This window comes from Columba livia, chromosome Z (assembly GCF_036013475.1).
Source record: "Columba livia isolate bColLiv1 breed racing homer chromosome Z, bColLiv1.pat.W.v2, whole genome shotgun sequence".
Taxonomy (NCBI): Eukaryota; Metazoa; Chordata; class Aves; order Columbiformes; family Columbidae; genus Columba; species Columba livia.
The window spans coordinates 56,406,213-56,550,391 of NC_088642.1; the positions used below are offsets into that span (position 1 = coordinate 56,406,213).

Below are 144,179 nucleotides of genomic sequence, written 5' to 3' on the forward strand. Positions count from 1 at the left end.
TACAATTTATGGGGAAAATTACAATATTGCATGTATTTTGTAACTTGCTAAATGGTTACTCAACACCAAAGGCAAGACTTGGAGTAAATTAAAAAACTGCAGCTTTAGGTTAGCATGCTACTAATTTTACATTTTACAATAATGTGACAATTTGGATATCTCGAGCACCACCACCAATGTCAGAATTAAATCATGTAGCTATAAATGTTCCAAACAATTGTTTGGAAATAATATTTTGGCATCAGGTACTTACTCTATCTACCAGATATGTTGAAGACACTGATATTGGAGTTTATGGAAACCTTCATGCAACATTGTACTGTTTCCTGTATTTTTTATATCAACTGCAGTAAACAGCCATTCAACAATACTATGACTACTGTGTCTAAGAAATAAGGAGAACTGCATACATTCAAGATCTCCCTATTAAAGTTCTGCAGTCTGGGTATAAAACAAAAAAGTTTCGTTGGGTAAGAAAGTTGATAAAAGCAACTGTGAAATATTTATTATTTGATATAAATCTGACTTTATTAGTCACTTGCTTAGCACACAATACTGTGTAATCCAAGGCATTTATTTTTGGTATGCAACAGTGCACTTATAACCCCATAAACTCCTTGAGCTGCAAGACTGTTAATAACATTTATTTAAAATAATAGGCTTTGATTAATATTTTTAGTGCAGAGATATATTAATTCTCCCCATTATACATTTTTGTAAACAGTTATATTTTCTGTGAATATTGATAGAGGTGCTGCAACATTTCCTTGAGTATATTATCCAAACGTTTACACTAAAAGTGGTACTGTATTGTAAATTCCTCCTGATCTGGTCCATTCATTTACAAAAAGAAGGTAATGTTGTTAACTAAGCAGCCACTCCTGTTATCATCTAAATTAGACTTCCCTGGTCAGTAGTCTCCTTCTTAGAACTTCAGTTGTAAAACTAGTGAATATCAAGTTAACATTTCCTTTGACCAAAAAAAAAAATTGTATTTCAACACAGCGTCAAGTCATATGAAAACTAAGACAGAAACTAAGTATTGATTTTCAGAATCAAAACCTGAAATATTTGCTCTGAATAGTATCATAAGTTATTCCAGAGTTCAATTTCAGTATCAAATGTAACAGTAAATTCATTTTATAGTGATTTACAAAAATGAAATCTGGAATTCTTATATTAAAAACAAACAAGCAAAACAAGCCAAAACTCTGCAGAATTTTTTCATCGCTATTATTTTTAACTTAACATCATCTATTTTTGTGACATAGCCATAAACTGTTGTGACTGTAATAAACAATTTTGTGAGTCTTCCTTTCCTCCTGTTTTTGCTTTTGCTGTTGATACTCAAATTGTTCCCCTTGTTAAAGAGGAATTAAAAGGTAGCTGTTTAGTGTTCTTCATATCTTGGTGCTTCTCCATTCATTATACTTTTGGCTGATTCTCCCTCACTTCTTCCAGTTTAGAAAGGATCCACTGTGTGAAAAAAAATGAAAAATATGTTTGCTTGGTAAAAAACACACAAAACAGCCAAAAATCAGATTGTGTTGACCAGACACATCACTACGAGCTTTCTTCCTTACAGAGTTTTAATGCAGTGCTCAAAATTCTACTGTAGATAAACGCCTGATTTTCTCACATGAAATTGGAGGCATAAGTTCCAATATCTGACATTGAATACCACAGCTAATTAAACTGGCTAGCTTGTTATTTCAGTTTCCTGGTCTATATTTCAGTGAACAATATTAAAATATATATATATATACATACACCATCATTTCACCCACATCATTATTAATGCTCTGCATTAGTCTACAACTCTAGACAAATCACAGATGACAACAGAGAAGCAAGGATAACAAAAGACAGAGGACAAGAATAGGTTGCAGCAATGTGATAACACAACTATTTAGAAATAAGCTTTATCTCTATTTGGCTTCTTTCAGGAGTTTCAAATTCACAAGTTTACTGAACATGGAAGGGACATTACTTTCACAAGACAGAAAAAAAAAGGAAAATAGGAGCAGTGACATGGAAATAATACGGTAGGAGATTAAGTTACACAAAGGGATTGCCATGAGAAAGCTGCATAATGCTTTCAAGGAAGATGAGTGGATTATTACAAATCAGATTCTATTACCAGATCAGGTTCTATGTTATGGATCTTTAGGATCCCCTGCTCCTCATCACAAGCTCACTCCCCAAGGAAACCAGAGCTTGTGTTCAGCAGGATGCTGAAGGTTGGAAAGAAGAATTGGCTGTTCAGAAAATTACCATTCACATCAGAACATGGTGCTTTTCTCACACGAAACAACCTTGTGGTGTCCGCTAGACTGACAAGGGGGAAAATGTTCACAAAGCAGTGCCGCTGGAATAACCTCAGATCCTTTTTACTACGAAGGATGCAAGTTTCGCTGTTGCTACAACACTTCCCTTGATGTGGTCTCTCTGTATGCACAAGTGTCACATTTGCAGAACTGAGCTGTAGGCTAAACAACCCAAAAGCTACTCTCCAAGACCTGCTTTCTGTAGGACAGCCCCTAAAGGCCCTGATGCCAAATTTTGAATGAATCTGTTAAGTATTCTTTTTCATAAATAAAGCCACATTCCTTACCAAGCCTGTCTAAAAGGGATCCTTCCCCTCACATTTGCATTCCCGTTGGTTTTGTGAGGTTAACGGACTTTTCTAGGAAAATACACAAGCCAACATTTTTGTGAAAAGTGCAGACAACTTTTTTCAGTTTTCCTTGCTTCAGACTTACGGCATACATAAGATGCACTAATTTGATTTTTGATTTTGTTCATGACTTAGCTAGGGCATAGATGGGATTCCCTTCCCATACAGACTACTGGACCTCATTGCCACCTCTGCCCCAATATAGCCAAAAAGAATACAAAAGAGGAGCTCAGTACCTCCACAGAATACAGACAAGTCAAATTCAGCATGGGATCCAAATACCTTGACATTATTTGTAATGCTTTTTGAGGTAAGAGTCAAAAGGTATTAGCTGCAGTTAGAAACTACCTTCATGAATACCTAAGCAATTTAAACTGATGAGGACATGCAAAAGCAACTTAACGTTATGACAGGATGCAACTTATGCAGACTGTTTCAAAGAGTAATCCCAGTGTACCATATCCCATTGGTGTGGATATATACCAGACTAATTTATTGTTTGTGAAAATAATGAGCCACATTAATAAAAACAAGGCAGAACTTTCACAATCCAGCAATCTGGTAGTGCTAGTAGCAGACCTGAACCACTCCTGTTCTCTGTTGCAGTGAAAACTAGTCATGTCAAAACTAAGAGACACATAGAATACATGTATAATAGCAGTAATATATCAAATAAATTGTGTTTTACTAGGGATTTTCTTCATTCTTCAACCAAAACTGTATTTTATGGAACAGAGTAATGACACCCCACCGCCACCCTGCATAAAACTAGGAGTAATTTACAAATATTGTTTTTTTTCTATTAAAACATACTATTTTAATTCACATTCTTGATTGTTTAGTTTTTGTTAGCAGTACTGTTAAATCAGCTATTTGACAGACAGTTGTAATTCTGAAGATTTATGTAAGGAAAAGTTTGGTGTTGGAATTGAATATTTTTGAAAGTCAATATCCAGTAGGTCATTGCAATTTTCCATCTGTGGAATGGCTGTGTGGAAATGCTGAATTTATATATTTAGTTTCAGGTTAAGAATATTTCTGATTTACTTTTTAAGCGAAATTTAGCACAGTATAATTATAATAGTGTTTTGACTTTACCTTAGCATCCTCTGGACTTTTAAAATTAATAATTTTTCCAAATTCTTTTGCATGGAACACAGACTTAACTCGTTCCTAAAAAAAACATAGTAATTCAAAACCGAAGTTAGTTTCTTCAAACTTTATGACTAAGAAGTTATTTACCATTAAGGAAGCTATGTGGTTCACAGGCAATGTGTACCCATTACACTAATCTGAGTATGTTCACATCGCATGCACACACCCAGAAAAACTTCATTTTCTGAATGGAAGCACAGTGGAGTGGGGCACACTCCAGCAATAACGGACTTCCCTTTCTACCACAGAAGCCCTGGAGACAGGACTATAAAAATGTGTAGGAATGGAAGGCAGATAATGGAGTAGGTGAGGTAACAAAATCCAGTACTCCCTAAGGTAGTAATTTTTCATTCTTCAAATCATTACCTGGGAGGACATTCCACCAACGCTAACTTGCAATTAGTGGTCCTATGTAGTGACAACAGCAACTTAGGCTTCAGAAATAAAACATAAGCAGGGCTTTGCAAAATACAGTTTTCAACCATAGATTTCAATAAAGACCACAATGCAGACATATGAATGGGCTCTGAAATGACTGCTGTTTAGGGGTAAAGATGGATATGCTATTCAGCATTGTCTGAAATGGCAGAAACTCTAAAAATTATTTCATCCTGTAAAAGTTCACTTGCAGTCAGAAATTCGGTTTGGAGGTTTCCAAACCAATGTGGCTCTGCTTTTCATGCTCTCTGCAATAGAAACACATAATCTGAGTGAAAAACTGAATGACTTTGTACACCATCAAGACTGTCCTTGCAAGCAAGATGTGTAATTACACACATTAAGCTTGTTAAAAACAGAAAACAAAATAAAATACTGGCAGGTAAATGTATGGACTGAAATTAAATTCAGCTACTACTTCAACGAGCATTTAAGAATGACTTTTTTTTAAGGAACTTTGCCTCTGTCATCAGCCATCATCTTTCCCCTTCTGTCCATTATCAGTTTACCAGGGAAAGAAAGTTTTGGGATTTGTTAAAGGAAAAATTGCAACTGAGAGAAACATTCTTCAACTTGCATTGGGAGGGATAAGCATATCTCATTACAGCTGCTATGAAGTTATTGACAACTTTTTATACTTTTGAAAAATCTGATTACTAGTAAATTGAAAAAAAAAATAATCATTGAAGCATAGCACATGCAAATGTATTGCTCTGATATATTTGAATCTTTGGTAATGCAACTAGGTTGATTTCCACATATTGGCATATTTCCACAGCACTAGAGTACATAATAAAAATATTCTGCAATTTTCTAAGAGTGCTATTGTTATCTCAACATTTTCCAAACTATGAATACACCATGAACTGGTGCATAACAAGAAAAAATTCCCAGGGTTCAAAGAATAATATGACCTGCAAACACCAAGTCACTCCCTCCTCTGAGTGCATCCCAACTAGAAGAGAGATCAAGAATTCAAACAAGAGAGATCAGGAACTGAAAGATCAATTTTATAAACAGTACCACAAAAAGAAAACAAAAGAAGATGAGGTTAACATACCTTGGCTTCAATTCGTAATCTTCTGCCATCAACAATGAATGGTTCTTTGGTAAATTCATCATAAGTGTATTGCCATTCACATGTCAGCTGTCCAAATGTCCCTTTTGTTACAAATAACACACCACTAGACACCAGAAAACAGAATTAATAATTAAAAAAATTAATGTAAAAATACTTTAAAGTTATAAAGTTACTCTAAGTCAAGTCATGAATTGTTCCAAGCTATTTCTCATTTAATGATACATAACAATCATACAGCATACTTTCCAAAAGAGTGAATTTCGAACCTTCCTCTAACTTATATAAAATACTGTAGTTCATAGCAAAACCATAACACTACTTCCAGATGTGTTTCTACAAGAAGTTGTGCAGACTTTTTACTTGAGAAGATACTCCACTGTTACACATCATTGACTCTGCTCCTGTCTTACCTTTTTTTCCTTCGTTATGCTAATATATCAATAAATCTCAGAGTTCCATTGACTTCAACCTAAACAGATTTATCACAAATCTTTCTCAGCTCAAGAAATAATAAACCACACATTCCTTTTCTCTCCTTAAATAGAGAACTTACTATGGCACTCAAAATAACACAGTCTCATGCTGAACAATGCCGCTGTTGAGCAAGGTTATTAGCAGCACACTAAGCACACCTTCCCCATTATTCTATCAACGTACATAATGACAGACATGTCAAAGCACATTCACTAATCAACAATTATCAAGGCATGCCCATTTGGATTATAGTTTTAAGTACTTATTATTCAGATTCAAAACTGTTTACCTTTTCGTTACCATTAACAGATCTGTACTGTTTACCATGGCGTGTGCAATGTATCGAAGTTTTGCAAATCTTCCATTTTCAATTTTCTAAAAGAGATAAAAGTTTAATAGCTTTGAACATGCTAGTAGAAATTAGTGTACTGATTTTGTGATTAAAATGCATTTAACCCCCCCAAAAGTATAAATTATAACAAAGCACATAGCACATACTTTTAAACAAAAGGCTACTTTCATGAAGTCAGAATATGACTAATGGATCTGTGACAGCTAATGTTTATAATTATGTAGAATTATTCAGTTGCTGTTAATGCAGCTGTGCAAATAGAAGTCAATCCTAATCAAAACTGGCAAGGAACAATGTAATTTCTCAAAACACTTTGAGACTCAGTTTTCTAGATACTTTTAGTACATGCCAAACTTCTGCTGACTAATACAACTCTGAGACAACACAAGAAATAAGGATTAATTACTTAATTTATGACACGTCATCTCCAAAACATTGGAGTAGACAATTCTGGGAATAAATCTATATTAGCTGTATACAAGAACCCACTACCATGTAAAGAGTGGGAATTAATAATGCACCTGAAATAATGCTTAGTATTTCTCCATACTCTTTTGTTTTCCCCTCAACTTAACCTTTTCCTAAAATTGCTGTGAATATTGTAGCAGAATATTCTTAAATAGGTGATAAATATAAAACATTGATGGCAGCAGATGAATCTGTTTAAAAAATAGATGCTCTGTAACTTTAACATGAATTGGAAATGATTGGATTTCTAAGCAGTGAGCGATTAGTGATTGAATTAAGTGATTGAATTAAGATTGCTGCATCTTAGTTGGGAATAGCAATGTGAGTGCTAGCATACTTCCCATCTGCTACAAATTGGAAGCAAAACCAGATTAGTATAAACCAGTATGATGCGATAAACCCTTAACTACAAACATATTCCTTCTGATATGCATGCCAATATTTAAAAACATCTTGGTTAGTTTTGAAATAAGTGACAATAGTAAAACCATTTAATGAGTATTCATTGCCACTGTAAAATTATAAAGACATTTTATTAAGCATACCTTACAACTTCAATTTTGGCTGCATGTATAACTCCACTTTCCCAAACAGATTGTTTTAAAACGATACCTTCCCTCAAAGATGCTGATTCTTAGTGACTAAACTGCAAGAACATTTGAGTACCAGGTTCCCAAAAGAGAGCCTTCCAGAAAGCTCTCAGAACATTCCGATTATTTCTCTCTCCACAGCTCTGCTGGGCTACAAAATCACAGCTATTGATCAAGTGTCCACTTATGTAAGTCACTGCTTGAATAACATTTCTGCAAGAGCTAGTGTCAGGGGCAGGGTGAATAGAGCATGAAGAATGGCATAAGAAATGAGAAATCGAGGGTTTGGAATTTTTTTTTTTTTTTTTTTTTTTTAATTTTGGAAAACCCTTATTCAGGCTTTGTCCAGGGCTGCCATGCCCCTGATTCAAGTCTCTCCCTACCTCTACTATGAAGCAGGAGCTTGGACCTAAATAACTAAATAATAAAAAAATCCTCTCGAGGCAGCCTTTACAACTTTCTGGGACACAACATGTTTCATGGCTAGAAGATGAGAAGGTTGTATGAGAAGACAGAATGGATAGGATACCTGACCCAGACAACAGGCTACAGGTCCAGTTCTATGTTCTGATGGATTTTCAGGGCTAGTGGCGCAGTGAGAAAAATGGGGAAAGGAAGGAGAAGGCTGACAGGAACTTACAGAGAGAATGTGTGTGGAAAAAGCAAGGGCGGTTCAGTAAAGGTAACAAATACACATTGTTGCATATAATCTGCAAGAGTCTGTGACAAAGACAACAATTTCTCTTACTGACCAAACATATTATATTGCAAACTATGACCAGCATCTCTCTTCTATTAGAAGCAATTATGTGGGATGAGCATTTAGCAATTTAGCCTTATTAGGATGGAGATGATCTCTAGTCTTTCTCCTGCATCAAATAAGACAAATTTCTTATGTTTTGCATAGCACTGAGGTGAGGCTGGAGTGAGACTTTAGAGGGCTGGGTTACCTCTATCTTTTCATTAGCTTGTAGGTTATTTTCAACAAGTCATGTCACCCCAGTGCAAGTTACTCAGTTTACTGATAATTACTTGAGATCTATGAAAATTATTATGGGAGTACAGTACTTAACTATCACACAGATTGCAATCCTAAACAAAACCTAAATGTCCACTAAATTCTGCAGAGTATTTCACATTACTAAGATCCAAGACCAAGTGATTTACTCAGCAGAAAAACATTGTTAGTATGTTGTATGCACTGAGCTAACTACTCGTCATAGTCAGCTATGAGTCAAAGATCATAAACTGAAGTTATCTGTGTTCTATAGTTTTGTAGGCAACATATGTTAATTAGGAAATAAAACACAGAAAAATGCTACACATTCCATTTGCAAAGGTAACACTTGTATTTGTGCTAATGCTGAGCAGTTACTCCTAAATTTTCTGCCTTTAGATTTTTGTACTCTTCATTTATAGTGTCTACCCCTTTTAGCATTAGACCTATTCATGAGGAAATACATTACAAAAGGACACACCAGTTTACTGCTGGTAATTCTTAAAGCAATACAACACTAAACGTAAAAGGATATATAATTGATCCCTCAACATAGATGCATAAATAAGTTTTTGAAATTTTGCAGTATCTAGCTATTAATTGTTTGGAGAAAAGACAGAAATTTAGACCACTGTTTGGCGATGAAAAACTATGGAAGTTAATATCGATCAATCATTGTTTGTTCAATACTAGTTTCACTGCTGTAATAAAAGCAATACTCATTTTTAAAACACCACTTCTGAATTTCAAATTTAAAAAGGTTTAATAACCTGATTACTTCAGTATATGTTATGGTTCCTTGACTAGACATGGAAATTGAATTAATCTATTGAAAAAAGACATGCCAACAGCTGTAAAATGTGAAGTAAGCCAAGCACAAACCCCCTCCTTTGTAAATAATCCTTACCTGTACTACAAATGCTTAGACATCACTGCAATAATCTAACAGGAGATGTGATCACTTGTGGAGAGATGGATACACAAATATGCTGAGTGTCTAAAAAGTGGCATTTCTACATTTGGAAAGATTCCTAATCACATCACATACTCTTAATTTATTTACAGAGGCCTTTGACAAAGATAGCAATGAAACAGAGCAGAATCGCAGAATCATTTTCGTTGGAGGAGTCTCTCAGGATCAACGAATCCAACCATAACCTAACTCTGGCACTAGAATCTAATTTATTAATCTTTTAAACAGTATTGGGGATGGTGACTCCAACACTTCCCTGGGCAGCCTGTTCCAGTGCTTCACAATCTTTTCCATTAAGAAATTTTTCCTAAGATCCAATCTAAACCGCCCTGCTGCAACTTGAGGCTGTTTCCTCTTCTTCTGTCACGTTTTACTTTGGAGAAGAGACCAACACCCTCCATGCTACAATCTACTTTCAGGTAGTTGTAGACAGCAATAAGGTCTCCCCTCAGCCTCCTTTTCTCCAGGCTAAACAGCCCCAGTTCCCTCAGCTGCTCCTCATCAGACTTGTGCTCCAGGCCCCTCACCAGCCTCATTTTCCTCCTCTGCACTCTCTCCAGCACCTCAATGTCTTTCTTGTAGTGAGGGACCCAAAACTGAACACAGGATTCAAGGTGGGGCCACAGCAGTGCCAAGTATAGGGGGGGACGATCCCTTCCCTGGTCCTGCTAGCCACACTATTCCTGATACAAGCCAGGATGCTGTGGGCCAGAGTGTAGGTAGTGGAGACAAAATTTATTATCTATGATCCTTCTGGCTGTAGTTCTAAAAAATACTAGTAGTATAGCCAATGTAAAAGTCAGAATGTTTTGTATCCTTCTTGAACTCAACTGACATGGTCTGTAAAAAATATAATGTAAAGACCATTACTACTTAAAAATATATTATGAATCTGCTATTCTTCTCTCTTGATGTTCTGATTAACTTGAAGTTTTCAACTGGATTTTAGACTACCAGCATATTTCCTTATGAAGTGATTACTGCCCGTATGTGTGAGTTCTGAAGGTAACTGCTGTTGGTAGAAGCTCCAACACTGAATGTATCTTTGAGCTGCAATGATAAGCTTATGTTTTCTAAAGGCTGCTTTAAGTAAGCTAACCTGGTATAATTACATATCAAATCTTCCCCACAGAAGCACTTAATAATTCTAAGCAGTAGCTGGGTCTCTTGTTAGATCTAGCTTGAATATGTGTGAAAAAGAGGGAAGAATTGTTTAAAAAAAAGATAAAAAGATAACATGTAAACCATTCATTTTTCTGCGATGCAAAATTATCTTTTCATCCTTTATGAATAAGAACTAACGTTAATCCCTTATTGCCTGCTCCCTCATTCCAGTTATGCTAATGTACCATGTCATTTTAGAAAAAGCAGAGTTAGTTCCTGAATTCAAGATTCCATTCAGCCATGCTGAACGGCAACTCTGCAATCAACATGGTTTTGTTCAAACAGAAATTTGAGGTCTAGGTTAACGTTTTGATCTGAGGCCATGGTATGCAGGACAGTAAAATTAGGAGAGCAGCTTTCTTGCAGAACATGAAGTTTCTACTTCACAACAGAAATATAATTTGTCTGTGCTGACTGGCAGAATTATCCTGGTCGATTTTTGATCTGAGTACCAAAAGTATTAATTTGATGAGCTGAATGGAGAAACCGTATTTATCTACACTTTCATTATGATGACCACATCTAGATTTTCTCTGTGTTACCTGCCAATACAACTGAAGTTCTTTGATTTGTATCATCTGAAGTGATTACTGTATGAGCAAGGCAAACAGAAAAATATTACAATGTTCACTTCTGTATTCTGTGTCAGCAAATGAGCTTGTATATGCTTTGCCTCAGACATTTATAGTTTTTACTTGCTTTTCCACCATACATAACCATGCATGCTTCAAACAGAAACAAGTTGAAATGAAACCAAGACACACAAACTTCCAAGTTCTTCTGAAACAATTGTGTTACGTAGTTTCAGCCAGCTTCCCATAAATATATCCAAGTCTGCCATTTGGGGAGAGGCAATGGCTACCTAATAATATCCAAATGTTGCACATTTAAGTGGTAAGGATTGTGATCTTTCCATTAGCCTAGGCACAACAGGTTTTTCAAAGGAAAATGGATAACGACAGCTGTGACTCAATGAAGGGATCAGCAAACTAGACAGCATGTACGAATGGATGCCTGCTAAGAGTCAGGACAATGTCAAACAAAAATGAAGTTACTCTGAACTTTGGAAAGAATTCCTCCCTATAATTGTATGAAGTGAGACCTCAGTTTTAGAGTACTTCACAATATGGATGTTTATGTTTTGATCTGAACCCAAGCCCAAGGGCGTGAGGGAATGGGACAACTTTTCCCACTCCTCAGATGTTTTTCCAGGCAGTTTGAATACTAAGAAAAGGGTCCGTTCAACCCATTCCAACATTCTGCCACCTGATCTGAAGCTTATGTCCTGGCTAAAAAAGGATCACTGAACACCTCCAATAGGGTAGGATACTGAATTGAAGCACGGCTTTGAGGGACTGCCTTCTTTACAAGCTTACAAACACTGCAGCATACTTGGGCAGCAGCCTTACACAACACTGTAAGGTTTTGGGTAGGCACTGAGCTGTGACACAGTGAACTCTACTGATTTAACTGTGCAGATGTTAATAATTTATCCTCATAAGCATGAGGCCAGCCTTTCTTTCTTCTCTCCCTGGCAGGGCAAAGGCCAGTTTCTGGCATGTCTGTATCTTCTGTAAATGGCTAATAACAACAAAGGTATAAATAGTCTAATAAGTGATCCCAGAAACTGCCCATAGTATCTCTCTTCACTGACTTAAGTCTACAGAAACTTTTGACAAAACAAAAAAGGCAAAAGAACTGTGATCAAAAGAGGAGTACTGGACATCATCAAAGACAAAGAGCACAGCCAATTGTTCACCTCACTAAGGAAGAAGCATATAAATTCAAGTAACCATCACACAAGTCACCAAGAGAGTAAAACTAAAGACCTAGGAAAAGATGAATCATCAACTTGTTCTGTAGCTGACAGCAAAACACTTGGCAACCTGAGCCGAAAGGATGGCACTTAGTCCTGGACTTTTCAGACGTAGTAATGGACTTGGAATTCACCCATGAAAAAGTGTGGCAAAAAAAAGTGCGGCTAAAAGTTAAACTATTAAAACACATTAAACTGAAGAACAACAAAAAAGTGCATTTGAAAAGATGGTTTGTGGTTTTTTGTTACTTAAAATACCTAAAGAAAGAACGGCCAAATTATTTTTTTTTGCATTTTTGGTGCTTTAAAGAGCACTAGTTTCAGCTACTTAGCTATTATGCTTTTCACAGGTTTTGGCATCCTAATATCCCACGTGATATATTTTTTTTGTTATCCTAAATCCAAATTATTTCTTTGTCCAATGTATGTTCACAGGAAGATAGACTCAAGACAGAAACAAATAAAATATAAAATGACTACATTTTAAATTAATATAAAAACTTCAAAAACAGAACTATACTTCATGGAAGAAAAAAAAAATCAAAGGTATGTAATTATATTTGCCAGTGATACTCACAATTATTTTACTTTTTTTTTTTTTTTTAATTATCATTCTACAACCTTTCAATCTACTGAGTAAAGAAAGAACTCTTTATAGTTATATTGCAATGGAACTTGAATTAGGAATTAGTGATACCTGACCCAAAAGTACTACCATTCATCCTAAATTTTACTTTCACATTCTGTAATGATTTGTAGAACTACAAGTTAAACCTAAAAAGTTAGGTCAATTCAGTAGAAAAAACATATTACTTCTAAAAATCAAATTATTCTTTTTTCAGCAATGCTTTCTCATTAAAAATTAATTACATTGCTTTCTAAAACTGTTTTAGAATGAGGAAAAATATGTTTTGTTTTAAAATTGACATGCATTGTCTTGTATGACAGGTCATTACAAAAAAACCTCCAGAATTGTATAGGATGAAAAAGAAATTGCACTAAAAAGCCAAAAGAAATAAAGAAAATGCCAGTTAACAAAGTTCCCAAACCCCAGTAACGTTAATGGAATCCAGCAGTAACCTTTCCATGAAGTTCTCCTAAAAACTTCATCAACTTTTAGGCATGATCTGCCTTTTTTTCAGGACTGAAGAGAAAAATAACTTAGTTCTTCAAAGAAATACCTGAGATCTATTTGTATCAAAAATATTCAAAATCCTCCCCATGTTGTTTCAGTCAATAACACACTGCAATAGAGTCTTTCAACTATATCAGCAAGACATCCTTTTGAGATGACAGTATTCTAAAATAAGTAGCAATACATGATTTGTGGCAATCTTAAGCACCAGTAGTTTCAGCTAAAAAAGGCTCCTGAGTTAGTCCTCTCTTTTATCTGGGAGATCTGTCTGTGATTTTACATAGTGCTTAGTTCTGAGGTGGAATTTTTTAGTTTTTCTTGTTGCTATGAAAGCAATAAAATACTGATTTAAGAATCAAATCATTCATGGGTACAATAAAAAAAATAACTAAATAAACCATTATTCCAAACATTGAAGGATTCCAATGGATACACAAAAGAAGTACTTAAGATCATGGTAAAACAAATTATAAATGAAAAAATAGAGATTTATGTTAAACATTCCTTTCAAAATGTATGTATTTTATCTTCAAAATACTTCTATAAGCCATTTAGTATTTTTACATAACCTAGTTCCAGGAAATATAAGCAGCAATGTTGGAACAGAACAAATGAATCCGGTTTAGATATGCTTTAGACGTGTTTATTGTTAAAAAGAAAAGCAGACAAAATACTTTTGAAATATGAAATAAAACAGTCAAACAGCATTTTAACATCAATAATGACTGTACATCTCAGTAAAATTTTACTAAAGACATTTAAAAGCATTCCATCTCTTGCAAATTATAAATACAACCTGTGAAACACTCATGTAAATGCAGTTTACACATTTATAACATTAAATACACTTGATAGAAACATATTTGGAAATAAACTCTAAGTCATGGCATTATTATTTGTTCATAATATTCAATACTGTTTTCAACTAATATCCAGTTTTAACTATAAGACTATTTTTTAATATACTTTGAGCCTGCCACTCATCATCACACAGTTTATATCCCCACATTTTTTTTGCACAGTTTTAAAAGTGAGTATTTACTATCAGACAACCCCAATTTCTCAGTGGGAGTCATAGCAGCAACATTTAATACTTAAAGGTCAAATAAACGTGACAAAGGCCACGTATATCTATTACAGTCCGTATTATGCTAACTGTCATCATCATCACTACTACTTTGAGTCTTAGTCCATTCCCTGTAGGCCTGTCTTTTCTGAAAGCATGGTAAGGGAAGAAGAAAGCAGAAGTATTAGTTTAGAAGTGTTAGTTTGTCTGGCAATTTGTTAACTATAAGCAAAATAAACCCCCAGAAAACAAAGAAATTCTGAAGTGACATCCTAGCTTAGGACACAATATGAGCACATGAAATCACCCATATCCTATTCCTTTAATCAGCTTATACAATCACTAAATCACTAAAGGAAGTTTTATTCCAATCTAATCCAGTAATCTGTTGAAAATCCTATGACAGTGACTGCAGTGGGGCCAGTCACCAGACCTGTATACACAGAAAGAATACAAAAGGGAAGAATGATCTCTTTTCCCCATAAGAAAAAAATGTGCTATTCTAACTGCTTCAGAGAAGCGATATGTAATACACTGAGTTTCATGGAAAACAAAGAAATATCTCTAGAACCAGAAACACTGAGAACCAAAAACACTAGTACACTTGAAGATTAAGTGTACATAAGATTAAGACATCAAACATACTGTATCAGCAGTCTACAGGGAGAATTACAACTCTGTTTGGAGCTTTCAAAACATTCCTTCAAGACTGGTTCTGCCTTGGAATCATCAGTAGTGAAAACTAACAAGGAACATAAAATTTTTCAACTTTAGCTACTTTCAAATGGTGGGTGCCACAACAAAATATGACAGGTATTATACAAGGCAAAGCCTTTATGCTTTTAAAAGTTGCATAATGGTGGTACTGTACTCAACCACACAAAAGAGAAAAGTTACAACTACCTGTTATATTGCTGTAATTTATAAAGGTTTCTCAGAAAAAAAAAACATGCAAGCATGTACAAATTTAAGAAGCAAAAGTGATGCAAAGTCATCAGAGAAGTCTGCACATCACAGCTGACACTGTTGGTTTGCTAGCATTTGTTTTATTGGTACACTTAAAGCAGAAAGCAGGATATTTTGGGATTAATTTTCTTACTAAAAAAAAAGTAGTATTAGCAAGTAAGTTTATGTCGTTCATCAGTAGTAGCTTCTAACTATTCGCTAGTTAATACTGCCTTATAACACTAGCTTCAAATTGGAGAGGACAGGTTAAAGCTATCTCATTACAAGAAAGGCAGAGGCATACTAATTTTTAATCAAAGAACCTTCACAGTCTGCTGAACTACATCACCAGACAATGGTACAGCAAACATAGCTGAGATGACCCAAATAGGACAATTCTCTTTGACCAGAAAACCAAAGACACACAAATGAAATGCAGAAGAAACAGAAACAACTAAATTGGAGCTCGACACGGAAGAAAATGCTATGGCAATTCTTAGACTAAAAATCTTCTCCTAAGGCTATTTCATTCTTATCTGCTTCTCCAAAAAGGTTATTTCTGTATGACTTCTCTAACATTTCGCTGGCACACTGTGAATCCTTCAATGTGTATTTTAAAAATTCCGTTTTCATTCATGTGATCACTAATCGCTACTTTATTTCTTATATTTGAATATTTCAAAATTGCGGTTTTACTAATAACAGAGAAAAATAGAAACTTCGTAAGCTACATGACAGTTGAAATTATTTACACTTTGGTAGTTGAGTCAAATTTGCTTAAATGGCAGCTGAATTATTAAAGAAAAGCTGCTGCTCAGCATGTTCTTCCTGCAAACAGTATTCCACTTCAAAACTGTTTATGTTCTATCAATGGCTGAAGTATGACATAAATACAGTTATTTTGAGTTTGAAATGTTGTTTTATATAAAATTGAGATTAAAATGTCACTGTTTAAAATGTGTATTATAAAATTACTAAAAAAAAAATAGATTTGGGTTTATCATCACTGTTTATATAAACTAAAATATAAAAACATAAAGCTTTTTAATTACACATATAAAACTTTTTCTCCTTCCAAAATGCTCTATATCTTGCACAAACTTCTACAGATATACTGGTATAAATTATAGGGTCTTTCTGAAAAGGTTTATTACAGAAACTAAAAGACCAAAGTGGTCATAAACCTAAGAAATTAAATGAAATTTCTTAACTACTGAGTTACTAGATAAGGGGTTGTAGGATATTTAAGAAATTAGAAATTCTGTAAAATATTTAGTTAAATGTATGATGAGATAAAATGAGTGTCAAATTATCTTTTCTTCACCTGTAACATTTGACTTCCAGTTCCATCTCTTAATCTGTAAGGTCTAATAACTCCATCTTCACCAAAGAAGCGGGGTGGGCGCAGGCTTATCACATCTTCTGATGAATCTGCAACTCTGACAATAAAGCAGCAAATTTAAGGTATGTGTCAATATCTCTACTCAGCTATAATATTTAGCAAAGGCTCTAAATAATTTCAAATACAAACTAAATTCAAGTACTGGAACAGCAACTGTTGTTGTCTACTTACTTTTGCATATGAATACACAGTGAGTATCTAATGAAATTCTACAAAACACTAACAGATTTTACCCAGAAATCTATTTCAGAGAATGATTATTAGAAAATTAGATGGCACAGGGCAGCACACACCTGCAATTCTTAGTGTCTAAGTATTGCAATTCAAAACTTCAAAATCAAACACATCTGTGCCATAGAGAACTCATGCTCTGATATTTTTCTTGCATTTCTCTGCTAAAGAATTTAAAGCAGAAAAACAGAAGAGACTGGCAATCTTAAGGCAGAAAAAGTGGTCCAGCTCACTAAAAAGAATAGGGACGTTAAACATCTGTATTTAGAAGAAGCTGCCAAATGCCCCCTCAAAACACTTTATCCTACTTCTTTACACATTACAGTGCAAGATCATCTACAGCAACAGGTTTCTTAAAGTGAGTCTTAACACAGTTCTCAGTTTGAACAACCAGGACAGATCCTGACATGACCTCGTAGTCTTGGGACTCATCTCATATAACAGTAATAATATAAACAGTAACTTTGCATGCTGCTGAGAAGTCCTTTGTTTCTGTATTATTTGGTGTAAATAGAAAAAAATCAGCAATTGAAGGAAGTCTGATCACTGAGGCTTTTAAACTAGTTTCTTTGGTAATGCTAGAAATACCCAAGATCTGATGCTGTGTTTTTCAAATGCTACCAACTGTGTATTTTTCAAAAATACACCTATTTTTATATAAATAATATGGATAAGATTTTTTTCTGGCTCATCTGTATTAATGACAAAGTTGAGAGATCCAGAAACATTAACACAGAAGTGACACAAAAACACAATGTGCTACTGCTATTGTCTGTTTCATGCCATATGTCATTCTTCATATTGATTTTACTTACTTTTTAATACCCTGAAATGTGCTGCTTGCCATGTCTATGATTCCTCCAGTAGGTCTAGCTACTGCTCCCACTAAGCCTTTTCCAACACCTTTGAAAAAACCAGCAGCTCCTTCTTTCTGAGCTCCTAAAGGGATTAAGTGCAACAAATCATTATAAAACACTGAGTTTTTCTTACAATCTTAGGAAACTTAATTATCATTAAATTACAAATCTTATTTGGGATGCAACTGCATACTCTCCTCCACACAAAGTTCATGTAAACAACTTTTAAACTAAAAGTCAGTAGGAATATAAAATCTTTATAGAATGTTTTATAACTGAGATTTATAAGTTCTCATCAAAAATCAAAAATTTACTATCATATGAATAGCAAATTAATCAGAATCCCTAAACTTACCTCTTATTGGTTTTGTAACGATTCCTGTTATTCCACTGACAAAACCCTACAAAGAAAAACAAAGACATTATAAATATGCTTTCAGGTTATATTTTTCATTTTTTACATTTTTCTTACTACTTCTTTGGTGAATAGCCTCAAAGCACGTGCACTGAACTATTCTAAAATTCACTACAAGTTAACAGAACTAGGGGCACTGACTTCATAGTTCCTTTCTCGTCTTCTACCCTCGTATATTTTTCTTTAAAATTATAACTCAATCGTGGCCACATATTTGCAATATCAGAATTAAAAGAACAAGTAACAACTCTGGTGACTACAGCAGCGTCTCTATTTGTTACTGTTGCCTGCATAAAATCCATTAGTCTTAGAATATTTTTTTTCTCCTTACAGAAACTAATCCTTTTCCACCACGAGTGATACCCTCTCTCAGACCAGTGGGCTGTTTATTCATGGCTTCTCTCCTTTTCTGCTGGTAATCCTCATCCATAGTTATCGCAGCTACTCCTTTTGCCATAGCACCAGTGATTCTCGATGCAGCACCAGCTAATCCACCTATCAGAAAATAAAACAAAGTAAAATGCCAATGCAATTTACAAATACTCACCTGTATTGCTTACTATTACTTTTATCACTGTGACAACGCTGAAACTTACCAACAGCTCCCCCTACTAGTGCTTTAAGTCCCAGTGCCATTCCTTCTATAAATTCTTCAGGACCCTGGATGGCTCCCTAAGAAAAAAAAAAAAAAAGGTGTTTTTGTTAGGCTTCAAATAGTATGCATCCCATATTTTAAAATCTCAAATTGTTATTGGAATTTATATATATATCTAAGAGAACAAGAGTATGTGACTGAGTAAGAAAGTGTGAAAGTGCCCACAAGAAGACCTGTGAGAGAAATTAGAGAAATTGAGACTATTTTAAAATAATAATTCCCTGAAGTCTGTTTATTTTAAAGGCAAATGGAAAAAAAAAAATATTTATTTTAAAATAAGAACCATAAGGAATAGTCTTTTGCAAATTAAATTAAATGGATTACTCTCTCCTTTTTAACTCGCTTGAAGTTTCCAGTAACCTTTCCCAGCACTTTCAGTTTAAATTTTCAATTCTAAATGGAAAGTTAAAACCAAAAAAAGGTATTAATATATCCCAGTTTTCAACACAATTCATATCTGTCTACCTGTGCTACATTTTACAAGGAGGTAGCAAAGATTTTTACCTGGTAAGGTTCATAGAAGAATGCCTCTACACCTTCAGACAAGCCTCTTATGAAACCAAATGGATTACCCAAGACATCAAGACCAAGAATAAGAACATACATCTGTTTAATAGCCTAAAATAAAAACAGTTATTGGTAGAAATATTTCAGAAATTACACTAAACCAAAGGCTAACAGTGTAGTATAACTAGATTAGGAAAAAAAAGTGAAAGTAACATGAGTTTAATATAAAAAATTCAAAATTATTTGGAAGAGTAGTTGTATTAAAAAGGATCTTATAGTGAGTAAAGCATATTGTCAGGCAAATAAACAAAACTTCTTATGAGCATTTCACCAATAACTGACATTAATGGTCTTGAGATTTTAGAAAGCAAAAACATTACCTACATTTCTTTTATACTACAAGGCAAAATTTGGTCTCTTTGCATATGCTGAGAAACTTTTGTTCATTGTCACTGAAAAATGTTACAACTACATGAAAGGTAAATTGATTTTAAAACAAAAGTTGAGTGGCTCATAGGAGATTTCAAGTTTTCCCTCTGGGAAAAGGAAGGAACAGAGAACAACTGATAAATCTTTCCCCAGTTAAAACCATGTTTGGTTTTTCTCTCCTTTAAAGACAGACAGAGCACTGAATTTGTATGTCCAAAGAACCCCTTATTAATGATGGATGAAGAGGACTAATTCTTTCATGCAAAAGTGTGTCTGCTGGATTCTCTCCTTTGGATGACATGACCTGAACATTATACAAAGGCCAAAAAGGGAATATAATTCATATATTGCTAATGCCCAAGAAAAAGCATCAATAGTTTGATGCCGATTCTTCTGTCAGAGCTGCATTGTGTTTCCTTCCACCATCCCTTCCAGCAAGTTGTTTTGTTATCCGTGCCACTTTTCCTCGAGTCATAATTTGGAAAACAGTACTTGCTCTCAAAATAAAGGCAACAGAATCCAACAAACTAAAAACTGTTTTGTATGTCTTTATGTATTTAACCTGTGTACAAACATAAAAGGCTGAAAGTAATTTTATTTGTTTTCACAGAGCCAAGGCACACAGTCGTGCTTTCAAAATAAAAATATATTGAAATATTGAAATTTACGTATTCTAACCTGTTTTGAATAATGCCTTACAACTGCTGATTGGAGCTGTTGTGTAGTACAGAAGTGATAGCTGAGTTCAAAGAATGCCAACCTACAAAAGATAAAAAGTAAGTCCTTACTACACAGATAAAAAAATGTAATATATCTAATATTGGGTTAACTTTGGGAAGTAATCCTTGCAATCATATTTTTAACCTACTTAAAGACAACGTCTTGTACATCTGTGAGGGTGGCCCCTATGCTCTTCAGCAGGAGATTCAAGGACTGAAGTGGTATCAATTCATTCTTTCTTTCTTCTTTGTTACTATCTTCTCCACCCGTGCTAAGTGAAAAGCTTAAGTGTAACTAAAGGATAAAAACAAGATTGGGAAATAACATGGTTGGTTATTACAAGTATTGTATTTTTATCTTTATAACCTTTTAGATTATTTACAAATTAAGACATTTCTAATCCTGAATGAAACCTGACTGACTTCAAAACAGAGAACATAAATACACCACATAGTGCAATAAAAAAAGTGACATTCTAAGTCAAACAGAATAATTGAAACTACCTTTGAGAAAACATGAACTTGAAATTGCTTCTGCGTGTTTTCAGACAAGGACTCCAAAATATTTTAGCTATAATTTAGGTTATTAGCTTGTTTCCAAATTTTTTGTTTCTATAACTAATATCAAATAATCAAAGCAGACTGAAAATAACATAGCATGGCGTCCAAGCAAGAATGAGAAACAAAAGCCTGAAAACAAATTATTATTAACACAAGTTTTAGAGGTGCCAAATAAATACTGGAAAAGGTATACAAGAAAAACTGCACCTCTCTAGACTTGAATTAACCAAAGCATTTGTTTCACAGAAATTAAGGTGACAGTCTCAAAACAGAAAAACATTCAGGAAAATTGCTTGAAGGGCTCTATACTGGAGTCAAAAAACAAAAGCTGCTTTTCCAGAGAGTAACAATAAAGCAGAAAATGTCATTGTGCAGTAATGCTGGTTTTATATGTTTTTTAGAAACTACATCATTCCCCAAACTGCACTACACTGTCTGCACACAAACTATAGCATGTTGAAAGGATTTCTTAAACAATAAAAAGAAGTTTACTGTATATGAAGGAAGTCATGGATAGGAATGAAATAATGAACTTTTAATGCAAATATTCAACAAATATTTATGTGAACCCCATAAGTTACTGGCAACAGCAAAAGCACTTTTCCAGGACATTTTCATTCTATTTTTGATCACCTCTACGCTTCTTCATTTCCAGTGTGCACTATCCTTCATGAGACAAAAATCCTTCGTTTTGAAAGCAAACACAAGCCGTACTGTAAAAAACGTATACCTTAATTGGAGAGATGTGAAAATATTCATACAAGCTGATTTGTGATGTATCCATTGATGACACACTCATCAGTTCTTCTTGAAGAGATTCCACATCCTTTTTGAAAAGTTCTAGCTGTAAATGCATTTTCAAAAAGACATTAATTTAAAATTTAGAGTGTGTAAAACTATCATGATTTATCACTGAGGTCCAATACATTGACTAATACTACTTACACTCTACTGATCTTATTTTTTTTAATTAAAAACCTGGCATTTTAGAGGACTTTTAACTAGATTTTATTTACTGCCTTTTTTTTGTATGAAGAGGAGGAAATGTAGGTATAAAAAACAATCCACCATACATGTATTTCATAGTAAAAACAAAGAAACAAACAAATAAATAAAATATATGAAAGTTCAAATACCAAATATTTTCAAATAAAGTCTGGACAACATTTACCTGTGTCAAACAAAGGGCATACATATATATACATATACATAGATATAGATAGATATATATATATATATACACACCCTTTTGAACACATAGCGCATAGATTTTAAATACAAGAAACTACACAAAAGACTATTTTCTGTTACATAGAAACTACACTTTTACATACTCTGAGAAAACCTCCATCTAGCCCTTTTCGCCTTCAAAAGAGAGTTCCTTTGCAGAAGTTGTGGAAGAACTGGCCAACTACAAAAAACATTTTAAGGTTTTTAAATCATAACAATTCTAAAGCCATAGTCAGAAAAGACCTAACCAGCCAAAGAAACAGAAGTTGTAACTGAAAATAATGTGAGAAGTCCTTTCAGAGCAGTAAATCTAGCTATCACCTTGCTAATTAAATAAGCCAAACAGTCAAGGCACTAGATTTCAAGTAGGGGTCAAATCCTAAAATCATGCCCTGCAATTCCACTAAAAATGCAAGTGTAGAAGAAGGCCTCCTCTAATCTCTGCATTCAGCTCCTAATGCTGGTCTCAAATCATTCATCTTTTGACTGGGAGGGGAAGAGAGAATAAAATGCAACAATGTATTTTTTCCACTACACAACCATGTATTGAAAATTAACATAATTCTTCAAACTACCACAATTATCTAGAATTCACAGGTACACCTGGCACAAACAGATGTAACAGCCCTAATACACTGCTGGGAGTGACTAGTTTAGACTACATATTCCTGCACATGAAAATACAGCGACATTTCTGAAACAATTCTAAAGTAACATTATTAATGTTTATTAAATCTCTGCTTTGTTTAAAGAATCCTTCAAATTTCCTTATATTTCATACACCTAATGAAGCTGCTCGTTCTTACTATTTATATTTTTAGAGATGTTTAATTAAGCCAATGACACTTAACAAAATTGGACTCACCCAGCCTTTAAAAAAAATTGCATTACTAAGTTTTGCTTCAAGAGTTTATAATATAAAAAGACTATATATTATAGAAATACATGCCTAGGTCCTGATTTGGAAAAAGGTAACTCTCAGAGAAGATCTCATTCTTTAAGTTAAAATTTTACTTAAAATTTACATTACCACCAAGAAACAAGAGTTCCTTAGTCAACACGCAATTAATATGTTTTGTGAGACTTCGCAAAAATGTGGTGCCACCAGAAATCTGCAAAGAATCCACAGGCTTCAAATTACAGCGAAGACAGACATGACTAGGGAGAACCAACTAGTTCTTCATGCCTGACAACCCCAAACTCAAGGTAACCACTTAAGTGTTGTGTGAACTGGAAAGTACATTTAGTTTTCCTTTATCACACGCCAGAAAACAAGCTACAAATAATTCACCAAAATCAGGACCTTCTTTTTCAAATTCAAAACAAATAACTCCATATGATTAAGAAATATAAATAGGAAACTGAGGGTATATTTAATACATTATACCATGCAAGAGTAGCAAATTTACTTAGATGAAAATACATATTGAACTACACCCCATAGTGGACAAGTTTTACATAAATTTATTCTGCTCTAAACTTGGAAATTCTAACAAAATCCCTATCTTGCTTGAAATGTTATTCCAGGAATTAATTCCCTTGTTCCACACTTCCTTCTAATTTTCAATTTATGTTTACAATGGAGCAACTTTTAAATATTTTCTGCTTATTTTAGTATGAACCCCAGTAGTAATACTTCTTTGATTTCTGATGTATAGATATGGGGAAACAAAAGCAAAGTAAGCTGCCTTTCCAGCACAGCTTACACTGCATGATCAAAAAGGACTTTTTCCTCTACCCATCCAGGCAGATCTTTCATGAAAATATTTCTGGTTCATTTTTCACTAGCAGAATCTTTGAGATAACGACAAAACCAGTAAACTTTCATCTGAACAATTTCTTATCTGTTAGTTGTGTACTGACATTCAAATTTCATTACTTTTAACAAGAAGAGAATACCCAATATACATCAGAACTCCATTGTGTCTGTAAAGATTATCACCTTTTTATTTTCTTTGGCAAATCCAAGAAACTCTGTCTCCTCTGTTGCTTTATGGTTGTATCTGAAGTTTTCATTACTTTTTCCCAAGCAGAACACCTTGTACTTCATACTACTATGTTTTATTTTATTTGTACTGGTCCTTTGCACAAACTGCTCTCATTCTCCCTGCACAGTAATTCAATTCCATCCCACTGCCCTTCCCCCTCCACTTAGTATCACCATGTCAACTACATCATCTTCAAATTTTATACTTTTGCACAAAATTACCAAAAACACTTTCACTTTCTAATCAGCCTCTCCCTCCATTCATTTTACATTCTCTTGCTCTCATGGAAAGGCAAGTTTCAGTGATTTCCCGGCCAAGATTTTCCTAGATTTATTTTAACTTTTTAAATAAGCTGCACTAAGGCAACTGGTATTACTTTAACCTCCTTCCTGTCTTGGCTTCTTAATTAACTGATCCATCAGGCATTAGTCAGACTAGAGAATTTACAACAGCATTAATGTCATTCTTTTCTGAAGGTTTTGCAGCCTTCTTTGCATAGGATGCAAGATGAGGATAAAGGAAAGAGTTTACTGTTAGCTGCAGGCAATGGTAACTCTTAAAACCCTTCCAGCTTCAGATTAGTTGCAGACACAGCAGTTAACCAGTGTTATGGACACAGAAGTCCAGATTGTTGTGGTTTGTTATTGCTGTTTTCGTTTGGGGGAGGGGGTGGTTCTTTTTCTTTTCCTTTTTCTTTTTTAAAACACAAGATGAATAATTACAACTTAAAAGCTATTAATCTTTAAACAACAAAAAGTTTCTACCTCTTGGTCACTCAGCACATCAGCCTGTGTGAAGAATTCAACCAGTGCATACAGAAAACCAAGATCTAATCTGAGATCCATCTCTTGAATCAGGACCTTAAAATACCTGCACACGAAAAAGAAACACAATTATTAAGGTATTTTATGAAAATGTGCAACACATAAAATTTAATCTGGGGTATTTAGTCCACTTACGTATTGACTTCCAATACTTTTTTTTTTTGAGGGATTCACCACTACTGGTGAAAAGAGGGCTTCCCATAGTTGTGTGAGATAAACATGTTTCCTCTAACAAGAACTATTTTAATCGAGTAGCAGTATTTAAAACTGTATATAGCACTGTTAAATATAGAGGTTTTTTTTAAATTACAAAAGACTAAGAATCTGCATTAAAAAGACACTTAATCCTTGCTGTACTCTGCAATTACATGGATAATAAAGGGGGCTGAGCTTTCATATCTCTTTAAGTGCTCTGACCTTTCCAAGAATGGTGTAAAATTACCCTGCATTACGTTTGCCCCTACAATAACTTTAGTTTTAAAGCTTGCTTAAACATAATCAACAGCAAAAGAGAAGGAGCATGTCAAAAATACTTACTTAATATGAGATATTTGTGAGTGTCCTGCAGTTCTCATGACAATACTGACATCGGTAAATGGTTTTGGTGCTATCAAGTTGTAAATAGAAAGAGATCAGCACAGATTTTTGACATATATACCCTTATTTTTAAAAATTAAAATGTCACATATGTTCAGGATTTTCTCAATCCTGTAAAGCAGGATTATGTAATGGATATGACTGGCAAACAACTAAGTCAGGGAAAAAAAAACAGGAATAGAAAGGAACAGGAAAACAGTGATGAAATAGAACTTCAAAATTCTATTTCACTGATCTCTGAAAATGTAACATTTTCTTTTAAAAGCAAACAAATATTGATATAATCTTAGACTTTAATAATTTCCCTAGTCATGGAATAAGATTTTCCAACAGCAGATACAAAAACATAACCAAAAAAATAATTCCACAGATTTATGCTCCCTAGCCTTAAATCGATCATATTTAGAATGAACACCTCACATCATAGTACTTCTGAACAAAATCACAAGCAGTATTTTTTGTCTCAATCCAAAATCCCTGCTGAGATTACTCTGGTCTTCCAAGTGACTTTTCCCAGTACAAGTTAATTGAATACTGCAATTCATCACATAATAAATTGACATTAAGCTCTATGCTCCTAGAACAGAGAACTTGAAAGGCTACATACAAAGTAGGCAAAATATAATTTGCCATCTACAGAGCTTATACATGGTGCCTCACATAGCAATTTTGAGTTTAGACTGGCATTGATACACATTCCTTTCTTTACTAGTTGTGTTTTTTTCAGGTAGGTCACTAGGTCATCTATTGCGTGCAAGCAAAGAAAAAATAAAAAACATGACTAAGATAAAAAATTTATTTAGGGTATTAGGGAAAAATGGGATGACTAAATATGAAAAGTGAATCCTCACTGCCCTGGAACTGCAAATGCAAGTAATACAGAAATGGTGCAACAAATTCATTACCATCAAGATAAGAAACAATTTGATCTTTTCCTATTTTCAGCAGGCAACCCTTCTCCTGTATTAGTCAGCATTAAGTTTTAGTTGCTGTCTGAATGCAACAGCCAAAAGCCTTTTATAAGCTTGATCCATATGTAACTTCCACATTATGCTCTCCAAGAGTACTGAATTAGTGTGCCAGAAAGATGTGCTTAAAAGGTATGGTATCAATGGATGAAAGAAATCGTGTTTTCTTCTAACTGTTAACTCTTTAAATGACTTTCTGTTTATCTTCTGTGTAGAGAAAAAAGCTTCCATATCTCTAACATTAGTATTTGTGTTCTCTGTAGTCGGTAAGCTTACACAGACTTCATCTAATGAAAGTAATATGGTTAACTTCAGTACAAAAAAAAAAAAAAAAGTTATCTAGTCATTTTAGAAGTAAGGATTACGTTAAACTAGAACAACAAACCTGAATCCAAGGTGATGGACTTTGGAGGTTTAATAGGATAGAACACAAAGGGAAATATGGCTCCAGGAATCTGGTTTTGTATCTAATAGTGGTAAGGACAGGACAAGGCACAGAACATTAGCTTTTCAATAGTGAAATATTTTAAAATCAGGACACACACAGGAAATATGAACATTACCTATAGCATTCCAACAATTAAAAAGCAGAAAAAAAATCCTGCTGTTGTGGTTCAAAATACCTCTATTTTCAAAATGAAATAATCCAACCCAAATAGTCTATAAAAGCTTTTATAAGTTAGCACAGATCAATGCTATGCAGAATTTTTGCAAAGGATTTGTTTTGAAAAACTTGAACATATGCAAGACAACTAATTTTACTTTTTTTTTGGTTGGTGGTAAGAAAAGCCAAAAGCAAAAGCATGGGAGAAGAATCGTAAATGTTGTCTCATGTCATAGTTGTCTCGTGCTTTATTTTGTTTGGGTTTTTTGTTGTTGGTTTGGTTTTGCCTTTTTTTTTTTTCCCCCAGCAACATTTAAGTAGTATTTCTGAAGACTGAGAAAAACCGATGTAGAAGGTAATGAGTATACTTAAATGCAAAACATAACAAATCCAAATAATTGTAAAAATAAATCCAAGTTTCCATAAAAGTCACTTTTTCTTAACAAATAACTCACAGGGGTTTTTTTTGACAAGACTCACCTGTATCCTGTAAATTTGAATTCTGAAAGACTTCTGATGTGCAGATGAACTGTATTCTACTTTTAAAGCTGGCAGATAATTCCTTCTGATAGGAATCTCATTTGGTTGTTGAATTTTCATGTTCATTCCATTAGGGGTTAAACATACCTATTGTATTATCAAAGAAAATTTGGTATGCTGTGTGTTTCAAAAGATTGTTTTATATAATATACTTTACAATTTACACTGTTCACTACCATTTTAAAGATAGCTTAGCAGTAAAAGCGTTGCAGCTTTTGTAATAAATTTCAATAGAAGTAAAGCTACAAAATACGAATTATTTGGGGGATTACTAGTGTTTAATACATGGCGTTCTAGAGTCTATGACTGAGGAAAAAAAAAGCTCATTTACCTATACCATATTCATTTACCTACAACACATTTCTCATGAGTAGCAAGGGCAGCAGCATTTGGATCATAATATGCTTCTACATTCCAGAATAATTCCTGGAATGATTTTTTCATATGTATGCAGTTGAATGACACAGTTGAATTATCCCACAATAAGGCACTTGAAAAATACAAGGTTTTGTACTAAAACAAACAAATCTCAAACTAACATCCTGACCACCTCCCTGGTATAACAAATGAACCAAATATAAAGCTTTTTTACAGTAGTTTTATGCCTATTTAGTCTCATAACCTGCAAAAATATTACACTTCAATTTCTAAGTTAGAGGCTAACAGCAAGAACTCTGTAGCAAGGTTTCAAATGTCTATGGATTTTTTTTCCCAAAGGTTGCTTTTCTAGCTAGTGTTTTCAAATGGATTAGGCAAATCAATCATCTAAAATTTTCACTGGAAGTTTCTTCAAAGATAGCAAAATCGATAAATGATCTTTTTTTGTGTATTTACATGTAAACAACAAAATTAGAGAAATATCAGTATTACCAAAACATTTGATTCCAACTCAACAATCTTATTTTCTGAAGGGCTTAGCTCGCTGTACTCTTTGAATTCTTGCTCTAATTTATCAGTCTGCTTAACACTCATTGGTCTCCATCTTGATTTCTTCTTGGGTTTCGTCTCCCAAACCACATCAGAACTTTGAAAACAAAACAAAGGAGCAAGAAAGAAGGATTAGCTGTTTCAAAAAAAAGTTTTGCCCACCGTAGTATGGCTCTCTCAGAATGAGCAGCCACATCATAAAGCAGTACTGCAGTAAATAAAAGTGACCCACATCACCCACTGCCTTCCTGGTACTAAGTAGAAAGCCAGTCTCTTCAATATAATGCCAAAAAGAGAAGTGAACAGCAAATCTGTATAACTCCCCACTTGGATGAAGATGGTTATCTGAGGATACTTAATCAGAAAGCTCAGCTGCACCAGCACTGGCATTCATTATTCTACAATCTCCATACACCCCTGTATGTATTTTGGCATACCTGAATTCGCTCAAAATTGAGAAATTCTTCAAGTCAATATGAAATGCCTCCTGAATTACCTGTACTTTTGATAGCTAGTTTCTTCACTCTTTTGTTGTAAACCAATATATGATTTATGGTGGGGGGTTGTTTTTTGGGGGTGTTTGGTTTTTAGTGATTTTTTTTGGTTTTTGCTTGTGTTTTTGTTTGGTTTGGGATTTTTGTTTGTTTCATTTTTGGATTTTGTGTGTGTATGTGGGGATTTTTTTTTAATGGTATCCCAAAATAAGTAATTTTCTTTTGTCCCTTATTTTTATTATTAATCAAGCAACAAAATAATAATAATAATAAAAAATAATAATAACAAGCACCAGATTCTTTTCTGCTTAATTCCACTGCTTCTATGAGAAGCTTACATGTCTGATTTCACCTTACAGTCAAACAGAAGGCATATCACAGGGCATAAGCCAAAACTATCAGCCAGGGGGAAGGTATTTCCACAAGTTACTCTATAGCCCGCAAACACATTGCTTTTCAGACACAGTGCCCTAATCCAATACACCTGCATCTGTGCTCAGATACATCAATTGCAGAACCACCAAAAAAAGGCAAGCTAAAGAGCAAAACAACTGCTATAAAACAGAGTACCAACTTGAAGTTACTGTGAGTTTTCCTTTTCTTTTTTCCCTCTCTCACATTTCTCCCCCACTGTGCTGTCATCTCAGAACTGGCATGATGAAACTTTTTTCTGCATCAAGTAAGATACAAACTGCCTTTTCTGTTCTTTTTATAACAAGGCATTCACAAATGGGAACATTACAGATAACAAGGGTTTTTTCACTGTACCCAAGGAATCATCTCACACCCTCAGACAGAGCTCTCATGAGTTTGAAATCAACTCAGGGTTTTAACAAGAAAACAACACCAACTATAAGCATTGTTAGACTACTGACTATGGATAACTGCTTCCAAAAATCACTGATTTGGTGAAATCTAAACACTACTTTGAATCTAGACAATTAGCTACCACTTTTCAATAGTGTTTCCACTGCCTAGATAGTTATCAGAGCCCAGTTTCTCAGGTGAGGGTAAGCATTGGGATTTTCTTTGTGAATGACAGATGTGAATACATCAAGTTTACCTGTATGTGTAGTTTTTTTTTGTTTGTTTGGCAGTGCAGTGCTAAGAACTAATCAAGAGGAAAAAAAAATCTCAACCTAGCAACCTCACAGCTATGAGTATATGGAAGCATGTAAATTACAGCACTGATACACAAGTGTCCCTTGAGCATTCTAAAAAGCTCCTGTGTGAATACATGATAGTACACATTTCTTAAGCATTACATAGTTTCTTTTCTGCTTCCCTCTGAAATCTTATAGCAGAAAACCTAAAGTACTAGAGCCTTGGAGTCACCATCATTTCTCAATCTCAAAAGAACTACAAGCTGTTACTACATCAGAAATTTCAACACAGAATTCAGCAACTTGTTTCTGTAACAAAGAGAGAAAATTCCACTGACACAAGCTACCCACAGTCCTAAAACTCTATTACCACCCCCTAAACTACATGGACAGGAAATACTTCTGTTCAATGTACTGGGCAGTTTGCCACACAGAGTTACAATTACGTGTTGCAAAAACACATACACCCAAATACAGAAAGCATATACGTTAGTATAAAACATAGTGAAAAACATTTCTTACTACAACAGGAAAACAATCGTTTAGACCTTCTTGCATTGCACCCAAAATGAAATTCAGTTAGTGAAAACATCTGAGCTTAAACATTATAAACTGTTGGCACACAAAATACGTTACCTCGTAATTCCAATGTAAGACACCTCTTGCTTTGTGTAATTATTAACCAACGAAATTCCAACATCTTGCAAAGATAGAATAATTTCTTGTTCTGCTAGTTCTGCTTTTACACTTTCATATGCCAATTTAAATACCTTCTCATCCTCAGTGATTAGGACAATACGCTGCAAACCTTCAAAAAATGACACTAAATAGACCACTTTTCTACAATCCAGGCTGAGTATTTCCATTTTGTCCTACGAACAAGACAGGAAAAGTTGTTACAACTCTACTCATCATTCTACCCCACAAGAAAATGCAAAAGTCTTAGCAGCATGAACAACAATAGAAAGCATTCTTATAGGTCCAGGAAAACAATAAGTTTTACAGCAGCTCTCACAGACACACTTTCGAACTGAAGACAATGCTTATTGGCACAAGCCAAGCTGCAGCAAACAGAGTGTTGTTACTGTTCTGTGTTCGAACCCCATAAACGAGATTGCTGATTATACTCATTACATACGGAATTTCATATGTACACTGATGATCAGGACAATAAATTAGACAGCATTAAAAGAAGATTTAGATAACCGTACCTCTTTTGGTGTAATTTCCTCAGTTCGATTTCCACATTTCCATTTCAACTTTCTAGATCCTGCTGGGTCTGCCCAAGTGTACAGTACTGCCTTATTTGGCTGAAGACAGTCTTCCAGTTCACTGATGGAGCTAGAACAAAGTAACATTAAATTAAAATATCAATGAAAATTTATGAATATAATATTTTATTTTATATGGCTTTTGCATTCTAGCATTTCAAAAAGAATACTTCAATAACTTTTTCAAATAATGAAAAGGAAAGCTTAAAGCAACAATGTGCATGAAAAAACACGCCCACAAAGTTCTCAAAACAATAATAAAACCAGTATTTATACTTCAAAATAGATATGTATACTTGAAAAATAAAGTATACACAGTAGATTTTTAAATACTTGTTTGGGAAAGGTTTAAAGCCGCGCTAGGGAAGGTTTAGACTGGACAACAGAAAGCAGTTGGTTTTTTTTGTTTTTTTTTTTTTTTTACGGAGAAGGTGGTCAAACACTGAAACAGGCTTCCTAGAGAGATGAATGATGCCCCACACCTGTCACTGTTTAAAGGCATTTGGACAATATTTAACTTTCTGGTTGGTGCTGAATTGGCCAGACAGTTGGAACTAGGTGATCATTGTAGGTCCCTTCTAAGTGAAATACTCTATTCTACTCTACTCTACATTGTTCATTACAAGTTACATACATACTTATTAAATTTACACTAAGAATGCCCAAAAGCCATCTAAAAAGATAAAAATCACTAATCTTTACAAATAAAAACGAAAGCAAGCAATGGACTGCATTCTTCAGACTAACATAAGCATACAGCTACAACCTTAGTTTGCTGAGCAGCGTTCACTTTTCAAGCCAAAATCTTTAAACAACACTGCTCTGATCAACTAAAAGGAAAAAATGGTAAAGGCTGTTATGCTTTCAAAAAGAAACAAGTCAAGAATGCTGTAGCTATGTTTACACTTTTCAGCACTGCACAGTACCTGGATACAGTAGAAAAGCCTTACAAAGACATTCCAGCTTCAGAACAGAACCAGTGTAGTTGCATGCAGATGCAGAGCAAAATTTTCACTGATTGCAGATAATTCGTATATGTTAAAATAACTTTAGTTTCGGTCTGGCTTCACAAAATTTATGTAACTACCTATCCATTTTTCAGTCTGCTCCCTCATCTCTCACATAACTTTTTAACCTATTCTTTCAACCGAATCTCAACTAAATACGACAAAACAGTACAAGTATCAAATCTGCTTACAAGTCATTTGTTAATTATTCTGCACAGTTAGCACCTACACTATTCCAGAAAAGCCAAGCACATCCTTTGCCTCACCACAAATACAAAGGAATGTAGAGGGCAAATCCACAAAGTTCATATAAAGAGAGACCACAAAACAGCTTTTTTACTTATAGAAACAGGCACCTGTCACCATCTAAACCTGCTCTGTTACCCATAATTCCTTCAATTTATAAAACAGATTTTTTACAGCCATTTCTTTAAAAATAGCCTTCTTTTCAAAATAGGCATGCTTATAATACATGAAATAAGAGTTCACCTGTTTCCATGCAGACATTCACACTAAAACTCATTTTACATACCTTTGTCCATACTCAATAATTTCCTCTTTAGTATGGTTTATCAACAGAAATGGAGCTGCACCATCATGGTAATTGGAAAAGGTAATCACTGTAGAGTGTTCAGTCAGGTTTACATCCACTGTAATTCCTCCAAGCTATCAAATGTAAAAATTATAAAGTAAATAGCAGTGGAATAAATTTATAGTAAAAAAAAAAAAAAAAAAAAAAAAAGTAATTTAAGTATTTCAGAAAACCTTTACTCTCATAAGATAAAACCCTCAAACAGTCAAACAAGCAACCTGTTTTAACATAATTTTAAAATACTTTCCTGATCCAGCTACTAGGTAACAGGCTTTGCACTTTGTAATCAAAACTCAGGAGTTCTGTACTGTGAAAATTTAGACTGGTAGTAATCTTCCTTGAATCATTTATACTCATTAATGCCCTCCAAAACATTCTAGTGTTAAAACACTCATATTTAAAAACTACTGCTAGAGAATCTATATGTAACATAGAAGTAAATGTAGTGGAGTCAAAGTTACTTTTCAAAGTAACTTAGTGTTACTTTAGAACTAATGCAAATACTTTTCAGCCTCAGCTAGAGAACATTAGCAAAACAATCTGTGTTTTATCTTCCATAGATCTCCTTTGCAGAGAAGTGCTTAAAACGAAACACCTACTTATATCTGTGTGTACAATGAGAATGACAATAATACACTTGCATATATATAATCTTTTCCCCAGCTAAGATTTTTCAATACTTCATTGTATGGGAAGACAAAGTTTTGAGAACAGAAATCAAAGTTATTTACATTTTTTTCTACCTATTTTCTGAAGGCAACCATTTACCTTGTTGTCCAAATGCAGTAGCAGACAGTTTTCTTGCTTATCAAAATTTATTTTCTTTGGTGGGAGATTAGAATTTTCAACTCTAACAAGAAGTTTGTTGGCATCACTTTCAGGCCAAAAGGGAATGCACTAGAAAAAAAAAAAATCAGATATTTTCAAGTCAGATAACAAGCTAGATATTAAATGGTATTTGCTTTAGCCCAAAGTTGATCTACTCAAATTCTACCAAAAAGTGTAGTGAGTTAGATCAGAAACTCTATTAAGAAACTTAAAAGTAACTAATTACCTGACCACAATAAATTACAAGGAAGTCAGAAATTATTCAGACTACAGTGAGGAAACTGAAGAGTTAAGGAGCTAAAAGTGAAAACCTTAAGACTTCATATGCACACAAATAAATAGATATAAAATGGATAATGTAAAAGAAATCCAGAGTGTAAAGCTGAGCATGGCTACAACACAGAAATGGCCAAGCTCGTTACAAAAGAAAATGGGAAACGGAGGAGCAAACGGAGGGCAAAATGGAAAAAAAAAAAAGACAAAACCATTCTTTCATTAACAGACCTCTTGTCAAACAAGTATAAATTACAAGTCCATCTGACAGTGACAATCAGTGAAAAAAGGGATATCAGCACAAATACATCCCATAGTAACTTGAGCATACAGGACATCAGCTTACTAGTTGTTCTTTTAAAATACATTATATATATATACACACACACATATATAACCACGCATATCTGTAGGTATATAATACGTAGAAATAATATATGAAGCATTAGGGAGCTAAATCGGAGAGCATGTTCCACTATTCACACCCACAATTGAAATCATAACCGTTCTGGGTTTGAAAATCCCACAGACAATCTCTCTTCAATAGCGTACACACCATATAGGTAAGACAACAGGCAGGGAAGACAAAAGTTTTAATTGTAACTAATGAAAAGTTTCCAACTAATTAAAAGAGTTCTGCCACAGGCAAAACCTATGATAAACAATAACTCTCAACCAGCAAGAGCCGAAGTCTGTCTAGATAGACTAGTTTTCCTGTATTCAAAACTGTTCACCTGCAACATGCAAAACATCAGGAGCATCTTTTTCCAACATAGGTTAAGAAATGGGATGTTTATATTTAATTGCATCTGAATCCTAGAATTAAAATCTTCAATGGTGAAAGACTAGTTCACCAACTTACCATACCACTAAGTTCCCTTTCCCATTGTTTCTCACACCACAGGAAGCAGGAAGACAAAGGAAAAAAATATAGTTAAACAGCAAGACTGAAGATGTTATCTATAGCAACATATCCTACAGACAAAGAAAACTTAAATTGCGTTGTAAACCAGCAAAAATACAGTAAGTCTCAACATGGAAATTAAGAGAGCTCAATGGAAATTCAAGGAGAATCAGTCAACAGTAAACGGAAGTTTGAAATCAAAGCCAAAATAATTTTAAAAGATTGGCTAAACAAGAAGTAACAGATTGAACAACAGAGAAGTGAAAAGTAAATTTTTGCATTAGTCTTTAGCCACAGAATGTGCCACAAAATGAAGGTGTTTCCCAATGTTTTGTCACAGACTTGCAAAATTTGTCACTAGCTATTATATTTATACATCAATCTCTGTTCCATAATAGGACCTTTAATTTACAGTTAGAAGTGGTCTTCTGCACACCCTTCAGCAATGTTGCCTTTCTTCCTTTCTTTGTTTCTCTAAGGATATACATTGGTTAGCTGTCTTGCGCTATACCTACTTTGAAGGATTGTCCTTGGCAAGCCATTTCATACTAATCACTGACCAACAATTTTTATTACAACCGTTGAAGAACAACGGATTTTTCTAAAAACAGACAATAAAGTTTTATATAGATAGACTGCATTCCAGAGAACATGTCCAAGAGGAGACAGGTTCCACACAAGGATTTTTTTTTTCCCCAAGACGACAGGCTGTCACTAGGAAAGAAGAGCAAATAAAAAAGCAGCAGGAAAGACTCTGCTCAACTTAAAATGACAAACGCAGAATGGGAGAGAGGAGAGCAAGTTGAGATATGAATTAACATTTCAAAAAGCTTGCTGTATTTTTTTAAGAGCTACCTAACATAAAAGACCAAAGTGAGAAGTACCAAAAAATTTACAGGCATTAATTACAAAAAATCTAGGTAAGCTGGATAGCAGAGTTCTATATCTCAAGAACAGGATCAGATGGAAACTTGTTTCTGGAAATCTATCCTGCCCACCCAAAGATAGATCAATACTGTCTGGACTCTACCTAGATTTAGAAGAGATAAGAAACATACTGTATTGAGCAACTGGGTTACAAATGAATAACCTCGGCAGACTTAACTGTCACAACTCAGATTTTTAGATACTGCTTATCAAAAGAGAAATTATCAACAGAATGTGGAAAGGCAAACAATTTTTGGAGTGAAGTTTGGAACAATTTAGGAGGGGATATGGATTCCTCTGTTGAGCTCTATTACTCCATTTGATAAAGTGACATATCTAATCTTTCAAAAGATATTAGGAGCAATTCTAAAATCTGCAAGTCTTCCTTTGATACTTGATAACTGAAAGGAGATCAATTAATACAATTATGGAACACCTGAGAAACAATTACATTTGTGGGACATGCTAGAAAATTCTGTAAGCATATCAATAAAACAGCCACAGGAAAACTGCAGATAATAAATGTAGCAGTGTATTCGAACTTTCAAAACTATTGCCTTAGAATACTTTTTGCAGAAAATTTCACAAGTTCCTGTAAAATAATTCTATTTATTCTAATAACTCTATATCAAATATAAACCACAAAACACTGAGAAGTAATAAAATCTGACTGTATTTTCCCAGTATATGAAGTCACTACATATGCCACTACATATGAACCAGTGTCATTTCAGAGCTTTATCAACAAAATACATGAGGGATCATGCATGTTCAGAACCCAAAAAACTATGTAGAGTCAGAGTCTTACGACAGTTCTAAGAGCTCCAAAGATGATTAGAGGACAGGAGCACCTTTTTTCCAAGGAAAGGCTGAGAGAGCTGGGTCTGTTCAGCCCAAAGAAGAGAAGACTGGGAGTGGATCTCATCTATGCTTAGAAATATCTTCAGGGTGGGCATCAAGAGGATAGGATCAGATTCCTTTCAGTGGTGTTCAAGGACAAGGTGAGGGGCAGTAGGAAGAAACTGCAACACAGGAAGTTTCTTCTCAATATGAGAAGAAACTTCATTACTTTGAGGGTGACAGAACACTGGAACAGGCTGCCCAGAAAGGTTGTGGAGTCTCCTTCTCTGGAGACATTCAAAACCTGCCTGGATGTGTTCCTGTGCAACCAGCTCTGGGTGAACCTGCTTTAGCAGAGCGGTTGGACTAGATGATCTCCACAGGTCTACTCCAACCCCAATTGTTCTGTGGTTCTGTGATGATAATAATAGTAGGAAACAGAACAAGTGTGTCAGCTTATGGCAAACAGTATCTTATTAAGTAGAATCAAACAAACCTTTTTGAAAATAATGTATGAGAAGCTGAACTGATTTAAACACTTTAAGATCCAAACATCATTGTGTACAGCTTAACAAAAATCACAACAGAACAATGGCAAGAAGAAACAAGCAAAGTAGTATCGATTTCATAAATTGAAACAACGGTATTTAAATGGTATTTTTTCCAGGATCATTAAAGATAAAATGCACACTTAAGAGGCATGTGTTTAAGCTAACAAACCGGTATGGTTATGAATGTGATTTAAAGTATTCTTTTAATGTTGGTATTTAAGTTTACAAGCATTTTTGGTAACCATTTGGAGTATCTATAATGCTAAAGAAAAGTGAGAGGGCCTCCAACCATACTATGTGTTATGCTAAACTCTGTCTCTGTTTTGCATATACTCTTTTCATGACTTATTGGAAGGGATGGAGAGAGATTTCACTCTTCCCAGCAGGCAGTATGGATCATTTTCAGCCTTCACAGACCTCCACCACTACCCCAAACAGAAGTTGCTTTTCCTCCATGTCCTCAAGGAAGGCATGATGGCCTCAAAGCACATGCAAAATGTAATTAATGGGATACTGCTGTGCGAACAACCAAACTGCACACCTAGTCTGCAGCAGTCAAAAGCCCAAAAGCAATTTCCACACCACACAGCCCAGGGACCAGTGATCCCTCTCTAGAAAGGATGCAGTAAGCACTAAAAACCAGCAGTGAGACTAGTCCCAGAAGAACAGTTTGGAGCTATCTGAACTGATCCACATGAGATTTCTTCCTGTATGATAGTGGCATGACATGTACCTGGTCAGCCAAACCACTGCAAAAACCAAACAGGACTTCCAGTGCCATTGCAGAGAGAAATAATATAGTAACAGTACAGGTGTCTTTCTCATGCTATTTATGATGCAGGTAACAGAGAAAACATTCCACTTGCAACGTAAACCAGCTTTACAATATGCCCTGAAGAAACACTGAGAAAAGGTAACAGGACACAGATTATTCATTGAAATAACACGTGTTCAGACACTGTCACTGAACACATGGCTTCTATTTTCCACCTGTGAATGTTCAAACCATCTTTTTTTTTCCTTAGAGAAACAACATGGAATAGCTTCCTTTATAAGTTTACCTGTTGCAAAACAATAGGAATCCACTTTTCCTGGCCTTCTTCAGCTACTTCCAAAGTGTATTTGCTTCTGTTTGAGATCATAAAAAACGGAGTGAAAGTTACAATTCTAGTAATATTAAAACTGCTGTTGTGTATGGTGACACCAACCTGTGAATAGAAAGACATTGTTAGAAGCACGCTGCTATTTTCTTACCTTGTTCATATCTCCTGAAAGTAATGAAATTGAAAAATGAATTTAACTCACTTGATATTCCTTTTTATGACTCTTGCATTTCACGGAACCATGACTTCCAACAGTGTCCAGTGAAAACTGATCAGACAGTTCACTGTCAGTTACCATAAGCTGCACCTGTGAAGAAGCATCCTGAATTAACTTCCAGTTTACAGACAGTGACAACATTTAAAATCATATATAAAGTATGCATATATATAAACATAAATGTAAGTGTTTACTGAAATACTGGTGTTTCTATTAAAAGGTCAAGACATAACAATTGCCAGTATCATCTCAGAAAGATATTTTCTACCACCCTTAGTTATAAGCTATGTAGACTAAGCATTTTAACTGTAAGATACTCCAGAGGAAGCAACCACATAAGAATCCTTTCCAAAACTTGTCAGAATTAAAATATCAAAGGTAAATCGCCATAGTCTTGTAATCTCTCTCATATGATTCATCTGTCAGTGACACTCAGCATTGAAAACTCACATAGCAGGCTCCAAAGGTAAACTGCATCTTAATGTTAGCTTACTACCAATTCAGACTCAATCTGCCTAAGAACACTGCAAGTATCCATTTTTCAAGTACCACAGCTTTACATTTCCCACACAACTTCAATGTCTGTTTTAGAATAAGAACCTTTATAGATGCAGTTTACTAGGAATACAGGAAATTATTTTATTTATTAAACACTTCTCAATAAATTTTATTCCTCTCAAAGACAAGAATCTCTCTTAATATAACATTTAATACTGTAAACTTCCCATCTCAAGCATATCTGACAAAACACTTATTTAAAATATTTGTCTTCAGACAGGGATATAGTATGCCCTTTACAGAGTACAGCATAGTGCAGATACTTTTACAGTGTAAAAATGCTTTCACACAACAACATACAGGAGTACAGAGCTGTCATGTTTTACAAAATATAATACCTTGTTGTTTTGGAAGAAGTTTTTGGGCTGGAAAGAAAAAAGGAGCGGCTTTTTGTAATCCGGAGGATGCTTGCGGTGAATACCATCAGCTTTGTATTGCAACATTCGACCGGTTTTATTCACCATCCAGTACGGACTGTGAATTGCTATAATCATCTGCCCAGTTGTGTAAGTCACATGGAAAGCAATATCAAGTTCGGTCTTATCCAACTCTGTGATGCAGTAAAACGTCGTGAAGGTTATATCTGGCAGGTTGCTTTTTATATGGTACTCGCTTTTCCAGTTTTGATCAAGATAGTTAAGCAACTGCAAATCTAGTTTTGTTTGATCCAAGACTGCATTATGAATCTGGGCAGAACATCCTTCTTCCAGAGTGTCATATTTGTTCCCATTTCCCTTTAAAAAAAACCCCAAACAGTGTACATTTGAGTCACAATAAAAATTAGTATCAACTTTTATTTTCTAGTTAGCTTGGAAAATTAAGATAGGCCACATTTTTAAATGTTTATTATTCTATTTAACTATGTTACATTCTTAAAAGTCTATCTTAATACATTTTATAGTAAAAACACCACCCACTATGCATGGTCATGAACACACATACACACAAATCTGTCAACAAATTCAAATATAAAAGCATGATTAAATGACAGATTTCCTGAACTCAGTATTTCTTTCACTATAATTAAATTTGTAAGAGACATACAGAAAAAAATCCTGATATTTCCATACAGTTGGTAGAGGCCAGAGCCCCTATCTCCAGTAATTGTGCGTTTATGACAATATTTTATTATTAAATTCTACTATTTGAGTCCAAACACTAAATATGAAGACCACCTGAAAAAAAAAAAAAGTTAGTGTCTCCCACCTATATTTCTGTTATCCTAAGTCTGCATCAGTAAGCAGCAGGACACATACACAGCAAATACACAGAATGAAACAATTAGTGCTGAGGAACCAATGTCCACACTGTACATGTTTCAGGCATTTTACTTAAGAACAGCTCTCATCTGGCCCTAGAACAAATGCTTATTAACAGTCAAAGTGCACCTTATTGTTTAATTTAATCTGAAAAGAATATATAGACTGGCACCAGGCTGCTATTCAAGCCATGCCTGACAAAAAGGCAGGCCTGTGAAAACATGCTACTGCTAAAAGTAGGTGACAGCACATGTAATGCTACTGCAGGCTGACCATAACTCACAGCAAAACCTACACTGCTTAATTAGGCTCAATCTGCAGCTGAGCAACAGAAAGTGACTCCTTCACATGGCTAAACTTGTACAGTGCTTTAGTTCGCATATGTATCTAAAGTATGACCTAGTACTAACGATTAGTAACACCACTTCTCACATTCTGGTACCATTTCATTTCTGTAGATACAGACTCACCCTTACATGATCTCTAAACTTGTCTCACAAATGCTCTAACAGAAGCCCATTCTTTCAATATTCATTTATAAACATATTTCTACCAGATGATCAGTTTAATATCATAGGTGGGAAACATCACAAGAAAATTAAACATGAAATAATTACCTCCACAGAATAAGTTATTTGATAAGGAAGAAGATTGCGGAGAAGAACAGAAGGCCATAAATGAACAACATATGGAAAATCCCATTGATCTTCTGTACATAATGAAGATGTCAACGTGTCTTTTACAGGAACAATATTGATGACAAGCGAGTGGTTAGTTGACCTCACAGACTGGCATTTCCTTTGTAATAAACTGTCAACATTTTTCGTAATTTCATCAAATGTGATTCCTTCACACATATCATATTCTCCATCCACTCCATTTTCATTGGTTAGTGGTTGCAAACTCAGTACGGATCTGTAAATGAAAACATTTTTTGAACACTTGCTATGCAACACTGACCTTCTAGTATTATTTGACCTCTAAAATATTTCTGACAGTAATTCATTGCCTGCCTTCACCTTGCTTAAAGGAGGAAGAAAAAGGTGGTCTGGACCCTAGAAGTTCATGGAATTGTACAAGTTGAGTTTTTTTGTTCCATACCTCCACGTATTTCCCTTGGAAAGAATGGACTGTTGGCAATTCTTATGAAGAGGCTACTGAATTCCCTCACAGGTGCTGCTATATTCCTGCTCCAAGCAAAAGGTCTGGATAAACAATTCACTCCTATAACAGATCTGCCGAAAGTGCCCTTCTTTTCAGTCACATAAAGCATCAAGTTTATGGATTATTTACACTTGTGGCTTTTGTAAGGCATCTGCTTTTGTAAGTCAGCTGCTCCTTGACTGAAGATTTTTATTTCCTTTCCTGACTGCCTAGTGGAACTCACTCATGTACCTGCACAATGAATCAGAATGTCACTAAACATTATTAAATAAAATACAGAGAGTTAAAAATATTAATGAACTTATATACAGTGAAGTGTAACTTATTTAATAATGAAAAAGACACACAGTTGTCCTCTTAAATAAAATAAGGAGAGTGTTTGGGGGGAAAATAGAAGGAAAAAGTTTCTATAACCATAAAAACAATCAAAGCAAACCTTTCTGCCTAAAAATTGGTGAGAGTTCAGATAAATTTTCAAACTCCTTGCCGTTTAAAGTGGGTGTTAGCTTGAAGGTACTAAAAGCATAACTATGCTGGAAGCCAAGTCTTTCTAAGGTTAACAAGTCTTTTTCTACATCTGTGATAGAGTTGGAATGTATTAGTTCCTATTTTTTACTTTGGAATCACAAAAATCAAAATATTACTTTTTTTTTCTTTTTAAATTAAAATGACCATGCAATACACCACTACATATCATCCTGCTAAGATAAAAAGTTTGTACAGTATGGATGACAATCACTGTGTTCCAAAAGAACCTGAGCTCAGATTCTTAAAGTAACTTAGATAATTAAAGTTGTTTGGTAAAATGGATTTCAAAATACTTCCAATTAAAGAATTAAATAATATTCTGTTTAACTCAAACTAGATGTTCTGAGAAGATCCTACCCAGCAATGATAGTACAGTATTAATTACACTATTAGGCAGCAAGAAAAAACATTTTTTCTTGGTGTATTGTATGGATACAATAATCAACAACACACAAACACATTACATGAGAGAAGAACAATGAAATTAGGTACCTGTAAGAGGACAATGGTATGTTGAATTCATTTTCTGGTGAAGCAGTCCCTAAACATCTTCCTTCCTCAAAAATATTTAAAGGGGTTGAAAAATGATTCCTTATCTATGTGAAATAAAAATCCAAAATATGCATTAGCGAAAACTGGAAAGATAAAGTGTTTTGAGTCTAAGAGAGCACAGAATGAGAACTCTCTCAATGTTCATCTTACCCATTTACCATTCAAAGTCAGGTACTTCACAAGAACTGTCTGTAATACCAGTAAACATCCTTAAATGATTTGGTTGTGCAGTTTAAAACTGCATTTTAATTATGAAATTAATATTATTATGAAATACATTTGCTGCAAAATTATTTTCAAGGACAACATAAAGCCCTGTAAAACCAAAGACAAATAAATATGAACTACATAATAAGTTCCCAAATAATTTTCTCTTAAATATATTACAGACATTGGTGTGTGCGTCAAAATCCATATGGCAGAAAACACAGGGGAAGTAAAATATTTATTTAAGGTTAAAACCATCAACACCCTGTATAATTTGGGGGGGCATATAGCTCTCTTGTTCTTTGCAAACATTTTTTTATTTCAGAATTAATTTAATGGCATTATTAGCTCTGGAAAAAAATTCATTTAGGGAAGAATAAAGTAAATCAGGTTATTAACTACATCATAAATCGCTCTGGGCAAAAGCAGCAAGTGAAATGTTACAGGGACACAAACCGCTATAGAAGTATAACTTCTGGACCATCTCTATACTTGTAAACTATACAAGATCAATCAAAAAAGACATATGCTCAAAGGGCTCACTCTTCAGCTGACTTGGTACTGAATTTGAAATTCATGTATCAATGGTACAAGATGAAACAACCAAACAAACTGATAGAAGGATATCTTGCCGAACCAAGGTAAGGTTAAGAGGGGTTTGATCACTTCATACAAATCAAACAGCTGAACAAGACTGAAATTAGAGCTAGTATTAAAAAACCTTACTAATGAATCATCCTGATCTAAAATGTGGTCCCTTTCCACCTCACCCCACTCCAGTCTGTGTCACTTTGAACAAACTTTTTATTCCCGAAAACCTCTTCTAAACTACCTTAATAATACAGAACAGCAAAGTTACATGAATTGTTCAGATAAATGTTTGAAATATGTTTTCTAAATGTTTATTTAAAGATGACAGGATCATTTTCATCCATTAAAAAAATAAAATAGTAATGGAAAAATAAATAATGGCAATATAATTACTTGAATAGGAGAACGTATAGTTATCATCTTGCTTCCTTCAACAGTATCAATTTGGCAGACAATGGACCTTTCAACACCTGATTCCTCATGTCTCACTCTGTAAATACATCGACCCACTTTTGTCAATGGAATCTTTTCCACAGTGGAATGATTATGTGGACCTAGAGTTTATAAGATGAGAAAGGAAAGACTCAAAAGAAGTATAAAGATAAATTTGAACGATAGAAATGTGCACCCAAGAACATTTTCTGTATCACTTAGTCTATTAAAAAAAAAATTAGAGATGAAAAAGTACAATCCCTAGGTTTTATTATGCCAGGCTTGCAGTGTTACTGCAAAAACAGAAATAATTCCTTTTTCACCACAGGAAAAAGAGCAAGTGAGTCTATCAGTCAAATATTTAAGTGGTTTTGCCACTGCAAATAGAGTGTCTAAGGAGAAATGTTTACAAGATGTAATGCCTTAGTAACAAGGTACAAATCATATACACTGAAAACTATTCAACTAATAAATCCTATAGCCAAGACCAGTCTGAAAAATCAGGTTTGAAAAACTGTCAATTGTTACAATAAATCAGCTGAATTTGTTAACACATTCACCATTAAAAGTAGCTAAATTTTACTTTTAGCTCTACTTGTGTTTTATTTTAAATAATTTAAAATAATATTTACTTTAAAATATCCCTCTTTAGAGTAATTTCTGCTATGAACACACATGCACACAGGACTCAGAATTCTAAAAAAAAAAATTAAAAAAAAAAATTGGGTAGCTTAATTTTGCATTAATGTATGAATACAACAAAAAATATTTGATGACAGTAAAACTGTGAAATAAAGATTACATCACTAAATTATTATAGTAGAAAATTTATGCTACAAAAATTAACAAGCATGATACATGTAACTTTTAGCTGTGAAGACTAAAACAGGATTTGAAATGCTGCCATGCATATAGAATCCAACTGAAAACTCCTTTCATGTTACATAGTCTCCCAATACTTATTGACCTTTACAAGATACAATATTATGCATCATGCAATATTTAAAAAACGAAGATGTATGAACTTTGTAACTTACAGATCTGAATGTAAAACCTCTTGCTACTCAGAGTTGTCATTGCAGTGAACTGGTCACTCTCGTTTTTAGTCCTGACAAATTCCATATTTAAACTCTCTCCATCTCTTAAATGAAGTACTTTTGCTCCAAATTCAACATTTAGGACACTAAAGGAATCACTAGGTAAGACAGTGATAGGAAGTCCTAAAGAATTTATTATCACAAATGGTGCTCTGTCTTTTTTGAAGATGTCTGAAGTTTGACTAGCTGCTTCAGCAAATGCCTAGAAAACAAAGTATAGATACAGACCACAAATATACTGAATAAAACTTCATCAAGATAATCTGTGCAAGCATTCATTTAACAATTGTCACACTGTTAAGTAATCTTTCTTACCGTGCCCAAGTTACTCAACATTTGTAGTCCACATTTGGATAGTGTAATGTTGAGCTGGTCTTTTGAGGAAACATTTATTACTGTTTTATATTCTGGAACTTTGTAGTTTTCTTCTTCAGCATCTGATTCAACCAATGTTTTTTTAGCCTTCTTCTTCATCTAAAAGGAGATTTTTAAAGAATTTTTATGCCACCACTCCTTTTGTAGAAGCAAGTTTCACCTCAAGACTTTTTTTTTCTCCCTTTCCTAATTCTGTGTTCTGCCATAGTTTTCCTTTTTTGATCATGCTTTTATTTGCAAATAAAAATAAAATGAGAGAATCAAAAAGGCAAGAGGCAAAAGATATTTCAGAAGTCAATGAAATTCCAATAACAGTAGCTCAATTTCTCATTGTTCAAAAGCAAAGAACATACACTTATATACTAACTAATAACACATAAATGCTGTCTGAAAACATTTATCTTAACATATCTAACAACACTGCATAAAAACTATTATACATAATTGATTTGCTACTCTAAAAAGAGTAACGCCAAATTTTGTCTTCCAAACCATGCTTCCAAAACAAATACTTATTTTTTATGTTTTCATCTGTTTGAGGGAAAAAATAAAACTCAAATGGAATACATTTTCCCAGTCTTCAACATTTCTGGAAATCGTGTATTTCTAAATTTTTTATTTCAGATCTGTTCAAGATGATATGTGGTTTGGCTCACTATCTTCTCCCTAGGAAAGGGAAGGTTTTCCATTTCGAGCATCCTCTCAGGCTAAAAATACTTGAAAAGTTTTGAAAAAAAACAGAAAACAATGCAATAAAAGAGTTAAGACAGATGGAAGAAATTTTTTTTTTAAAGTATGTCTCTTCCTCAGATAAATGCTTATCTACTTTGAGGCTAGAATCTAGACTATTTTGGTATGAAGGATGGAACTGAACTGAGAAGAGCACTATTCCCACAGTACGCTTTGTGTTAGTCAATAACAGCTATCAGTTTTCCTAGCAAGTTTCTGCTACAGATACTACCATGAAAGGAGATAGTGGTCTTCTGTCTTCCCGAAGTCTCTGAATGCATCATTAGCATATAACCTAACTTTAGAGAAACTGATATAAAGTCATTAAGTTTATGTAGTGCAACTGAATAAGTCTTCTTGCCACCAGAAAGATAGCATGACTTAAAAGATCTGTGACTCTGAATCTTCACTGGTGCAAGACATGGTTTCACTGACTAATAGGCCAAAAAAGTCTCAGTAACCAACAAGAAGAACAAAATCATTAGATTAGTCTCAGCAATGAAAGATGAAGAGCATTTGCTTCCTGTAACATATTGAAATGGAAGAGTTTAGTTTAGTGTTGGAAAATATACCTTGATTTCAAGAATCCATGGTTTGAATAAATCAGTCTTCTCAACTTCTAGTGGTTCAAGCAAAGGTTCCCACACCCCAAACATCTCATTAAAATAGTGTACCTATCAAAATGCAGAAATCAATTAGGAAACTACATAAAATTGTTAAATCAATTAAAGCTCTACAGATTTTAAAAGACTCACAATTCTGATTTACAAGTATATTATTTACTTTCATAACATAAAAAACTTATAAAAAGATTACACTTTCAGTTCCCACCATAAGATGAAGCAAATGCATTAGAGAAATAAATGAGACAGGTGAGTCTCTACTGCAAAGAACCACTCCCAATTAAACAGTATAAGGTGTGTCACTCAAAATATAATTTTGGCTTAAGCTGTAGGAACTGGAAGGTTAAAGCACTATAAATTAGGAAGACTACTTACAGTAACCATGGAATTTTATGTCACTGATTTCCAAATATGAGCCAGTTCGGACATTTTATGTACAATACTGGTACTACTTATTATTTTATAGAAATGACACACAAACATATTCTACTATAATCTTAAATTCAGATTGAGTTTTGGTCAAGTTGCCACTCCAAAATTTAATATTGATACAAAAAGTCCAGAAACTGTATAGAGTATAAATGTGGGATTGTATAACACCAATTACTCCCATTAATACACGACATCTAACACACTGGATTTTCATTTTAACTACCCGAATATTTAATTCCTGCCCTGCTCCCACAGCATCTATCTGCAGGAGTTTAGTTTTCAAATACATGGATTAGTTTTCTTTTATTGTCTAAATAGTGTTACAGGTTTCATATTTTAACAAAACTCTTATTTCTTATGTAGAATTCCTCACCTCCAGCTCGAGACGAGAACGTAGGTTGATTAGACTACTCCAGTTTTTGACTTCTCCAAGAAATGAGGACTTGGCTAAAAGCATGGGTACAGTTCGATGCCCAACCCCAGCTTCAAGCGTTAGAAACACCGACTCTATATTCATTTTCAATGACTCTCCTGTGGGAACCAGTTCAGCAGTTGGATTTGTATCTCCATTTTCATTTGACTCTTCAAGAAACCACATTTTTAGATTTTTTATATCTTTCTTATTCCACAAGTCCGGAGGAATTTGACTAGTCTCTTCTTCTGTTGTTTCTGCAGTTTGATAAAGGGCTGATGTAATAGTAATTACTGTGTTTATGATTATTGGTGAAACCTACAAATAACAAGTTGAAATAACTGGACATTAGAAGCTAGTAGAGGAAACAGTCAGTGACTTTCAGACACAAAATTTTAATGAATATGTTACACTAACAAAAGACTTATGTTCTCTACAGGACTCTTATGTTTGAAAACTTGTTCCTTTCCACAAGCTACATTTCAGCCTATTTCTTCCAGATTTCTTTCTAAACTACACCAACCAATACTCTACCTGAACACTTGAAAACTTAACGCTGCACATCAGGCTTTTTTATAAAACCCAGTTTCCAAAACCAGAGCATTGTGACACAATTGTTAATTTTCCATTTTGTTTGTTTTCACATGCTAAACAGGTAGGTGACCTGATGAAGAACAGAAACAATTCCTCACTTCAGTCACTCCTGATTTTTATCTTTTTCTAAGACACAAGCAACTTCAAAGCCTTCTCAGCAGAAAGTAGTAGAGAACTAAAAACACAATAAAAGTCTACCTACTTTTATTGTTAGAGATTTAATCGTTAGGTCAGCTGTCTGTGGATTAGTACCTGACTGTTTCATTTCAAAGAACAAGTCACAAGGCTGTAACACCTATACAAAAGAGAAAAAATACATGTTAAATAGAGAAAAAATATTTGTAAAAAAAGCACACACTTTTGAATATCACACAACAAAAGTATCACATGGAAAAAGTAACCATTACTTGCTTCTTCAAAATTAAGAGTCATCTGAACACTAATAACATGTTCAAACACAAAGATAAAGGTATCAGAAGCATCACATGAGCCATTCTCAATCATTAAAGATTCAAACGTCAGACACAGTAATACATTGTACTTCGGTAACTCCATTCTTTAGGTAAAGTCTGCAGATGTCTTCAAACACACTGTACCATCAAGCCTTTGACTTTTGAGAACTAGACTTTTCAGTCAAGGGCAACACAGCCACAACAGTTACAGTTTCCCTGAATAATTACATCAATGTTTGAATCACAATCACTTAGTTCTGGCTTTATTTTACAATCAGCACCTGCATACTCCCACTTCCCAAGGTTTACTAAAACCAAATCTAAGGTATGCTATAAATAAAATCATAGTGATATGCGATTAATAAATCACTCAGATGAAGCTAGACTCTACTGACACTGTACTGACAGGAAAATTCGCTCTCCAGTCCCTACCTGGGAAGCTAAGTCTTTCAAAAACGGTAATGTCAAACAATATTGATTTTGCAATCTTTGCCAACATCTCTGTCCATATTTGAATCATATGCTGGGGGTATAGAAACACCATGAATCAGTTTTACCGCACTCTTCCCAAGTGAGTTTGATTTAACATAATTTTTTGTCCATATTATTATTATTTATTCTCCGCTGCTCTGTAGTTTTTTTCTTCTTCTGAGTTACAGCCAGGAAGAAAAAAATAATATATTCCTTTTTAGACCAAGGTACGTGTGAGAAACGTACAGAAAGAAACTCATGACTTGTTCTACTCTAAATCCAGAAGCTAGTTACCTGGGTACCTGGGGAAACTTATTCACCAGGAGAATTAATTCCTCCATCAGTAGTGTCTACAATGGTTAGGCCATATAAAATCTTCATATCAATATCAGCCTTCAGAAATCTTGTAATCTTCATACAATCTCATATCATACATTTTATTTCTTGACTAAAGGCAGCCATGGAATGTCACCTGAATCTCTATTTCTCAGATTATTTTCCCAGACTGAAATAATTTTGCTTACAGAAAGCTTGGATTCAGAGATTTCCTTAAATACATGTTTTCTGCAGGTAGTAGAGAATGTCTTATTTTTTGATCTCTATTACTCTCTTGAGAACTTTCTGAGTCTTTCAAATAAGGTACTGTTTGAAGTATCAAAACTAAGGTCCTCAGAAGTCTTTTTCCTTCTTTAGAGCATGAGTATCCTGTCACAAACAGGTCTTTTTCTCCGTTTCCACAGTCTGAGATAAGAGATTCTAGCAAAAGATACTCCTGTAAGATGGGAAGCTTGAAGCCTTTAAATTGCTTTCTACAAAGCTACCACATTTGTGACACATTTGCCAGCTATGAAAATGGAAGTTGAGTAACTTTTCATTGTGTTCTGGTTGTTAGTGCAAGTGTATCACTCCCTTAATGACCAGACTGTTAACTGATTAATGCAATCAAAGACTGTGTCAACCCAAGGAGTAAAGTGAGCTGCTATGAAGTGATATGATCACGAGATGAAGTGGAAGTTCTTCGTGCTTATTGTTTTGGTTGGTCCTGTGTAGCTTCATGATGTAAGCAGGCATTAACACAGAGCTGAAAAGTCTCATTCTTCAAAATTCATCGGTGTCCTCAGACCACATACAACAGTTGGATATACTGTCAAATTGAATTATTTGTCTGATACAACAATATAATTATAGAATTAACTGAGGCACAGTCTGCTGTAGAGGAAGAAAAGCTGGAAGAAGCTGTAAGGAGTCAGTGAATTTCCACCTGAACAGTAACTGACAAGGCTGATTCTGTTGCCGAAATATAAGCAAACAGTTTTAATATAAGGGATATATGAACATTAAACAAAAAGGAATTTATTAACATCATACCATAGGTAATCTATTTCATAACACATACTTCCCATTCTGTCTGAGATCCTTTGTTATTCACTTACACAGCTATTTAAAGCAAAGTTGCAGACTGAAAGTATTGCAAATTTACCACATTGCATTCAAAACAGTGTACACTCAAAACTCTATTTATTTGGCTTACATGGGATGGAAAAGATTAACATTTCACTCCTCTAGAGTCTTAATTTCAGTTTGTCACACAAAGCAAACATCAAAGCCACACATCAAGGTGATGCTTTTTGGTATATCAGACAAAACAGATTAAAATTAACAAAATAAGTTAGCCACAGAATTTTACTCATCCATCTATAACGTGCTGTATAATGATGAAAGCTTCAGAAATAATTTGCATTCTAGTAGTTACAGTGCACCTTTAAAATACAAGTTGGATGTTTACAAACTTACTGTAGTAATGTTCCCTTTCCTTTTTTCTGGAAGAAATGGACACGCTTTCATTTGTATCTCTTTAACGGCAGCTGTCATGCTATACCTCTCAGGGCTACTTTTAATGAAGACCTCACACTGTGTTGTAACCACCAAGGCAGGAGCATCACTTCTTGTTAAATCAGCCACAAACACAACCTCTGGATTTTTAACAACAATGTTCATTTCCATTGTAGATACAGGCTGCACAGGTGCTTCAAAAATAGAAATTAAATTAGATAGATTGTTCAAAGATTAAATTGTCATTATTTACATGTCTGTTACAGAGAGACATGGTGTCAGAAAATGTGTAGATCCCTGCAACTGACTTATTTCTAGGCTCTTCACTGGAGGTACAAAACCATTAAAGCTCTAATTACTTTTACATACAACACAAAGCTCTTCTGTCAAAATTAAAAGGATAACAACATCACCACTGTTATTACCTCTGACAGTAGGAAATGTATCAGCCTTATTATATATATATATCAGCCAGCTACAATAGGGTCTTACAAAAATGCTGTACACTTTTTCTGCTCTCTGGAGCAGCAAAACACACATTTTTCCAAGGGACAATAATGCAGCATTCACTAGTACTTGATGTAACCATTTGCAGTGCCAATATAATTTTATGTAAGACTTCCTAACTTGTTTAGATTTTGATAATCTACTGTATAATCACAGCAGGCCACGCTCAGGTGGACACAACTAAGATCCTTAGGAAAACAAGACAAACAAACAACCCCAGCACACACACACACAAAAAAGGGACTTGCTTTGTAGACCTGATGTGAAATACCTGAGGCCTAAAAGCATAAACAGCCCATTTCCTGCTTTAATGGTCTAATTGACTAATTTCTGACAAGTAAAATATCAACATTTCTAGGCAGCAATATCTGGGAGGCTGAATTAATATTTAAGCATAATATAATATGCTCCATCATTCTCATGAAGAATGAAAGCGATGATTGTGGAAATCGTCGTTATAAACTTTGTTGAGATTGCAAAGATTGCCAAATAAACATAGAGAATGCAAACTGTAACCGCCCTTTCCCATTTTCATTTTTTTTTTGTTTCTAGAAATACATTTTTAGGAACTTGCTTTGTCTGGAAAGACAAAGCTTCATTTGGAAAGAAACACCAAGTGAAACAAACCAGTTTTCCTGATGCAAAGAAACAAATATCAATGGTTAAAAGAAGCTGTTCTATATACAAACACAAGAAATCCCATGAAAGGAATAATATAATTTTTAAAGGAGTATTATAATACCAAAGTGAAATAGATATTTAAATACAAATTTTAAAATCTTTACAGTATATACCTTGCTCCTTTAAAGGTAAAGACTGTTTGAGACTTCTCTGTGCAGCAGCACTTTCTGCATTAGCCTTTAGGAATATATCTGCAACAGTAAGTAGAAACTCCATGCTTGCACAAAGGTATATCTCTTGAACAATCACATCAAGAACAGTGCCATCTCTCCCCTGCTTATAGCTTATATCCATCATAACTTTCTTTTCAAATCCATGTTTCATGTCCACCATCCTGAAATACCATTCAGACAGCATTTAATGAAACAAAAAGCATCCATGAATACTGTAAATACTCAAGATTCCCACCCTAGCTGCAATACACTAACAAGAGTGAATTTAAAATTAACACCAAAAATTTTAAAACATGACCGATAAAAACACTAACATTCTGTAAACTTCAAAACCAACTGAATTACCATATATTGGCATCAAAAGGTGTTCATAATTTTAACAAGTCAAACCATCACAATTCTTTGTTGACATATCAAAACTATTATGCTTTACTGAAGTCTCTTACTCGTTACGAAAAAAAATCTGTCTTACTTAGCCAACGGCTTCCTAAAACTGAAAGTGTTTCTATTTGCATTTGTTTCTATTGCATTTAATAATTACGTATTTAAAGTCTGTTTTATTTCATATTTAAAGTTTGTTTCTAGCATGTATACTGGTCTCATAAACAACATGTGGGAAAAAAGCCTAAAGTAATATACAGCATATAAGCCTACAGTAACATGTACTTTAAGAACCACTGACAGCAGAACAAATGCAGTTTTAACAGAAAATAAAAATGGAAACATTTGGAACTCTTTGTCAAACTCCAGTAAACAGTAATTTATGTCAAAATACAGACCGTGGTGTTGCCTTCTGGATTGACTGTCTTGTATCATCTAATGTACAGTTCGCTAGCTTGACTGAAGCATTCATTGAACCATCTGATAACATTTTGACAGCAGCTGACATCAAAACTAACTTAAACTCTGCAAGCTTCAAAAGGTCATCTCTCTGATCCAAATTTGTAACCTGTTTAAATCAAATGAAAATATGTTTGTAGATTTGGTTGCAGGTGATGGAAACAACACACAGGTGTGATATACAGCTTTATTCTAACTGGTAAGATTTCTAATAATAATATATCAAAAATCAATAACATACAGAGGAAACTGAAAAAAGCAAAGCTTTTTCCACCTACCAGCTTGCTAAAGCAAGCTTGCATAACTGAAAGTGAGATAATATTTCAAAGAAGGCAGAACTGCCATATGCAACTTTGGTTTGTTTGCTCTTTAAAAATACATAGTATATGCAAAGATACCAAATAAGAAATTAAGTTCTCTCTTATTAACAAGAAAATATTACCAAACTTTTAGTCAGAAATTTGCTGACAAGTTTTGTAAGTAAAACCCGAGAAGAATAAAAACACATTCATACTGGTACTGTATAGTGTAATACAAATTAAAAATATCTCTCTACAATTTTTTTTTATATATGTGTGTGTCCACATGCGCATATGTAACTAAAAAATACATTGCACCTCTATGCATTTTTTTCTTCACAAACTATTTTAAACTGAAATAAGTTTTCAGCTAATTTTTAGTCAGACCACAGAAGATGCTATGTATTATGTGCTACCACTGGTTATTCTCCGTTCTGTAATATCTGTCACATGATTTACTTAAAATAGCGGTTTATCATGATGTTTGTTAATATTGCTAGAAATCACTTTCTCTGCTCATAAATTACACCATTCCTGTTCAGAATTTCTAGGACCATAGGCAATCTTAAAGCTGTTTCTTTCTCTTTGTAACCAAAATTATATTTACCTCTTTTGAATTTGGACTATACAACACTAAAGTCAGAGAGTCGAATCTGAAGTCCAGTTTTAGTGTTGTTTTTATTTTCACAGGTGAATGCAATTCCACCACTGCTGATGTCACAACAGTTACACCTTTCAGAAATTAGAAAAGCATTGTATTAAAGAAAATTACCTGACTACAAATAAGAAAATAAATACAAGACCAAACAAACAAACAAAAAAAACCAAACCCCTCCTTCTCCCAAACAAACCAACACCACAATCGAAAACTGACATCCTCACTAACAACTATAAAGACAATAACTCCTCTTTTCCTACATTCCTAAATCCATTCACACTTAAGACATGTCTGTTATGCTCTCTGTAATGATTTTTGGCAAAATCACACAATACTCAAGAAAATAAAAGTCTCTACTTGTATATTCTATGTGCAATTTTTATCATCTTTAAGACATAAATGTACAACTTCCCTTAATGTTATATGGTACTGTATGCAAAAATATTGAAAAGAATACAAGTTTGCTTTCATTCACATTTGTTCGTCTTGCTACATTTTTGCTATTTTTCACATTTAGCAGAAAAGTTCAATAAAATATTATTTTCTTAACCTTACTTGCTTTTTTTGTGTGTGTGCTGAACAGTTTAAGCGACAATGATGCCCTACTTAATAGGAACAACTTTTAGGGATGCCATCATTCTAAAACTGAACAGCAACAGAACCAGCATACACAGGAAAAAGAGTAACATAGCAACTTTCCAAAGTTGGGATGTTACCAAATACAGCTGACAGACTTTTAGGTGCTCTCTGCATTTTTGCCAGAAGAACAAGGTGGTCCTCACATTAAAACACAACATACTAGAAAACTCACCACAGTGGCCCAGTTGCTCCTATTAATCATTATTACCATTGGCTATAGGACAAATGTCAAGACATTAGAGGCATACTGTTAAAAAAAACTGAACCTGGCATTCTTTCATAAAGGTAATTCCAACAGAAATAAATTGACAGTAATACCTACAAATGGCAGATCACACATAATTTTAGAAAACATTACCTGCAGAGTGCTGTGAAGTGCTGTGCATGTCACTACAATGGCTAGTCGTATCTTTTGGCTCTGGCAAAGATGTTGATGAGCCAGAGCTTTCACCTATATTTTCATTTAGTGTTCTCAATATTGTGGTAATGTCTTCTTGACTGAGAATTAACTTTAAAAAAAGATTGTTATTAAACTCAGGACAACTCAGTTCATAAACCTTCTGGTAGCTAAAATCTAAGTACACAACTAAACAGATAAACCGAATTAATCGCGTCTGAGTCTCTGTTTAGGAGACTAAAGAACCAAGTAAAGTATTTTTCTCAAGTCCACACTACTCCTTACAGTAACTTCTAGAAATCAGAAGTCATTCACACATTATTTTGTTTTTGTCTACCAACTTTCTTTACACAGCTACAATTTAGAAACTGAGTATTTGAAGACATACACATATAGTTGGACTTACAGTCACACAAAATTGTTATCCACATTAAGTCACAAGGTACTTTACACTAATGGTTACTAGTTCTATCTTAATATTTAGCAAATTGGTTTCCCTCATACAGCTGACAAGCTTTATATTTTTTATACTAAATTTAAACGAGCATGCATACTAACTCACACTCAAGCTTGTCAGGGGTAGGAACTCAGCAGGTGATTGCACTGCCAATGAATGAACAGACCAATAAGACCCAATTTTTCCAATGTTTCTTTAAAAGATACTAACCAACAGGTCAAAAAAGGCTAAAACAGCACACCCATTTCTAATCAGCAACAGTGATATATATAGTACAAAGTCTGCCTGCAGAATCACAGATGAAATAAAGAGCTAAAATTAGAACAGAAAGTTACTTCCTTTTCCCCTATGGAACAACAAAATCAGCTCTACCTATAGTTCTTGAAACAAACAATACCCTAACTACTGAACTTAGACTTTTATGGACAGAAAAATTAATCCATTTTTCCACTGGTACTTTAACAGCTGCTTTAAGAAATTCGTGCTTACATTCATGGGCTTGAGTCGGCCAGATATTTCAATATCAGGAACTTCATTATACCACGCAGCAGCTAAATTCCGTTCAACAGCTACTTCCAGATTGACTGGCTGCAACAACTGTACTTCAGTTTGCAATGAACCCTGCTCATAGCACGATCTGTGAATAGAAACAAAATACTCACAGCTTGATGTACTTCACTTACACATTCTAACATATTTCTGTATTTTCCTCACCCTTTGGAAAAGTAATGTAAAACAGTTTTCTTACTACTCTTGTTAAAGCCTTTCTCCACCAACTAGGCATCTTTTCTTCGCAGGGACAAGACACATCAGGCACACACCAGGCACGGAACATTCTAACTTCTTGCAAGGTAAGACCTCTTACCTGCTCTCTACTGAGGGCAATTTCTTCTTTCTTCAGTCCTCTTCAACTGTGTTTGAAAATCCCCTTCCCTTCCATCTTCCAATTCCCTGCCCATTTTCAAGCACTTCTTTATGGCTGTCTTGATATCTTTTTTGTCACGTATAGTTTGAAAAGCCCATCAAAACAGCCATTTACAAATCAGTATAACCTGTCCCAAAGTATAACTATCATGTGTGTCTATTATTCTACAAAATATTCCTTAGACAGACATTTGATTCTATTAAAAGATGTGTAATTGCTATTTCTCCTAAGCCACACATTTTAATTGATTTTACAAAGTATTTATCCATTTGCTGTTGTATTTCAAGATAGTCTATCCATCAACCACCAAACATTAACTAATTACTTTGATAACAACATCTCAAAGCTCTCCAGCTGAAGTATACCAAAAAGATTACATTAATGTAAACAAAATCTTGACAGTAGATTACCTGTATAACTTCAGTTCACTCAATTTCACTGTCATAGAGTCAACAACAGGTGGGAGATTATACCGTGTTTTTGTTTTAGCGATAAAGAATTGGTTCTTCACAGTGATTAGACCAAGATCAGCCACCAGGACATTTGCAGACATTGCTGACTGTGGAACTATCACAACAGGTGCTTTAATATTGATATCTAGAGCCAAACGGGAACTACGCTCTGCTAGCTCTTTTACACCGGTAGCTGCTTTCTCTGCTGCTTGAACAGTTGCCTCAGTAAGAGCTTCCTTGGCTGCTTGAAAATTATTTATAAAGGCCTAGGAAAAAAATTAAGAATGACAATACTTCAAACACATTACAAATCATAGTTTTTTAAATAGCAAACCATCCTGAGATAGTATTTCTGCTACGCACTTTTTCTGAATTCTTTAATAGGGTAATCTCCCCCCAAAATATGACACAGTAAGCCCATATATAATAAGTATTTAGATAATAACAAATTTCCATACTAAATATTTGGCAAATCAGACAGTAACAGCAATGACCTTGTAACATGACTTGTATGCATTACATTTTATTGACCCATATGAGAGTAAAACATAAATTTACTTAGCAGAATTTACCACAGAAGCATTCATTTTCATGGTCTTTTACTTATATTGCCATGTTATAAACAAAGAACAGTGTGTATATCTGAAACCTGCCATGGGTTATTTAAAGAAAAAAAATTACTAACAATAATAGCAAATATTGTTGCTTAGCCACCCACTCCACAATAGCAAATATGAAGAAGAAAAGTAAATAGCCCAACCACCAATCCCAGTGAAGTTTTTACAATAACATATAAGATTTCTTACACAAACGAGTGCCACCCCATATGGGACGCTTTATCCTTTTCTAGCTCTGACAGTGTTATTTGAATGGTAAGGAACAACATCTGGGAAATTTGACTTACCAGAATAGATGAAACAAACTTGTTGACAAAAACTACTTGAATACATCCAACAGTCAGGTAAATACGATTGTCAACAACATCCATATTTGTATATGCAATGCCATCTGTAGCATTCACATATGATATCATTCTGAAGTTGAAGACTTCTTTTCCTGTGATGTAAAGAGCCTTAAGAAGAAAAAAAAATATATATAAAGTATCTCTAGTGTAAAAACTTACGCTGGAGAAACTGAATTCCAAAATAAAATGTAGTACCTCACATTTTTAAGACATTTTTACTTCAAATATTTCAACAGTAAATAAACAAACAAAATCTTTGAAATATCAGAAAATATTCAGTGGAATCTCAGGTTGAGTAATTCTGTCCATCAAAGGACAAAACAGGGTGTGTGATGAGCAGCTGGGTATCACAGTTGCACAAAATCAGTGTCAGCATATGAACCACCAGTTGTGGGGGCAAAATCAGTCTGCCTATAGAGAATAATGCTCCCAGGAAATACATAAAACATTATTTAAAAAAATAAAAATCACAGTTAAAGAGTTGAGTCCACACAGAAAGTTCAATCTAGCATCTATATTCCATTCAGAAATCAATGATACATGCAAATGCACACCTTTTTATACAATGCTGTCTCATCAGAATCCACAATAATGATGTTCTTTAATTTTGCAGTCACTTCTGTTGCTGCTTTCTTCATGATCACTTGGCTATCCAGACCTTTAAAAAAAATAAAAATAAAATCATAAAAATCTAGAGACTGTTCTGGTTTCAAAGTTTGTGCATTTGCGATTAAAGTTTTGTTCCTACCTTCAATGTGAATTTCAGCTATTCTGTGTTTTTTCTCTCTAATAAAGATACGTAAACCGGATAAATCTGCACAGATATTGAGATCAATAACATCTTCATACTTGGATTTTTTTGATGCTGTCGGAGATACAAAATAATAAAAATTAGAGTTGTTCAAGGAGGAGATGCAATACTTTGGTATCACTTCCCCAAAGCCTAGTTTGTGTCAAGCTTGCAGCACTGCAAAATTCACTGCACTCGTACTAGTGAGTACGACACAAAGGAATTGTATATACAGGATGGTACATAGATAGGAATCCTCATGTGCTTCATAAACTGTGGTAATCAACATCAGTATTTAATTAACTGCAAGAAATAAATTTAAAAGACATCTACACAGCACAATGCAAAATTAGAGATACCATACTCAGGACTAAGCAGTTTACCTCAAATACTGGTAACATGATAGCTACATTAATACACCTCTCTATCTGGTCTGTTGGTTAGTCATCTGCAATCAATAGTCTTGTTTACATATGGCAGGTGACTTTTTAACAAATCTCTGTAACCTATGTTTTCTAAATATACATTTTTAAATGTGAAATCACCATTCATATAACTAGATGCTGAAGAGATGTGACAGTTCAAAATTAGTATGAGCAACCTTAAGACTTGGAAAAGATACAAGCACAAATAGAGTGCCTTTCAGAACAGAGGTGTCCAAATGTTTAGTCTATTTCCAGTTTTCCTAAAACTGAATAAAATACTGTTTGTATTAACAGAAACAACCTCTGTTCATTTAGAGTAGACATAACTGATGCCAATAAGGACAGTGCTAAATACATAAGTCAGCAGATAAGGGACTCAACCAGTAACTTAGTCAATTTTTTCTGGAAGTCAAATCTGAAGTAATGCTATATGCTACTTCAAATGACAAAGGGAAGTATCATATCTTGTATTCAGGGTCTTTGAGTCCTAAGTGGTAAATTCTTATAGGTAATCTATATACAAAGCTAAAAGCAGCAAGATTAAAAGAAATAAACACTCAAACGATTTTTTCATAGTTTAGCTTTTCAGATGAGAGATTACTTCTAAGTATTGTGTGTATGTTAAGGCTTTCTCAACCCTCATAATAAAGCTACGGTTCCATAAATACATCAGCTTCAGTCACACAGTTTTATTGTATGTTGCTAACAGAAGACACACCATGGTAAATTAACCACTAGTTATCCTCAGTCAAAAGTTTAGTTTTCACTGTTGTACAGGAGTGGGGGAGAAGAAGGGAGGAGAATCACCTGTGAAAGCTTTTCAGCTGTGTGAAGTCTAAATTGTCACATATTAATACATAAGACACTAATTTAATCCTCTGCTTCCAAGAATGCTAAGATACCAAATACTTTAGTGTTTGCCTCCATAGCAAAACGGTTCAAAACTAGAGAAGTGCTGAATCTTGTCCACAACTCTCAGTAAGCCACAGAACAGAACCCTTTAAGTTCACAATCACAGGTACACAAATGGTATTTCATCTGGTGTCAAAGCATGTCCCTGGATAACTGAAATCAAACAACTACCATGAATGAATAGATGTGAGAACAGATGAATGCACGGTGAGATGGATCATGAACTGGTTGGATGGCAGAGCGCAGAGGGTTGTGACCAACAGTGCAAAGTCTGGTTGGAGGCCTGTAGTTAGTGGGGTTCCCCAGGGATCAGTATTAGGTCCAGTCCTGTTCAACCTGTGCATCAATGACCTGGATGAAGAGACTGAGTGCACCCTCAGCAAGTTTGCTGATGATTCCAAACTGGGTGGAAGGGCTGACACACCAGAAGGCTGTGCTGCCATTCAGTGAGACCTGGACAAGCTGGAGGACTGGGCAGAGAAGAACCTAATGAAGTATAACAAGGGGAAGGAGGAATAACCCCAGGCACCAGTACAGGTTAGGGGTGAACCTGCAGGGAAGCAGCACTGCAGAGATGGACTTGAGAGTTCTGGTGGACAACAGGTTGACCATGAGTCAACAATGTGCCCTTGTGGCCAAGAAGGCCAATGGTATCCTGGGGTGCATTAAGGAGAGTGTGACCAGCAGGTTCAGGGAGGTTATCGTCCCCTTCTACTCTGCCCTGGTGAGACCCGATCTGGAGTACTGTGTGCAGTTCTGGGCTCCCTAGTTTAAGAAAGACAAGGAAATACTGCAGGAAGCGCAGCAGAGAGATACAAAGATGATTAGGGGCCTGGAGCACCTTTCTTATGAGGAGAGACAGAGAGCTGGGTCTGTTCAGCCTGGAGAAGGGAAGGCTGAGAGGGGATCTCATCAATATTGTAAATATCTCAAGGGTGAGTATCAAGAGGATGGGACCAGACTCCTTTCAGTGGTGCCCAAGGATGAGGGGCAACAGGCACAGACTGAAGCAAAGGAGATTCCATCTGAACGTGAAGACATTCGAGACCCGCCTGAGCACATTACTGTGCAATCTACCCTAGGTGTGCCTGCTTTAGCAGGTGGGTTGAACTAGATGGTCTCCAGAGGTCCAGTCCAACCCCAACCATTCTGTGATTCTGTAATGAAAACGACTTCACGCAGAAAATATAACTTTAAAAAATACAGTTAAATGGAAGAATTATTTCCCAGAGCAATTATTCCACCTTTTACTTTTCAGTTCTATTATGCAATGGAGACCTACAAAATACTTTCAAAGAATAAGATGAGGAACTAAACTTCTTAGTAATCTGATAGAATAATAAAAGATCATCAGCTGAAAGACAATGGTTCTGTGACATACTAATACTCTTCCCACTTCTCATCCTACCTGACCTCTCATAATTCTTAGGGCAAATATTCTCTTTCATCTTCCTCCATCTCCCCTGCAAAAAAAAGAGGCTACAAACTTTATTTTCTTTAATTTTGTCAATAACCTCTTTGGCTCCAGACATGATAATAACCTTCCCTTTCACAATGCTTAAAAATTAAAGTAACTGATTTCATTTAAGTACATATAGGAAATAAACACTCAAATCCCAAGAAGAACTGGGTACCCAAAAGCTCGATTTTTTTTTTCCTCATACTAGTACCATTTCTGTCTCAAATTCTTATTCAAAAAGCACAATCAGGCTACTAGTTCACCAGCCTCCCATACTAAAATCATCGACCCTCAGCAACACTGTGAATTAATCACTGCATCAGTATACACTAGACTTACAAACATTGATATTTTTGGTTTGCAATTTTTTTTTATACACTCAGTGCCTTGAATACACAGCAAAGGTATGTCTTGACTAATATTCAGAAAACTGCACATGAAAAGAGATGAGATTAACCTCGTAAGAGCAGCATAATTCCTTCAGATCAAACTATTGGATAATTTACTGGCCTGCACCCCTTTCAAGATGCAACAGTGCTAATGCTTTTGCAGGCTAAGGAAAGCTAGAAATCCTAAATTCATACATAGAAGCCAGATACCTGCAGAGTACCAGGTACCTTTGATAAACATAAGCAGGCTCACCAGATTTCTCTCAAATTGCAGGAATTCATATTCTACTTATGTGTCCCTAAAACACAGCAATTTAAATTAATCAATACTATTACCAGCTTCTTGTTAACAAAAGATTAAAAATGCTCAAGTCATCTTCCAGCATGCAAGGACTTCCTCTTTATTACACTTCAAGGTAAATCCACATTGACATGCCAGTCCACAAACCTAAAGCAGTAATCCCAAAAAATTATTCCTGCAAAATTGGTGCCAAACACAATTTAGACATCCAGCAAATCAATAGATCACTAGTAACCAAAACTGTTCTGGAGCTTACAAAATGCAGCAGTGTGTATTTTGTCCTAATCTCTACAACCAATGTCTACACGTCAATAAATTTCCTACGGAGTACCTGTCTGCAGGTTGCAAGGTTAAACCAACAAAAATAGTTGATGATGGGAAGATAGCGTGCCACGTCATTCCACTGAAGAGTTGGAGAAAAAAAATGTAATTATGCTATTATTTAGAAAGCACAAAAGTGCCTAGAATATATTTAATACACCTACCACAGAAGGTTTTCACCTGCATGCTAAATTTTCTAACCCATGAAGTTTTTTATTTCCTTTACTTTTTACAAACACCTTTTCTGCAAAAATGCTGTAATGCAAAAATACTTTTCTCATTATATGTGAGAACACCATTAGGAACATAATCACTGCCAGTAAACTATCATTCAGCACAGATTATCAGAACTACGTGAACCTGAACACATAACATGTTTAGTATTTCTACCTCAGGAAATGTCAACAGCTGCAGCATCTACAGCATCTACCATGCATTATTAATTATACAGTTACTCCTGCACACTTCCAGCCAAGGAATAAGGGTATATCCTTGCTACTCCATAGTACTCTGATGGCTAACATTATCATTGAAATTTAAAAAGGCTGTGAAGTGGATAAATAAACATAACCTAAACAAAATGTCTCATTTGAAAAGTCATTGATAGGCTTACAAAAATTGAAAATGCATCTGTTTTCTTCCTTGCTTAAATAATCAGAGAGGAATGAAAAGAGGAAAAAAAAAAAAAAAAACAGACAAACAAACAACAAATAAAGAAACTTACTTAATTTCTTAAGAACATCCTTCTTCTCCTCTATTTTTTCATGGACCGGTTCTTCTGTAACTTTAGTTTCTTGTTTGGGTAGAAGATTATTCAGATAGTTCATAGCATTCAGCAGAGCTTCAGTATGCAAATGAACATCTAGAGATGAAAAATTCACCTAAAAGAACAGATTACGTTTATCCAATATGCCTCTCTTCCCACAATGAGAAAATTATGTTAAAAAAGACAGCTATTATACCTTTATTTTCTGTATAATGTTCTGGTAGGCAGTCTTCAGTTCCGGTCCATTAATATCAGCCTATTCCACCAAAAATACATATAAAACAAAAAAACAAAAAAAAAAACAAAACAAAAAAAAAAAAAAAAAAAAAAAGGAAAAGTTTGCAAATTTCATTAGATTTTTTTTTTTTTTTTTTTTTTTTTTTTTTTTTTTACAAAAACCACTATAATTTAAGATATACAAGTTAATCTGTTTAGGGAGCACAGAGACTTTGCACATGACACTCAATATGTTAAAGAATGAATAAGTAAGGAAAAACCTTCAACAATTGCTCAATAATATTGTACTTTTCACAACTGGCTTAGAATTGAAAAGCAAAGTCTGCTCTTTTCTCACCTTTATGTACTCTAGAGTGAGAAGATCATCTTCTACATTATCCAAAGTAGTAATGATGTAAACTGGCTTGTCATTATCATCTTAAAAAAAAAAAGATATTTTTTAAAGAAAAAAATTGACACATTTTCTACAATTCTCTTAATCCTTTACAGACTACAAACGAGGCCAACAGCTGTCATTACTATTTAATCACAAAACCTTTTCTGCAGACCTGAAATAGTTAGATGTCTCTACTAAAATAATCAGAACCAGAACATAGTTACCAAAGCATTACTAAGAGAACGATCTCCTGAATTACTTTTCCCTTCCCACTCAGCCCAGTGTTTAATGTGCAAAGCAAATCTGGCTCAGCTGACAGAAGAAAGCCCTACAGGTTTTTTGAAGACAAATTCACAGTGCTATTTGTGAATAATTTTTTGAACAGAGTATAAATACCTACCCATATACTCTGGGCATAGCAGACAAACTTCACGAAGGAAAGCATTTGCAGTCATGTCAAATGTTCTTAACTTAAGTTCAGTGCCTAACCCTACAATATCAAGCTGCAGCACAGGTGTCTCAGTATTACCAGTAAGACGGCATAATTTAATTAACACCTAAAAAAGACCAAGACAAGCAGAAAAGAAAGAAAAAAAAATAAGGTAGGTGATTATCCTTTTAGTTTATTATATAGGATCATATACTTACATACATTTTTACTGTTTCATGTGTATTGATCATTTAACTTTATACAGCAAATGCTGAGAAAAAATAAACAGTTCAACAAGCAAAATTGCTAGAATACTGGCTGCTGCTATTTGCTCTTTTAACAAAAACTTCAAACATTCACACATGTAATACCAAAGCTACACTTAAACTGATTTATTTAAAAAAAACAAAACAAAACAAAACAAAACCAACTCTGTAAAACATTTAGTAATGTCCAACCCAGTTAAAACTGGATTTTTAGTCAGCATAAAGAATTTACTCCATTCGCTAGAATTTCTTTGAACTGTCCTGGTAAGAGTTAGATTCCCAGACTGAATATCAGGTGAGAGGGTTTCCTACTTTTTCACCCATGCATGACCAAGACATTGTTAAATATACACCTAGCTGAGCTGTTTTCATCTGTCTTTAACAACCAATGCAAAACCAGGCTATGTACTCTTCCTTTCCACTAAATGCTCTCTACAGATAAGGAAAAGGAAAACAAAATGCAGTTAGTTATTTTAAACTATAAAGTCAACAATAAGAGAGAAGGTGGTAAGAGATTCTTGATTGTACTTTTTTCTTAGAGATTTTAAGGTAGTTTCCACTAAAGAATCATGTAAAATACTGCATCTGTCTTTAGACTGGTAGTTCATAAACAGTCTTATCATACAAAAAACAGTACATTGCAATTTTATTTATCTATTTTCTGTAACGTTTGGTAGATAAGATATGTTGCAAGCTAGTTATGATGTGCTGAACCATCATGTAAGCCCTACCCTAAAAGAGAATCTGTGAAGTTAACTCAATTTGTATGTTTTATTTGTAAAGCTATACAATGAGTAGCAGCAATAACACTGTCATAGCCATGACAGTCCAATGATAAACATAACTACGGTGGTAAGAGGCCATCTCTTTTAGAAGACCAGCTGAAGCTGTTGGAAACAGTGTCTTGCCTTTGGGAAAAATACTCTTTTTTTTTCCCAAGTCTGAAACCGCAAGAGTAACACATAAAACAACTCACAGTGAACCAGTTACAAATTTAGGTCTGATATCAACAGTGTCTGGGAAAAACTGGAACAGTAAAACACAGTGCTTGTTACAAAATGTTTAACATACAAGATGATCAATGAATTTCTCCCAGTGACCACAGCAGTATTTGGAAATAAAGAAGTAAAAAGCTACATCTTAAGCCAAAGCAAATAAATAGTGTGATTTTTGAGTGATAGTCAGGTAGAGGAAATTCAGTGATAAAATATGTTGTGAAATAAAGTGGATATACCAAAGTATTTCAGTGGCAACAAGGATGCAGAAGCACAATTGTCACTTGGAAAAAAAAAAACAACTCTAAACTCTACAGAATCGTTTCAACAAGAAATGGGGAATCAATACTTCCGCAGGCATGCATTAATGAACAGAACAAAGAGGGAAAATATATTTCAGATGCACTTCATAAAAATAATTTAAAAAAACAAAAACAAAAAACACACCCACAAAAACCTTACCTCAGCTACTTCAAACCTCAGCTGGAATTCTGTCATATTTTTCAAAGATTCTTGTTTGACTAGTTTTTTTCGCCTTATACTGGTAGCTCTCTTGAGGGAACCAGATGGGGCTTCAAAAAATGGCATGTCTTCCACAGGACTGCTTAGAGCATCATAAAATTCCTCTTCTGATTCTAGGGATTAATTCACAACATTACATATACATTTTAGACAGACAAGATTTTGCAGTACTGTGACACACAATTTTTTCTGTCTACATCTATAAAAACTTAAATATATAAGTACAGGAAGATTACCTAGCTGATAACTGGCAACCAACAAAGTCTGTTTCTATCATTTTCTCCATTCCTGGCTCCACAACTTTTCACCAGACCTACAGCTCCCTCTATCACATAATGATAAAGCAGTTCTCATCAACTAACTGCTTCAGCAGTGTTCTCTCACTGTTCGCTGTGCAAAAGACAGCACAGACCATGGCTCATCATGCCTTCAGCATGTACTAATGGCTTAATAACTGTTCTGCTGCTCCAGCTGCTGCTGACCATACATAAGTCTTTGCCTCACTATCATTGGCACAACTTTGTATCTCATGCTACAGATCTCCCGTTTCAGCAGAGACCCCTAAGGACTACCAAGTTTTTAATCCACTGGACATAATTAGAGAAGTATAACCAAGACAAACAGATTGCAGTATCTAAGGCTGTTTTCCTTCACCTAAAAAACATAGGCAGTGAAGTCAAAAGTAACTTTGGAAGAAGCATTGCTCTTCTGACAAGACTGAACAAATGGCATTAAGAGGTAAATTCTAAGGCTTGAAAGCACCCTTGAATCTGAGGGAACTACGATAGAAAAATAACATGAATCACTTAAAGTATTTAAAATAACTGCACAACTCTATGTACAGTATGTATTAAAAACCAGACTTGATTAAATCTAAATCTAGTTATTCCTTTCTCAAATTAATTGTTGCCAGTATTTGCTCTCATATCACCCTAATTTTTAAGAATTGAAAGACACCTTCTCTCTACCTTTGGGCACTTAAAGGAACTCATACAAAAAATAGAAGATGATACACGGGTACATATTTCTATACATACTGTATATACACTGAATTTAGAATTATAAAGTAGACAAAAATTAACTTTGCTGATAATTTTATAAGTGTTTGCAAACCATATATATCACTAACTTGACACAGGAGAAAAAGTATTGTTCTCTGTTTCTCCAGTTAAGTGTTTTGGCATGACAAAGGTGATTGACATTGAAATAAAACTGATATATTTGATTATTTTTCAAATTTAACTACTAGATTGTTACAATCTAGCTAAGCTGTTTGAACAGCAACTCAGTATTACACACGACCAGTTCCCCCACAGCCAATCTTCTGTTTGATCCTGTAGAAGTCAAAACAGCATTTCTTTGTAACACAGTAGTTTCTAATAGTCATTGTTTCAGTATTTTGTAATTCAAATAAATCCAGCTAAGTAGGAGAAGAAATGAGAAGCAGTACATACTGAAGCAAAAAATGACATACATCTATTTCAGATGTTCTGAACACAGATTTGTAGTAACATATGCAAAGACAAAAAAAAAGCAAAGCTATCCTACCAAACAAACATTTTTGCCTTCAGAAACACAACGGCAAGAACAAGCATACAGAATTTTATTGCTATGAGAAAACACACAAATATTTTGTAGAGTGATATTATAATAAGCTTCACAGAATATAATACTACTTAACATCAGGATCTTGAAACAAAGCCACAAATTGTCACTTACTCCAAGAGAAACAAATGAACTCAATTAAGTCAAACTTGATTTGACCTGTTCATGAAATCAGGCTTTAAAATAGATTGTATTACCTGACTCAGCAAATGAATGAAGATCCAAAACAGGAAATACACCTTGTGATAAATGTGGTGCTGACAGTACAGGGGATATTGCAGCCTGAAACAGGAGATACCATAACAGTTTTGTTTGAATTCATTGCTCACGCTACCACATGCATATATGCTGCACAGAAGTCTTATAATTTAAGGAAATTGGTCTTATTTTAAGAACAAATCATTACAATTAAACACTTCTGTTATTAAAGTTAAAACCATGGCGAGAAATGGGGTCTAAATCAGATAAAAGCAGCAGGAACTGCGCATTCATCTAGCTGCAGAGAGAATACAGCAGTAGACAGAAACGAGGTTCAAACACCCAGTTTCACACAGCAGAAGATGGACAGAAACAGGACATCATATGGCAACTCAGGAAAGACAATACCTAATCCCTCACAGAACTGCAGTACAGGAACTTCAGAGAACAGAAACAAATTAAATGTTCTTCATAAAAATCACATGATACCGGTGACAGGTGGGGAAAAAAGAAATAAGATCTGGAGAAAACATTACAGCAGGTAGAATTGTTTCTAAATTCCATAGAATCACACAATCCTTTAGGTTGGAAAGGATCCTTAAGATCAAGTCAAACCATCAATGTAACACTATGAAGTCCACCACTAAACTATGTCCTGAAATGCCATATCTACATGGCTTTTAAACCACTCCAGAGATGGTGACTCAACCACTCCCCTGGGCAGCCTGTTCCAATGCTTCACCAGTCTTCTGGCAGATATTTTTTTTTGCTAATATCCAATCTAACCCTTCCCTGGTGCAACTTGAGGCCATTTCCCTCTCGTCTTATCACTTTTTACTTGTGAAAAGAGATTGACACCCACCCCACTACAAACTCCTTTCAGATAGTTGTAGACAGCTATATGGTCTCCCCTCAGCCTTCTTTTCTCCAGGCTAAACAAACAGCCCTGGTTCCCCCAGCTGCTCCTCACCAAACTTGTGCTCCAGGCCCCTCACCAGCTTCATTGCCCTTCTCTGAACTCTCTCCAGCACCTCAATGTCTTTCTTGTAGCAAGGGGCCCAAAACTGAACATGGGATTCAACGTGGGGACTCACCAGTGCCGAGTACAGTGGGATAACCACTGCCCTAGTCCTGCTGGCCACACTATTCCTGATACAAGCCAGGATGCTGTTGGCCTTTTTGGCTGCCTGGGCACACTGCTGGCTCATATTCAGCCAGTTGTCAATCAACACCCCCAGATCCCTCTCTGCCAGGCAGCTTTCCAGCCACTGTTCCCCGAACCTGTAGTGCTGCCTGGGGTTGTTGTGACCCAAGGGCAGGACCCATAACCTTGCTGAACCTCATTTCTTCATGTACCTAGAAAAAGAGATGCTAATAGAGTCCTTAATTGTGAGATGTAGTTATGCACAAGCCAGAGAAGTGACAACAAATCCTTGCACCATGTGGTGCAAGGACACACAAATCCTTGCACCCTGTGGTCTAATATATGACAGAATCAAATTCTCTTAGTGAAGGTAACCAAACGTTTTTTTCACCAAAGCCAGATTTCCTATTAAGCCTCAGAAAGTACAAACTCAAACCTCAGAGGTTTGAGCTTGTAAATAATTCTCATCTGCATGTTTCATGTGCATATCTACTATGTGCCTTGCACTTAGTACTCAAGTAAGAAGAGGTGTGCGGTATCTGTGTGCCCATGCTTCTTGAGTGCCTTTGGCTGTGGACCGTACAAACACAACAGTCATTTATCTGTTGTTGTTTTGTTTTGCTTTTCCACATTACTGCTACTTTCAAAGACCAGTCTTAAAACAATTACACAATAACTCACAGTATCTTACAGAAATCTAAGTATTATGGAAAGAAAGAAACATTCATCTTTGATCATTTTTCCGGGACTCCATTTTTCATCTTGCTCTTCACATTTCAATAGTCTCTCTCCCCAGTCTCCAGCCTACACAATTTGACCTTACTGAATATAACCATGTCTATGAGTAACAGATACACCAAGTCTCCTAAGAGTCTTAACTGTGAAAATATCTCAACTGTAACACTTTCATATGCTAAGAAGACAAGGAGAAGAAACTGCGCTACTTGACTCCACACTACCAAACCATGAGAAATAAAGCTCTCCACAGTGGACTAAAGTACAAGAAAAGTGCAGTGTGCAAAAAGCCGAAAAGGATTTGTTCTGAAGAGTCTTCTGTTTTTGTGGCCCAAGAACAATTACTCCATTAACTCAAAAGGTAAAGAACAAAGTTCACATGTGGAGCTCTGAAAAGCGATTTCACACACTTTTTGGTTCAAAAGTGATGTAATGGCAACAAAGCTCAGAAGAATTTAAATTACAAGTATGAAGGTGTGGGAGTATATCTGCCACCATGAGAGCAGCAAATTGACTCAAATTAACCGAATTTAATACCAGCAGCTAGAATCTGTCATGTTCTGCAGTAGACAGAAGCTTGAGCAGACAGATTAACTGTAGGTTTTAACACCAATGCTGCATATAATACAAATACATTCACACTGGCTCAACAGTCTTTTCTCACCTCATCCTGTACATCACAAGTAATGTACAGGTAATACTAAGCACAAAGTCACTTAGAATATTTTAATTGTAGTAATGGCATTCTAAAATTAAAGTATAGGCAATGTTAAAAACTACCAGATAATCATCTTATATATGCACATTTTATTTATATAAACTTGAGTTCCCATCACTTATTCTTGAAGAAAGCCTTTCTGTAATTAATTGCACAAAACAAGAGAGACTAGAGCAGTTTTTGGCTGGGGACACAATTAGTATACAGAGAGTGAAGGAGAAGGTCAGAACTTACTAGAATTTTAACAACCACTAAAGAGATGGTAGGAACTACATGTTGCAAGTTAGCAATCTTCACTCTATATAGACTTTCAATAGGTATGCATATCTAGTTGTGTGCATTTACATTTATTCAATATTATGCTAACATAACACACAGAAAACACCATCAAAACTGCAGCAACAGACTTCAGGCACAGGGCAGAATACTTTGTATAAAGATGGAAAGATAATTATTAAGTAATCTTAAAAACAAACAAAGGTCAACAAAAACACACCAAGGATGACCATTATTCCTTTAGAATCAAGTACACAAAAGATTAAATGACAGATAATTAGAACTATTTACAAATGAGAGGAAAATGTTTGTCTTTGACCTTGAGATTTCACATATGTTCAAATATGGATTGCTTTAAAGATATATAAAACATAGCCAGATTATGCACTCCAGAGTGATGTTAAAAATTAAGAATTAGGATTTCACTACCTAGATTTGTTAAAATCAGCTCATAACAAAAGGTAAAACATACTTTCCAGGAATAACAAGAAAATGGCAATCCTCTGTCCTAAAGAATGCATAAAACACTGACCCATATAATTTTACCTAAGGAAAGGGGGCTGGGAGATCGGGAGAGAACCAACTCCACACTCCTAAACCTTTGAAATGCAAGGCAGAACTGCTGCCAACTCAGACAGGGTGTATAATTCAATCAAGAAAAGCTGGGAAGAACTCTGAAGTCAGATGAAATGTAGCTACTGCTTTTTCTAGGCAGGCACCATTTAGCCAACATTAGCCACAGACAATGTTTTCTTTTGTTTTTGAAAGTCAAACTCCTGCCTAAGATTCACATAACACTTCCAACTTTAAAAGCCAAGGTTTCAACCTTTTCTTCACTATACTAAATAGCTGGACCCAAACTCTGCAGCACTTTGATAGATGTGTAAATTTGAAGGTACAATCAAACTTATCCTCAACTAAAGTGAATATGTTTGTTAACCCAGATTAATGTGAACTAAAAAGTAATTTCCAAAGTAGTAAAAGTTTGGAGGTTTTTTTTTAAAATTCAACCACTGGTCAACTATTTAATAATTACTGGTTAAACACCATAATAAACTAAGAGGCAAAATTTCTGTAGTTTTAGAGAATTAGCTAATTTTTTCAAGAGGCACTAATTAAATGCTTGCTCTCCATTTACTCCTGCTCCTTTCATACCTGCAATGCTAATAGCAATGAAGTGTTTTTCTGATAATTATTAATGAAACATTTTTTTAAAAACCTTACCTCAGTTATTTTTGGAGAACTGGTAGCAGGAGCACTTTCTGGTTTAGGAATGCTATCAATTAGTTCCAAGATACTTGTCAGCTTCTGGTCTGATATTTGGATAGAAAGTAAAGGCAGCTGTCCAGACAATTTGAACCTGTTTTGTAAACAATAAAAGGTATCTTACAACTATTTCATTCAAACTTCACATTAATTTTGTTCTGAAAAAGATACAAACCCTCCTGATCAGAAAAATCACTCATCTAACAATAACATAATTATAAATTTCCTAGAAGTTATATATATATAAGATGACTCTAGCAGTAGTCTGGGTATTTAAAAAAAGGAATAAATGGCACAGTTAATAAGGGAGACAAAATAACAGCCTTTAAAAATGAAAGCAGTAAAGCATATTTTAAGCCTCTTTGAATAGGCTTTAGCCAAGAAAAAAGTATAATCACTTCAAATGCAAACATTGACTTTCTAAAGACACAAAACTCATCCCAGTTTCTCACAGAAGTGAGCAGAACAGAAGCAAGCAGAAGACTGGCTCCAAGAACACTATTATGCTTTTATTACAACATCTAGCTAAAACAAATAAAGAGGTCTGTTCAGTAAGCCAAATGTCTCCAGCAACGGGCAGCAGCAGATGCTCAACAAGGGGTGTAAGAAACGGGACTTGCTGTTTCCTCCCAGTTTTGCTGTGTTAACTCACAGCTCGGTCTTCAAAGGAACATAACATATAATACACAGGAGAAAGTATGAGGACAAAAATCCCAACATTTTCAATGACCCACAGCTAACTTTGAGACTAAAATAGTAACTGGAAAAAAGTTCCTTATACCTGTGCAAGCCAAGCACAAAGTTGTGCATGTATAGTGTTAAGACATTTTTTATGAATTTTTGTGCAGCAGACAGCCCCTGCTCCTACAAGGAAGGTACCTGGCAGATACAAGGCAGACAACTGAAAATAATCCCAGGCTCACTACACTGCTCTTTTAACAAAAGCTTTTAATGTTCAGAAAACATCTGCAAGTGGAATAAAATTATTCCCAATTTGTAGAGACTGAAGCATGGAGGAGCTACTTCAATTGATAAGGAAATCTGTGCAGAAACTTTTTCCAAGTTCAGACTGGTTATATTTAGATAGAAGGAAATGCTAAGGATGCCATTCTAAAAGCTGCAAATGAGCACATTCCTTCAAACTGGATTTTTTTTTTTAACTAATACAATTAAATGGAAATATGCCTTTACTATTAGTATCTTCATACTGGCTTCATACACCTTCAAAAACCTGATGACAGACTCCTAGAAACCACCTTTAGAAAATGGAGGAACCATACCACAGGATAAAACAAACATTCAGAAAAAAAAAAAAAAAAACAAAAAAAAACCTACAGGTTAGAAAACAATAGTCCTGGCTATCTCATTATCGATTTTTAACAACAAAACCTCAGGGAATTCAACTGGATCCAATGGTCACCCAAGGAAGTACAAACATCAAATAATCAAAAAGCAGACACTCAACTACCTGCTTTTCAGATACCTTGGAGTAAAATAGGCATCCTCAGAACTAAGAGACTAATTCATAAAGTTCTACTACAGAAAACAAAGTAATTTTGGTACTAGTTTTTGCTGTAGAACAAACATTTTTCTACTCACTTTGCTCAACAGAACTATGCTGTTCTACAGCACAGTTCCAAGTGAAGTATATTTACAAAAATTGGAATAAATAGCTATATGTATACTAAAAATACATTCATATATTTGTAGCTGATGTGAGCGATAGTGGTGCATTATACCCTATTCAACTATAATTACTAAAATTTACAGTTTACAGGATTTTTCTGACACAAAAGACACCAGTTAATTTTTATATTTTGTGCACCATGTCATCTAAAGATCACAGGGGCCTCAATATTTGTACATAAATACTCATTAACTGACAACTCTTGAAAACAAAGAGATTGTGCAGTGACAATAAGAGATTTGGTATTTGAAGCTACATTGATACCGATACTATTAATTGATTTGAATAGTCAGAGCTAGAGACCGCAGAAAATAGAACATTTGTGGTTTTAACTGATTTGGATAACATATAACCAAATGTAAAAATTCATCATATGATCCTAACAGGATATATACTGTACAGAAGTTCATGATTTTCTGACTTTTAAAGAGCTCAAAGCAACAAGGATGAGCAGCAAGCCCTTAAAGTAAAGGTCAAATCTCCACCATCAGGTAAAAAGCTGCTGTACCAGTCTTTCAAGATTAGTAGATAACTCTAGAGTATTATAATATAATCCGCAGAATATGTCCTAGAAACATTTGGAGACTGAACCGGGCAGAAAATGGACAAGTTCAGTTGTTGTTGAGTCACAGTATCAAAATTTTAGATTTGACACGGTTACTTGCTCCTAGTGAATGTTAAGTATTAGTTATGATTAGTAACTCACTGTAGTATATGTATATCTAGCAACAAACTGCTGCCCGTGGCATTCCTAAGCGTTGTAGAGTGTATAGGCACTCAGAAAGAAATGGCAACTGATCTCCAAGAAATATTGCTATCTCAATGGAAGAAAAAAATTGCCAATTTCCAGACACAGGCAGAAACTACTTACTGTCAAGTAAATGACTGCATAAGAATGTGGAATACAGAAATCATATTCATTAGGAAAAATTTCCCATAATCAGATTGGACATGAACTGTCAAAAGAAGAAGGCCCTGGTAGCCAAGACAGAGAGGTAATACTACAATACTGCAATGGGTGTTTTCATTAAGAGCAGACAATCCTTAATCCAGGTTATACTAGCGTAACTTGGAGAGACACTGATTACAAACCTACATTAGAACATTTTGTTAGATCACCATAGAAAGGAAATGTCACTTTCCCTTCCTGGACTTTCTGACAAAAAAAACCAGATTCCTGTGAGATGTATTTCCCTAATTATCTCCCCTTCTTCACCAAATAGAGAAAAAGGAGGAAAAGAATACAACATTTTGTAAAGTAAAGCATCCCAGCTTTCCAGAAGGTGGCACCATTATATCATGCAATCATATATCTGCGTTCACAATACACAGCACTGGTGAGGTACATTATTTTCAGGGCTTTCTTCTGACAAAGCAAATCTCAGATTCTTTATAATTCTTTTATTCCATAAATTGCCTCTTGATTTTGCTGATTGTACTAAATTTTCTGCAACAGCCTAGGGCTATTTTTATGTCATTAATTTTCTGGAATGGCAAGGTAAAACCTGCATTTTCAACAGTCTTAAGAAGGAATTAAGCATACACTAGCTTGCTTTAGCCTAAAAATATAATTCTTATTAATGACTTGATAAACCAAATTACCTCTTAATGCATCAATGTGCTGGCTTGCATGTAATTTTTTCAAGTAGTAGTGTCCTTGTCAGACAGTAATGAAGATGCGCTTTCCAAAATATATGCAAAGTTAATCTTTGCCACTTTGACTCAGCAACCTTTAATGTCAAAGTTTTATCATTAATAGTAACATACATTTTATTCTGATTGAGTATAATTTCCATAATAATGTTTTTTTCCTAAATAAGCCTACATTCAAACCCAATGCACTAAGAGCTGTTTCCCTGAGAAGTGATCTCTAGTAGGTAAACAGACAAGATGAATAACGTAAGTGAAAGAGACGGAGTGTGGACAGCACATTACTTTCCAGAATATTTGTGTGATGTTTATAAAGAGACTCTGTAAATGCAGAATTTTTGCTACTCAGTATTTCCAATGAGAACTGAAATGTAGCTGTTATACCTAATTAGAACAGGTATTAATATCTTTACTAAAAATCATTAAATATACTGTACATATTTTATAACAATATAACATTCTATCACGTCTTCAGTATCTCTCAACTTCTTGGACTTATTCTCTATTTGTTTTGATAAAGGTATTTTACTTGCAAGATTCACACACGGCCAAAGTAAAACAAAGCAAGTATAACTAGATCTTTTATTTTCTTTTTTTTTTTCTCCCTACAAAAATCATTTACCACAAAATTTCAAAAGAGGACAAACCACACACTTGGGCATTCTTGCATCTGTAACAACCATAGCCCTGCTAAATTCCACTTTCACGTCCAAAGGCTGCAAGATATGTTGAGATGAATATTTCAGCTTCCGAGCCTCTTGCCAGTTCTCATCTGGAAGAGCAAGAAAACCTATGCTTTAAACTCTGAAGGAGATTCCTTCTTGTTACACATATCACAGAATTAAAGTATCTGATATTAGTATACATTGCTAAAAATTCAGGCCACACAATCTCTTTCAATACAGGTATATTATACAAGAAACCAACTTCAGACATACAAGAAAATTTAATTTCTACCATTCACATCTAAAGAGCTGACCCATCCATGCCACAGACTTCTGAAGGCCAAGTTCTTAACAGGCATGGTACTAGGAGTTTAAGCTCTGGATTCCCCTCTGGAAACACAGGGTTAAGAATAAAATACTTTAAACTCCCTGGTTCTGACTGTTTCTACATTGTTACTTCCCATACTACTAGTAAAAGCTTCCTTCAGTAAGAGATTCTGATCCTTTCTTTACCCTCACAAACAATCAATGAACAAACTCATGAATTCTGATTTAAATTTGTAGGGAGGCAAGGAAAAGGCGGTGGAGGAAAATACCATAAATAAATTAGTTACACTCTTACGTTTACCATGTAACAAATCAAATTACTTGTTTTCAAAAATAAGGGTTTGAATGTAAGTTCACCTATTTAGCAAAAGCTAAGGTTGGAATCTAAGGCCTAATGTTCTGGAAATCCGTTACATGCTCATAGGACTGAGTTCAGACCAGCAGTTTAAAGAAGTATGTTCCAAAGAGTCTGAACTGCTTCAGTTAAAAATATAACGGTACATCAATCACCGTATTATTTTTACTCATCTAGAGAGACATTACTTTCATTAATACTTACCATTTTTGCTGTACAGTAACTGTATACTGCTGAGCTGGATATCAAAACTGTCATAAGCTCTTGACATTATATCTTCAATAGTGCTTTGTCCTACTTTGAGCTCCGATAAATCAGAACGACTTTTGCTTTTCATCTTAAACACAGTCACAAAAAAAGCATAAATCAATTTAAAAAACAGTCAAAGCACTAGTTCCAAAAATATTTGATCCTACCATGACAAAAGAATAAATTCAAATTCCTCATTATAAGAGATCAGTCTTACAAATACCACAGCAAAGGAGATACCTAAAATGGGTAGTATATATCAAATAAAAACCTAAGAGTATTCAACTCCATTTCTTCAAGGAAAGAAACAAAATAAAGTTATTTAAAATCTATAAATACATTTTGCATAGAATAACTTCCTTCTATGAGGAAATTATTATAGTACCCGAAATTATAAAGTCTCAAACCCTTTGTAATCAGCAGGATAACTATTTTGTTTTTTAATATATAAAAACATTACTGCATTAATCTCTTCAGGAACATGAAATCTATTTTTGAATCCTGTTGAATTAGTTGTGGCATTACCATGTTACATATTAGTCAGAGTAAAGGGGAAAAAGGGACTTGGACTGTTCATCACCAATGTTCAGTGTCCTTCCCTTAACATCAGTCAATATCGCTTTGACTTGGCTTTGGGATGCCCATACTTCTTTAGTATTCCACATTTGTATGTTCCCCCTCATCTATTCACCTCTGATAAAAGGTGGCTGTCCTTATCCTTAAATGTTTAATAATTTTGGATCCATATCTGTTTCAGTCAGACCCAGATAATAGTTAAGAAAAGGTTCATAACTATAAAACAAGTTCTATCATCCAAGACACAGCATTTCTTTTTGCAGTGCTACTGAACTATGACTACTTTTTCATTGAAAGTAACTTGCATATTGAAAATTCAGAATTACCAAATTAATATTGCTTGTGCAACCTTAATTAAGCCCACTTACACATCTGCATTGAGATACAGTTTCAATTTTATGTGCCATTTTCTCCCCTTGGGGCTTGAACTTAACAAGTACCTAACTGAGGGAAAGAGATTATTTGTTTTGTATTAAACATACTCATTCATCAACAGATGACTTACATCTCACTTAAGCATATGTCACTCAAAGTGAATGCAAAATCATTAATCATATCCTGAGAGGTATATTACTTTTCATCTTATTTTCTAATTTTTCTTAAAGGATGGGAACTAATCCAAAAGTCACATTCATGACGAAAATTAATCACCCATTTCAGAAAAAGAAAAAAAAAAAAATCTCAGACACATTTAGTGGAGTCTGATGTCAAAATGTGTTCTTCTGTGTATTATTCTGAGGGTAATTTCCTATGAGTGGTAGAGGAGGACTGTTCTATTACCCACCCTCTGTTAGATCTAGGAGGCTGTCTCAAGCACCCAACCAATATACAGATGGATTATTGAACTCTGGAAAGTTCCTACTTTTACTCTGGAAAGTTCAGCATTCAGAAGAGCTGGTAAAATTATTAGTGATTAAGTGTAAATCCAAATTATTTTTAATATTTACACAGCAATGTTTTCTACTAATTCCACTTTCTGAAGAACCTGATATATTCTAACTGAAACCCACATACTCAGTCAGTCTGCAGCAGATACATAGCAAACTTACTTTACTTGAGCTAGATTTTAAGCTTGGAAACAAATTCTTATTAAAAAAAAAAACACAGATAAGGCAACCTAATGAGATAGTAAGTGGCAGAATCATTTTTACTCACAGTACAGTTAAAAAAAAAATTAAATTGCCTGTGTACAAGTAATATAATTTGTCCCAAAAGAGCCCAAGTTCACCAACAAGTGATAATATGCAGGTACAGTCTCTTCTATGATTTTATAGTGCTAAATTATCATTTTAAATACAAACTACCTTTTTTACTTTTTGCTTGCATGAAATACCTCAAACATATCTCTAATTTTATCCAAGTTATTTTATAAATTGCCAGTGTTTACTTGTCTCATTTTAAAGTAAACTAAATGACCAAAAAGTAATTGATAGCAATAGTAATATTAAAAATAAGACCATTTAATAATGTCATTTAAAAGTTTACTCTTTTATATTCTGAGGTAAAACACTGTTAGATATGTTCCAACATAACAGTTCAAAGTAACAACAGTGGCTTCATTCCAGGGGAGAATTATTTTCTAACAATTTTTTGGGGTTGAAATAATATACTGAGAAGAGTTCAGTAATTTCTGCCTTGACTGGAAAGCATTTTAAAATAAGTACCTAATAAAGAAACCACAAGAGGAATTTTTACTTAACCAGTACCACAAAATACAAACTAAGAAACTGGAAGTCACATAAAAGCTGAACTATGATTTTCAGTAATTTACTTCATTAGGTAAATACATACCTTAAGACTACCAAGGTCCAGAAGTAGTAAATTTGATGTATGGTCATAGAATCCTTTTTGTGGAACAATGATGTATGAAGCCATGAGGTTAATTTTGAGGTCAAGAACTTTCTGGGTTTCAATAACATAGAGCAAACCTGAAAAATAATTTAATTAGTAAATATAAACAAATTAATCCATACAAAAGCTATGGAATTAAAAGAAGCAATTAAAAGAAATTCAAATCTAATTTTAAATGAGCTGGAAAGGGTAGATAACTAAGTTTAATTGCAGGTACAGATGCTCTTCATGTTTCTTCTAAAACAACGATTATAGGCAGTCTTTAAAGAAGCACCAAGTAGATGAAATGATGATAGCAAACAATGCTAATGGACGTATAGAGACAGCAATGTGACACACATAAATCCAAAAAAGTTTAATCCTGAACAGAGATGAAATGAGAAGTGGAATGTGTACTGCAGTTTGGTAACTGCTGAGTCAAGCCATTGTGCTTGATAGATGCAGAAATTATAATTGTTCTAAATGTACTTATTATTGGGAGTACTCAACTGCACTGGTCAAAGTGCTAATGTTGTTATTACTGAAATACTGAAGTTTACACAGATTCTGCTGACAAACATTTCCATCTTCAAGACCAGCAAATATAAAGTCATACAAATATTCTGTTTAAAAACCATACAATTAGTTGGGAAATTCAGCCTGTCAGAACATGTGAAATAAAATTCTGTTTGGTTTCGGATTTTATTGTTGGTTTTGTTTGGGTTTTTGTTTTCTCCTCTGAAAAAGAATGGTCTTGCTTCAACATAGCACTGAAAACTGTCTTAGGATGCAGACATAACCCATTAAATATTTATCAGGTGCAACAAGCTGATAATTACAGAAGTAGAGATAAATTCTGAAAATTACAACATAACACTGTAGCACACCCACATTGGTAAGAGAGCAATTAAAACTGTTCCAACATTACCAAAGCTTGTTGTGCCACAGGAGAGTTAGATCAGTCAATGAAGACCTAGATAGCAACCATATCTCAGGATTTCCAAGATATAATAACTTATAATAAAAATATTGTTTTCAGTTTTCAATGCCTAACTGTATCTGAGTGATGTAGAAAGTACAATAAAATACTTCTTCTTTCCTTAGTTTGGGAGAAAACATCACTGAGTCCACAAATGGAATTCTGGGAAACTAAGCTTTTGTAATATATTTTAGTGATGCTGAAAATCGTAAATATTATGGTGTAGTGAGTTCCTTCACTTCTGCAGTTCACAGTTCCCCAATATCTTCCAAGTATCTTCTACTGCTTGGAAGACAAGTATTAAGTATTCTTTCCTGAGAAGGACTGTAAGTCTGAACATAATATAATAATTATATTTATATTATTCCATTATTTTTATTCTACCTCCAAGGTACGTGTAGTTCCCTGCAATAGAACATTCTGCAGATCAAATCTTCTTCCCTGGGTAATTTTGTAAGTCTCAAGATTTTACAAGCAATGCACAGCCTATTTTTAGAGATTTCCATCAAGCTTCTAATTTGTGAGTGGAACAAGCTGTTAGATTACTATGGGCAACTCAGTATTCATGTGAAGGTAAGAGACATTGAATACAACCCTAAAGAAATTCTATGCTTAAATTATAATAGATACATAGCATGATTTCATGTTTCCACCAAAAATGAATCATAATCAAAATCAGAGTGTTCAGTAGTAATGAGCAGAGAACCGAGCATACTGAATCTAAGCAAGTTTTCATCAAATAATCTCAGGAATGAACCGTGGTATCAATCTATACGATATTGCTGTAGAAGCTTCTGATAGAAAAGACAAGCAAGTTGATCCATCTAACTTTGACTCATTAATCTGACATTAGAAGAAATAATGAATAGAAATACAATTGATGCCTGATTTCATTCTTAGTACTAGCTTGATAAAAGCAAACAAATATACGATATGCTTGAGGTTCCTGTAATTTGTTTCACTTATTGAGTATTCAGATTTTTTTAAACATACAATTTCAATATTAAGAGGTTACAGTTTAAATTAACTAAAAAAAATTCATCTTTTTTTTTGTTTTCTTTTAAAATTAATTTATATATGAAGTCTCCCCTTTGCATCCTCTCCCAGCCACAGCCAGAGATAGGACACTGTGCTGGATACACCTCTCTGATCTAGAAAGCCTCAGACACCCTTACTGAAGAAAATTAATTCCACAAGTCTCAATGTTAAGTCTTAAAAGTCTTCACTATTTTCATCTATGTGTCAAAATCTAAGATGTCTAGAGATAAAAAGCTAGGATGCAATGAAAACTAGAGGAATGGCTTTAATGCTGAATAACTGGAAGACAGATAAATACAGTTTATATTATCTGATCTGAGTCAATATTCATCAAGGAATAAAGAAAGTGGAAAACACCAATACAAAGGTAGATAGTGTCCTGAAAAGCAAAGATCCTGGAAAAGATTAACGGCTTTCACGAGAGGACCAATATCTCAGTACCATTTTTAAAGAGTATGAAACAATTAAGGCCATCTAGATACTACGATGAACAAAACAGAAAAGTCAGAAGTAACAAACTGAAATAATACCTCAGAATGTAGAGATTATTTAAAAAAGAAAGTTGAAGTTTAAAAAGATACAGACTTAAAATTATTCAACACCTAGAGCAAATGCTTTGTAATGAGATCAAAGAACTCAGCTTAGTTAGATGTTGTGTTAGAAGACTATGACTTGGACACATCTCCATATGGAAAGATAATATTTTCATAGTCCCAGAATCTAAAATTTGCCTGAGCGTACAATCAGAAGAGCATGCAGCACTTGCCTGTGGATGTTTTTTCACGGAACTCTTCAAGCTTCATCAGAGTGGCTGATGTCAACTGCTCTAAATGTACATCTTTTGGAGGCCTGAAGAAAGCCACTAAGCTATTTATTGTCATCTGTTAAAATAAAAATAATACATGGCAAATATACTAATTCAGTTTTTTTTCAGAATTTACGACTAATTCAAATACTTACCGCATCATACACTATTTCTAGTGGCTGTGATTCTATTCTAAGCCTCTGATCTGCTTTCTCATCCAAAGGATTAGTCTCAAACATTATACTTAAGAGTGAAGTACTCTTGTCCGAGTAGACTGTTCGAGAAGATAGGAGACACGGGGTACAATTTTCTCGGGACATGCCTGTAACTTCAAGTGAGGTAATTTCTGTTTCAAATCTGTAAAGAAAGGTAAACAGCATGTTCAGATGCAATATCTATCTGGCTAAGCACAATTTGGTGGTAAGAGTATACAGAATGAACTGAACAAAAAAAGAACAAACAAACAAAAAATGCAAATCAAGAACAACAACATATCTCTACCCTACCTCAAACATAAATATCTTAGTCTAAGGTTATAACAGATATATCCATATGGTAACTATTTTCTATTTTATTATCTTTTTTGTCTATTGGCCACCCTTGAGAAATACAAAAGGGCACCCAAGTTATTCACTTCATGCACTTTTCATGATCACAGAATCACAGAATGTCGGGGATTGGAAGGGACCTCAAAAGATCGTCTAGTCCAATCCCCCTGCTGGAGCAGGAACACCTAGATGACATGACGACAGGTGTCAGGGCAGAGACATGCAAATGGGAATTCCGTAGTAGAAGCGCAGGAATTAGATGGCACAGTTTATACAGGTGAAGAGAGAGCAATGAGGGACGAGTTCCAGTGCAGAGAAATAAAGGAAGCACCATGAGAGGAGCACAAGATTAATAACCTCATTACTCTGAAGAAGTATTTTTTAGGTGTTGGATTTACTTTATTTTAAATACCCTGCCCACCTTTTTAACAACTTTAACTTCAAGATCTTTATCTCCCAACACTCAAAGGAAAATGGTTCAATGTAAAAACGTAACATTTTCTTCCCTTTTTATTAGTGTAACAGCATTATTAGGGTTATTTAGATGCACAGGAGAACAAAAAAGAAAAGCTGAAAGCAAAACTTTAAACAAACCCAAACACCTATACATAACACTCAGCAAGACTAACACTATCTTATTATCATATATAGATTATACTAATACACCCCTGAAGTAAAAGGGACAAGGTTTAAATCAGGAAGACCACCCTTCCCCAAAATTTTTAAGTGATTACATTTGTAATAAATATAAAATATTTCACATATTGCTGCTTCTCATTTTCTACTGTGAGAGCACAAAAACAAGTTCAAATCACCAACTACAGCCCTCCTCTGCAAATTTAAAAGCTTAATTGAAAACTCAAGACCTCTTCAGTCATATACAGTCACATACAAACTAGTGATTACAAGATCACCTTGCTCGGGTTAAATTTCAAAAGGAGTAACAATCACTTTTCAAAGCAAGAAAAAAGTTAATAACTGGATTGCTTGTACATAACAATGACAAACTGAAAATAAAGGAGAAAATCTGTATTGGCACAAAAAGTTCTGAAGACAGAGAAAGATGGAAACTATAAGCATTCACTTTGTCCATCAGTTGCAGGATGATTCTGTGCCCAAACTACACAAGAAATGACAGTGAAAAATGGAAGTTAAACATCACAATAGAGCCTTAAAATGCCTATTAACCATCCCCAACATTTCATGAAGAGCAAAAACAGTTTGAAGTTCACCTTATTGCTTGTGCACCTGGTCGTTGGGTAAATACCGTACTCAAGCCAGTCAATGCAAATTCTACAAGCTTAGGAGTTTGCTTGTTTTCTCTTATTGATATAGACATGCTTAATAACTTCACAGAAAACTTCATGGCTTCATACTAGATATGCAGGAAAAACAACAACAGATAATTATAAAATATGTTAATATACATTTTGATACAGTTCACGAAGAGATGAAAACCACAAACAGCAGTTCAATACTATTTTTCTAGTACTACAAATACCTTGTAACATAGCTGGCATAAAATTAATTACCAAATAATTATTACAAAGAGGCAGGGTTGGAGTAAGAGTAGACTGTTCTTACAATCACGTCTTTGATGTCTCTGCACCACATTTTGTAATAAAGGGCCTGTGACACCGAGATGAAAAGCAGTCTATCGTACTGTGCATGGTATCTCCCAAAACAATTAATTCAGACTCTTTCTGAATGGTTCAAAAATGTTTCTCTTCCCCAACACAGTCCTTCAAACACTTCTTTCCTTATATACTCACTTACTGTAGCTCATCTACTATAACTCATATTTAAGTTTCCAGTGAATCACCTAATGCACTTTTTAAAAAAGTTTCTGAACATTGTAAGAGGATACATGAAGTATTTCATAACTTAAACAGTATACTACTTATATGGCTTCATTCTAGCTTCAGTGAGCAAAAGTCCATTCTGAACGTTTTCAGAATATCCAAAGTGAACTCCATAACCCCTCTCCTGAAACTACATCTAAGGACGCTCTGTTCCACATGAAGCCAGCATGCAGTGACTTAATTAAAAAGTGTCAAAGCAGTATTCAAATATAGACACAGAGCTACAAGTAATTTTAAAAGTTACTTCCTATCATCTTTGGACTTTTATTTGTAGATAAAACTACAAATATTACAGTCAGTTATAGCTTACTGATTTTGGAAGTGTTGGATCCACAGCTGTTTCACTATATCCAATTGCTGCATAAAGTTTAGCCTTCTCTTCAGGTGTCATGAGCTCTTCAAGACCTGTCACATTGCAAGAGGTTAAACTCAATACAGGTATCCAAAAAATGCAAATACTGTTACACACTTTCCAGTGCTTGGTAGCTCTATTACATACATTTGACACTGTCAACATTGTCCTGAATTAGTAAAAGCAAAACCTCTGAGGTTTCAAGTGAAGTCCTGAGTCTCCTAAAGCATACTTTAAAATGCAGTTATACTTTTATTCCATCCTACTGTACTTTCTAGCTTGCAAACAATAGAAGCAACCTTTTTTATTTACTTTCTGTGTTCCACAACCTTTACTAGGTGCCTTGTACTTAAGTTAATCAAATTCTAATACACTGTATCAAACAGCTGAATTATAAAAGGAATGAAAGTAAAATTGTCCACATTCCAGTAAGTGCTGCTGTGCATTAGCACTGTCTTCAAATCCCCATACATAGTACACCACATACACAAATGCAAAAACTGTGCCTGGAGAAAGGAGAAATTGAAGAGAGTTCAGAAAGACCTAAAGAAGGAATTGCATGGTATCTCCGTAACTTACAATTAATTCATCAGCATAAACAAAAAAAAAAAAAAAAATACTAAGAAAATGTAGATGTCAATAACACCACAGCCCAAATATTAAACTAAACCAAAGTTTTAGTGTCACAGACCTATCATTCTCAGAAGTAATTTTTAATAATAGAAAAAAATGCAAATAAATGAACATACTTGAACCCTTTACTTCTTGTTTTTGTTCATCCTTTTTTTCACTTGACCAGCTCCATATCCAACTAAACCAGCCACCAGAATTGTCATCGTCTTGTTTTACTCCTGGTCTGTAGATTTTTAAGCCAGCCTTAGTTGCCTGCAATTTAAAAAACCCAAACAATTATTTTTCTTCTTGCTCCTTTGTTTTCCTAAAAAAAAAAAATAGACCCAAGGTATGCTTTAACACATCAAAACATCATTAGATGACCACTGAAAAGGCAGCACATTAGTAGTTTTTCTTCTAGTGCCTTTTTCAGCTACACAGTGCACCATCAGACCAGTTCTCACTTGTATAAAATCAACCACCTTTATGAATAAAAAAGCAAGCAAAAGGCAGCTGAATTTAGGTCAATAAATGCTTCTTACACAGCAGATACACTCTCTGGCTCTCACCACCACAAAAAAAAAAAAAAAAAGAAATCCACAACATTATATATATAGTGCTCCACATTACAACAATGCAATCATAAAGAGTCATAAAAATGTTTGCAAGCAATGATATAGCCAGCACAGGCCAAATTTTGAACAATCCTTATACTTTTCATTTCAAGATAGACGTCCAAAGCTACAAAAAAGAAAAAAAGAAAAAAAAAACTTACTCTTGTCATAGAACACTTATTATAAGGAATATAGAAAACTAAAAAATCTGGATCTGACACGTGTAACTATAACAGTAAGGAAGCCCTTCCTTCTCCCACATTCATTATTTTAGCAACTAGGGGATGTCCTGTCTGGTGCCAGTAATGATTCCGATACTAGGTCCTCACAGAAAGGGCAAACTATAGCCAGACTTTACCACTGAAAGCTTGGCATAAGAGACAGCAAATGACCATCAAGTAATCTAAGAAACAGAGGACTTCTCAAAACCATAGTGGACTGCACAACCCAATTTTTCTTCATGATTAATAAGATCTGGAACGACATAAAGACATCAAGATAATTCCTGAAGTTAAAGATATTCTAGTGAATGTGACACCCAAATTCAGAGAAACAGGGATCGCTTCTAGGCATTCAAAAGAACAAAGATCTCTCTGCAACACAATTAGGGAAAACAGCTGGCTATAAATCAGAACTTTTTCGGAACTTGTCACATCTATACATCTACAGGCCAACAGAAGGCAGGACTTATCACAACAACATCAAGGGTTCTAAACTGATCCTATTGATTTACTACAGACAGATGATGCAAAATGTCAGCTGAACAACACAAGGCCTCAAAAGGTTTGCACAAAATCCACTAAAGTCCTCTTTATAAAGGTTACCAAGTCATCAAGCCAAAGTTACAGTCCAAGGAAAGAATGGACAGATCCTTAAAGGACTGTTAATGTTTCTAGGACACCAGTGAGCTGGTGTTGAAAGACAACTGACACAGACGAAAAGAAGTGATGCCTAAAGCTATGATTATTAATATGCCTGAGGCAGCAGTTGGCAGCAGAGTCTGAGTTAAGAAGGCTACAGACAAAAGGGAGGGGAAAATGTACTCCTACAAGGATGAAGAAAACATTTGTGCAGTATGGGAACTAAAGAAATTTCCTGAAGAAATCCTGTTGAGCTTTCTCTGTCCTCCATTTACAATGGATTAGTAATTAATACAGCCAAAGTCTGTAGAAAGATTACTCAGCAAGGTAAACTGTTTTAACTAGAAGAAAAGGAGAACCAAGTCTTTTCTGGATTGAAAGCACAAAATTTCTCAAGCTATCTGACACAGAGCCTTGATGCTGCACTCACTGAAGCTGGTGTTTTATATCCAGGGCACTAGTGATGAAGATTAAAAAGTGGCCTAAGGTTTGGAATATAAAGCTCTTGCTACAAAGTCCCAAGCAAATGAGATGGTACTGTGTTCATAAATGTGAGTCCTGGGGAGCTTGATTTCAAGGTCTAGAAAAACGAAAGCCCTTGAAATTCAACTCTAAGGTATTTATTAAAAAAAAAAAAACAAACACAAACAAACCAAACATAACTAACAGTAGGGTCCCTTATCTGGCTTTACTCAACCCACATCTAAAGGGTGCTTCTTTAAATTCCTAGTAGACTTAAGGCTAATTGTCAGGATGCCAAGCAAGAAGTAAATTTGCCTTTTGCAAGTCCTTTGAGACCTTTTCAGAAGTATGACCTGATAACAAGAAGACAGATGTGTTCTGAAAGATACATGGATGTAGGAGACAGTTCAGAATCACTGTGACCTGATTTTCAATATTTGGAAATAAATTCTGAGCTGGCTAGCAGATCTTTCAAGATTATTTTCTAACACTTTTCAAATGCAGAGCTTAAAGCCCAAACAAATGAAAATCCATTTGCTTGCAACCTCCTTCTAAGCACTACAGAAACCTGCGTTAAAACTCAGGACTGGAAAGAGGTCTGGAATGCAGCAGGATGTAACCTTTGGTAAGCAGTATGGTCATACTGGAGAAAAGAAGAATAGAAGTGAACAGGAAATTATTTGGGGCCTCCCTCAACTTGCAAAAATTAGGAGGAAAAAATAAAACAAAAATAAAACAAAAAACCCCTACACAGTACAAGATTAAAACATGCCGAAGTCAAATAAGAACTAAAAGAAAATAAAAAGCCTTCTTGTCGAAAGCCCTCCAGTTCAACCAAACAACTGAAGGAGAGGAATGCGAGTGTGTCTTCTGGTTTGTAAAAGTCTGAATAATGATCACACAAGCAACCAAACGTGGGTGTACACACAGACAACTGGAAGGAAAAAATCTGTTATGGGTAACTCTTTAGAGTTTTGGTTTAGAAGCATCGCGTCTATCCCTGTATTCATACCATACTTATCACAGAAAAAAAAAAAATCCTTCAAGCACTGCCATAAAAAATTATTGACATTCCTGAAGTTTAATTATTTAATATATTATTTCACATTCTAAATTCATATTCTGCCTACTTTCAGTCACAGTGGTTACTAACGGAGAAACACCCCTTCACAGATGTGAAATCTGTTTAGGTTTTCTGACATCAGTCTCCTGGAACGATGCTCAGACACTACATTGAAAACTAAGCAGTACACTAACCTAGTAAAAACAAAATTAACAAATTAAGCATAACTATTCAAGTAATATTATCTTGCCTAATTGTGATTAACTACTTAAATGCATTCTCCATTTGCTGTATCCCAAATAACATTTGTAAATAGTAACTAAAGATCAAGATACTACATATACAGGTGTTCAGTCTGCATAATAGGTTATCAGGAAGGAAAGGAGCAAATAATCTAGACTGCTGGGGGGAAGTGGGGAGATGAGTAAACCACAATCTGTAGCTTTGGATATAATCACTTCCAACTTGACTTACCCTATCACCCTTTCCACTATATTTTCCACAGTAGGTTTTCCTTATCAAAAGTGGAAAGAAATTCATCCCAGATCAGTTATTCTGTAGAATCAGCGCATGAAGCTATTTAATTTTTGCTTAATTACAAGCTGAAACTAACTACAGCTTATAATAAATGTGAAATACAAGTACAATAGAAAGACTGTATGATGCACAATTCAAACTCTAGAACTAAAATGCATCTGCCTACAATTTCCACAACCTCATGTTGCATTTATTCCTGAATTCACTTAAATGATGAAATTTTACCTCAACTTCTGCCTGTTGCCTTGCTAGAGTGATGTTAAAAATATCCAAGGCCTTTTCAAATTCCTAGAAAAGAAGTGAGAAATTATTTTTTTACAATTTCATTTGGTCAGATTTCACAGCTCAGTTCTACAGAAAATGACAGTAAACAACTCTTTCAATGCAAACTAAGCTAATTTGCTCAGGCTGAAAACTTGAACTGTTCTCTTTTTTCCAGGTTTAAGTTTTTCCTCACTGTAGTTACTCATTAAAAAAAAAATCTGTTTATTAATAATACTCACAGAGAAAGGTACTGATGAAACTGCAAGTCCAGCCACTGAAAATTTTACTTTTTATTAGGAACATGTAAACATTTAAGTTTAAGAAAATAGCAAGATGAACTATTTAAGCCTTTAATGGAAAATGGCTAACCTCCAACAATTTTAAGATTTCTTCATTAGGTTTTTTTGACGTTATCTTTGTTTTATACATATCTTTATAGTTCTTCACTTGTTTCCTGTGGTGCCGAATATGTTCCCATGACCACATCTGGAGCTTAGGTTGAACATTTACTTCAAGGATGCCATCAATAACATATTTCCACCTAAAAGCAAAGATAAATTAAGCACAGTTTACATTCCTTTTGGTATACTGATGATATCTACGGCTATGCAGACTCCTACTAAATACAACTTCAAGTTGTGAAAGAGTAAAATCTCTTACCTAATATCACACTTCTGATCAGTAGAGAAACCTAAAGATTTTATTTTTTTCCACACAAGGTTAACAGATTGTTATTTCCTAAAGTTAAAAAGTAACCTTGCATAAAAAGTGCCCAGAAATAAGTGTGTGTGAGACATATAATGGGCTCTCCATCAAAACAGAGTTAGGATATCAAAACATCATCAGACTTAAGATTCTGATAATTCTCTTCAAGACAGCAAATGCAGCCTTTCAAACACTGTGTCCTCATCTTTGGTTCGAAGTCCTCAGCATTTAATTTTTTTAATACTCCTAGCTTAAGAAAAACAAAAACAAAAGAGAAGACTGTTTCAGGAGGAAATGAGTTCTAACCTCCTTAAATTAGAAACAATCCCATGGTAATTATTTCAAATTAATAACTAACAAATTATTTTCAAATGCTGAGGTGGCATACCATGTCTTGGCATTGTTGTGCACTGGAACATCAGGTCTGTACTTCCTATATGGCAGATTTCGAGTCATCATATCAATAGACTCAAGAAGCTCCATAACACTGAAGTACTAAAAAATAAGAAAAAAGAAAATTAATGTTATCATCTTTCTGAAAATACAAATCAAGCTTCTCTTTAAACAGAATATAATTTACAAAGAAAAACAAGACCAAGAAGTGAGTTGATTTTGTATGTTTATTATAAAATTCTAGACGGTTTTTCTTATTATTCTTGCAAACTAACTTTTATCCCATTACATATAACTTCAGGAAAACAGTTTATACCTGTGGCTTATTGAATTCAACAGTTATATCCTGTAAATTTACATCTAAATCCATTTTCGGTGATGAAAAGTCAACATCAGATCGAGGATTCATGAGGAGCTTGGCTCTAGCTGAAATCGGGCGGAAAACTGAAAACAGAAGGTGATATAAAAAGTGCAACTAAATTATTTAAGACTGCCATAAACAATACATAATATCTATCAGCTCAAGTTACAACAGATTGTTCATTTTAAAATGCTAGAGTTCAAAACAAAGAATTAACCAACACAGTTTAAAATACAATACAAACTACACTCAATTTCCAGTTTCATTCTGGTGACATTAGTGGAATAAGTATTTGTGGAACTTTCTCACAAGATTTCCTCTATGCAGTATTGAATGGCAGACGTTTCAATTAATAGTTTATATTTGCAACAAATCTAAGGTTTTTTGGCTATGACTGGAACTATTTTAGTACAAGATAGTTTCAAACACTGCACTTATTCCACTATAATAACTCTTATTCCATAAGGATATTTTTTAAATGTTGCTGATGTTTTACACTGTTTGATAAATTATACCAACAACAGTGAATAAAACAAAATTTCTGAATCCAAGCCCAAGTAAGCATGGAAAAAAAAAAAAAATCAATAAGGACCCTATGTAAAGTGAAGCACATCACATGAAAAATATCCAGAGCAGAAATGTTTTATCTGCTCCACAATTTGGCAATATCAGGCATTAAATATGGCCTTGTGTTTAGTTCCATTTTCCCATCTGTTTCAGGAACTGATCCAACAATAAGAATTTGTATATTACTTGAGTTTGTGTAAACTGTATTTTTACCAAACAAAACTCATTTGATTTCAGCAGAAATACTGATAGACTGTCTACATAACAAATATTCTAAGTTTACTGAAAGGCTCATACAAGTGGAAACACATTTTTGCAAGATGAAAACATGTTTACACCAATTCACCCTTGTTTCATTTTAAGACCTATATTTCTTATGAAGCTTATTTTACTTTCATTCTACACATTTTGCGGGGTAGCATTTCTACTCATTTTCTCCCTGCGTTTAACTTCCTAAATTTCCTTTTTCACCCTTCTTATGTGCAAGTATTATGTTTGCATTTAGATCAAATAAGAAAAGCAGCCTTTGTGCTTACAACCTTTCTAGCAATGTCTTAGTCTAAAGAGTTGCTCTAAAAGAGCGAGAGTTCTCATTTACCACAGAACATCAGCATATCATTCTTTAAAAATCTGCATCTCTGACAGCACTAATTCTTAGAGTGTAAATTCTGAACTTTGCATACAACTATTTTAAACTCCTACATAAAGAGTTAGACGATGTTTGAACTTACTTTCTTGTAAAAAGAGTCAAAACTAGCTACTAAAAAAAAATAAGACATCAGAAGAAATTACTAAATAGTTCTCTGGCAGTCAGATCAAGACAGACAAAAGGCTTCCTCTTTCAGGCAAAGGCAAAAAGAAAAAACAACAACATAAAAATTACAATGCCCTTATTAACCCTGGTTAGAGTGAACTGTGCCCTGGTAGAGAACAAGCCACTTCAAAGTCCATCCTGCCTTGTCAACAGTTACTAAACAATCACACAGATGCGCATGAGAAATAAAATCCATGTATTTTCTATGCACTGAAAAGCAAACAATCACCATGTTTGAGTGGAGTCAATGCAACTTTCAGACTAAAGTAAGCAACACTCAAAGCAATACAGCTTGCCATATGGCAACACTAAACAAAATAAAGCAAAAATGCTGATGTTTCATAGTTGTGTGATTACTGTTTCCACCTCTAGTGGAAAAAGATATATTTCACATAAGAGGCAGGTGACCTCAGAAACATTAATCTATTATTCAAAACAATCTGATTCACAAACCTTACATGACGTGCATGTTCTTGCTAAACTTCTTAAAATAAGGAATTTCACATTGTTTACATCAATGGATGTGAATATATGTATGACATTTCATTAGATTGACACAAGATTCAAGACTCATATTTCAATCAAAGCCTGTTTAAGGCTACAGATCTGGTGCAGCATTCACCATCAGAGAGACAGTTATTCCTATAGAAGAACTAAACTACACTCCTAAGACACTGCAGTAATAGCCAAAGTAGCAGTCTCTGAGATGCATTAAAAATTAAGTAAAGTATGCATGCACAAACACAAATAAAATACCACTTACCAAAATCATAACCTTCTGGAATCACATTGTGGCTGGCAACTCCCTGTTTTAAGTTAACCTACATACACAACGAAATTAAAAATATGTGGTGTTTTTATTTCATGATAAGGTTTTAAAATGTCAAATGTTTGCATTGTAATACAGGTTTCAGGTAATCCCTGATACACAGTACAATTCAAAATACTAATCTATGTTTTAAACAGAATAGGCCTTCAGTATTTAGCTAATAAAAGTCACCGAACAGATGACCATATATTGTATACAATTTTGTAAGTGGTGAAGGAATTTTTTTAACGTCCTCAGATCAGTGTTCCACCTCCATCACATAAAAACCTTAACATTTACTATTTTTCCTAAAAAAGTTATCAGTTACAAGACAATTCTCTGGGACATTGACATAAATGGAAACAGAACTGAATGTGAAGGTATGCTCTGTGCTTCAGAATATGAACTAGAATAGTAGATGCAGTATCTCATGCTTTACTTACCAATGATTCCTCACAACCACCATGGTAGAACATCTCTGATTTCACATTCCAGTATGCAAAAAGGTTATCCAGTCGTACAAGCTGACAATACAACAGAACATATGTATTAATATCTAAAAATCTTAGATTAATAATTTGGATTTCATTAATTTTGAATGAATAAAAACATTCAAAATGTTCCTTGCGGACTACATATCTTTTTATTTTACCTATGCAGTTACCTGTTTTCTTGATCTCACTTTCCACTGAAGGAACTCTAACTCAGCTTGTTTTATTAACAATTCTTTCTTTATCATACAGTTTATACCATACCTTGTAGAACAACTTGGCAGTTTCATCATGTAAACATGGATTCCAATTCTTATCTGAGGTCTAAAATAAGAATTGAAGTTATTCCAATATCTAGAACACAACAACATTTTATCAAGACTGAAACAAACCAGAAAAAAAAGAAAGAAACATCATCGTAATTAAACTCCACTGAAAATAATGGGACACCATCTTCTGATTTAAGATGATTAAACTATGGTTTTAAGTGGAAACTTGATAAAGCTACTTCCGCCCCCAAAAATACATGCACATACATGCAGCGTCTGGTAAGCTGCACACAAGAACCAAAAGATTCATCAAAATTCTGTTCTCACTATTGCAAACTGTTTTCCTTTACACCAATATTCTTTTTAGGTACACTCTTTGGAAAGAGGTGAGCAAGGGAATAGAATTCTTTCATAATTCTGGAAGTAGCATTTTGGTTTGAGCCCAACAGAAACACTATAAGCTATTACACATCTTCAAGGTTAATACGCATTTCCAGAGTGAAGTAGTAAGAACAAAGTTTTTGTTCATTATGCAAAATTGTTTAGGGGGAGGGACTAGCAAAAGCTTTCAACATGCTAGGAACAAGTGCTGTGAAGACAACTATTGAATTCAAGAAAGTAACATTTACTTAGATACACTTCCTTTAAGCTTATCAGTTACACAGCAGAAGCTACTGAATCAGAGCAACTCAGCAGAATCAGCATATTGCTGTTATTAAGTAGTCTTTCAGAAAAAAAAAAAACCGTATACGGTCTATGATGACTCCTATTAGCAGTTTAAAGCGGAGCTGGCAGAGCAAAGAACTGAGCTCCACTTTGAAACAAGATACCATCCTCTTTTTTTCCCTTCTCGATACCAAATGGTAACTTTCCTGGGGCTCATGGCAGTTTCAGTAAAATATTCATAGATTCTGAATAGCCCAAATCCATCAAAGTCTGGTACTTGGCAACCACAAAGTGCAGAAGGCAGAATAATAAGAATTTCTCCGCAAGATCTGTTTTAATGTTAGCATTTTACCTTCAATAACACCCCCACGACAATATTTATGCTGGCTTGATAAGCCAAGTAGTTACCACAGTGCACTGCTCATGATTATAGGTATAATTTCATTTGACGGTATGTCACCAGACAGCACAATAATACCAAAAAAATGTAACTTAACCTATCAGTATACATTAACATGCTTTTTCAATTAAATATAAAATTACCTGCAAACTTAGATTCTGAAGTGAAATCCCAAACGACAAGGGGTTATTCCGATTTGTGATCTAATAAGAGTGGGTGGAAATAGCAAAAAAAAAAAAAAAAAAAAAAAAAAAAAAAAAAAAAAAAAGATTATCTTATACTCTAAATTTAGATTTGGAAGTAAATAGCCAACAATAAAAAAATCACATACATTAGTAATCTAAGATCTGATAACCATATCTTCTTCGTACCCAACTACATGCTTATAAATATCTTTATGCTTTTTATCAGTTTTCACTTTAAATGTTTGTTGTTGGGTTTTTTTTGTGGTATGGTTTTTTAATTTTGTGGGGTTTTTGCTTGTCTTGTTTCTTTGTTGGTTTTGTTTGTTTGGTGTTTGTTTGTGGTTTTGTTTTTGTTTGGCTGTTTTTTTTAAGACTATGGATTTTCAAAAGCTTTACTGGGATTCTCTCAACAGGGAAAGCAACAGGTAGAAAATAAATCAGAGAGTTTCCTGTTACAGTGCACAATGCCTTATGCTGAGATACACAGAAGTACTTACATCATCTTCATATCGAATATGGATGTTGGAAATTTTCACCTGAAGATTTTTGATGACCTGAGTGACTAGTTTTTCTACAAAAGTGTCTTGTTTCTCTTCTTTTACTTTATCTAAGTTAAAGGAAAATAGTTTAATATTTTGTTTGCATAAAAGTATTTTTAAAACTCTATTAGAGAAAAAAACAACATAACAATGTTTATATGACAGACATTTAAATTTTCTTTTATGTTGTACTCTAGTTGTAATCACAGGGCATGTTTTTATACAATCTATAACATTAACATCCTCAGGCGAAACAGTTTCAGTTTTATCACCTGCTGCATGAAGAATCAGGTTGTTCAAAAGTATGACTTGTACCCATTGATACTCAAGATGACCAACACTTATTTCTTGAAAGTACCAAAAGCTGAACTTAAGATGATAAGACTCAACATGTATCAAAGAACAAATTAAACAGAATTTTTGAATAAGTGTAACCATAAAAGGTCTTTGCTTGTTAAATTGTCTCTTACAAAATAAGAGGAAAGAAAATGTCAGGCAATACAGGACATTAACAAGGAATATTTCAAAAGCCCCATTTGTATGAGATCACATCAATGCTTGAACTTTTTTAATTTTCAGGCAGCTACACCTAAAAATATTTAAGTAATAGGTTTTTAAATATCAAGACGAAAACAAGAAGGTAAAACACTGTAAGCAAACAAATCCAGCATATTTCTGGATTAAAATAAATAAAATAAATAGAAACACTCTCATTATCTTTTCCCACTCTTACCTTGGTCAGCTATTTTCTGCTTTGCTTCCTCTATCCTCTGCAGCTCCCTTTGCCTTGCTTCCAAGAGCTGCCTTGCTTCTTTTTCAGCATCATATTTTATGCCTAAATACACAAAGTAAAAAGGTATGATACAAAAAAACTTTACACATTTTTGGAAGATGCTTTTTCAAAAGCAATCATTTTCACATTTTGTTATCAGTTACATAACAGAAAAAAAATTAGGCGACTAAATGTAAACTACTGGAAAACACCCCATTCCCATTATCTAGTTGCATTTGGTAGGAGTAACTACTAGGAACAAAGGTCGTAAAAACAATACCAACCTGTTCCAGATACCTCTGAAAACCCACCAATCTATATTCACTTCTTTCTTTACATTAACTTACTGGCTGTGGGCACAATAAGCAAATAAACTCCATCAAGAACTGCCTCAACAGGTTGAGTATACAGGTTTTGCCATGGAATCTGTAGGTTAAGTTGACCTACAAACACAAAATAAACAGGTTGAGGTATACAGTTGAATAGCTGAACAGCAAAAAAAAAAACAATCGGAAATCTAATCAACATTAACCATGAAGTCTCTGAACCATTATTACACTGGAAAGAAAAAAAAATAGTGCACCTGAGGTACATGTCCTTTGGGTTGTTTGTTTTACACAGCACACAAATGAACAAGTTTTTCTGTGAGCAGAACTAATAAGTCTATGGGTTCTCTTCTTACTCCCTTGAATTATATTCCTTCTTCCTAACAGCAACCTCTGCCTCCTTGCAAATTCACTGCAGCACTCTCATACACAAGAAAATCATGGGCACCTCACATGCAATCAGTCAAACACTCCCCAAATCAGAATTTTTAAAAAACGTATTTTTCTTTCTTTTTCTGTGGAAAAGAATCTCAAAGTACTGCGCATGTTTTGAGAACATGGGGACTCTGAGATCACAGTGGCTCTCACTGCTCACACAAGTGCCAATTTTAATAAACTATTAAACCAGTCACAGGAAAATATATACTTTCAGGTGGATTTACAGGAAACATAATGGCTTTAAATTTAGTTTACTTTAAGAAACCACTAACTTTTACAAGACAATCAACTTGCACCGAGAAAACTTAATATTAGCAAAAACAGGGAAGAAGGATAGAAAGGGAAGGCACAATCAGCTGTGGAGTCTTGCTAAGACAAGGGATGGGATCTGTAGTCCTGCTCAGTTGTCCATCTTTGCTGCATTGAGTTCTTTTCACATTACTATTGAAGTGGTTAGGCAAGACTCCAGTATATTTTAACTTGACCACCTCAGGTCAAGAAAAGTAGCTTCTTAAAGCAGCTTTTTTTCAGAAGAGACAAACTTCAGAGTGTACAAAGCATGCAAATCAAGGAAACTAAGAAAATTACTTTCTTAGGATGCCTAGAGCCAGATGCAAGGAAAAGTAGTGTGTTTAGTAACTCCTACATGGGTTTATGATAAAATGTAACTTACCAATATGCCCTGCTTTAACTTTAAATGGCACATCCAGCTGACTCTGAAAGATAGTGGTTTAACACACTTAAGCTCATTTCAGCAACTTGGGAAATGTTACCATACAGGAAAAAAAAAAACAAAACAATGATAACCTTAACATCATATTTACCTTTCAACCACTGAAGGTTACTGATTTAGACTGTTAAACCACACTAGGCTAAAAACATTCCCAAGGGCAAGTTTCTAACTTGACGAGCTAGCACAAAAAAAGGTCTTTCAGTACTGCTTTTGACAAAAACACATTATTTTAGCAGTTGTTGAATTTTGTTTTGGCAAATACCAAAAATAAAAAAGCTAAATGATGCCAGCATACACCTTCACCTTTAAATTTAATTGCAAATTAATTAGACAATTCACACAAATGCAGAGAAAACAAATCAGCAACCTTTCACTTAAAGTGTATCCAGAAATAAGAACCAAAAATGCACATACAACTCAAAACATTTTTCAAGAATCAGTTTTGTAACAGTTTTATTTTCACTAACTTACCAGTGCATTTTCCTTTATTTCAAGATTCTTCAGTGCTACGGCTCCTAAAAGCAAAGAAGCCAATAAGTAAAGCTACAATAAGCAAAGTAGTAGCGGTGCATGTCGAACATTCCAAAGCCTGAGTCAGTGGTGCCTGACCCGTGGTTCTTCAACTCTTTGCTGTGGAAGATATCCACAACCTACACTCTAAATACCCATGAAAGATAAGGGAGAAAAAATATTTCATTCATTTCAGAAAATAATATTTGAGATTTTCTCATGATCTTGAGAAGAACCTGAGCTTCCTCAAAGTAAAAATGATGGAAATACTGCCACATTTTCTAAGGACCCATTTTGAAAGGAAGTTTCTTTTTCCTCGACCATCTGCTTCCTATGCTTGTGGAAATCTAGCAACATTAAATCTGAAGTGAATTTTTAATGCTCAAAAGATCTTACATTCGCAAGTTATATTTATAGGCATATAAAAGTTCACAGGCAGTATTTCAGTAGATCTAATTTTTAAATGTCTTAAGATAACAAATTCAGTACCCTATAAACACAAAAAAAATTTAATTGCAAAATCAGTTTTTAAAACATACTTGACATTAGACACTTGTTATAACAAAGGAACATTGGAAGGGACTAGGAAACCTATAACTCAATATGCACGCGGAGCAATGTCTTCTGCAAATTCTACGAGAAGGATGAGACACTTGCAATTGTTATCTTTAAATGAGTGTTAACACATGCACATGGAACAGACACCTGATACAGGTAAGCAGGTGCATAAATGAGATTCAGGAAATGAGTAGCAGATTATAGGCCTGGAGAGGAATACAACTTAAGACTGCAAATGAAGATTTGATTGATGCCACAAGGCTTTCCTTCTGCAGATGCAAGTTAGAAATTGCCAAACATATGCAAAGACAGGAGCTCCAACTGCAATAAATATTCTTGCAGTTATATAGTGTTGATGGCATTAGACTACTGCTCAAAGCACCACCAAGTTTGGGAAACTGGACCCTCATCTCAAAAATGCATTCATTAGAACAGTTGGCTGAAGTGGATGAACTTCTGTGGAAGAGCTGATCAGGTAAACTAATCCACCCATATTGTAGTACTCGCAAAATACAGCAAAGTTCCTAGTTGTTTAATTTATTCATTGCAACAATCTACTATCGCTTCCCTGTAGAATTCTATATATCTGATATGTGCCACCATCAGCTTCTCCAGAGACACACTACATGCAGAAGGATGGTTTTTACATGCTGATGGTTCTGCTCTTAGGCCTTACAACGCACACATATTGACAGCAATGTTCGAATTTTTTTTTTAAAAAAGGCATTTGCTTCTCCAAGACGACATCACTAACTGTAATTATTCACAGCAAGTAATTCTAATGGTATCCAGACCAAAGGTTCGTGTTTGTAACCAAGTTACCATGCACGACATGCAATTTTTGCACATCAGTTGAGCCACAGTAAAAATGTCCACAAACTCTAAGACCATGTGACACATGAGGTAGTTTAACTGGGTTTAGTTTCTTTCACTTTCACTGTCGGCTAAGTAAACATTACCTCTCCTTTACCAAGAGTTTGGCACAGGCCACATCTAAGCTGAGACACAGTAACTTTAGCTGCAGTAATTTGGCAGCCCTAATACTTCCTAAAACAAGGTACTGCAAAGAGAACAAGGATTATTATCTCAACAACTTCCAAACAATGTTTTGTGAGGGAGAACTACAGCTCATTTTACCTGAGCACATCATAATGGCAGAGAAAAAACATGGTGTCGATACTGTTTCAAACAAGATGGCTTTGACAATTCTATGTAAAATGCTGGCATTGGGAAGTACGGTAAATAATTCTTCACCATTTTTCCTACACTTAAGTTTTACAATTAGTAAGTTTAAAGGTTTTAGTTAAAATCACTAGAAGAGAAAGAAATTAGTAAAACTTCAATCATCTCAATTTTAGTATAAAATTATTGAAATACATTGAAATACATTGAAATTATTGAAATACATTCACTAAAACATCCCAGTTTACTTACAAAAACCTTGACTGAGGGTCTGATGATAGTGAATAAACTACCAAAGCACACAAAAGGCTACTACTGAAGCTCTGTGTTCTGTACATTTACACAACATTTATTCTCCCCACACTTGAGAGTGCAAGAAAGATATTAACTAAACATTCCTGCAAGTAAACGTGAACTATATTCAAAGCTACCATACCCCACCTGGCAACCACTTTTAACACTCACAACCACGTCAGTATTCTCCTTCATTGCCAAAATCTATTCTCCATTACACTCCACTGTTTCACTTGCCATGGAAAGCAGCTCCAAGTCCAACAGCGCTGAATCCCGACTGGGGCTGGGGAAGCCCTCATAAAGACATAACACAGCTACCGAACTTTACTTTCTTGGAGCACTGCCAATGAATTTTAACGGCAAGAATTTCAAAATACATCGAGGTTTGGCTGTTCGGTTTTGTTGGGGTTTTGATTTAGGTTTTGTCTGTTTGTTTGTTTCCCCTTTGGGGGCAACTGGATGTGTCTTTGTTTTGATGACAGAAACACATCCAGATTAAACCCCATTTGACAGGTTAAAAATTGCCCAACAAAGGAGCCTGGAAATCTGTATATACAAGCAGATGGGGTTGTATAAATATCTAGGGTTAAACACGCAGGCTAACAGCCAAAACAATAATAAAAGCCAGAACATTTATAAATACCTATAGTACAGTCTAGGATTTATTTAGGCTATATTATAAAGCAAATTCTTAGCTTTACTGATCCCTGGACATTGTCAATAATTCAACAAAACCAAACATTGGGCAAAATTCTGGAATAAATAGGTTTATAGTTTTAATTTTATATACTCAAAATAACTTAATGAATTTGAGTGCATGAACCGACATCTACTACCAAGGACTTAGCTTGCAAAAAGAGGTATAGAAAATAACAATCAGTAAACTATTTCACCAAAGAGGCCTAACTGAAATTTCGTTGTGGATGTGAACAGAAGTTAAAGATGGGGAAGAACTTTAATTCACATAAAAATCCTGCAGATTTAACCTATGTGTTCATCACATCTCTGCTGTCTTGTAAATAAGAATGGGAGTTGGGGGTAGAGGGAAGGCAGGGAAGACAGGTGAGGGAGAGATGGTAGGCATTAGAAACCGAAAATACCTCAGCTGTTATACTGACCAGTATCCAACACTTCTACTCACATACTTTAACAGAATTTCTGCTTTTTAGCAAAAGCATTGTCAGCTTGTGAAGCCCTTTGATCACTTTATAAAAACTGCTAACTTTGCCAGTCATTTCTCACTTGTGTTTGTGCTGCTAATTATTCCTGCTTAAGCATACCTTCTGGAGACAAGCTGTAAGTCTTTGAGGATTTGAGTGTCTGCCAAATACTTCCTCTATTGACACCTCTTGTAAAATAGGTCATGAAAGGCAGCAGAAACTACTAGATATTCTGCATTCCTCAGTCAATTCAAATTACTAGTATGTAAGGGTAAGGTTGCACCTGCTATACCCAGACAAGGAAAGGTGTGTAAAAGAAAAAGTCTTTTATTAGAATAGTAGTTGTAGCCAGAAAAAAAAAAAAAAAAAGCAAGCAGGTAAAAACTGCCCGTGCGCTCACAAGTTTATGTCAATTATCTTAGTGTATCATCCGACTAATGTAGCTGCCCCAGTAAGAGACACCAGCTATTCAAATAACAAGTTGTGTTAAGTAAGATGTGGTTGAGACATTAAGAACATGTGCCAGCTCAACAAAGAATTTAGTATTTTAAAGGCCATTCAGAGAGTCTAATCAAGACAGTGAATGAATGGTTCTTCAGATCTAGCCAAAAGAAAAGAGTGGCAACATGGAGCTTGGTGAAACAACTGTTGGGTCTCTCACAGTGCTTGGAAACTTCAACCACACTTCACTTCTTCTCAAAGATTACTCTCAACATCTCACATCACTTCATTTCTTCAGGTATTCAAGTATAACTTTATTAGGCCTAAACCACTCAAAAAATATCTAACTTATCTAAATACTTCTCTAACCTGTTTTTCTAAACCAGCAGCTTATTGAAACTGTATTTTTCAGTGAAGACCAAAACAAGAAGAGATTTAAAACACTGCCCTTCCCAGCATCATCCAATAACCTTCCCTGATGGCTGCCTAACACAATAGCTTTTTATTCTGCTTCACACCAATGGAATTCTTAAGGAACGTGATTTCCTTCTCTGATATATTATTTTCTGAGACTTGGCCTTTCCAATTAATGTAGTTTATAGCTTCTCTCCAGAAGTTACAGGTACTGTTGCAGTCTTAAGACTCCATATAGAGACTGAATTTTGCAAAAACACTACAAATGACTTGACTACCAGAATCAAAATTACCGCGGAGATTAAACCAAATAAGGATGCCATTTCAAAAACAGAAGCATGAAACAATAATGTTTAGGATGCAAAAACCTCCAGGAAAAGCTTCTAAAATCTGATTCATATATATCAGCACCTAAGAATGGAATTGTAGGTAGGGAATACCTCAAGGATGCTTCACACCTAACGACGTGTAAACACACATGTAAAAAAAACCTTGCACCTGTGTGTTTGCATTTGCTGATGCTGCAGACACCTAGAATGAACATCCAAAACCGATCTAAAAGTGGTCACTGCATATGCACCTGTTAATTGTACTTGTGTTTTCTTATGCTACCCTATTTTACCCAGACATATTGGAGAGACAGACCTTTGTTGCTGTTTTCTTGTACATACTTTGCTAAAGGGACCTCAACACAGCACTAACAGAATACTTTCCTCCCTTCAGAGCTGGCATGCTAATTTATTTCTACAGATTATTGCTTACCCTGCCTAGCACAGCTGGTCACAGCTTTTGCAAGCACCTCAGCCAGTCTCTGTTCCTAATTCTCTACTGTTAAAAAAAAAAATGAAACATGACAACCATTCTAGACCTGCAAATAACAGCACCCAGAAAAATGGCACGTCACCCCTGTTTGCAGAGACGCCACTGACTTCACTGGCATTCCACTGCCACAAAACGCAATCAAAACGCCCGGTGTTTATTTTCAGTTTGTTATTCCGGGGCAGGGAATGTCTCAGTCACTCTGCTCGGTGCCGCACGCACCCACGGCCGGGTCGGGCTGGGCTGCGGGCTTCGGGGGCTCCAGCTGCGCCCCAAACTTCTCGCAAACGCCGCAAGGGCCCGAAGACCGCGAAACCCGCCGGCCCAAGGCCAGGCGAACACGCCCAAGCGAACACTCATACACCTCAAGCATTTTCGCCCGTTTTTTCCCCTGGTTTTGCGGCTGCTCCTGGCCCCGCTGCCGACTTCCGTCCCCCGCTGCCGCAACCGCCACCAGCTGCTCCACGCCCGCCCCCCGCCATCTCCTCCCCAGCTCGCCCGCCCCCACGACTATTTTTAAGCTGCCGGGCAGGTGGAGCGGCGAAAGAGCTGCCGGGCAGGCAGCCCAGCCCAGCCCAGCCCAGCCCAGCGACGGGTGCGGCACCGCCCGGCCCGGACGCCCCAGGGACACCGCCCTGGCCTCCTCCCTTGCGCGGGCGGCAGGACGGCCCCGAGCCCGGCCGGGCCGAGGCAGGCGCCGCGGGAGCGCCAAGGGCGGCGGCGGGCGGGCGGCTCCCTAGCGCGGCCAGGCCGGGCCGGGCGGCGCGTCCCCCCGCGGCGCGGCAGCCGCGTACCTCCCCAGATGCCCAGCTTCAGCTGGGAGCTGTCCAGGTTCACCACGTAGTCGCCGAGGAACCGGTTCAGGACGTCCACGACCAGCGACTCAAACACCATCCTGCCGCCCCGGCAGCAGCAGCCGCGCCGCCGCTCAGAGCCCAGCGCGGCCCCGCCCCCGCCACACGCGCTGCGCCGCCCCGCCCCGCGGCCCGAGGGGGCGGGACCCGCCCCGCCCCGCCGCCTCCGTCCCGCCCACCTCCCGCCGGCCGCCGAGGCGCGGGGCCACTTGCGCAGGCGCCCTGGTACTTTTTTCCGCGCGCAGGCGCGATAGCTCGGTGCCGGCTGCGCGCGCGGGTCGCTGAGGCTACGGCAGCCGGCGGGGCCCTGAGAGCGAACCATTTCCGAGGGAAGGAGGGGGGTCTCACGCTGTCTAGCCATTTTGTTTCTTTTTAATATATCAAGTACCTCGTCCTAGGTGTTTATATATGGTAGCCATTACGATTTCTTGAAGAATTTTTTCCTCGGGGTAGGCAAGCGTAGAAATTGTTACATCTCTCAGCTCTTTGAAAGTGGCTGAACTATTATTAGCATAATGACTAAACCAAGTCGAATTCAAGATACTTGTCCGAAGAGTTTGATTCTCATGCTGTTTGTTGGCTTGGGGATCTGCTGAATCGAACTGAAAGATGTAGGTCATGCCTCCCCTGACTGTAGAGCCTCCCGTTCTGCTGGACAGCCGCAGGTGGCAGGAGGAACATAGTTATCCTCCAGCCTGTTCCTAGAACTGCAACACTTAGATTTGGAATTTAGTTTAAATATTTTATTGTTAAGCAACCCTGTGAGCTTTTATAACATGCAGTATTAGGTTTATGTGGCAAGTTTATGGGGACAGGGATGTCTCTCTGTGGGGGAACGGGGGTGGCCCTGTGCTGGACACGGCCAGTTCCAGCTGGCTCCAGCTCAGCTCCTGCTGGGCCCCTCAGCAACACTCGTGGCACCTCCGTGATAATGTATTTGTGAGAGGGTAAAAACCGCTGCACAACAGCAGCTGTGAGAGAGGAGTGAGAACATGTGAGAGAAGCAACTCTGCAGACACTGAGGTCAGTGGAGCAGGAGGTGCTCCAGGTGCCATAGGAGAGGTTCCCCTGCAGCCCGTGGTGCAGGCCATGGTGAGGCCGGCTGTCCCCTGCAGCCCGTGGAGGTCCATGGGGGAGCAGAGACCCACCTGCAGCCCGTGGAGGCCCATGGGGGAGCAGAGACCCACCTGCAGCCCAGGGAGGTCCATGGGGGAGCAGAGACACACCTGCAGCCCGTGGAGGCCCATGGGGGAGCAGAGACCCACCTGCAGCCCGTGGAGGCCCATGGGGGAGCAGAGACCCACCTGCAGCCCGTGGAGGCCCATGGGGGAGCAGAGACCCACCTGCAGCCCAGGGAGGACCCCACACCAGAGCAGGTGGATGTGCCCAAAGGAAGCAGCAGCTGATGAGGATCCTGCGCAAGAGCAGGCTATATTCCCTTCTGTCATTGTCACTGAACCTTTGTATCTACGACACTAAATGAAACCATTTTAATTAGACTGTCTCATTGACTGGGGGGATAGGAATGGGAAGACTGGTAGAGATTATAGAGTTTCCTTCGTTTCTGTCCTAATAAAAGAAAGCTACCTACTGCTTTTCCTGACCTCTTCTTTCACTGTGGCATGTATTTGCCTACTTATCCACAGTCTGCTGCGTCAGCAATGCCTCTCCTTCCCCCAAGATGCAGAATTTAATCATCTACAAAGAAGTAGCTGGGTTGAAGGAAGCACATGTTATCAAGGACATCATTGTTGTTCTCCATTTATTAATGCAAAGAAGGGGGGAGAGAGAGAAACTGAAGAAGGATAACAGACAACAAAAACCCCCATACTAGCTGGCACTTAGGTTCCTCTGAAGTTTGTTGTATATTATTTGAAGAAACTGGAATCTCTGTTTTTGCAGCTCTTGGGTTTAACACCTTTTTCTCTCGAGAGACATCAGTAACATAAAAATAAACACAGCATTAGAAAGATAATCTAGACCAATAAAAACCAAAATACAGTCAGCAACTTGTGCGTATCAAAGGTAACAGTGGCCAAGCACTGCTACACTTACATGAGAACATTTATGCAGCAGGCTTTCTATAAATTTATTATAAAAAGCCAAATATATTTCTTATAAGGTGTCTTTAGATAAAAACATGAACATAGGGCTTTTCTGGCTAAATCACGTATCTTCCTATCTGGTCGTTGAAAAGCAAGTTGTTAATTCCTTCTGCATCTACTCCTGTCCGCTTAACTCTTCCGAAGTCGGGCTTTGGCAGCATGCATCCCCAGGGCTGGCTTCTACTAGTCACATGGACTGAAATTTCTCCCTGGGATTTCCACAAACTTTGAGAATTTTGTGTATGCACAGGACACAATCACAGGCACCTGGATAGCCATTTTTTCACTTGAACTTGTGTTCTGTTTGTTCCTGCGGCCCACATAGAGATCCATTAATAATCTCTATGCTTTTCCCAATTTTATGATCAAAGGTGCTTATACCTTTATGGCACTTCACATCTGTAATAAAACTGCTTCACATCTGGCTAAGTATTACCAGCCAGATTTCTGGGCCCCCTGCTCATACCATTTCTTCAAGCTGAGCTTGGAGGCCACAGTCTCCTCTGTGCCAAAGGGTGATCCTGGCTCAGTTTACTCTTGACTTCTGTGCCAACACTGCTCAAATTTCTGCTGAAGTGACTCAACATTTCAAAGTTCTGCCAGGATGTCAGGTCATTTTCAGAGTACAATGCTGTTTTCTGTTACAGGACGACTACCGGCAGCCACCTCAGTCACATATCAGAGCTCAGACAAGCAAATTTGCTCATAGAAAAAAACATAAAAGATGTTTCTGAGTTTGTTATGCTTCTCCAAATCTCCAAATTTCCAGGGTCTAGTGAATTCACATAGCTTCAGGTATACTGCCATGATTCCATGTATTTTCATGTTTATAAAAATGAAACTCCTTATGCTTGTTTCTTCCATATTGCAGATAATGCTTTCAGAATGGCTTTGGATCGAAAAAGCATTAAGGGTGGTGAATAAAACGGGATGGACTATGAAGCTCGCTTAGTGTGTCCTCAAAACCAGAATTCGATCAGTCTTACAGGGATGTCAAAATTAATGAGCTATTTCATGAAGTATTTTAAATGCATTCATAAATGAAGTGAAACCACACATTGCAAGAATGCCTTATTTCAAAATCTTTCAGAGCCATGGCTTTGAATCTCTTTCAGGATCAGCTGAATCATGGTGAAACAACATTTGCTCTACTTACACAACCTTTTCCTCAGGACAAGGTGAAATATGTGTCCGTCCTAAACTACTTCAGTTATACATGCAGCAATACAGTAATTGCTGAAGAGTGTAGTAATACTACTCAGCAAGTCTGTAGTACTGGCCTAAACTGCTTAAACTCTGTGAAACTCAGAAGCGAAACGGCTCCTGAATTTTCCATCTGATCATGGTATGCAATAAAAACTCCAAGATCTGCTCACCAATGAAACATTTTTGCTTAATTTTAAAGCCAGTTCGTACAGTTCTAGGAACAAATTAGAGAGTAATTATATTCTTCCTGCCCTCACCAAAGAAATGCACTCTGCAGTTTGGCAAAATAGAAACTTTAAAAGTACAGTAGACTTCTGAACACATTATCTAAGATGACTCAGTGTCTTTTTCAGCAGATCCCTAGCAGTGTAAACTGTGGCTTTTCCCTTTCTAGATGTGAACTGCTCTCTCTTGCTGGTCTCTGCTGGCAGGAATTACCTGTTGCTCACATCAACACCATTCAGCATGTGTTTTTCAGTGCGTCAGTAACTACAAAAGTCTGGCCCTATATGTGAATGCTGAACAGGAGCAGACTGCAAAGTAGGTGGTTCCTGCTTCAGTTGAAGAGGTGCCATATGGCAAGAGCAGGAAATTAATAACTTTGTGATACCAAGGATGTTAATTAAGCAAAAATATACTGCATCTGCACTTAGTTTCTTTTACTGCAAGCACATAAACAATAAGAGAGTACCTGTGCAGAGGATTTTAGCTGGAGAGTCATCCCAACTGAAAGAGTAATAACAAATATTTGCCCTGGCAGATCTCCTATGCTTGTACTAGAAAGCTAGTACCTCATGCTTTCTGTTTCACCTACAGCCGTTTCCTCTAAGATCAGTAATGAATCTCAAAGACATTTGAGAACAAAACCTGGATGTATATTTTTACATTTTATACAACATGAAAACATATTTGTGAATCAGATATATAAGTATGGTATTTGAACTGATAAAACAGGGATGTAATTATTTCTGTTTCAAATGTCATTTTTAAATATAACATCTGAAGTCCATTAGTTTCTCATTCATCATTATTTCCTCTAACTGACAACATTACTCTATTACAGCTAATTTGCAATTCTTGTCTTTCACAGTCAGAAAAAAGCTGTAGTAGATGCATCAGTTAAAACACTGAAACTTAATTAATACCAAGAGAAGTACAACTATTTTTGCCTAAGACTATGTCAATTTTCATGGTTGTTCCTTTGTTAGAAATTTTAGATCTCTTTTCATTGTCTCATGAAAAAATAAATCCTCATTGAAACCAAGAAATTTGCTGGTTTTAATAGCTGCACTTCACTACTTTCAGAATTTCCCTGGGACTAGGGACATGACTACACTACAGTTCACATTGGTTTTTTTTCTTTAAATGACTTATCATAGACATTCTCAACTATGGTTGAGCTATGGCATCCTCTCGTTTGCATTACCTGAATTATATTCAGTAGGTAGCCTCAGCAGGCATCTTTTGTCAAGCTGCACTGTATTCTATTTTTGCAGGACTTTATTACACTGGATGAAATTGAGGAATAATGCAAGAGCAGAAAGCAGCATAGGGTGTAAAGCCGTAGATTTTATCAGGTACTCAAGATTGTTGTCTGAAGACAAGCATTTTCTATAGAAGACACAGAATTGCATCACAAAGCCTTTGTGGTTGTCATTTTGGAAGTACTACTCAGAAAGGCATTGGGACTAATAAACTGAAACTGAGGATCTTGAATCTGACTCCATCATAAATGGAGAACAGTGTGACCTTTTTCTGTCATAATGGGCAGTGCTTTCTTGCAAGCATACATCGTAGTTGTTACATGTTTCATATGAACTTATTGGTAGTGTCTGCAAATGGTTGTTTAAAACAGGTTTCATATAGATTTGCTTTGAAGTTTCAGTTTTTGCATATTTATAGTAATTGTAAAATATATGTGGAATAAAGAATCCTTCCCTGTATGCAGATGACCCAGGAATTAAAAAATACCATGTTTTGACAATTGCCATGCACTTCATCCATATGATTCAATATGAGCTTTGCCATTGAGGCTGATGTTTTCCATATTTCTGTTTTAATTTTTTGTAGATTGATAATTGAACAATATTGTTATTGTTATCATTGATTATGCTTTTTGTTTCAGAATCACGTGAGACTTTGAATTTCTTTATTTTTTAACGAACACAGGATATTTCTGTAGAGGTCAGATATATTGGCTAGGTTCTTATAGCATCCATTGGTCTTCATACTTTTGGAGGAATAATGATCTGGGAATCTTCTAGAGTCAAAACATTTCTCAGCAATTTGGAGTTCCTTTTTTGCAAACTATCATCTTTGTTAGTTGAAATTATTTGATTTTCACCAGATGGGCTTATTGCAGTGTTTTCATAACTTATTTTAATCAACATAAATATTTGAAGTCTTATTTGGGTTGATAGGAACCTGTTTTGAAATTATCGAAGGAAAACAAGAGAAACAGTTGTGAAAAATCAAGAGAAACAATGACTATTTAAACATTCTATTTTTTATATCCATTGGGGTACTTAAAGCAGATTGCATGAATAAAAAAAAACAAGCACATAATGTATAGTCAGCAAAAAATAAGATAAATATAACTGTAGTCTAACATAGCAGTATACAGAAGAGATTTTTCCAGTATATTTTATGGAAAGAAGTGATGAAGGACTATATTTAAGATGTACTTTCTTTACACTACATATATATAGATATAATTTACACCAGATTTCAGAATTTGCATTTCATTTTAAATTTAGTAAATCACTCATAAGCCATGAAAAGGAACATTATATAGAAAGGAAAATGGAATTGGAAATACTATGTTTGCATGTACAAAGTAATACACATTTGTCTTACCATCTGTAAATACTGATGTGGCACTGCTGGCAGGATAAATTTAAATCTGACACTGAGTGTATTTTGTTATACATCCTTGTATTTTTATTGACTCATTAAAAGCCTTGTCAGGTGATACAGTGCATCACAAATAAAGCCCTGATTTCAATCAAAACCAGTAGATTTATCTGAGAAATTACTGATGATGGAAAAATTTAGTCTTGGTAAAATGGCACCGACTTCCCTTTGAGCAGAGTACTAAGTAAAGTAGATCACTGACATTTCTGGTAGACCAGAGTCTGCTTTATTTTATACATGAGTATTAGGATTAAACCCACATAAATTTCCTTGTAGTGTAGCTGACAGTATTCAAGAAGCAATTGGACAAAGCCCTCAGACACATGGTGTGAACTGTGGGGTTGTCATATGCAGGGAATGGAGTTGGGCTCAATGATCCTTGTGAGTCCCTTCCAGCTCAGGACATTCTGTGATTCTAGCATGTAACTGGTATTGATAGTGTCATGAAAAGTAGATAACCACACAGTTGAAGACATGTTATATGCTTGGCTAGGTTGTTAATGATTACTTATATCGTGCGTTATGGCACCTCGTGTTGTTTTTAAAATCAATATGGATTTGTTGACATTAAAAAGTTTTTTATTTCTCTTACTGCTTACTATGTTGAAAAAGCTAAAAACCTTTCTTCACTTGAGATGAGTTCTGTTATTATATTGACATGGCTTCTATTTAATCTTCAAATATTTTCATTTAAATGTAGCACCTACCCTACTATCTGAAAAAAAATACATCCAGTTCAAGCAGTATTCACAAATTTTGTAGTTTATCTGTGCTTCTCAGAGCAGACATGTAGCTAGGTTTCATAAGTGATGGAATGAAAGATGTTTGCCTTTGAGGGAGTGATATAGAGTTTGTTGCAGATTAAGAATCTGTAGAAAGTGGCTGGGCTGAAAGCAGACCTAGAGAAAAAGATCTGAAAGGAGGACCTATGGAGAGGACCTATAGCAATATATCTAAAAAAAAAAAAAAAAACAGACTATTCTGATATACACTTCTAAACCTGTGGATTACAATTTCAGACAGACAAAAACCCTTGACACATTTTTAATAACAATAAAAATTCTCTCCAACAAGCAAGTTTAAAGGATTTGCAGTTTAAAAATATGTATAATGAAAGACCATTAATCCATCCAATACATTCACAGATAAAGTATCCCTTCTTTATTTCAAACTGTTTGGGAGACAGTTTCTCTCCCTTTAGTTCTTGCTTTAGTGCTTTTCTAGGTATGTGACACAACTTCATAGCAGCCAAATGTTCTGTAGAAATGCACAGTTACTGATACGTTTTATCTGATAAATATTATCAGATGAAGTAAAATTTTTAGTTGACAGAGGGCAAGTGAATGCACTATTGAGCTTGAACACACATAGAATGACAATTGTTCCACTATTAAAGCAGTTGGAACATTGAGACATTTCACCCTTTCACTCAAAGGACTCATTTCAAGCCTACCCCTACTGTATTTCTACTAAAACTCACAGGATTTTGGAGCTTTATCTTGGCCCTTACTTTTCCGGTGTATATAAAAATGGGGAAAGGATTTCCCTAAATGGTTCCAACTGGGAAAAAAATAAGTGTCCCTTCCACACAGCACATGCACTCTGAATTGGCTTCCTGAACAGCCAAGTTTTGGAGTAGCATTTGTTTTTACTGTCTGGTTTTGGAAGAGCAACATAAGGATCATTGTATCTGATTCTCCTACCACCTAAGTAAACACAAGCGTTACCACTGATTCTGGTAGAAATGCCATCAGGTCCCCAATAGGGCAATTATGAATGCTGGAAAATACAAGTAATCTGTATTTGACAAGACAAATTTCCACAACAGGAACCAAAGTTAATAAAATTAGTCATAGGATACAGATGCCATTGACAGCACTGCTCAGAATACACTACTTGCTATTTTGTACAACCCAGACACAAACGACATCTAGATATAACTTCCTTAATTTTAAGAAATTGTTTTGCAGACCTTATAGGCCATCCTCATATTGTTCTTTACTCCTAGCCTCTGTGGGTGAAGCACAGCTCCATTTCTTCAGTGACAGTGGATATTCCCACTGTGCTGCAGAGACAAACACCTCCAGCATGCTGCCTATCTTGCACATGTGGCACTTCACTTCTCTTTATATGTGCTGTGTAATTGCTGAACATATGATTTGTGTTTTAATTAGACACTAAACACTAGTCTCCAATGGAGCCTGCACTTCCTATGCTGCATTCACACTTCTGTTGTGCTACTGAACCTCTATCACATAATAGAGTTGTGCTATAGGCAGCTGCAGTGATGCAATGCTGAAGGTTAATAATAGTAGTAGACAAATGGTAGTTTGTACACTAGATTTAACCTGTAAGACTCTTTGGTCTGCTAAATGTCTCAAGGATTTTTTTTGGTGTGGGAAGAAGTAAGGAGGGAGACGAGATAGAGCAAGTATGTGGTATCAGCTCTGAAGGTCAGTGTGTGGCTAAATATTTTTTCGTCTCAGCTGGGCAAACCAGAAACATGACTCCTTCTTATGAAGTGTGCAATTCTGTGGCTGTTTTGAAGTATCAGTATTTTTAAAATTATCCTGTGTCAAAGGTCAACTGATAGGAATGTATTTTAATTAATTAATTGATTAATTAATTAATAGTGATAATACCTTAAAAGGCAGGATTACATGGTGGGGAGGAGGGAAGAGAGAGGGAGTGGCAAAGCTCACATGCTCTTGGGAAACCTTAGCTATAATGGAACCTCTGGATATTGAAGTTGACACTTGGTGTTTTGCTCACAAGACTGCAAGAATTGGAGTGTAGGAGTAATTCATCTAGTGATGTTAATGACACCTAGTGTTACAGTTGGAGAGCCTGATAGAGACAGTACCATCTGGTGGGTATACGTAGATTTGTCAACATAGTATTGGACTGATGGGCTCATGCATTTTCTGGTAGTTTATGTTCAACAAATGATTACGATTAACATGAACATTTTAAAATTTATAATTTTAAAATGCAGTTTTTAAGTGCAGATGTCAAATGTAAATTCTCACAACAAAAAGGTAGTTGCATTTCAGGTGGAACTGGCTTTGGAAGAGCACCCTTGGGAGCACAGCAGCCATCTAGTAGGGAGTGGATGAGTTCTATATGGAACTAGGTGGAGCAAGACTATGTGATGTTCCCATATTGTTAGTATCCTTAGATACTATAAGTAAAAGACCAAGAAGTGAAAATAGATTTTGTTGCCAAACACATCCTTGCAGGTTTTATCTCTGCCCACAGGTTAAAGAAACCCATATAGATGCTAAAAATCACTTAGAGATGTCCTAGAGATTAATGCTGTATTTGTCTCTCCTTTTAAAAATTATTTGTTATTGTAATCCGTAGAAGGGCCTGGCAAAATAGTTCCTTAAGGGAGCATTTGGATGTGTACTGTGACTACCCGTGCTGTGATGGGGTGTCAACTTGCCCATCACTCCAGTCTTCAAAAAGGGCATGAAGGAGGACCCGGGTAATTATAGACCGGTCAGCCTCACCTCTGTCCCTGGGAAAGTAATGGAACAGCTTATCCTTGGTGCCATCTCAAGGCATATCAAGGATGAGAGGATTATTAGGGGCAGTCAGCATGGCTTTACCAAGGGGAAGTCATGCTTGACCAACCTCATAGCCTTTTATGAGAATGTAACAAGGTGGATGGATGATGGCAGAGCGGTGGATGTGGTCTACCTTGACTTCACTAAAGCCTTTGACACAGTCTCCCACAGCATCCTCACAGCTAAGTTGAGGAGGTGTGGTCTAGACAATAGAGTAGTGAGGTGGGTTGCAAACTGGCTTGAGGAGAGAAGCCAGAGAGTCAATGGTGCGGAGTCTAGTTGGAGGCCAGTATCTAGCGGAGTGCCTCAGGGGTCAGTACTGGGGCCAATATTATTCAATATATTCATTAATGATTTGGACGAGGGAATTGAGTGTACTATCAGCAAGTTTGCTGATGACACTAAGATGGGAGGAGTGGCTGACACGCCAAAAGGCTGTGCTGCCATCCAGCGGGACCTGGACAGGCTGGAGAGTTGGGCGGGGAATAACGTAATGAAATTTAACAAGGGAAAGTGTAGAGTCCTGCATCTTGGCAGGAACAACCCCAGGTTCCAGTATAGGTTGGGAAATTACATATTAGAGAGCAGTGTAGGGGAAAGGGGCCTGGGGGTCCTGGTGGACAACAGGATGACCATGAGCCAGCACTGTGCCCTTGTGGCCAGGAAGGCCAATGGCATCCTGGGGTGTATTAGAAGGGGGGTGGTTAGTAGGTCAAGAGAGGTCCTCCTTCCCCTCTACTCTGCCCTGGTGAGACCACATCTGGAATATTGTGTCCAGTTCTGGACCCCTCAGTTCCAGAAGGACAGGGAACTGCTGGAGAGGGTCCAGCGTAGAGCAAAGAAGATGATTAAGGGAGTGGAGCATCTCCCTTATGAAGAAAGGCTGAGGGAGCTGGGTCTCTTTAGTTTGGAGAAGAGGAGACTAAGGGGGGACCTTATTAATGTTTATAAATATATAAAGGGTGAGTGCCATGAGGATGATGGAGCCAGGCTCTTCTCGGTGGCAAACAATGATAGGACAAGGGGTAATGGGATCAAGCTGGAACACAAGAGGTTCCACTTAAATTTGAGAAAAAACTTCTTCTCAGTAAGGGTGACAGAGCACTGGAACAGGCTGCCCAGGGAGGTTGTGGAGTCTCCTTCTCTGGAGACATTCAAGACCCGCCTGGACATGTTCCTATGCGACCTCACTTAGGCGTTCCTGTTCCAGCAGGGGGATTGGACTAGATGATCTCTGAGGTCCCTTCCAATCCCAAATATACTGTGATACTGTGATCCCTGCTGAGTCAGCAGGAGTGCAGCCATCATTGCATATGTCTCACTGCCTGGTCTTTCTGCACTGTTACTCTCTCTGCAGTTGTAAATGAAGATACTTGGACTCCATGGTTCAAATAGAAATCTGAATTCAGTGATTCCCCTGTATGAGCTTTTCATAGGAAAAGGGTGAATGGACCATTGTACTCCAGTTTAGAGGAGTCATGGACTGCTGTAGCTTAAAACCACATGACGCTAGAGCTCAATAATTTTAAAACATGTAACTCAAGCAGTCTAATTAAATGCCATAGTTACTTTTATAATTATATGAGAGAAGCACTAGAGTGCAAACTTATGCAAAAGCAGCTGATGACCTGTGACTGGTAACTGTTGAGGAGGCCTGAAGTCACCAATGATGAGAAATAGCAGGGCCATGTGGGAAATGCAGATACCCACACATCTTCAAAGCATAAACTTTTCATGTACATATTATTTGAATTTTGCCTCTTGCTTGATACTGTAGCTGAAACCACTTGCCCCCCACAAAGCAATGCCTACATCTGTGTTAGCCAGTTTAAAGTGGTTGTTGTTTATGTACAGTGGATTTTCTATATCATTGTAGTCATTAAGTACTGTTAGCGTGATTTTTCCTCTTGATTTGTGCCATTAAACATTTTAGGTATCAAAATGAAAACTCAGAATTATGATTTTTTTTTTTTTTTAGGACGAATAAAAAGTTCGTGACCCTCTTTGTTTAGATAATTTTTAACTTGTCTTAAAGCTGTGTAGTCTTGACTGTAGCACATGATTTTGTGACAAATGTAAGTGTAGTATTTTATTTATTTGATCAGTAGTAAAAGTAGATTCATCAACACCTGTGTACCTCTTTGAATCACTTCTTCTTTAAACTTTTCACGTATTGAACAATTATTACTGTTTTACATCTCTCAGTCTCTTTTCTAATATTACAACAATGTTTCATCACATGGTCAACTAGGGACTTAAGTATTCTCTTGTAAGATAATTCATAAAGAACTTTCAGACTGTCTGAATAGTGGAATACCCTATTATCTATTTGTTCTCTGGTTTACGTTTTCAAATAGACACATTTAAAGTGTTCAAAGAACAGACTAATGATTTATACCAAACATTTCTAGGCTGCTTCTTGGTTTCTCCCTGATACTATGATTTAGAATTCTCTCTAGCAATTTCCTCACTCATTTTTCCTTGTACTGAGTTGAACTTAGTTATCTACATGTCGTGGTTTAACCCAAGGTAGCAGTATAACCATGACAACTGCTCACTCACTCCCCCTCTACCACCCCCAGATAGGAAAGAAAATTGAAAGGGAAGGGAGAAACTTGTGGATTGAGATAAACACTATTTTAATAAAATAACAAAATAATGCTAATATGCTACTACTAACAATATATATAAAATGGAAATAGAATATAAAATAAAAGATACTCAATGCAATTCCTTGGCAACTCTGTCTGCACCAAGCTGCTATTCCTGGGAAGCAGCATCCTGGTCCTTAACAGCTGACCTCAGGGAGAGGAGAGAGAAACAGACAGAAAGGCACAGAGGCCTCTACAAAACAGCAGGGTGGCAAAAGCAGGAACTAAAGAAAGTCCTGAACACAACTCCCCCAAACAGGTCTCCATCCTGGCTCCAAAAAAGAGCCGGCTGAAAGATCATGACTCTCCTTAAATACAAAGCATGATACTAATGGCATGGAATATTCTCATTGATCAGCCTGGTTGTCAGTCAAGGTCTGTCCCATCCATGCCCCCTTCCTCAATGCCTCACACCTGTGGGCAGACTGCTCCAAACATCCTTGGCTCTCAAAGCAGAGCAATTAAAAACATTAACTCTGCCCTGGGGTGTTATCTCTTGTTCTCAAACTAAATCCAAATAATGACTGTGCTAACTATCTAAATACAATAAAGGTTTCTGGCTGCATGAGGAAAATTAACTTGTTTTCAGTCAAACCAGCATACTGCAGAACCCTGAGCCCAAGGAATTTTTTCAGTGAGGAAAAAATGTGTGTTATGAGGACCAGAACTCAAAGAAGCTGTCATCTGCTTGTCAAATTGTCTCACTTCTCAGTTTTACTTCCACTGGGCGATCCTCTGTAGCTAGAAGAACAGTTCTTTAAAAATGTCTAATATTTAGCTTGTCTGAGGTACCTGAAGTTGTCAGGCTTCACTTTGTGAATTTAAATTTGTGTGCCTTGATGCCTGTTGAAATCCTCCGTCTCAAGATGTGTCCACAAGCTAGCCCTGCATCACTGGGGGAAGTGTAGCAATAAGGAAGGGATGCTTAGGAATTGAACTGAAGTACTAGGGCATGAAATCCACAGTGAGGTTTTGCCATTCAAGCAACTTGGCTCCAGGCAGCAAGCAAGGCAGGCTGCCTCACATACTTTAGAGCCTTACCAGTGACATGCATCTAAACCACTCCTACTTCAGAGAGTTTTTTGCATCTCAGCAGGGAAATAATAGAGTTTTAAAGGCTTAGACAACTGAATAACAGTAGTTTGGTGAATTTTGGTGGCATTTGCTGGATTTTTACAAATGTAAAGGAGATTAAGCAATAGTCTCTGAGCACCAAGCTCAGACATTTTCAAACTGAACAGGACATATCTGAAGTTATTACCATGCTAAAGAAAACTATATGTTCATAAATTTCAATATGGCATCATGCATGCATTTTGGATTACCAAAGCATTAGCTTGGTCATATGTCTAGGCTAATTAACCTATTTTTCTAGAAATGAAGGTCCAAGTCCAGTTCCAGAGCTAGCTTATTGGGAGTTACCTTTTAGGCCCTTGTGACACTGTTTTGTACTGATATGTCTTTTGGTGTTTTGAAGCTCAGAATTTAGGGCCTTGTCTGCTATTTCATACCTCTGCTGAATTCTTATTGATTTGTGCCTCGCAAATTGCTTTAGAGTTGTCTTCCCTCCCACTTCTCATACTACTGCCTTAAAGTTCTCTTTCAGTGTCCAAAAGGGTAATGTGGTCCCAGTGTCAAAAGGGCTTAAGCCTAAAATCTGTTTTAGTCTTCTGGATATTTTTTTTGTTTTAACCATGCTGTTTTTATATAAATGTAAAATTTCTTTACAGCATACAAATGCAGCACATAGTGCATCAGTAAGAATAGACATATGTATCATATAGGACATTATATAATAAAACATAATATCTGTCACTGGTAACTTACCAGTATTAAAAATCTTGTATTTTTGCTATTCATAAAACATAATTGCATTATGAATATGTTGCCCTAATTACTTTTCTTAATGTTGTGAAGACTCAATATTTCCTGAATGCTTTTTATAGACTTACATCTGTGAGATGAACATTGCTATGAAATTTGATGGTAGATTTTTTTTAAAGGATGGTATTTCATTTTGTGTCTGTCCCAAAGGAGTATTTTGGTTTGAAGAGCAGTATTTTTAAAATACATTTGTGGATTTTTATAAAACCAGAAGATGGCAGCAAGTGTTGACTAGAATTTTGTACCACTAAACCACTTCACACCTTCAGAGCAAACAGATACCCTTTGTGATGCAAGCATTTGCTTTGAATGTGATGTGTAACAGAAAGGAACTGATTTACATTTGCATCAGTACCATTATTCTTGCACAGCGAAGTAAGAGGGCTAATCAATTTCAAACAGATTTATCCGTTTGAAAAGATTAATGCTGTGAGAGGCTGTCAGCGTGCATATGCCAAATAAATAATGCGATGATTTGTCTAGTACTTTCCATGATGCTACAAAACAACATGTATAATGATTTTTTTTTCTGCATACTGTCATATCTGAAGCTTTTGCAGCACATTTAGAAGACAGATGACAGTTCTGAATAAGCATATAAACAGTTCGAAGTGTTAATGGGAACAGGAGATATCTTATACATTGCTTCCAGGGTAGTTCTGAATGAGAGTAGTGCTTCCATGGAGGTTAGTGGGAACACCTAAAGCTGAGGAGTAATTCAATGTATCAGCCTGTTTCTAGTTCTGCCCGTGAGTGGGAACCCAGCCTGGGACCTGACCGATGAACCAGCAAGTAAAGGTGCAGGAGGTTTAATGCTTTGATTCTGGATTCTGAGTATGGTATATAATGTCAATTTATGGAAAGGTGGGAGTAAATACAGTCAATACTCTGCATATTTTTATTAGAATAACACACTTGCCCACAGCAACTGATTGGAATAATTTAAAATCCTCTCTGGAAGTCATATACTGGGCCACACATGAAAGCTAGCTTTGAGTAGATAGTTCAACAGATCTTGCTTAAGTTAAAGGGAGAAAAAGTGTTTCCTACATAATATAAATTACAGTGAATCAGAAAGGAGCTGGAAGAAATATAATGAACCTCACACATCACAAAATAATAGGTTTGTGATACCAGCATCCTTCAAAGAGTTTAAACTTAAAGAATTGTAGAACAGTTATTTTGATGTAAGGTTTAAGTATCATCGAAAGTGACCAGGCAGCCACTCATGATTTTAAAACCTTTCTGCGTAACTTGGTTCATTTGGGCCTTTATAAGCCTGAAGGATCTTAATTTATTTAGCTTCTCCTCAGATAAACCATCCCATAACTTTTGTTACCCTCATTATCTTGATATTGTTTTTCCAGTTTATCTGTTCAAGATCCAGGTGAGCCATTAGTTCTATGCAGTAATGTATTGACGTTTATTCAGTGACATAATTACGATGTCTTGTATTCTTTTCCTACTAAATTGTGACATTTGATTTGCTTACCTGTAGCTACTGATAGTACAACAGTTACACAGTGAGGGAAAGAAATGACAGAAAAATACAACAGTTGAACTTATAATTATATTTTTTGTGTTGCAACAGCATATTCATGGATCCACTTCACTACCTTCTGCATAGAACAGCTGTGAAGATTTTATTTTTTTCTTTCTGTCCAGGAGAAAGAGTAGTGAAAAAAAAAAAAAAAGGACAAAACCTGTGAACACCGAGGTGAAGTAAGTGGCTGTGATTTCCAGGAATCAAAATTAAAAAGACCAGATTTGTTGGATTGTTTTGTGTAAGAAATATTCTGTGTTGTACTGCTTGGGAAATGTTCATGAGAATATTGTTCAGCGATGCGAATGCCATCCGGCTAGTAGAAGAACAGAATACTAAATTAGTGCTTTGAAAATTGCAAATGTCCAAGTGGCTTAGATGAAAGTATCACCCATTAATACTGTATGATTTAACAGCAAAGAAAATGAATTGTTATACCTACCTGTCTAACAGTCTTTGAATACTACTGAAAACTGGATATTATTTATTTCCGAAACTAAATTTAGTTCAGGAAGTCCCACAGGATTTTAAATTGATCCTGCAAGATTCTAAACACCCTTCTGGTTTAGAGATAGATAGAAATCAGAATTTATAAGATAATTAAATACTTTTTTTTTTTTAATCTGTTAGATCAGTTGATTGGTTTAATCAACTGATTCTTTGGTTCATCAAGTGAATTGGTGAATTCCATGAGAAACTTCACTATGTTAGTAATGTAAATAGGATATAACAATTATTCTAAAATAAATCCATTACCCCAAATGAATATGCAGGTCTAAGAACATGTTGGTTTTCAATAACAATTTATACATAGTGTAACTTACCCTCCAAACAAGTCTACCTGGAGTCATAACTGGAAGTAATGTGCAAGAGGACAACTGAAATTTTTAATCACTTTCTACTGCAGATAGCCATAAGTTAAATGTCCTTTTTCTCAAAATCAATTACATTCCTCATTGTTGCAGCAAAACAATGAGTGCTTTCTTCAAAACTAAACATCTGAAAGAGTAGAAAGCTGCATTTTCAAAAGTCTGTGGCTACTGTCAAATATAAATTAGTATTTAGTGCTTGTTGGCTAACTCAATGTATTTGAAGAGTAAAGCATGCTACTTATACCATGGTGGTTTCACAAAATCCGCTCATTTACTTGAGGTATTTTGTAGTGGTGTTCAATCAACAGGAGAAACCAGAGATTGGTAATTGAGAATGAATGTTAAGTAGTGTCAAGACTCCTCAGTTCATAAGGCTGATAACTCTTGGTGTGATTGCATTTGTCTCTTTACAGCTGATATAGTCTCCCTCTTTACCAACCTTTGACAGAAGAATATGTATTAGTCAACTTTTGGCACAGCTAAACTAGTGCTGTGGTATTTGTTTCTGAGAATAAGCAACTCTGAAAAACTGTATAAATTAAAAAATAAAAATTAGGCCTTGATTTTGAAGGTATATTGCCTCTAACAGAAAAAAAAAAAAAAAAAATCACATAGTAAGTGCAAATCAGTGAAGCGTGAAAACACCTGGATTGCTTTCTTGACTGTATGAGTGATGAATTCTCATGTGTAGTAGAGTATCAGTTTCTGTCTTTTACTTCTATCTTTGGTTTATCTTATCTATCACTACCATTAGGACTCTCTTACATAGTCTTTCTGAATCCCATTGAAATAAATTTCTTAGTACACAGTGGAATGTAAAGCTCTTGAGACTGATTCACTCTTGTAATACCACAATTTCGTGCTGGATTGCTTAATTGGTAGGGGGATTATGATACAAAGCAAAGCACCACGGCTCTGAATTAATCTGTTATTCAAAGAAAACTATGCTTTTGAAAATAAATTTTTAAAATGTTTTAAGATGTTGATGTTCCATTGAATGAATGTCAGTCACATTGAAATAAATTGATTGTCTCTAGTGGCACTATTAGAAAAGACCATAAAAGCTTTGTGTCTTCACATAGTCTAAAGTGTCAAAAAATCAGAGAGCCCCTTTGGCTGATATCAAAACTCTTCTGTATTTTCTTGATACCGAATTTATCTCAGCAAGGATGTAGACTTTAAGAAACAGTACTGTTATACATACACTCACATTTCTTAGCTTCTGTTTTTTCCCAGCATTCCAAGTGCAAGAGGAAGTCTCAGATCTGCAGGTCAAACATGTTTTAAAGACTGGCCTTATTTGAGTCAGGTCTTTGATAACACATATTTTTCATTTTAAAGACATTTCCATTGCCCATATCTCTTACAAATCTCTGTTGTAAGCCAGCAGACAATTACTGTACCAAAATTTGTGTCCTCACGCACGGCCTTCCTTCCTCAACTGCTGGTTGCCCAAGATCTCCAATATTTCTGCTTTTTTGCTCCACTCTCTTTTATCTCTTCTTCAGGTATCTTCTCTTATCTTGATGAAGCTGTTTCCTCTCGGTGCGCAAGTCTGTTCATTTAGTTACAATATCAGCACACAGCTTACAAGTCACAGGAACTGATCTTCAGACAGGTGTAAGACAGAGTTAAAAACAATATTATTACTTTTCTTGTTTTACAAAGCAAAATTCTTTTGACTGTTTTATTTTGTTAATTTACATGGGTTTTTTAGAAAGGAAACAAATGTGGAAGGTGCAACTTCTAATTTTGTAGGAGGATCATGGTGTGGTCAAACTACTGAATGACAGCATGAAACAGATTATGCTAATGGGACAGAATCAAGAGGAAGGCCAACAAGGCAGACAGCCTGGTGGGAATCTGTTATAGACCACCCATCCAGGATGAAGGGACAGGTGAAATATTCTGCAGGCAGCTGGGAGAAGTTTCCTGATCACTAGCCCTTGTTCTTGTAGGGGATTTACCAGATGTCTGCTGGAAGTACAACACAGCAGAAACGAAACAGTCTAGGAGACTCCTGGAATATATGGAAGACAATTTACTGACACAGATGGTCAGTAAGCCTACTAGGGAAGGAGAACTACTGGACCTGTTGTTTGTGAATAGAGGACTCATGGATAATGTGTTGGTGGCAGGTTGCCTTGGGCATAACAATCATTAAATTATTGCATTTTCTTGTTTCTCTTGTACTCGGCACTGGTGAGGTCCCACCTTGAATCCAGTATTCAGTTTTGGGCTCCTCATTACAGGAAAGACACTGAGGTGCTGGAGAGAGTTCAAAGGGCAATGAAGCTGCTGAAGGGTCTGGAGCACGAGTCTTAGGAGGAGCAGTTGAGGGAACTGGGGTTGTTTAGCTGGAGGAGGCTGAGGGGAGAGCATCTAGCCCTCTAAAACTACCTGAAAGGAGGTTGTAGCATGGAGGGTGTTGTTCTCTTCTCCCAAGTGACAGAAAAAGAGGAAATGGCCTCAAGTTGTGCCAGGAGAGGTTCAGAGTGGATATTAGGAAACATTTCTTGATGAAAAAGTTTGTGAATCATTGGAACACGCTGCCCAGGGAAGTGGTGGGGTCACCACCCCTGGAGGTGTTTAAAAGATGTATAGATGAGGCTCTTAGGGACATGGTTTAGTGCTAAATTTAGGTCATGGCTGGGCTTGAGGATCTTAAGGGTCTCTGTGATGTTTGATTGAAAATGAGTTCATTTTCTTCATGCAGTTAGAAACCTTTCTTTTTCATAGCTAGCACAGTCATTGTTTGAATTCAGTTTGAGAACAAGAAGATAACACCCTGGGACAGAGTTAATGTTTTTAATTGCTCTGGTCAGAGAGCCAAGGACAACCTGAGCACTCTGCCCAAAAGTTGCAAGGCAGCTAATAAGGGGGCCGTAGATAGGACAGACCTTGAATGACATCCAAACTAATCAGAAGAGTATTCCATCCCATTAACATCATGCTTCATATCTAAGGAGAGTTGAGATCTTCTGGTCTCACTCCCTCACTTCTTGGCTTTCTTCTCTCTCGTCTTCACTCTCACTCTCTTTGTCAGAGCTGGGACAGAGACCTGTTTGGATGTGTTCTGTCCTGGACTTTCATTAGTTTGGCCTTTTGCCATCCTACTGTTTTGCAGAGGCCTCTCAGCCTTTCTGCCTTTTCATTCTTTCCACTCTCTGGGATCAGCTGTACAGTTCAGATGGAATTAATGAGGAATTGCATTGAGTATCTTTTATTTTCTATTCTATTTCTATTATATGTATATATTTACAAGTAGTGTCTTAGTATTTTGTTATTTTATTTGACTATATTTATCTCAATCCAAGTTTCTCCCTTCACTTTTGATTCTCTCCCCTATTTGTGGGGGAGAAGGAGTGGGGGAGTGAATGAGCAGCTGTCGTGGTTATATTGCTAGCTCGGGTTAAACCACAACAGTCTCTTCCAAATAAAATGATTCCATTATTCTGTTCTGTGATAGTGTTTTGTTCATCTTTGTACATAAAATAAATATTTCTAAAATAAAATATTATGTATTTTATAATCTATTTAAGACAGTAATTATAATTTTACAAGTATGTATATATATAATCACATGCCTTTTGAATTAACAATTTTAATCAATATATGAAAGTTAATTTAATGATGCATAACTGGAAATTTGCCATATATATTAGCTAACTCCAAGCCAAACATTCACAGTATCATATAAACAAGAAACACTGAAATTTGACATTAATGACAATAATTCGTCACAGCGATTTGGCAACTTTCAACTTTTTATTACAAAGTGAGAAAGTCAAAACTGCAGAAGCCTTCAGCTGTTAGAAGTTGTTTGAAGCCTATTGAGCATGAACCAGGCTGCTGAATAATGAAGACAATATAATGAACTGGAGATAAATGATCCCAAGTGGGCCCCTGCTGTGTGCCAGGAGAATATGTTTATACGGTAGATTTATTATCATAACAACTTTTTGCAGTGACCTCCAATTTAGAGAAAATACCTGAAACATTTAATATCTGTGTGGTTTTATTTGTAACTGCAGGACAATGTTCTTATTTATCCAGAGCATCTGTGTGCAGTTATCTGTTGAAGATGCAGAATCAGTTTGCTAAATTCTTCTTTCAGGTATTTAAAAGTAATTGAAAGAGATTTTGAGTAGGAATCGTAGTCAAATCTGTTCTTGGACAAGAAATTAAGACTGGCCATTTATCTTCAGGGCAACAAACCCAGTAACTTCTGCAAAGGTTGTTTTTTGAGGCTCACTCCTCTTTTTTAATAGAAAAACCTTACTTCATGAACACTGCTACTGTTTCATGTTTACACCTACTGTTCTGATAAATAAATACAGGAAGTTGTAAAGAGTTGCTTAAGACAGATCGTAAGGAATTTCTTACAGAATTAACATGTGTTGCTATGCTTGAATGTTGTAAAGTATTAGTGTCACCAGTTACACTAAGATTCATTCATCAGATGTTGTGCTGGGACAGAAGCTCCTTTACTTCAATCTTCACAGATAGAGTGTAAGCAATACTCAGAAAGACATTCATATTCAGACATCTGCTCCATATATTTTCCTTTTAACTCCATAAGCTACTTAATATGCACTGCTTTATAACATTTTCCATTCTCAGACAGCTCCTAGGTGTATACCACATTCCTTACCAAAGAACTCCCATTCATTTCCCAGAAAAGCTTTATCTCTGCAGTGAGACTCTTGGAAAAACAAACAAACAAAAACAAATAAAAACCAAAACAAACAATCAAACTGGTTAGGTCTTTTACTAGTTAATGGTTCATTATCAAGAGAGCTAGTCTTGAAGGTGTTGGATACGTCCAAGAGATAAATTTTCTTCAGGTTCTGCTGTATGCTACAAACACATTTCTATGAACATACAGGATTAGCTCTGGGATTTTTAGATTTATGCAAAAATTGTTGAAATACATATATTTTAACAGTATCACTTAATTTACACAGTTCTGCGATTTAATCTTGGATTCTTCTTCCCCAGGCTCATCCACAGGAACTGTAAACCAAGGTCACATGCAAGGATCACAATACCACTGAGTTTTGCTATTATGTATTTTACTGCTGCTAGTGCAAAAAGCAGCAGAGGGTTACCTGATTTCTTTGATACCCTGTCAACTTTCAATGAAACCTGAGAGCATTCTGCAATGAGCGACTACCTTGGTGGACAAGGGGAGAGAAGTGAATGTTGTTTTACCTCAACTTTAGTAAGACATTTGGCACTGCCTCTAGTGACATCTTCATACAGAAGCTGACAAAGTACAGGTTAACTAAGTGGACAGGGAGGTGGATGAATACCCAGACACAGAGGGGACTATACTGGGGTTGGTACTGTTTAACATGTCATACATGACCTGGACATTGAGACAGAGTACCTCCTCAGCAAGTCTGCAGATGACACAAAACTGGCAAGAATGGCAGATACACTGGAGGATCTTGACATTCTGGAGAAATGAGCTGGAAATAATCTCATTAATTTCAAAAAACAGGTAATGCAAAAATTTGCCCTTTGGGAGGCACAGCCCGAGGCAGCAGTACATGCTGGGGCTGTTCAGCTAGAAAGCAGCTTTGCAGAGAAGGACCTGAGGGTGCTGGTGGACACCGAGTTGAATATGAGCCAAAGGCCTTTGGAGTTGCAATAAGCAGAGTGCTGCCAGAAGACTGAGTGAGGTAATCCTCTCTGTTCAACAGTGGTGAGATACATCTGGTGTGGTGGGTGTGGTGCTGGGCTCCCCAATAGAGGAAAGATATGAATGTACTGGAGTGAGTCCAGTGCAGGACCACAAAGATGGTGAAGGAACTGGAACATCTTCCACATGAGGAGAGGCTGAGAGAGTTGGAACTGTCCAGCCTGGAGAAGGTTCAGGGACGTCTTATCCATGTGTGTAAACGCCTGATGGGAGGGAATGAAGAGGGAGGCGAACTCTCTTAATGGTGCCAACTGACTTGTCAAGAGGCAATGGGCACAAATTAAAAACCATGAAATTTCATCTGGGAACAGGAAAACACTTTTATACGCTGGGGGTGACCAAACACTGGCAGAGGTTGCTCTGAGAGGTTGTGAAGTTTTCTTCTGTAGAGATACTCAAAATGGAACTGGACACAGTCCTAGGCAATCTGCTCTAGGTGACCATACTTGACCACAGGGTTGCATGAGCTGATCTCAAGAAGTCCTTTCCTGCCTCAATGATTCTGTGATTCTGAGTAGTTTCTGGGAAAGGCAGGAAAAATATGCCTTGCTCTTGTGCAGTGGGTTTGTGCACTGCTATTGTTTTGGAAAACACAAGCTTATCTATTAGCTTCTCTGGGTAGTAATGATATAGGTATTTATGCGGGTCTGATTTGGTAGTGAGAAGACAAGATGAGAAGAAGAAGGAAAAAGATGCATTTTTTGTTCATTGTTTTTTTTTTTGTTCTCCTCAAGGCCTTCACCATTTTTTATCAATATGACACACATTTCAGTAAATTAGTGGTATTTAACAAGTTCATATGAACCTGAACATACCAAACAATTAATACATTTTAATATTGAATTGAGAAAGTGCTATTTTATGCAGCAGTTAACACGTATTCATAAATAATCATGCATACAAACATATTAAGTCACTTAGAACTGTAATTAGTAATTTTCAAGTCCTGGCAACCAGCAAGATTCAACTGAAATATACCATTTGGCCTACTTGACCTTAATAAAACTTTCAAAGAAGGGGCAGCATGTGCTTTTTAATCTGCTTCTCAATGGCTAGTAGTAAATAAATGAACATGAGCTTGGTGGGTATGACAAATTAATATGCACACTGACAACTTATAAACACAGCATCGCTTAGGGAATTACTATACGAATATATACAAGCAATTATATGTTTTAAATGATTTATTTCATTTTCCAAATAATATACCACTGAAGTGGAAATTGGTGAAAAAGAGAATACAAATACAATATTATATCAACTTTTTACTGAACTTATTAAGTGGAGGCCCTCTTAATGAGAAAATTAATGAATGAAGCAGTTCATTATGGCTAAGCATTCTTTGTGGTCGTTAAGAATTTGTCAGCATAGACCTGTCATAGTCAGTTTAATTATGATTAATATCTTATCTTGAATTCCACCTCCATTCATATCTGAGAAACAAATGCAAACCCTATTACATGATCAAAGTTCATAAAATAGGGTGAGTTGCTGATGACCTTATATTTTATTCATCTTCACATTCATATTTATCAGTTTTTAAAAGAACTAAAGTCAATCTTACAATAGTTTAAAAAAATAAAATACATTTATTCATGGTATGTTATTCTTGCTCTTCTTAGAAGCAGCATCCTATGTTTGAGATGAAATATCTCAACAGCTTTATTACCCCTTTTCAAAAACAGTTACCCCTATTTTACAACGATTTAAATAAGTACAATGACTGTCATAGTTTCTAAGATTTACTGTAAGTAAGACTCACTAGACTGTGCAATTTAAACTGACTTTATTTAGCCAAAGCTGTCATAAACAGCAGTGCAAATTGTTCTTTGGCTGTAATCAAGATTTAGTCTGTTAGTTGTATGGCAGGGGGCGGGGGAGGGAGTGTGCATGTGTCCGTGAATTGATGTATGGGGAGTATGTTTTGAACAGTTTGTGTTTCTAAGGGCCTGTCAGTCATCAATAGTCAATAATTCTCAGTATTCGACCTGATATTGAATCGGTTAAGTCTTGTCTACACTAATAGTTCAGTCTGAAATAGTCCACACACTGTCTTTGGCTGTGTTGTGCTAGTTACATTAATATTATTTTATTCTCTTGTTTTCTTAATGAAATAACTGAAAAGTTTATGTGGTCAGACTCTCCATTTGTAATTCTTTCTTTTTTTGAGGAGGCCTCCACCTTTCTAGACAATTAAAGGTTTTAGAAGTATGACATTTGTTCAACATTCATTAATATTAGTTGCTGAATGGAAAACTGAGCAAACATATGGGAGTGATGGTGTTTAGGGAATATATGATACAAATCTATAGTGCCCCTGATTTAGTGTTGCCAGTGCTCACACAAAACTTTGTTTTGTCTTACAGAGTTTCAGAATAAATTATTTTGCCATTGCTAAGAAAGGAACCAGGGCAAAATACAGTGTTTTATCTCTGTTAAGGAACTTAATATAACATTTGTTGGAGCAGAGTTGATTCTTGATTAAAGTTTCTGAAAATGCCAGTGTTGTCACATGAAAATACACTTAAAAAAATAATTTATTTTCATCCGCTGCACTAGCAATATCTCCCATAAATGAATCAGGATCACATGGCGACAGCTTGCCCTTGTTAAAACTCATCCTCATTAGCTGCAGAAGGTAGATAGGAGTTACGCAGGTCTTCAGAAGGAGAAGGAGTGGTTGGTGAGTGTTGTGGTTTAACCCAAGCTATCAATATAACCACGATAGCTGCTCACTCACCCCACTTCCAGTCCCCCAAATAGGGGAGAGTATCGAAAGGGGAGGGAGAAACTTGGATTGAGATAAACACAGTTTAATAAAACAAGAAAATACTAATACACTATTAGTAAATATACATATATAAAATAGAAATAGAATATAAAATACAAGATCGTCAAGACAATTCCTCACAGACTCTGTCCACAAAGAGCAGCCACTCCCAGGAAGAAGCACCCTGGTCCCAAACAGCCAGTCTCCAAGAGAGAAAAAAGGAAGAAAAGGCAGAAAGGCCCAGGGGCCCCTGCAAAATGGCGATGAGCTGAACTGAACATCCTGAACAGAACTCCCTTGACTCTGACAAAAAGGACGATGAAAGCCAAGAAGTGAGAGAGAGAGAGACCAGAAGATCCCGACTCTCCTTAAATATGAAGCATGACGCTAATGGAATGGAATACTCTTCTTAATCAGTCTGGATGTCAGTCAAGATCTGTCCCATCTATCCCCCGCTTCCTTGCTGCCTCACACGTTTGAGCAGAGCTCAGAATGTTCTTGGCTCTCTGACCAGAGCAATAACAACGTTAACTCTGTTCTGGGGTGTTACCTCTTCTTCTCAAACTAAGTCCAAATAATGGCCATGAAAAGCTATGAAAATAGAAAGGTTTCTAACTACAAGAAGAAAATTAACTCATTTTCAGTCAAACCAGCACAGTGAGGAAAGGAGACTTCTGAGGCAGAGGACTAAATTCCGTTCTGTTATATTTTCTGGAACCTCTGAGAAGACGCTGGACAAGACCACTAAACCAGCATCTACAATGATGGCCATTCACTAAGGGTTCCTTACATTTGAGATACTTAAGGAAAAGTTTGTTGAAATTTGAGTTGGCTGAGAACATATGGAGTAAAATAATTTTTTTTTCATCATATTCTCATTCATATTAACCTAAGCCAATGGTAACATGAATGTAAAAATAGAGTCTTGTAGACCCCTTGAAGAAGTTAGACTCTAACTGCAAAGGGAAGTGAGATCTGAAAATTCGTTTTCCTGTAATTTCTTATCATTCTGAAATTGTTACAAAAAATGAAGTAATAAATGGATACTATCCCAACATTCTCTTAATCAGAATGACCTTGGATGTCAGTATTTGAGAAAAGGAACTTAATTTATCTAACTGAAAACTAGCTTGCTTACATTTACATCAAGATAATCTTTTTCAGTCATAACCATTTATGCTGTTCGTCATGTTTTTTTACCACGTATTCTTCAATACCAAAATATTGTGAGTTCAGTTCAACTTGAACCAACTGTATTTGTCGGGGCGGGGGGCAGGAGGAAGGGTAGGGAAAGAGCCCAAAATTTTGTGAAATCCAGCAAATCATTCTTTCTTGCGATTTTTTTCCCACAAAAATGAAGAATTTAAATATTCCTGACCATTTGAAGACCACCTCATTTCACTTCAAATCCCTAGTATAACCACAAACAAGTGTACCTCGTCAGTGTAGAAGACTGTGAAACAAAAATAAATAGTCTGTGTAAGTGAAAGATTTGAAAGACCACATTTTCATTATGATTTCTCATAGGTATTTGGGGTCAGATGTTTAAGACCATGTGATGTACTTAAAAGTTATGTCTTTCAGCAGTCTCCACTACTGACTTCATGAGTCTGCCCTTTTGAAAAGCACCCTCTATCATATTTATGATGTTGTCCTACTTAAAGTGGGTACTAATCTAAGTCTACTGAAGGCTTGACTGTACTCTTGTGACTGCCACAGCAGTGAATTCCATGGGGACACCATGGGTTTGAGCAATGATTTCTCTGCTATATTGGTGACTTTGTAACTCACCTCAAGGTCATATCTGAGTCTTGCTCTCCCTCGGTGTTTCCAAGATGCTCTCTTGCTACAGCTGTCTCTCTTTCTTTCTTCTCATTCGTACTAATCATCACAAGATTATCCTTCTACCTTATCTTTCTTTAGTTTCTGCGCAACATCGTTGCTAGCTTCTGCTTAAAGAAGAGGTTTAAAACTTAATCTTAAGGAAAAACTTAAGTTCTTTACGCTTGCTTTCTATTCAGTATGTCAAATCTCAAACCTCTTTGCTTACTCCTTTTATGTATTACTCCCATTTGCTTTCATTCTGTCAGCACTCACAAGCACTTGTATTCATCAGATTTTGATATAACAATTTTTCTTAGTCACAAATTCATTTCCCCCTATGCATGATTCAAGCTCCCTGTTATAATCCATGAGAATCTTACCTTATCCACATTCAGCTTAGTTCTAAAACTCACAATGACTATTTGTTTTATATTGATATAGAATACATTTTATTTTACATTTTTAACAATTATGTAGATATTATTTTATTTGTATAAACGATTTGTAGTTTGTCTATTATTATTTCCCTTCCAGTCTCTGTACATAACAGGCTCTTCAGATAAAGGCTGTTTTGGGTATCCAGTTGACATCATTCGCCCTATTGCTGGAATAATTTTAACGACAAAGTAATTGAGCTATCCAATCACACCATCACCACTCTGCTTTTATGGAAATATGAAAAAATTGTGCTAAACAGCATTTTCAAAAGATAAAACAAAATAATTAGGACACGCACATTTTTTCTGTTTGATTCATTTAAGATTTCTAGTATCCAACAGTTTGTATAAGAAAAGTCCACCTCTAATGTTAGTCATGGACAGTTTAAAAAATGTATAGGCCTAAAGATGATTGCAAGCTAGAAAGAAATAATTTCCTGGGATCAGATTCTCCCTTGCTGACATTTACTATAGCCACTTGTAGGTATACTGATAAATAGACCTAGGTGGGTTTTCATCTGATAAATAAATAGCACAAAGTGAGAATGATAAACATGGCTGGATAACTGCAGCCTAACTTTTCAGTCCTCCCTCAAATAGAACGCTCTCGTTTTAGAATCTCCTTATTGATTTCTGTGTAAACCAAAAGAAAAAAAGCAGGGAATTGAGTACAAGAAGGTAAAAGTGTTTCAGTATTATTTAAATACACCTGGGTAGGAATAGTTTCACAGAAGAATGTATATGCCTGGGCCAGGTAGCAGAATCCAAAGCCCTGGATTTAGGTGTCCAGCATCCCCACAGAAAATGTTTGCTTCAAAATGGGATGCCTCGAAGTCCTTTCAATGAGACTGCTAACATAGCCAGTGATGACTGAATGTTGGGCTCCATTCCTTCATCCTGTGACTGGAGATGGTGTGTGTCCTGGTTTCTAGGAATTGTATGTTATAGTGTTCACCCATGCTGCATGAGACCTGGTTCAGCTCTGGTGCAAGGCAAGTGAAATTTCCCATTTTCCTGGAGCATGCTGTTACGTAGCTGTTCCATGCCAGACTTGACAGTAAGAAGTTCCCATGGGTGGCTAAAATTCTGTTGGGTAGGAATTAGACCAGCCAGATGCAGGGACACGGCAAAGTGCTCAGTCCTAACCATTGCGATCTTTAAGGACCTAACTTCTTTTATGTGCATAGAGACTGGAGTTCAAATTCCTTTCCCCACTAGGCAAGATTCCCGAACTGTCATATTGTTAACAATGTCTCTTAGCAGCAGAGGTCAGACCTGATCAAGACCAAGAAAAAAGTGACAGATTCACTCATTAAATAGAAGAGGAGGTGGTCCTGTGGAAGCACTAGTAGTTCCTAGTTATGCTGCTCTGCTCAGAAGAAAAATTAGCAGCTGAGTGGGTTTCTGCCATCCCCTCTGCGATGCCCTGGGCTGCCACCTCAGGTGTGACAGAGATCAGCTCCTAATCCACTTTTAAGTGATCTCTAGCCATTAGTAGTACAGGTATTGTCGTGACAGTACCTGCACAATTTTTGGTTTTATTGTTTGATCAAATTCACTCATTAAATCACATATGCTATAAATGACAATTAAATATACTCTATCTATAGAAACTTTTTTTTTTTTTTTTAAGATCAGAATGCTGGATAGTCTAATGAACTACTATAATGCTGATGTTGATGTTTCCCCACACCTACTGAGAAGGGGTAGCTCTGCTCCTTATTCTGAGTGGATAATCTCCTTTAATATACTTGATCCCTAGGCAATTGTGACTGTGTGCCAGAAATGCAGAACATACCAGTAATTTTGCATGTAGAACTGGCAGATCTACAGGTTTTCACCAAAACAAGAGACTGATCCAGTTCTTTGTAAAGTCAGTGGTACTTTTGCTTTTGTTGTCAGTAGGAATGAAGCAGAGCTATGACATTTCCTTGCCTTGACCTTTATTTATGCTTGTTATTGTACAGAATTTTTTTCAGACTTCTATTCCACAAGACATGGAATCAATGGTGTAGACTGGCACAGATGGGCCAGTGCTCCAATCTAAGCTTTCTTACATCAAAAAGACAGTGGTAAAAAAACTGCCAATGGTGACACAGCAAAGAATCTGTGTTGTATTTAAGCAACGATTCCTCAATTTTAGACAGATTTTTTTAAGCTTCCTTCATTGTTCAATATTTGTTTTATGATCATCAGGAAGGTAGTTGTGGAAGCCAGTAATGTTTCTCATGGGGATACAGTCAGAACCATAATGCACTAATAAACATAAATTAGGTTATAAGTCATGTTAACCTTGCACTAGAAAGCAGAAAAAAACACAGAGAAAGTGTCTCTGGAAATAAACTCTAATAGCCATAAAAAAAGACTGTAAAAGGGGAAATAATGTATAATTGAAAGAGCCTATGGATAAATTTTATTTGTGTTGGTAATATAAAATAGATGTCAAGCACTGGAGAGAAAAATTTTATATTAAAAAATTAGATTTTCTGCTTTAGAATCATTAGCTGTCAGTGTGGAGCCTTAGTCTGCATAATATTTAGATGTGAGAACAACAGAATTTTGGTACTGGAATTATGAGAAGCAGTAGTAGGAGCAAATTATAGTCTCAATAATGTGTACTTTTTGAATTCTTCTCTCAAATTAATAAGATTAAAAATATAATGCGTATCAGATTGCACTTTGCCTTGGACCAAGTACATTTTGTGCACTGGTAAGGCAACCAACAAAATGGAAAGTTTATCCTGTATACTGTGTTTTTATGAAAGTGGAATAATAAACTGCTCTGGTTTTGGTTCATGACAATGATCTCTAAACATAAAGATCCTTGAATTGGTGGGGTATTTGTTTTACTTTTGGATACGCCCATTTTCTTTTAGTGAATCCATTCCATTATGAGACAAAAAGGCCTATCTATTTAACTTTCACCCTGGCAAGTTATTTTATGTCATGTTTTTTGTTTCTGCAGAAAACCTCTATTCTCTGCGTGCACACACACAGAGTCTTGCTTTGTTTATGAGGAACACAAAAGTCTGTTTCAATGGACACAAAATTCTTACATCACAAATTCACTAGAAAATTGATAATTTGGCTGTGGATAATTTGGGGTTAGTTGTTTTGTGAAAGACTAAATAATTGTCTTCGCAGGGTAAATTATGCAGAAATTATGTCTTGTAATCCTTCAGTTTGGTGTTTCAACAACTTTTTTTTTTTTTTTTAATTACTACATTAAATGAAAGATAATTCATTACAGAACTGTCGCTCCACCACTAGCTTAGTGGCATTTTTCAGCAGAAGCATTTGTACATAGGGTCAATCACCTTTTTTATAGCTGTCTCCTTGTGCAGTTGCAAGAGGAGGATTTTGCAAATGTTGTGTATCTTTACCCATTTAATTCTCACCAAATAGTCTCCATGCTGCAAAGAAGTCTTCCGTATCACCTTCTGAAGGCTTGTTATTTTAGCTACAAGACTATTGGTTTGGCTTGAAGACAAATGCAAAATAACGTGTTCATGTTTGCTATTTGTCTCATGCAGCTTACCTGATTAGTTGCTGTTAATGCGTGTTACAAATACTCATCCTTCAAGGCAAGTGAAAAGAGTGGCCTGTAACTTCAGTAGCGCCACTGGGAATACATTTGACCTCGCACCTCCAATCCTGACATTGTTAAAACATATCCCACAACTAGTGAATTTCAATTATTTGTTCAGAGGAGCCATTCATAATTGCCTAGTGTAAGCCTGCCTTTAGGATGCAAAGCAGAAAACAATGACAACGCTACACTGGTGAATTAGAACAGCAGCACTTAAATGTATAAATTAACTGGGCCTCTTTTCACAGCTTTCTCTTTCTATTCTGAGAGGCATCAGTCTGGTGACATCAAAGACAGGATTATGTGAGAAGATAAAAACTTGATCTAGTGTCCATGTTTGAAGTCATGAAAGTCCTCTTCTCTCCAAGCCAAAATAACCCTCCTTATAACACAATGAGCTAGGGTCCAGGTGCAGGGGGGGAAGGTTTCAGCAAGGCACTGAGGGTATCTCAGAGAAGCCAAAGCGTTGTACATGAAGCCATAATCTTCCTAAATGTGCTAAAAGATTTTATGTAGGCTTTGGAAGATTTGACCTGTTGATTTATTTGTAAAGTCTTTCTTTTAACTGAAGAATGCTGTTATACATGTGACTTGATTGTCTTTTAATGAGAGTTCAACCTGTTTCACCTACTTTTACGGAAATCTGCATCATGATACATGAGGAAAAAACAGGAAATGCTGAACCACAGTGTAATCTAAGAGTACACTGTGATCATACCTTGTTAGTTTCTGTGCATGTTATGTTCCATCTCTGTTGTATCTGATCTGTTGCCTACAGATTACAAAAGGATTTCAAATGTAAGGCAGAATGTTGGGCCTTTAATACATTGAAACTTGTTCCTCTCAATGAGGGAGTCTTCTTACATTCATATGTTCTCTCATGTGCTGAAATGATCTGCCCTGGGTCTCCAAAAATTGTCTGAGAGCAATGCCAATTTTCACCTTGTAAAGACCAATGCCAATTTTCACCTTGTAAAGATGAGCAGCTTCAGCACTTCATAAAGAAGACTTTTGTCTTAACGTGAGCATCTCCAAAACACATGCCCTTAAAAGTTCTTGCTCTTAAAACAGTTAAACAACTATTATGGTCTTGGATAGTCTCTCACCAGGCCAAAGCAAGCACTTCTGTCCAGCTTAAAATGCAGGCCAATTGCTGTAAGATTTTGTGAACATCAGATACAAGTGGGAATGTTTGCCATTTGTACCATCTTGCTATATGGTCCTCTCTTTGCCATGCATTTTCAGCCTGTGATGCATGTTCACTAACAGAGGAGATACAAAGATAGCAGCCTTTCAGGTCATAACTATAGACAATCAGATGCAACAACCCTCAGGAAAAGTATGGCATTAGTATAGCATATGTCTGATATTTCCCACATCCTCAATTCAATTTGTCTCCAGTGGTGGGAGATCTCTCAGTGATGTATTTACAATTACTTTAAAGTAATGTATCTGAGCTTTACTGCTGTTTATTTATCTTATGAACATGCTTCCAGACAAATAGCTGTGTTTTTAATAGAAATATTAGAACAAATAGGTTTCATTCAATTTGAATTATGATAGTAAATTGAATACTATTATTCAACAATGTGATTTTATGCTGGTTTTATATGTATGATCCATGTAGCTACATATTTCAATGGCTATAAAGCAGTACAATTTATTGCATTTATAGTGGTATCCAGGTACACATAATTTCTAACTGCCAATTCCCAAACTCCCTGCCTAGCTGTATCTATTACTTGTGAGGTCATTTCTCCTTTCTCCTACTGAGTTTAAGTCATTAAATGCATCCTGCCCTTTTCATTTGTAAAAGGTTTAGACTGGATAACTCTGTAGAATTGAAAGGTTTATTAGTGCAAGATTCATGGAGGAGCCATCAGTAGCATCTTCATTAGATTAGTCCCTGACAGACAGGGTAATTTTGAGTGTTTCTTCATGATGAAGTTTACACTAATCAGTGCTTATTCTATAGGCAGGTAGTGTATTAATTAGATTTCATCAGGATATATAAACCATTAGAATATGAGTTTTCCAATGGTATTACTGCTGTGACATAACACGTATGTCAAGTCAGTCTCACATGTGGATATTTTCTTCTGGTCTCGCTTTCAGGCAGCACAGTGATGGTAAAGTGATTGGATAAGTAGAAAGAAAAGTTTTCATTACTTGATGATGGTGGGAAGGCCCTCATAGAATATTTTCAAGATGTTAAAGGGGGAGCAACTTTAATCCTGCAAGAGGCCCTTGACACTTCTTTTAGCATTTGCAGTTCTGGGTGGTCCAGCTGAATCCTTTGTGGTCATTAGGGTCCCCCTAAGCATTTTGATGACAACACAATTCATGGAAATTCTTGGGAGAAGGGTCTGCAAGAATATTTAACAAGCTCTCAACATCTTTTACTGCTTCTAGGCAGCTTTCATCCCCCCACCTTCCAGTATTTTGTCTCTGCTAGATACAGAAGCAGGAAAGGTTTGATAAGAAAAATAATTGAGAACAAATAGAGACCTGCATAAATGAAAAGAACTAGGTAGTATTCATGCTAGAGCTGAAAGCACTTGCCTAATTGGTTAAGTGCACAACAACAAAAAGCTGACATCCATCCATCTATCCATACTTGGGGCTGGACGTTGCCATCTACCAGCATCAGGACCTCAAGGCACAGTAACACTGTTCTTCTGGGGAGCCAAAACTATGGCCCTTGGAAAAGGGATAATGCTAATTAGAAACCACAAAGCCCAAAGGGAAACCTGATTAGCTAGCTTAGCTCTGTAAGAAAATGAAAATATTTGACTCGGATAGAGCTCAAAGGAAACAGGAAATTTGTCTGAATTCAGCCGGTCTCTGAGGCAGTGCTTGGACCCAAAGCTTATTTTTATGAGAGCACAAGTGGATTTTACTGCTTTCTTCCAAGCAGGGCAGGTAGCAGCATCTATCCCAGATTACTACCAATGCAAGGTTTTATTTCATAAGACTTTAGTTTGTTTTTTTTTTTTCATCTATGCATTTCTGGGAATTGAATTAAAAGGGATCTATCAAAATGGAAAGCTCTTCCCATGAAAGAGAATATGAGAGAGGCTTGTAAGACTTAGACTTAAGGCTTGTGAGACTTAGATACAGCTTCCGACTCTGCTACCAGCTACCTAAGCAAAGTTAGGTTTCCTTTCTGTTCTTCATCTGTAAAATAAGATAGTAGTGCCTTTTTTTTCTTCTACATCTATCCCTGTTAAACATCTAGAATGACAAAAACTTGATCTTGACTGGACCCCTCATTTCCTGAGTGAGTAGACTGAAAATATTTATTTCTCATCTGACTTGCAAGTTCCCAATGAATGAAAACATTATGGCTTTGGTTTTTGTTTACCTGTTCCTTTGTTATGGCAGTGCCTTTCACTAAGCAGATCCTGTAGTGTTTTCATCATTTGGCCTAGTGGGTTAGAAAGTAAAGTGTTCCTGTAAGTACAGAAACGGTACTGAGGAGTTTGGGAAAACGTCTCAAAATGTCCTGGCCATAGTGGTTCAAAAAAACTAAATAATTTCCTTTCATTATATCCACCAGACAGATTTGAATAGAAAACATGTGGACCTACCCTTCCTCTCAGCCTTCTGTGACTACTGCAGGAATTATCACCTGGATGCCAGTATCCTGCTAAATATTTAATAAGAAATTCTAAAATCAAAGGAGTACCAAAAATAAAAATATCTTCACCATCACCAACAAAGACTAATTTTGTGAATCATCTTCATTGTATCTTCATTAATTTTGATTGAGTAAAAGCTATGGAAAATCCCTTTCATATTTAAAAGACAAAAATTTATGTCTGTACATCTTGTGATTTTTTTCTCTCTTAATAAGCTGATTCATGCACAATTCTAATTCCTTTGACATGACAGCTGTAAGTATTATGTAGAACTTTCAAAATGACCTTCCAAAATTTTGAGATTGAAGTATCACATTTCACCAAGCATTGGCAATCTTGGGAACTTTCACCATAAACTTTCTGTATTCTTGCATAAGATTCTCAGTGTAATTTTTTGTGGTTTAAAGCTGAAGATTTTCTTTCAACAGCATTTATAACATTATTGGGAAAAACAAACAAACAAAAAAAAAAGTGTAAGTGAGGCAGAAGTGAAATCATTTAAACCGAACTCTGTTTACCAACTCTGTAATATTTTTGGTAATGCTTATCAATAAGAAAATTTATCTCATAGGCAACTAGTATGTTCCCATCTGTACGATGAAAATTGTTTATTTCAGGCTACATTGGTACAGGTTTCTCGACTTCAGTATTTCCTTTGCAGATGATGAAAAATTGCCAGAGATTTTGTTTTCATTGACTTAATTGTGTGACAGTAAATGATGCAGTAATACTATGAATTAAAGAAAAGGCACACACAATCCCAAGGCTGGGATTGTTAACACCAGGATGAAAAAGTTCAGCCTGAAAGGGTATGTGAAAGCTTTCCTGGTGTTCAGAAGTCAAATTCCCCAAGGAGAAGACAATGAAACTGTGGTACAGGTCTTGCAGCTACCCTCTACACCAAAATTTTTGTGCTAGAAAGATATGCTATTATCAGCCAGCAGTGACAGATCCCTTCCTACCTTCTCCTTCCATGAATTCCAAGTAAATCCCACTCCCCACTTCTGGGGCTTCCAGAAAACTGCTGGTAGTCACAAGATGCCTCTCTGATGGCAGCAAGTCATTGCCACTAGTGTGGTCCCACTCCTCTTCATGGTCATCTAAATAGGGAGAAGTTCCAAGTGACGGTTTTAATTTTCAACAAATCAAAGGAATGTAGTTGAGTTTGGCAGTTTTTTGATTCCTGGCTGGGAGGAATGTGTGTTTTTGATGATTCTGAGGCATTATTGGGAAAACTAAACCTGTTGGTAGCATTCTTCTCACTGAAGAAATTGTAGATGGTCAGTAGCTGACAAAATGACATAACATCAAAACACCTGCTAAGCTAGTATTTCTTCACAATGAATAGAGAACTGATCACAAAATTGCATGATCCAGAACTCAGGAGAAATGCATTGTCAGACTGTGAGAATATGGATGGTAGACACTTTTCAGTTTGTTATCATGGATCTGTAGACACAATCAGAAACTGATAAAACTCAGAGCAGTCAATTAAAAAGTACTATGCAAGGAAGGAAGAAATAGGGATGACAAAAAGACCCCTGTGTGTATGCTAAAGGAGGTAGGAAGTCATGAGAACTTTCTATTTCTTTCTTGACCTTCATTCATATTCCTGAATATTCAGTGAGTTTTCTATTTATTTGTTGAAAAAAAAATAAAAAAGAATCCTCTGAGTTGCTTGTATTTGTCAAACCTCCTCAGATACCTCTGTTATAAGACCTAAAATGCATAAATTTACATGTCATATTACTTAATTTCACATTATTTCAGTGTATAGTATGGCTTTGTGTGAGGTTCTAATCCTCCTCTACTTACACTGATCATTTGCCATGATATCAAACTCTTTACTAAGGCTCTGTTAAACATTCAGTCTATTGCACTACTTTTATTTTCACTAAAAATCGGTTACGAGAAAAAAAGCATCAAGCTATTCTGCCATAACTTGCATTTGATGCATGCAAGCTGCATTTTATATTTGTTGTTCTTTCCTTCATAATTCAGAGTCCTTCAAAATAAAGTCAGCCTAATAGGCTAATTTTTTCAATATATTTTCCCTTAATTTCTGCCTGGAGGTTTGCAGATGAAATGTGTTGATGATACAGAGATACATTTTCAAAGCAGAGAATATGTTGAAATGCATTTTGACCCACAATTTAAGCCGGTGTTTTTAACCTACTAATTTGTTTGCTTCTTTGTTTGTTTGTTTTCAGCACTGCTGAGTAAATTAAGCTGTTTGCAGTTTTTTAAAAAGCTTGTAAACAGATCTAATGTAAAGATACCAGAGGCTCAGTAAGGATATGCTTTCACTTGTTATCTGTTTCACTAGTGTAACTTCATTTTGAAGATGCACCATATTAATCCTTTTATGGTTTTGTCTTTATGTCTGTAGCAAATACTTGAAGAAGAAGCGATAAAGTGGTTTCCTTTCTAGGTTTCATCCCAATAGTCCTATTCAACTTTAAAAATTGTGTAGTGTGATAAACAGCCAGCAATGTACCATGTTATATTGCATTTTCTTAAAAGCTCAGATGTACCAGGAAAGATTTTCACAAGCATTCAGTAACAATCAGTTAAACAATGTAAGCACCTATCAGTTATAGCTACACATTTTATTAAGTATATGAAGTATCACAATCATTTGCATATTTAATTATCTGTTATGGTTCAAATTCATACCAACCACAGTTAAAATACCACATGGTGATTAAGAAAACTCTAATTTCAAGCATTAAGAGGAGATAAATCCAAATCACATATCCTACATAAAGCAGTAGGTTAATAAAACACAAATAACTACTACAATCGCATTACTAAGTTCTATTACATTTTTCTTGCAAAGGATGATTTTAGAGTAGCAGTTCTATGGTGCAAGCAGTACATAAACACACATTTTTCTCCTTTCTTTCTGCACTTTTATCCAGAACTAATCATTGATGAGCTTCATATTATTCAGATCATCATGAAAGGAAGAACCGATCCACACTGGGAGTTTGTTGTGTAGTATGTAGAGTTCAAAGCGTTTCTTGTTAGAGTGAAGATTGATAATAAATAAATAGTAGCAACCCTCACCCATAAAAGAACCATTTCCCTAATATTTTTTTCAATGTAACACTCTGTTCAGCCAAAACCCTACTTTTTGACAGTAAGGGGCAGTGATTAGTTGATACAGAATATCAAGTTGTTTTTACTTTTTTGAATGACTGCTTTAAGACAACTCTCTAGCTTGAAAAGTAGAGAATCCTTGGCCCCCTTGGTTCAAAGGGCTGTTAATGTCTATTGTCCAATTACTGTTTTAAGGAGTGATATATAATAAAAGCAGTCCATGCAGTGTGGGTTTACACCTTTCTCCTAGGTCTTTTGCCTTAAAAACAAATTTCTGTATCTCATTGAAAATGAGTACCTCTCCCAGTGTAGATTAAGCATCCATGTGAAGTTTAGAGAAATATTGTAAGATTTTGTGGTATATTACGGATGTCAGTTTCATTAAAACGTATACTTTATAGCTCTGTGAAGCTCAGCATTAGAGTTGGAGTTTTTTGTGTGTGTCAGAACTTGGTTATTTTCTCCTCCAAAAGGCAAACAGTTTCTCTTCACTGGTCCTGTAACCAGAGAAGGAGATATAGACAAAAGTAATACACTGACATGCCTGTCAATGCCTAGAGCAGCATGGATGCCTCAGACATGCATGGCATAGACATGCCCAATATTATAGTGCCAGGACATGGATGTTTGGAGTTACTCCTCCATCTTTGAAGGGGTTCAAATCCATACCTGTGTTCAGTCTACTCTGTCAGATATGCTGGCATAATATAAAAAGGGCGCACAGTCTCTCATGTCGAAACTTTCTAATTGTTAAAATTAAATTCACCAGAAAATAAGCAAATCAATTCAGTCAGGGAGGCACTTGCCTTGGAAAGAGGAACTTGGACATTCCTGGACCATTAAAAGTATTTTTCATTTAAAACATACACAAATAGCACAATTAGGAGCTTGAATTCTTTGCCTCTGCATCTCTGCATGCATCCATGATGTCTTCTCTCACATATAATACACTGAAATAACATTAAAGCATTGCTTCAATTTAGGACACTTGGCTAGGAATGGAAGACCCTGATCCCCTCTCTGATTAAGAGCAATTGTTATAGGTCACTCCAAATGTTCATCTAGCCCAGTGTCCTGTCTCCAACAGCAAGCAAACAATGGGTGCTCTAGAAAGAGTAGGACAGAAAAAGCATGTGATGATACTTTCAGAAATACATTACTAGCATAGCAAATCCGAGCAAGAGGTAGCAACTTTTTATGGAACAATCCCCAGTAAATTTATCTTACACTAATTTTCCAGTTGTTCTTCAAGTACACGTAAAATTTTAACACACTCAACATCCTGCAACAATAAATTGCAGTATTTAATTATGTGCTGTGTGAAGTATCCCCTCTTTCTGTTTGCTTTGAATCCTTTTGATGACTCCAAGTTCAGGTATTGAGAGAAAGAATGAGCACGTATGCCTTCTCCAGGTCTCTCATGATTTTATAAACTTGTGTCATATGCCCCTGTATATCCTTGCTTTCCTGGAGAGTCTTTGTCTATTGAATTGCTAGTTGTACGGAAGATGTATCTTTGATTATTCCATCTGATTCTCTCTGTATCCCACTCACAGAACTTTGTGTTGCATGCAAGCTTGCTTAGGGTTTGAACAGGGACATGATATTTTCTCTTGTGTCCTCCATTCCTTCCCTAGTAATTTTGCTCTTTTTCATAGCTAGTGACAGTTGAGCCAACATTTTCATAGCGCTATCCAGTATAACTTTGTAACAATCCTAAATTCAGGACCTATTCTTATGTATATAAAATCAGGATTATTTTCCCCATGCATATCAGTTAGCATATACCAAAAGTGAATTTAATCTTCAATTATATTATCCTGTGGGACTCAGTGGGAATGTCTTTCAGCAACTCCAAATTTGTCAGCTATTCCTTTTTATTAGTCTGAATGTCTTAATACTAGTAAACATCTGTCACTCCCCTGTCCATAACTCACCTTTTACATACCACAGTTACAAATTTCTGGGACACCCAACGTCAGTCCATATGACAGTCTCGTGAAAA

At 35.8% G+C, this 144,179-nt stretch overlaps 1 protein-coding gene across 3 annotated transcripts; it reads right to left on the bottom strand.

Moving 5' to 3' along the window:
- Positions 1–553: 553 nt before the first annotated feature.
- Positions 554–104,471, bottom strand: VPS13A (vacuolar protein sorting 13 homolog A). Of its 3 annotated transcripts, XM_065045937.1 has the most exons (73): positions 104,302–104,471; positions 98,601–98,644; positions 98,070–98,112; positions 96,980–97,075; positions 96,594–96,695; positions 95,819–95,928; positions 95,280–95,339; positions 94,066–94,125; positions 93,754–93,834; positions 93,266–93,323; positions 91,077–91,204; positions 90,756–90,862; positions 90,032–90,203; positions 89,624–89,686; positions 86,000–86,135; positions 85,209–85,303; positions 84,269–84,411; positions 82,644–82,845; positions 82,450–82,564; positions 79,628–79,764; positions 77,216–77,348; positions 76,319–76,436; positions 72,286–72,421; positions 68,188–68,272; positions 66,326–66,498; positions 64,573–64,729; positions 64,134–64,213; positions 63,756–63,815; positions 63,518–63,674; positions 58,945–59,061; positions 58,751–58,854; positions 58,137–58,304; positions 57,191–57,498; positions 56,345–56,492; positions 55,360–55,510; positions 54,312–54,436; positions 53,345–53,514; positions 52,506–52,726; positions 51,166–51,398; positions 48,651–48,743; positions 47,816–48,172; positions 46,960–47,061; positions 45,599–45,757; positions 45,224–45,485; positions 44,148–44,308; positions 42,897–43,000; positions 41,330–41,627; positions 39,792–40,187; positions 38,881–38,985; positions 38,637–38,783; positions 35,216–35,254; positions 34,021–34,149; positions 33,193–33,326; positions 31,594–31,723; positions 31,019–31,254; positions 28,729–28,882; positions 27,799–27,945; positions 27,100–27,181; positions 25,687–25,756; positions 25,090–25,195; positions 21,838–21,951; positions 20,696–20,841; positions 20,506–20,587; positions 19,396–19,509; positions 18,833–18,908; positions 18,568–18,731; positions 18,177–18,222; positions 17,780–17,903; positions 16,656–16,770; positions 6,115–6,200; positions 5,331–5,454; positions 3,776–3,850; positions 554–1,476 (listed from the first exon to the last, which is right to left on the bottom strand). In XM_065045937.1, exons 1-73 carry the CDS (start codon positions 104,399–104,401, stop codon positions 1,426–1,428), a joined length of 9,624 nt encoding a protein of 3,207 aa, XP_064902009.1. In that variant the 5' UTR covers positions 104,402–104,471; the 3' UTR covers positions 554–1,425. The 3 variants fall into 3 exon arrangements, with proteins under 3 accessions (XP_064902009.1, XP_064902010.1, XP_064902011.1); XM_065045938.1 differs by lacking the exon at positions 35,216–35,254 and having other exon boundaries at positions 104,302–104,470; XM_065045939.1 differs by lacking the exons at positions 554–1,476; positions 3,776–3,850; positions 5,331–5,454; positions 6,115–6,200 and adding an exon at positions 14,225–14,534.
- Between the last annotated feature and the right edge of the window lie 39,708 nt (positions 104,472–144,179).

Coding starts and splice junctions, on each gene's coding strand:
- VPS13A (XM_065045937.1), bottom strand. CDS start 104,401: ATGGTGTTTGAGTCGCTGGTCGTGGACGTCCTGAACCGGTTCCTCGGC. Junction 31,724..33,192: donor ATTATTGAGTATGGACAAAG/GTATGTAAAATG, acceptor ACTTTGTTCTAG/CTCCATCAGTGAACTGGAAG. Junction 19,510..20,505: donor TAAGGCATTATTCAAAACAG/GTTAGAATACGT, acceptor TTTTTATTTTAG/GCTATTAAACAGATGTATGT.